General features: G+C 58.5%; 2 protein-coding genes across 3 annotated transcripts; one reads left to right on the forward strand and one right to left on the reverse strand.

Moving 5' to 3' along the window:
- Positions 1–4806: 4806 nt before the first annotated feature.
- Positions 4807–22526, forward strand: ALPL (alkaline phosphatase, biomineralization associated; the record flags this gene model as incomplete). Of its 2 annotated transcripts, XM_080690448.1 has the most annotated exons (11): positions 4807–4922; positions 10297–10416; positions 10621–10736; positions 12186–12360; positions 12938–13113; positions 16187–16330; positions 18099–18168; positions 19140–19274; positions 21028–21219; positions 21378–21497; positions 22261–22526. In XM_080690448.1, 11 exons carry the CDS (start codon positions 4862–4864, stop codon positions 22524–22526), a joined length of 1575 nt encoding a protein of 524 aa, XP_080546574.1. The 2 variants fall into 2 exon arrangements, with proteins under 2 accessions (XP_080546574.1, XP_080546575.1); XM_080690449.1 differs by lacking the exons at positions 4807–4922; positions 10621–10736 and having other exon boundaries at positions 10351–10416.
- Positions 22527–39833: 17307 nt separating this feature from the next.
- On the reverse strand, positions 39834–84957 carry RAP1GAP (RAP1 GTPase activating protein; the record flags this gene model as incomplete). The annotated part of the gene is made up of 24 exons (XM_080692234.1): positions 39834–39949; positions 40202–40304; positions 41661–41784; positions 43290–43403; positions 44110–44219; positions 45035–45112; positions 47559–47690; positions 50037–50174; positions 50556–50642; positions 51255–51326; positions 51728–51883; positions 53044–53173; positions 53313–53413; positions 53571–53654; positions 54397–54450; positions 54783–54861; positions 55134–55237; positions 57809–57994; positions 58382–58420; positions 59295–59342; positions 60171–60206; positions 65755–65848; positions 83080–83115; positions 84914–84957. The coding sequence occupies 24 exons, from the start codon at positions 84955–84957 to the stop codon at positions 39834–39836; spliced, it is 2265 nt and encodes a 754-aa protein (XP_080548360.1).
- Positions 84958–110941: the final 25984 nt, after the last annotated feature.

Here is a 110941-nt window from a genome sequence, read left to right on the forward strand (position 1 = left end):
ATCCTCCTGTCTCGGCCTCCCAAGTACCTGGATTGCAGGCGTGCACTATTACGTCCAGCTTCAACCCTGCATTTCTAAGCCCTGTCCTCGCTACAGTTTTGGCATCCACTTAGATACTGCCTTCACTACTTTTTACTAACATACTTCTCTAGTTATAGGCAGCGCGCCCCAACTCATCACACTCAGAAACAGAATTCGCCCAAAGCTTCTCCAGTACGCGTGATGTTTTGTGTAGCTTTTCAGCATAAATTCTTTATCAGGTTAAAGATATTCTTACCAGGGCTGGGGGTGTAGCATAGTGGTCAAGTGTTTGCCTAGCACGCACTAGGCCCTAAATTCAACCCCTAGCACGCGAAAGAAAAATAAATAAAAGAGGGAAGGAAGAAGGAAGGGAAGGGAAGAAAGAATAGAAAAAGAAAAAAAAAAAAAAGAATAGCCAGGCAGGTGATGCACACCTGTAACCCCAGTACCTTGGGAGGCTGAGACAGGAGGATCCACAGGTTTGAGGCCAGTCTCAGCAATATAGCAATATAGCAACTTATCGAGACCCTGTTTTAAAATGAAAAGTTAAAAATAAAGGTCCGGGGACGTGACTCCGAGGTAAGATGTCCCTGGGTTTGATTCCCTCGTACCACCAAAAAAAGGGAAAAAAAGACATTGTTTTCAGCGCTGCTCTGGGGGCTGCCGCCCTTGTGCTTGCCCCCCCATCCCTTCTCCTCAGATGATCGCAGTGCCCTCATCCCGCTGTAACTGCCAGAGAGGCCCACGACGCCAAGCCCCTGCCTCTAGATTCATGATCAGAGAATAAATGAATGGAGAGAAATTGTGCTTGTGACTGGAAGGCCCCACACCGCAGAGATGTGAACTCCCCCCACATTGGTTTAAGAATTTAATATAACACCGGTCAAACAGAGGTGGAAAACAGGCGGGGTGGCCAGGCCTCGGCACGGGGGTCTGCTGAGGACTCGGAGTCAGCGTGAGAGGCCTCGGGGCTGCCGAGCAGGGCTGGCTTCCGGCTAGATGAATCTGTTCACCTGTCAAACTTCCATACTTTGGTTTTTCAGTCGAGCAATTGGAAGCCCACCCCTGGGGCAGGGTCACCGGCGGTCGGCTGGTCGCTGGCTCTGGGCCTGGAGCTGTGGTGGGGTCTGCTCTGCTACCTGCTTGGCCCGTCGCTAGGCCTTGCAGAAACTTGGGCTTCTTGTCTACCTCTGAGCTATACCCCAGCCCTTTTTATTTTTTTGTTTTGAGACAGGATCTCGCTAGGTTGTTGAGTCTTACTACGTTTCCGAGGCCGTCCTTGAACCTGCAATTCTCCTATTTTAGCCTCCTGAGTACTGAGATTATAGGCATGCGCCACCACACCTGGCTTATCTGGGTTCTTTTTTATTTTGGTACTGGAGATTGAACCCAGAGGCAGTCTACCTCTGAGCTACACTCCAACCCTATTTTATTTTATTTTTTTAATTTTGAGACAGGATCTCACTAAGTTGAGGGCCTCGTTACGTTGCTGAGGCTGGTCTCGAACCTATGATCACATCCTGTCTCGATCTCCCAAGTTATGGGATTACAGCTGTGTGCCACCAGGGCTGGATCATAGGGGTTCTTTATAGATTGTTCAGTTTTATCTTATTGAAGTATAATATATATATACAAAAAAATTAACAGCTTGGAGATTTTCAAACTGAACCCACCAAGGTAACCAGCATCCTGCTCAGTAAACAGAACGGCTCCTGCACTTTGAAATTCCTTTGTGAGTTAGGCACGGTGGTGGTGGTGCACACCTGTAATCCCAGTGCCTGGGAGGCTGAGACAGGAGGACTGTAGGTTTGAGGCCAGCGTCTGTTTCAAAATGAAAAATAAAATAGGACTGGGGATATAGCATGGAGGTGGAAAGCCCCCGGGTTCAACCCCTAACCCCTCGTAAGCTCCCAAATATACAAAGCTCCTTTCGGCCCTTTCACACCCCCAGCGGGTGTGTCCTGGCTGCTCACGCCTGGAGCCCCCGCAGGTGCCCTCGCCTTACCTTTGTGGGGTTCAGCCAGGTGGTTGCACAGAGCTGTCCGTCATCACGTGACGGTGCCCCGGCCCGCTGGCCACAGATGCGTTATTATTATTGTTGTTTGGTGCTGGGGACTGAACCCAGAGGCTTTCTACCTCTAAGCTCCACCACTGGCCCGATTTTCTTTCTTTCTGATTTCCCCTAGTGAAACAGGGTCTCAGTAGGTTGCTGAGGGCCTCACTAAATCGCCAAATCGGCTGGCTTTGAACCTGCGAGCTCCCTGTGTCTGCCTCCCAAGCACTGGCTTCTAAGTGGTGCCGCCACGCCTGGCTACAGACACAGCCTCCGTGAAGAGGGCGGGCGGTGGTGCGCAGGCTCTGCACCCCGGCCGGCCTCCTGCACGCGGCTTCACGGCACGCAGACAGGGACTGGGGGCGTCCTTCCCTCCCCGTCCCTCCTCAGAGCACCGTCTTTAGTTGATGTTAATATTAACTCTACCAAGTACCAGGAACACACAGATAAACAAAGCAAAGTCCCCGCCCTTAGATGCTCCCCGCGTGGAGACTGAGATGGACCAGGGAAGAAATGTTTTTGAAAACGGGGACGTGCATGTGACGACAGGATTGGCATCGGGACGAGTGGCCGCCCTTGGGGCTCCCGAGAGCGGTGACTGTGGCTTTTAAACTATGAATGATATCAATGTATTATTATTGTATATCAATTTAATAATTAATAACGAGGCAGGGGGCTAGGGATGGAACCCAGGGGGCATTCTACTTCTGAGCTAAACCCCAGCCCTTTAGAGCTCGTTTGTTTTGAAACAAGGCCTCAGCAGGCACAGTGGCACACACCTGCAATCCCTCTAGTTGGGAGGCTGAGACGCGAGCATCACAGGGTTGAGACCAGACTCAGGAACTGAGACTCAGCAACCTAGTGAGACCCTGCTTCAAACCAGACTAAAAATAAATAAATAAAAGGCTGGAGGTGTAGCTCAGAGGTAGAATGCCCCTGGGTTCAATCCCCAGTATCACGCCACACACACACACACACACACACACACACACACACACACACACACATGCTTATGCTCATGCACATAAACACACACACACACACACACAAATAATACCAGTCCTACCACCCAGAGAAAACTACACTTAATGTTTGGGATGTGTTCCATTCAGTGTGTGTGTGTGTGTGTGTGTGTGTGTGTGTGTGTGTGTGTGAGAGACAGAGAGAGACAGAGAGACAGAGAATGGGGATTAAATCTGGTGGTGTCTACCTCTGAGGTATATCCGCAGCCCTATTTTAGTTTTTATTTTATTTTATTTTATTTATTTATTTTTGCGGGTCTGGGGATGGAACCCAGGGGCATTTGACCTCCGAGCTACATCCGCTGCCCTATTTCTTATTTTTTATTTTGAAACCGGGTCTCGCTGAGTTGCGGAGGGCCTCACTAAGTAGCTGAGGCTGTCCGCGAACCGCGATCCTCCTGTCTCAGCCTCCTGAATGCTGGGACGACAAGCGCGCGCCGCCACGCCCGGCTTTTAGTTTTTATTTTAAAACAGGGTCTCATTAAATTGTTGAGGGCCTCTAAACTGCTGAGGCTGGCCTCTAACCTGCGAGCCTTTGTTTCAGCCTCCCAGCTACTAGGATTACAGGCGTGTACCACTGCAGTTTAGTGTTTATTTTAATTAATAACATTTTTCAAAAGATTATAAAGGTGAGCGGAGGATGTATCTCAGTGATTGTGCCTGCCTAGCACGCATGAGGCCCTAGGTTCAATCCCCAGCACCACAAAAATAAATAAAATAAACAAATAAATAAAACAAGGCCGGCCGTGGTGGCGCACGCTTATAATCCCAGCATTCGGGAGGCTGAGACCAGAGGATCATGGTTTGAGGACAGCTTCAGCTACTTAGTGAGGCCGTCTGCAACTCAGTGAGACTCTGTTTCAAAAAAGAATAAAAAATAGGGCTGGGGGTGTAGCTCGGAGGTAGGAGGACCCTGGGTTCCATCCCCAGTACCACCAATAAATAAATAAATAAATAAATAAATAAATAAATAAATAAAACAAATGCAAAGGTAAAATTGCAACACAAAAGAAAATTTGGGAAATGTGTGCAAAAGACGATGAAAAATAACCAGAGTTATCTATAATATCTCCACCCAGAAAGAGCCACCCTGCCCAGCCAACCTTTTCTTATAGGTTATTCCTTTTATATCTTTTATCAAAAAATGACAAGTTCTAGAAGAGAATATAGCCCCAAACAGGTGTCTCATAGGAGCAAATGCCCTATATAAGAAAGGGGCGTCTCTTCACTTTATCCCTGCTGTGTGTACCACTTGGAGTCCAAAGTCCCTCGAGGTGTGGTCCAGGAGCCAGCCTATCGGCATCGCCGGGGAACTTACTTATTACAACTTGAGTCAGACCCTCTGGGCCACGGCCCCGGGAGCTGTGACTCCTCCAGGAGTGGCTGGGGCCAGCCTTGGACGAAGAGGCTGCCACTGGGTAGGGGAAGTGGGTTGGAACTACTTTACGGCAGAGAACTCATTGCAGCCAAACGACTGTCCACGTGACTTCCAGAGAGGGCCCACCTGGCTGGGCACCCCAGTGTCTAGCCCGTGCCAGGCCTGTGCCAGGCGCTCAGCAAACGCAGGTTGAATGAAGCAAGGGCTTACTGCCCACATCGTGAAGAGGTGCCCGCCGAGCTGCGCCCCATGCGTCTTCTTTCTATCTTGTCTTTTTCTAGGATCGGGACATCAGCTAACGGCTGATCACTGCTGGCCCACCTGCACACACGCCCAAATCCGTCACATCTCTGGGCTCCAGAGAGGAAGCAGGGCTTGGGGTGGACCATGATCTCACCATTCCTAGTACTGGCCATTGGCACCTGCCTTACCAACTCTCTAGTGCCAGGTAGGACTGGGGGGCACAGGTGGAGGGATGGAGGACCCGCTGCGGGGTAGGGGGCGGGCAAGATGAGGGGCACAGTCTGTGTTCGAGGTCATGAAGCTGACCAGCGTATTTGAGAGCCGAAAGCCAGACTCTGCTCTGCTCCCGCCCGTGCCGAGGCTGGGCGGCTGCATCCTTTCTCCCTGGTGCTAGCCTGTTCTTTGACCGGGGTTTCTATTCTCCCCTTCACCAACCTGAAATAGGATGGATCCTGTAGACTCTTCCAGGTCTTGGTGTGACCTCGGTATGACCCTCCTGTTACTTTGTCTGCTCTCTCTCCTGTCTGTCTGATACATTTCCTTATTTTGCAGCTCTTGACTGCTAGGTAATAGCTAGTGTGTGTGTGTGTGTGTGTGTGTGTGTGTGTGTGTGTGTGTGTGTTGCTGGGGATTGAACCCAGGAGCCTTCTACCTCCAAGCCACACCACCTCTTTTTTCCTTATTATTTTTTTTTTAACTGAGACTCACGAAGTTGCTAAGGGCCTTACTAACTTGCTAAGGCTGGCTTTGAATCTGAGATCCTCCTATCTCAGCCTCCCAAATACTGGGATTACAGGCATGTGCCACCATGCCCAGCTATGTCAGTACTGGGGATTGAACCCAGGGACATTCTACCTCTGAGCTACACCCACCATCCTATTTTTTCTTTTTTCTTTTGAAACAGGGTCTCACTAAGTTGCTAAGTGCCTCACTAGTTGCTGAGGCTGGCCAAGAACCTGTGATCCTCCTGTCTAAGCCTCCCAAGCGCTGGGATTACAAGCGTGGCCACCACGCTGCTAATATGTCTATACTTCCACTGATACCTTGTAATCACACATCATAAGGAAACCAGTTCAGAGTGACGGGGGACACACACACACACACACACACACACACACACACACGCAGCACAATCTTCGTCAAGAGTTTTTGGGTTTGCTTTGGTTTTCCTGTTGAAATTCAAGCAGAAGTGTTTCCCACAGTGTGGTATGGACTTTGATTAGTTCTGGGCCTGAGGGGGGTCCCTTTAATTCTGGACAAGTTCTTATGTTCTTATGTTATGTTAATTTCTCAGTTTGTAGTTTTTACACTATGAATGTCAACTCCAGCTGGGCATGATGGCACACGCCTGTAATCCAGGACTTGGCAGGCTCAGTAGAAGGATCGCAGATGTGAGGCCAGCCTCAGCAATTTTATTTATTTATTTATTTATTTATTTTGGTGGTACTGGGGCGGAACCCAGAGGCTTTCTACCTCCGGGCTATATTCCCAGACCCATTTTATATTTTATTTGGAAACAGGGTCTCACTTAAGTTGCTGAGAGCCTCACTAAGTAGCTGAGACTGGCTTCGAACCTGCGCAATCCTCCCGTCTCAGCCTCCCGAGCGCGGGGATTACAAGCGTGCGCCACCACGCCCGGCTAAGCCTCAGCAATTTAAAGACCCTCAACAACTTAGTGAGACTCTATTTCAAAATAAAAAATAAAAAGGGCGGAGGTTGTAGCTCAGAGGTTTAATCCCCAACACACACACACACACACACACACACACACACACACACACACACACACAGCCCTACTCAGGCCTGGCCGGGTGAAGCGGAGCTGCGCTCACACGTGTCTCTCATCTGTCTCGAGTGGCCCTTTCCCGTTTCTTCCTCAGGTCCAAGATGCGTCAGCTCATCTGCGCGGTGTCCCAGTGGTTTCTCAGCAGCCACCCCTCTGGTTTTGAATTTCCTTTTAGATTTTGCCTCCCGGGGATTTCCCGTCCCTCTTCCTTTTTGAAGCTCAGTGCTGGTTCGGGTTGTTTATCTTTTTCCACGTTTCTGCAACCGGGGTCATTTCACTGTGGCTGGAAATCCCCGCTGGCTCTCCCTGGGCCTCGGTTTCCCCATCTGTGCAGCAGAGACAGTGTTCTAGCAGCTTCGAGCAGGGAGCGGGCCTCTTCTCCTTAGGAAGGAGGAGGTGGGGGTGTCGGGAGGGGACCGACAGCCTTGTCGCAGGCTGAGGCCAGAGTCCATTGCAGGATTCTCAGGGGTCCCCTGCTGCCCTCTGCTGTGCGCCCTGGGGGAGCCCGGGCCGCCGTGGGGTGAGGTCCTTGCTTTTCCACCGGGCTGGAAGGTATATTCGTGGATGAAGAGGGGAAAGATGGAAAGTCAGTGAAAGAGAAGAGCCTCCACGCTTGGCAGTGCAGTGGCCGGCTTCCGTCTGCTGGCCAGTTTGCTGGGCACGGGTGGCATTGTGCCAGTCGGGCAGAGCGTAGGTCCAGGCACAAACCCTGACCCAGCACCACGGTGGAGTGTTACATGCACTCACCCACAGGGCCACCGCCCGGGTGGAGAGCGCTCCAGGGGCCAGTGCTCCTGTGTCCTTCCCCATTGTCCCGTCCCAAAGCCAGGGCTCGGGCCAGGCTTCCCGCCGCCACCCTCGACTGCTTTCGTCCACTTTGAACTCCTGTGGTCGGAATCACACAGAACGTGCCAAGTGTTCTTGTAATGCAGCAAACCCTCGGCCCTCGCAGGTGTCATTTAATGGAGCGCAGTGGCCCATGACCGTCATCCCAGGACTTGGGAGGCTGAGACAGGAGGATCGCAGGTTCAAGGACAGCCTCAGCAAGTAGTGAGACTCTCATCAACCTCATGAGACTGTTTCAAAATAAAAATAAAATAGAGCTGGGGGTGTAGCTCAGAGGTAGAATGCCCCTGAGTTCAATCCATAGTACCACAAAAAATAAAAACAAATAAATAAATAAAAGCAAATAAAAGTGGTTGGGGGTAGAGCTCAGAGGTAGAATGTGCCTGGGATTGGTCCCCAGTACTACAAAAAAAAAAAAAAAGAAAAGAAAAGAAAACTCCAGAAACAATGGCCTCCTTCGGCATGCAGGATGCCCAAACTCTTGTTATTTAAACCAGACTTCTGATGAAGTCACTTTGATGCTGACTGAGCCCTTCTGGAGGACAGGCCAAGGTGAAGGGCGGCTATCACGGCCCCTCAAACCTGTAGGGAGTGAGCGCAGTGCAGGCCAGGCCGCCCGCAGCCCGGCGTGCCGGCCACCAGGGCAGCAGGCGGGGGTCAGGACGGCAGAAGGTCCTCACCTCCCAAATGGAACCCGAGTAGCCCAGGAGGCCCCAAGACAAAGGGCAAGGCAAAGGCCAGCCGCGTGTGGAGGGAGGCAGGAGGTGGGCGGGGGCCCTCGGAGCCTCTCTGTCTCCTGAATCCTGAATCCTGAAGCCAGCTGTGGGTAGCTCCCATTCCCCCACTTCCTGGCGCAGACACTCCAGTGGGAAGAACTTGCCTGAAGGCACACAGCTGGACAGAAGGCCAAGGCCTCAGGTCCCCAGCTGGGGACTCCGCCTGTGAGGACTGGGCCTGGGAATCCTGGCCGACTCTTCCAGGAGAGAGGAGGGTGGCGCCCGGGGAAGATGGCGTGGGGAGTACCCATCCTTCCCCGTGGCTCTCAGCCCCATTCTCCTCTCCTGATGAGGTCTTCCCCCCAGGGCGCGCTGCCCTGGAGCTGCGCATGTGTAAGGACAGAGAGCGCACATCACCTGCGGCTGTCCCGAGAGGCTGGCTTGGGCCTGCGCTGGGCAAGGTGGCCTCGGACAAGAACCCCGGGCTCTCCTGCCTCAGCCTCCCTGTCTGCAGGTAGAGGCAACTGAGAGGGAACCCCGAGGGGCCTCCCGCTTTTAGGTCCCCAGGGCAGCTCAGATGCGGTCCAAGTATGGCAGGAAGGTCCCAGGGACGGTGGGAAGTGCTCTACCTCCCAGGAATGGGACCTGGGCCTCTGCCTGCAAGGGAAGAGATCCCATCGCAGGTTCATGGCCAGCCTCAGCAACTTAGCGAGACTCTGTTTCAAAATATAAAAATAAAAAATAAACCGGGCTTGGTGGCCCTCAACTGTAATCCCAGTACCTTGGGAGGCTGAGACAGGAGGATTGCAGGTTGGAGGCCATCCTTAGCAATTTAGTGAGCCCCTCAGCAACTTAGCAAGACTGTTTCAACATTTTTAAAACGGCCGGAGAAGGCTGGGCGTGGTGGCGCACGCTTGTAATCCCAGCATTCGGGAGGCTGAGACTGGAGGATCGCGGTTCACGGACAGCCTCAGCTACTTAGTGAGGCCCTCTGCAACTCAGTGAGACCCGGTTTCAAAATAAAGAATAAAAAATAGGGCAGGGGTGTAGCTCGGAGGTCAAATGCCCCTGGGTTCCATCCCCAGACCTGCAAAAATAAATAAATAAATTAATTAATTAATTAAAATAAAATAAAAGGGCCGGAGGTAGTAGAATGCCACTGGATTCAGTCCCTAGTGCCAGTAAATAAATGCAAAGTTAAGTAATTAATTAAAATAAAAAGGTCTGGGGTGTAGCTTAGAATGCCCCTGGTTCAATCGAAGGAAGGACGGACGGACGGAGGGACAGAGAAGAGAAGGGAGAAGAGGGCTCTCCCAGCGCAGGACAGGGTGCGGTGCGCGGCCGCCTTGGCCCTCTGAGGATCAGCTGTGTCAGGTGTGACGCAGGGGTCGGTGTGCTTTGCCCGAGGTCCTCACAGAGGCCCTCGGGGATCGTGCAGACCTCCCCGGTGGACGGGGAGGACGCCGAGGCTCAGGGAGGTGACTTGGCGGTCACACGGCGGGTGCTTGGTTTAGCCCGAGGTCTGTCGGGTGCTCCAGCTGTGGATTGATTGTCGGGCAGGAGACGGGAGGAGATGAAGCAGGAAGGGGGAAGGAGAGGAGGAGGAGGGGAGGGAAGAGAAGGAACAGGCATTCCTAGTTCTCGCTTTCCCTCAAAACCCTGAATGGCTGTCCCCGGCCTCCTTGCTAAGCGTGACTGTGGGTCCTTTAGGTGGCGTCCTGCTCTCCGCACCGCATGCAGCGCTGGGCCAAGCGTGATGGCTCGGCCGAGCGGCGTTTCTGAGGGCTGGACAGGCTGGGGACTCCTGCAGTGGAAGCAGCCGGGGCTGTGGGATAGGTTAAACATCAGTCTCCTAACTGTGCCAGCAGCTCTGCCTTGGAACACCTCTCTGCTGGGCGCAAGGAAAGCGTGGGCTCTGGAGCGAAGCCCAGCTCCGCCGGTATCTGCCAGTGCTGTGTGGCCTCGGGCAAGGCCCTGGTGTCTCTGAGCCTGGCTTTCTTCTTTCTGAGATGCGGGGAGAAGATGCCAGGGCCCACAGGCTTCTTGGGAAGTTGTGATTGGAATGTTTAAAAGCCACATGTCGCCTGCGATGAGTGACTCTCGCTCCCTCCTGTTCCCTCCGGAATGTCTATTCTCTCCGGAATGTCTTCCACCCCATCCCCGAGGCTGAGTCTGGGGATAGGAAGCTGTTCCCCAGCTCCCACTAAATAACTCTGTTCCTCTCTGTGCAGAGAAAGAAAAAGACCCCAATTACTGGAGAAACCAAGCCCAGCAGACCCTGAAAAATGCCCTGGAGCTTCAAAAGCTCAATACCAACGTGGCCAAGAACGTCATCATGTTCCTGGGGGATGGTGAGGCCGAGAGTGCCAGGGCAGGGAAGGGGCTGGGCTCTGGAGGAGGGAACCAGGCTGTGGGCCCAAGAAGTCTGCTCCCGAGGGTCTGGGGAGGGAGCGGAGGGGCTGCCCGGTGACGTTGACAGAGCCGTGCGCTGGTGCCCATGCCCAAGAAGGCTGATCAGAGAGCCCGGAGCCTGAGTCTGATCTCTCCCTGCGCAGGTATGGGCGTCTCCACGGTGACGGCCGCCCGCATCCTCAAGGGCCAGCTCCACCACAAGCCTGGGGAGGAGACCAGGCTGGAGATGGACAAGTTCCCCTTCGTGGCCCTTTCCAAGGTGAGCCCCGCCCCCAGCTGGCCAGAGCCTCCCAGCCTGGTGGGGGGGACCGGCACCCTCTGGCTGCAAGGCCATCTGACCTCCTGCCTCCTGGTGTTCCCACCCTGAAACAGGGAGAGGCAGCCCCTTGCCGAGACTGATTGTGAGGCTTGTAACTCCTCGCTGATTTAAAGAATCTTTTTATCAGCCTAGCACAGAGGCACATCCCTATATTCTCAGTACTTGGGAGGCTGAGACAGGAGGACCGCAGGTTTACAGCCATCCTCAGCAACTTAGGGAGAACCTGTTCCAAAATAATAAAACAGGGCTGGATATAGTTCAGAGAAAAAAACAAAAAAACAAAAAACAAAAACTCTGGATGGCTCAAATCTCCAGTACCACATAAAACAAATTAAAAACAACAAATAACAACTCGCAACTTTTTATCAAAGTGTAACGCATAAGCCGGACATAGTGGCAAATGCTTGCAATTCCAGTGCTTGGGAGGCTGACATGGGAGGATCACAGGTTCGAAGCCAGTCTCAGCAACTTAGCCAGGACCTCCGAAACTTAGTGAGACCTTGTTTCCAAATAAAAATAAAATAGGACTGAGGGTGTAGCTCAGAGGTAGAATTCCCCTGGGTTCAATCCCCAGTAACACACACACACACACACACACACACACACACACACACACACACAGAGCACATAGAATAAAGTGTACCTATTACTGCTTGAATTTCCACAAAGGACACCTGAGTAATCAGTGTCCAAGTGGAGCCACTGAACGTGGCCGCCAGAGGCTCCCTCCCCATCGTGTAGCCACCCTCTTGACCTCCAACACCATCAATTAACTGCCCGCTTTTATGTTTTGTGTACAGGGAATCAGCCTAGCTCACTCATTGTCTCCCAAGGCCGTCATGGGCTAGTTAGATTACTGATGTAAATTGTTTAGCTCTGGGAACAGCTGTTGTTATGGGGGTTACGTAATAAGCGCCCTCAGACACTGTGGGGTCAGCCCCAGGCTCCTTCTGGGCTGCACCCTGGCTCTCCCATGCTGGTGGAGAAGAGCCAGGCAGGAGCTTCTCCACTGCAGGTCTGGGTGGGGCTGGCAAGTCAGCCAGGACCTCTCGGTCCTCCTCTCCCCGGCCCCATTTCCCTCCCCTCCCCACCCCGTCCTGCCTCCTCCCATCAGAGACCCCCCTTCTTCTCCCTCCTCCAGGCCTCTGCTCCCCAGTCCCTTGCTGGCCCCTGCATCCCCAGAGACCCAGAGCCAGCCCCCCGCGGTCCCGCCCGGCTCCCCTCTTCTGCCAGCCATTTCTCCATAGGTTCGAGAATTCGTTTCCCGGCCTTCCTGTGGCCTGTCGCTGCAGGATGCAGGCACTCAGCTAGGCGACCTGTGGCTCTGGGGGCCTCTGTGGGTGGCGCGGCTCAGCGGCCCCATCCACCGATCCTGCCTCCTTCCTGCAGACATACAACACCAACGCGCAGGTGCCCGACAGCGCAGGCACTGCCACCGCCTACCTGTGCGGGGTGAAGGCCAACGAGGGCACCGTGGGGGTGAACGCGGCCACCGTGCGCACCTACTGCAACACTTCCCAGGGGAATGAGGTCACCTCCATCCTGCGCTGGGCCAGGGATGCTGGTGAGTGGGGTCGGGGTGCGCAGGGCACCGCCTGGCTCTGCCGTTGACTGGGCCTCAGTCTTCAGCCGTGTAGGGTGGGGAGAGCGCAGGCGCAGCTCCCCAGGACTCCCGGCTCTGGCGGGCTGGGTGTCTGTGACACAGACACGAACTGCTTCTGGGAGGGGGAGGCCAGCCGTCCTGGCTACTCAGATGTGGGCCCAGTTCTATTAAGTTTGACTGTGAACAGCTGTGAAGATATCACCCCTCCATAGGTTTGGTACGGGGAGGGCTCACGCGCCAAGGCCAGCCCTATACGTGAAGGCTCCTTCCCCTTCCTCCTGAGAATCAAGGGACAAAACCCAGAGACCACCTCACCAAGTCCCCTGGCAGGGCCTGGGGCTTCCTGAGGGAGGGAGTTCCTGGGTCCTGGCTGGAGGGGAGGACTCCAGCCCAGGGTCTCACAGCACTGTGCTCTGCCTGGTATGGAAACTGAGGCCCAGGCAGTCAGAGGGCCTGAAGTGAGGTCAGCCTTCAGTGGGCAGGGGAGCGAGGTCACCCCTTCTGCAGGTGGAACCATCCTCTCTTCTCCTACTGCCAGGGAAATCTGTGGGCATCGTGACCACCACGCGGGTAAACCATGCCACCCCCAGCGCCGCCTACGCCCACTCGGCCGACCGGGACTGGTACTCAGACAATGAGATGCCACCAGAGGCACTGAGCCAGGGCTGCAAGGACATCGCCTACCAGCTCATGCACAACATCAGGAACATTAATGTGAGCAGAGCACCGGGGAGGCGGGCAGAGGCCTCAGGCCGAAGCCGGCCTGGCCCGCTCCCCACTCACCTGGGAGGGCTCCCGGCCTATTAGGGGATTTGCGGTTGGGGCAGGCAGGCACAGCAGGATTTCTCTGTGGTGGGGCTGCAGGGTGAACCCTCCTGTGGCTGCCACCACACCCCGAGAAACAGGCGCCCAGGGATTATTCCATAAATTAGAACCTGGCGCTGCACTGCCCACCCCCCACCAACCCGGCCGGGGAGGTGGGTAGCACAGCGGCCATCGGCAGGGGCACCTGCCCTGCACAATCACGGGGCACAGACAGGCATGTGTGTGCACGCGCAGCTCAGGAGCCAGGGAGGGCCCTGCCTGCAGTGGTTGGTGAGGGCTCCCGGGTTCATCTTCCCTGGGGGCCCTGTTTTTTGCTGTATGACCTGGGGCCCGTTACTTGACTTCTCATCCCTTTCGCAACCTCTCTATGAACTGGCCCTGCCCCGTGAGCCATTACAAGAGCTAAATAACACAGTCCCTGTCACGGTGAGCACAAGGCCCGGCTCCTGTGAGCAAGGCGGTAGCACGTAGGAGTGGGCCTCTAGACACACGCTCGGACCTCCCGGACCCTGACGGGCTCCCGGGCGCAGACGCTGGCTCCCTGTTCTCCAGTGGGTCCCTGCTCTGTCCTTAAGTGAGAATTTCTGGCATGTTCCCTTTTGGCCATCTCTTATCTGCTATGGGGGTGGGGCTGGTGGGTGGATCAGGGATCCCTAGGAACCCTGATGGGGAAAGGGGATTCAGTGAGGCTGAGAGAAAGCCCTCCGCACCTGCCGACCACCCGTTCTCCTCACCAGCAGACGAGCCCGCCGGCCCTCCAGGCAACATCTCCCCCTTTCCGGGTACCACCTGACCCTCTACCACCCACACCTCCCCTTTTCCAAGTGGCGAACAAAGTTCCACCTTTCAGAATGTAGTCCCGTTTGCCCCTCTCGTCCCAGGCATCTGCCTGACAGGTGGCCCTTCCCTACCCGGAGTCTCAGTCCCTGACCTGTGCGATCGCAGTAGTGAGCCCCACCTGTTGGCTCCTGGGGTGTCGGAAGCCATGTGAAGCCACAGACGTGGGACACGGGGGGGGGCGGTAATTACCCACCACCCTTTACAGAGGCTTGGTGGGAGCATTCTGAGATGGGGGACAGGAGCTGAAGGGAAATTGGAACAGGGGGACGATGCTGGGGGTGAGGAGGGGCCTGTGCACAGCCCCCCCTTCCAGCCCCATCCACCCCTCCATCACTGCCAGTCCAAGAGCCCCCCGCCCCCAGCTGAACTTGAAACAAAAATCCTGGTGTCCGCCCTGAAAATAAATATCTTTTGCTTAAAAAAGAAGAAGAAGAAGAAAGAAAGAAAGACAAACCCAAACCCCAAAGCCGGACAGCAAGTCTGTTATTTAGGAGTTTAATGAGCCCGTGTGAAGTCGCTGCTGGGGCTGGAAACCATGAGGCTCCAGGCAAGAAGATTGGGGGCTTCGTTTTCCACTCAGAAAGTGCCAAGGGGTCAGGTTCTGTGGGAACAGCCAGGGTGGGGCATGACCTGGGGTCGCCTTCTCCTGTGTTCCCGGGCACATGGCTGCTGCTGAGAGGGAGGACCATGCCTCCTTTCTGAAAACCTCTGAGCATTAGTAAAGATTTTTTTTTTTTTTTTTTTTTTTTTTTTTTTTTTTTGCAGTACTGGGGATGGGACCCAGGGGCATTCTACCTCTGAGCTACACCCTCAGCCCTATTTTTTATTCTTTATTTTTGAAACAGGGTCTCACTAAGTTGCTAGGGTCTCACTAAGTCGCTGAGGCTGGCCACGAGCCGTGATCCTCTGGTCTCAGCCTCCTGAATGCTGGGATTCCAAGCGTGCGCCCCCACGCCCGGCTGGTAAAAACACTCTGTGGAGGCTGCCCTGCAGCTGCGGGGCGCAGCGCCGGATGACTACGTTTCTGCCCGCGAGAGTCCTGCGGGTGGGTTTTGTTACCCTTCTATAGCTAAGGAAACTGAGGCTCAGACGGTTAGAGCGACAGGCCCTTGATCAAGCAATGGAGACAGGCTTCAAACCCAAGCCTGACTTCCAAGCCTGGGCAAGTCCCACAATGCCGCCGTCCCAGGGCACCTTCCGCGGTCCTCTTCCCGCCAGGACGCCCCGTGGAACCTGGGTTCTGACGCAGGAGACAGAGTGGAAGGTAGACTAGGGCCTGTGAAGTGCCCGGCCTGAGGATGGTGGATCCGACGTGCCAGCCCAGGCCACTGGCCTGGGCTGGCACCGCGGTGACAAGAGGATACCGGCGTGGTGGTCACCGCGGGCGGTGGCTGTTATGCTCTTGGCCCCTGTTTTAAAAATAGTCAGGACTTCAAACATGGACTCCCAAGGAAAACAAACAGTCCCGCGTCCGTCTGCCCGTGCACGCCAGCCACGGTGGGTAAAATTAGCCTGGCGGAGGCTGCACGGCCGCGAGGCCCCACTGTTTGCCCAGGCAGCAGCGGGCGGGCTCCCAGCCGGGCTGCCCCAAGACCTCCCTGGCTGGGCCTCTCCCAGTGCGAACTCCGCTTCTCACCGTGGGAGAGGAGGCTTCTGCAGGGTCGTCCTTGGCTCCAGGGACCTAGCTGGGCATGGATGCTGAAGTTGAAGAGGTCTTGGGTTCAAATCCAGCCTCTGCCCCTTGGTGGCTGTGTGGGGCTTGGGGACAGAAATCACTGTGCCTGTTTCTTTTTGGGGAAAATGACTGGTTCAGATCCCCTTTGCAGACTGAGGTGGGGGTCTCTGTAAGTGGTCTCCTTTCACAGGGGGCGTTAGGTGTCAGGCTTCTGGAAGGCCAGCTGAAAGTTATCAGGAGCCCCATTACTTTACACAGACGCCCTAAGCCACAGTTCCAATAGGCTCACGATTTCATCTCCCCAAGCTGGGAAAGCAGATGCCGAGGACTTTGGAAAGTCTCCGCATCCCCCAAGGACGCCAGCTGTCCAGCTGTCCAGGGTTGGGGCCCCGGGCCTTCTGGGCCTCTCGGAGACCTGGGATGCTTATGGCTCCTGCCCCCTTTTAGGTGATCATGGGGGGCGGCCGGAAGTACATGTACCCAAAGAACAAGACGGACGTGGAGTACGGGGCGGATGAGAAGGCCCGCGGCACGAGGCTGGACGGCCTGGACCTGGTCAGCATCTGGAAGAGCTTCAAACCGACAGACAAGGTAGCCGAGCAGAGCCCTGGGGCTGCAGCGGCGGCCCGCCGTGAGTGGGTGGGCTGCGGGACCCCTCTGCACCTCTGCGGGAGTCCTCCTCTGTGGGCTCTAACAGACCGACAGCGAGTGACCGCCTGGGGCCTTCCTGCCCCGATGCCAGGGGTGGGTAGGGGTAGGGCTGGGCCCGCAGTGACCTGCACAGAAATTCAGGCAGCCCCAGCGACTACAGCATGTGGACCTGGGCACAGAGGGTTAATCAGATGGTCAGAGACACAGGAAATGGTGTTTGTTCTGCTGGTGGGAAGCCTGGGACCTGCAGGCACCCAGAGGGACGGGCCACAAGAGAGGGGCCTGGGAGCCCTGAGGGAGTGGGGGCTGGCACTGGACGATGTCAGGAGGGAGCTGTGGATCCAGCCAAGGAGCAAATGGGCTGGGGAAGGGGGCCGGGCTCGGGGAGGTGCCCGGCTCTGGCTCCTTGGAGAGGCTCTGGCCCTTTAAGTAAGTTCCGCGGGCCTGCCTGGGGCCGCTGGGGTCTGGAAATGACTGTGGTCAGCGCTGAAGACAGTGGGGAGCAGCCTGGCAGCCGCTTTGATGTCACTGTGGTGTTGGGTTTCTCAGGGTTCCAGGACTGGTCCCCGGGGAGCCTCCGTGGGATGAGGCAGGGCCAGGGGTGGCCCCCAGGGGTGGAGGAGGCGAGGCGGCGTGGGACCCAGCGGCTTCGCGCCTGCCTGTCTTTCCTCCTGAGTCAGCTCGGGCCGGGCCACAGCTCCCTCGTGGTCCAAGCCCCAGAGACACCTCACCTCCCAGCCTCAGTTTCCCTATGGGGAACATGGAGGCCAAGCTTCCCCTTCCTGCCCTGGCACTCCATCTAGAGCCTCAAGACGGGGAGGGGCCCAGCCAGGGAGAGGAGCACATTCTAGAAAATCGTGCCTCAGGAGTGGGTTCGAGCCGCGCGTGGTGGCGCACAACTGCAGTCTCTTTGCTTGGGAGGCTGAGACAAGAGGATCACAGGCTCGAGGCCAGCCTCAGCAACTTAGCGGGGCCTTGTTCCAAAGTGAAAAATTAAAAGGTCTGGGGATGTAGCTCAGGGCCGGTGTGCTCTCCTGGGTTTCACCCCCCCCCCAAAAAAAGGGGGCACCTTGACTACGTAGTAGCCATGTGTGAGTGCCCTAGTGTCCCCTTCGAGAGGGCACCAGAGCCCCTACTTGAAGCAGGGACCTGGGGGCCTCTCCGTCTTCCCCCACAGCAGCCCCTGCGGTATGAAAACCACTGACCCCAGAGCCACGGCCCAGAGAAGCCAAAGGGCCGCCTGGGGAGCCACAGCTGGGTCTGGGCGCCCAGGTCCACGCCCTAAATGCCTTCACGCTCTGGGGTCTAGAGACCCCAGACACACAGTACCCTTCGGTGGGCGTTCCCAGTCCTGTGACCAGGGCCTGCCTCTTCTCTGCCCCCTGAATCCCGGGCACGAAGCCTCCTCTCGACTCCAGGCTGGTCAAATCCCCCTTGGTCTCCAGGGCGGCTAGGATGTCACCTCCCCCGGGAAGCCCTCCCTGATCCAGCCTCTGGGCTCACAGCCCTCCGGGCTTCTCAGAATTCTCAGCCGCCTGCACTGGACATTATAATTGCCTATTTATTTGTCCTTTCTGAGGTCAGGCATGGTAGGCCCCAGGGAGGGGTGTTGAGCGGTGGGAGGGAACAATGAGCTGGCCCGGACTCCCGGGCCAGCTGGGGACACCCTGCCCTGCCCCGCACGCGCTGACCCGGGGCTTCCTCCTAGAGCTCCCACTTTGTCTGGAACCGCACAGAACTCCTGGCCCTGGACCCCAACACGGTGGACTACCTCTTGGGTGAGTGGGGGAGGCGGGGAGGCCAGCCCAGGGCGAGGCCTTTGCCTCGGTGTCCAGGACCTGGGAGGCCCGAGGGAGGGGTCTGGCACGTGGAATCGGGCCTGAGATCTGCTGGCCAGGCCGAGCAATTCGCCCCATCGGGCACGAGTTAAAACTGAAGCCCAGAGAGGGGCGCGGCCCTCCACATGCTCCGCCGCAGACCTAGCGGGGCTGGCCCCTCGAGGGGGTGGGGACTCCAGCGGCTCCTGGTGGGGACACTGAGTGGGGGACAGGGACCTGGAGCTGGCTCCATTGCAGGGCCAGGGCAGGACCAGCCAGGTGGGCACTGCCAGTCCTGACGGTCGGCAGGTGAGGGGTAGCCCCGGGTGGGAGGGGATTGCAGGGTGCCATCTTGGACGCTGGCTCTGACCGCTTCCAGAGCTCTCGGGCGCCGTGGCGTGGTCTGGCTGTGCTGGAGGGGCATCCAGAATGGGAAGCGCGTACGGGCAGAATGTCTCTCTCCTCCTGTCCAAAGGGAGAAACCTGAGCCCAGTGAGCAGGTGGGACGCTGACCCAGACTTGGTGCCGCTGGACCGCCTGGCCGCTGCGCCTTCAAACCCCACATTTCCTGTGGGGCGTGCGTGTGTGTGCTCGCTCAGGCTGTCCCCGCCGCTCCAGGCCCCCCTCGGGGCCGCAGTGCTGGGTGCTGGGCTCTCAGCACCCAGGTAGAGGATGGATCTGACTCTCTGGTCTGCCACCCCAGCTGGAAACAGCAAGTTGCTGGACACGGCTGAGCCTCGGTCCCTTCCTCTGTCGATGGCGCGCAGCCCCCACCCTGGCCGGGCTTGTGGAGATGTTAGGGGCTGTGGGCTTGGTCTGGACCCACAGGAGCGCCCGCTAAGGTGTGGGGGAGCTGTGTCCTCTGAGACACCGGCCTCCTGGGGCCTCCTGGCGGGGCGGGGCTCTCCGCAGCCATGTCCTCGTGCCCGCAGGTCTCTTTGAGCCCGGGGACATGCAGTACGAGCTGAACAGGAACAACGAGACTGACCCGTCCCTCACCGAGATGGTGGACATAGCCATCAAGATCCTGAAAAGGAACCCCAAGGGCTTCTTCCTGCTGGTGGAGGGTAGGTGCCCCAGGCCTTTGGAGGGGCAGCCTCCAGAAACATGGCCAGGGGGGCCAGGGGATGGGGTGACCCGGCTCTCAAAGAGAACTGCCCGTGTGGGGGTGAAGGGAGGAAGTCCCTTTGGGGTCATGGGCTGTGAACTTTGGGGAGAGGACACCGCAGAGACCCCAGCCCTGCTGGGTGGAGACGGCAGGCCGGCCTATCTGGGGAGGCTTCCTGACAGAGGCGGCAGGCATCTATCTTTTGGAAGTCTCTGAGATCCGGCTCTGCGGGGTACACAGACGCTCAGCTTCCCGCCTGGCTTTCCGGGCTGTGGCCCTGAGAGGCCTGGTGCCGTCCCCGCTGGCTGTGAGGCCCCGCCAGGGTGCCCAGCCTGCGCGGCGCAGGAGAACGTAAACTCCTGGGAACAGGACGCAGCAAAGAATAAGCGCTGGGGGGTTCTATTATTATCACTGTTAGCGTTATACAATAGCCAAGGCAGCCCCGGGAAGTGGCAGGAAGTGATACAGGTTCCGGAATCTTCCAGACTTCTGAGAGCCGCTGCCCTCTGTGGTCCGCGCGTTGTCCCGGGAGAGCCCCGCGTCCGCACAGACGTGCGGCCATAGCGGCGCATACCTACCGGCTCGGCCCCGCCACCTCCCAGAGGCCAGCGGCTGCCGGCCCAGCTCGGCAGCTTTCTTGCCAAAGCCTGGGGTTCCCACAGCGCAGCAGTCAGGCCCTGCCCTGGACGGGCCACCGCTGCCCAGGAACCAGCGGCGGCGAGCGCGGGCTCCCCCGGGAGCAGCCCTCTTTGTGAGTGGGGCCGGGCCGGCCCGCCAGGCCAGCTGCTCCCACAGCCACAACAAAGAGAGGGCCCGCCCTGCTGCCCGCCGGCCAGCCCAGAGGCCAAGGCGGGAGGCGGGAGGCAGCCTGGCGCCCGGGCTGGGACTCTTGCACACCCGGGCAGCGTCCCCTACGGCCGCGAGGCCGGGCTGGCGGCCAGGCCCTGTGTGCACCTGAGGAAGGTGGCGTGGATTCAGGCCCCGCAGGCCGCGTGGCCCTCCAGGCCAAGGAAGAACAGGGGCTTCAGGGGCCGGAGCAGGAGTCACTGCGCTCGGCCCTAGTGGGTCCCACAGGGGCACCCACCTCCCTCTCCTTCCAGCCTTCAACCACCTCACACGCCTGTAATCTCAGTACTTGGGAGGCTGAGACAGGAGGAATACACAGGTTTGAGGCCGGCTTCGTCAACTTAATGAGACCCAGCTTCAAACTAAAAACTAAATAAAGGGTCGGGGGTGTGATTCAGGGGTAGAGGTCCAAGGCCAGCCCCAGCCACTGAGCAAGACCCTGTGTCAAAGTGAAAAATAAAAAGGGCGATGCAGCTTGGAGGCAGACTGCCTCGATTCAGTCCCCAGACTCAAACACAAAACAACAACGACCAAAACTGAGACATGGGTTCATCATGGCTGCGTGGAGTAGGGGGACTCGCGTCCCTCCGGCCTCCCCGAAGTCCTCACGATTCCTCCTCCGAGCAGCAGAGGCGGGCGCGGCAGCTCCGCCTTCGCACCTCGGCCTGCATCCGCACCCGTGTCCCTGGGCCTCACCGAGGGCGGGCGGTGGCCACCCTCGGCGTCTAAGATGTCCCTGGCCCTTGTGGCTCCTGGCACCGGTCACCGTCCCCCAATCGCGCGGCGCTCCTCTGGTGGCGTGTCTGAGCTGGGGCGCGGGGCTTCGGCCCTGCCCCTCACCCCGGCCTCCACCTCGCTGTCCCAAGGAGGCAGGATCGACCACGGGCACCACGAGGGTAAGGCCAAGCAGGCGCTGCACGAGGCAGTGGAGATGGACCGGGCCATCGGCCAGGCGGGCGCCATGACCTCTCTGGAAGACACGCTGACCGTGGTCACCGCCGATCACTCCCACGTCTTCACGTTCGGCGGATACACGCCCCGCGGCAACTCCATCTTTGGTAGGGGGCCTCCCCTGGGGCGGGGGGACGGGCAAGGCCAGGCGTGGGGGCAGCCGAGCAGGGAGGGCGGTCACTACGGGTCAACAAGAAGACCCCAGGAGCTGCCGACTCGGAGGAGCCCCTCTGTTCTCTAACGTGGCCCCTGTGGCCCTGCACAGGTCTGGCCCCCATGGTGAGCGACACGGACAAGAAGCCCTTCACCGCTATCCTGTACGGCAACGGGCCCGGCTACAAGGTGGTGGGCGGCGAGCGGGAGAACGTCTCCATGGTGGACTACGGTGAGGGCCAGGCCGGGAGGCGCGGGCGCCGGGACAGGCAGGGCCAGGGGTCCTGGAGGAGCCCAGTCTTGAGCCAGAACAATCCTCTCCTGTAATTTAGCAGCTCGATGACCTTGGGCACAAAAGGTCACCTTTCTCCATAAAATGGTTCTACTTGCCAAGGACTTTAACCCAAAGGACTAAGTGGGTCTGAGGAGCTTAGCACAGTACCTGGCATGTGTAGGGACTGTCATTTTCACTGGCAATATAATATTCCAATCTAGCTATACCTGTACAGTGGTGGCACAGAGGATTACAGGTTCAAGGCCAGCCTCAGCAACTTAGCAAGGTTCTCAGCAATTTAGCAAGACCCTGTTTCCAAGTGAAAAAAAAACTTAAAAATAGGGCTGGGAGTGTACTCAAAAGTAGAATGCTCCTGGATCCAATCCCCAGTAACACACACGCGCACGCACGCACACGCACGCACGCGCGCACACACACACACACACACACGTGCGCATACACAAGCACTGCCTCCAGGGGACTCTGCCCTGCTAATCCAAATAGCCAGGATGAAGATAATTTTCTCTCTTGGGTCCAAACTTCTATGTCAGCGCAGACTCAGGTTCAAATCTGGTGGCCTTCCCTCGTGTTTTGGTTGATTTTTTGGGGGTGCTGGGCACTGGATGCAGAGCTCTTCCCATGCTAGGCAAGCGCTCTGCCCCCAAGCGGCGCCCGGCCCCGCGCCCTCCCCGGCCTCAGCCAGCCTTCCTCCTGCCCGCAGCGCACAACAACTACCAGGCGCAGTCCGCGGTGCCCCTGCGCCACGAGACGCACGGCGGGGAGGACGTGGCCGTCTTCGCCAAGGGCCCCATGGCGCACCTGCTGCACGGCGTCCACGAGCAGAACTACATCCCCCACGTGATGGCGTACGCGGCCTGCATCGGCGCCAACCTGGACCACTGCGGCCCGGCCAGCTCGGCGGTCGGCCCCGCCGCGGGGCTCCCGCTGCTGGCGCTGGCGCTGCTGCCCCTGCGCGGCCTGTTCTGAGGGCCCGGGCGCCGGAGCCCACGACAGATGGCCGGCCTCCCTCTCCCGGAGCTGCCGGCTGCCGGGCAGCTCACCCCGCGAGGGCCGGAGGCCGCGGCCAGAGAAGGAGCCCGGACCACAGGCAGCTGCCACCTCGCCCCGCTCTGGACTCGCCGTCCACGGCCAGGCCCACGCCCGGCCGCCGCCCTTTGGCCAGCTTTGGCCAGCGGGGAGGTTTCTCTTGGGCTGGCAGAGCACGGACTGCAGAAATTCTCAAAGCATCTTATTTTTCTAACAAATATACTTCTCCAGACTCACGAGCCTGCAGCCTCCAGGGAACATTCCACACCCGACCCTCCCACCTTGCCCTCCCTCTGGAGCTCACAGGCCCCGGCTCGGGCCCTCCCTCCGGGGCCAGGCCTCTCCGCAGTGGGGCACTCACCCCAGGCCCGCCGGGCTCCCAGGAAGCCGCGCCCCGGGCTGGCCTCGTCCCTCGCCTGGCGGGCCGCACTCCCGTCTACACTCACAGCCAGCTCCTCTCTGAAGCGACTCTCCTGTTTGAAACAGCAAAAAAACAAAAAACAACCAAAAAAAATACTTTTCTCCTTTCGGTGTTGGTTAAAAGGGAACACAAAACATTTAAATAAAACTTTCCAAATATTTCTGAGGACTGAGCTGAGTCTTTGCGGTCAGTGAGGAGACTAAGAGAGGCTCGTTTCTCTGGGAAGAGGAGCCCGACTCGGGGTGCAGCGGGCGGGCGGGCGGGGCGCCCTGCCTCCCGCCAGCCTGGGCCTAGCCGCGCCTGGATGAATGGACAAGCCGCTTTGCGCCTGTGTCTGGTTTTTGTTGGTTTATTTGCGGTACCGAGGTACAAACCCAGTAGCGCTCTGCATCCTCAGCGCTTTTCATTTTTCATTTTAAGATAGGGTTTCCCGACGTTGCTGAGGCTGGCCTCTAGCTTGCCATCCTCCTGCCTCAGCCTCCAGAGTAGCTAGGATTACAGGTTCGCGCTGCTACGCCCAGCTGTGTTTGCTTCTCTCTGTGTAACAGGAGACAGGCCGCGCTAGGCTGCCATGAGAGCTTAAGAAGAGCGCCCGCACCCCAAGACCCACAGCGGAGGGGACTCGTGACTCGAAGGGCCCCGCGGCGCCCTGCGGCGTGAGACCTGCACACTTAACGCACACCCTGGCCCGCTGTCATTTGCTTCATTCAACAAATGCCGGGGCCTTGCCGGGCTCTCAATGAGGACTTAGGAATTTAATGATGAATGACACCGACCCCTCTTAGTGGTCACGGGCTTCCCTGCTGTAACCCTTTAGAATACATTTCCAAGCTCCCGCCCACCAGGGCCCAGCCACTACACACCACAGTCACAGTACACACCCGTGGGGCAGGAACTAAGAGAATGGGAAACCATCCATCCGCAGTGGGCATCAGGACTGAAAGTGCAGACTCAGCAGATCCCACTCTGAGCTTCCTAGTGGTCCTGGTAAAAAGGGGAGCACGGCCAAGGTGGGAGAGAAAATGAAACCAGTGGCAGCTCGTCTTGCCAGACAAAGCCGCTTCTTCCAGGACCGCACCATGCAGCCCTTTTGGGTCTCATTCTTACACCTTCACAAGGCTTGCCGTATCTCTCTACTGGTCTTTCCTAAATGCATGCCTGTAATCCTAGTGTGTGGGAAGCTGAGGCGGGAGGATCACAGGTTCGAGACCAGCCTCTGCAACTTAGAAGGGCCCTCAGCAAGCCGGGCGTGGTGGCACACGCTTGTCATCCCCGCGCTTGGGGGGCTGAGACAAGAGGATCGCACAGGTTTGAAGCCAGCCTCAGCTACTTAGTGAGGCTCTCGGGAACTTAGTGAGACCCTGTTTCCAAATAAAATATATAAAAAAGGTCTGGGAGTATAGCCTGGAGGTAGAAAGCCTCTGGGTTCCACCCCCAGTACCACCAAAAAAAAAAAAAAAAAAAAAAGAAAGGTCCTCAGCAATTAGTGAGACCCTGTTTCAAAACTGAAAAGGGCTAGCCGGGCGTGGCGGCGCACGCTTGTGATCCCCGCACTTGGGAGGCGGAGACGGGAGGATCGTACTGGTTCATAGCCAGCCTCGCTGGCTTAAGAGACCCTGTTTCCAAATAAAAAAATAGGTCTGAGAGTGTAGCCCAGAGGTAGAAGGGCTTCCAGGAACCCCAGTACCACCAAAAAAAAAAACAAAAAAAACCTGAAAAGGGCTGGGTGGGGTGTGGCTCAGAGGTAGAATATCCCTGGGTTTAATTACCAGTAAAACACACACACACACACACACACACACACACACACACACAGATATACACACACACACATGCAAGCACTTGGTTTATGTGTGTATGGTACTAGGGATTTCTTACTCTTTATTTTGAAACAGGGTCTCACTAAGTTGCGGAGGCCTCACTAAGTATCTGAGGCTGGCCATGAACCTGTGATCCTCCTTTCTCAGCCTTCCCAGTACTGGGGTTACAAAGGTGCACCACCACGCCCAGCTACAGTCGATTTTTAATAGTTCCCCAGTACTGCCTGCCGTCCACTTACATGTCTCAGGGTGTACAAACCATGTTCTGCTCCTTAGGTTGGGTTTCCCCAAAGCAGATCCTGGGTAAGCAGCTGGGTACGTGTTATTTGTGAGAGGATCCCAGAGCTGGGCGTGGTGGTGCACACTTGTAATCCCACTTGGGAGGCTGAGACAGGAGGATAGCAGGTTCAAAGCCAGCCTCTGCAACTTAGCAAGGCTTTCGGCAACTTAGACCCTGTTTCTAAGTAAAAAATAAAATAGGGCTGGGGGTGTAGCTCAGAGGGAAAATGTCCCTGGCATCCATCTCTAGTACAAAGCAAAACAAGAGGACTCCAGAAGGCAAACCAGACAGGGGAGGAAGCTCAGACAGGCTGTGTTAGCCCATCATGGTCAGCAGGGTTCCATCGACTGTGGCTGTCGGGGAGACAGAGTAGCGGGTACACGCCAGGGGCTTGTCTCACACCCCCAGAGCCGCCCATCACCTGTATGTTCACATTGTGGCCCTGAGTCCGAATCTGAGCTGGGGACTGGGCAGAGGCCCCGGCTCCAGGCCCCAGCGTCGGTGGCCATGGACCCGGACTTTGCGGAGCACAGTCCACGCCTGCCACAAGAGCAGAGAGCAGCCGGCAAACCCTCTTCTGTTCGCTGAGCAACCTTGTTTGCTGTGAAAGATAAATCCAGAAACCTTGGTACTTAGACACGGTAAAAACTTACTGCTAGCCGGGTATGGTGGTGCATACTTGTAATCCCAGCATTTGGGAGGCTGAGACAGGAGGATTGTGCAGGTCCAAAGCCAGCCTCAGCTACTTATGCCCTCTGCAACTCAGGGAGACCCTGTTTCAAAATAAAGAATAAAAAATAGGGCTGGGGGTGTTGCTTGGAGGTAGAACGCCCCTGGGTTCCAGCCCCAGTACCACCAAACAAACAAACAAAAACAAAAACAAAAAAACTTACTGCTACCTTAAATATCAGGCCTGTCCCTAGCCAGGAGGCTGGGACCCAGACCCCTTCCACCTTGTGGCTCTACCATCTCAGTGCTGATGGCCTTTCTGTCTGAACAGCACCTCCACATGTGTGTGTGTGTGTGTGTGTGTGTGTGTGTGTGTGTGTGGTATTGGGAATTGAACCCAGGGGCATTCAACTTGCAAGCTATACTCCCAGCCCTTTTTAAATTTTTGTTTGTTTGTCTTGAAACAGAAACTCACTATGTTACTGAGGCTGTCCTCGAACCTGCAATCATCCTATGTCAGCCTCCCAAATACTAAGATTACAGGTGTGCGCCACCATGCCCGGCTGTGCGCCTGCTCATGTCCTTTCTGTCTGAGCAGTATCTCTGTGGGGGGAGGTAGCACTTGTTTTTGATTTTTGGTTTTGCGCACATGTGAATGTTTGTGTGTGGGGGGGAGCACTGGGGATTGAACCTAAGAACATTGTACCTCCAAGCTACCCCCGTAGCTCTTTTTATTTTTTATTTGGAAACAGGGTCTCACTAGGTTGCCGCGAGTCTCACTAAGTTGCTGAGGCTGGCTTCAACCTGTGCGATCCTCCTGTCTCAGCCCTCCAAGTACTGGCATTATAGCTGTGAGCCACCACACCTGATGGTACACCTACTTTTTTTATTATTATTTCTTCCTAGACACACACACACACACACACACACACACACACACACACACACACACACACCCCTTCCACTCAATCTACCTATAAGAACTGGTCAGGAGCCCTCCTGGGTGCAAAGGAGGCTGGGAAATGTAGTTTTTGATGGGGTTTCTGCCCTCTTGCCTGTGCCGGCAGAGCCTTGCCCTTGGCCTGCTGATGCTTGGCGTCAGGGAGCCCTGCTCCAGGGCCTGCCCCTTCGTCAGAGCGCACTTGACACCATCCTGCGCTCCCCTAACTAGATTTGTGGGAGACAAATTGCCCCCCCAGTACCAGTTGAGAACCTCTGTTGAGACCACCTCCACCTCCAGCTCACACACTCCCCAGACATACCTGGACACCCTGCTGTACTTTAAAACACTGAGATATTTCACGGATCTGGAATTCTGGCTTAAAAAAAAAAAAAAAAAAAAGGAAACGGAAGGTCCAGGGGCCGTGGACCCCTCACTCTTTCTGGGTAGCTGGAGCTGGGAAACGGCCCACGGGGGCACAGCACCCCTGTTTGCCCCGGTCCCCGGCTCTCCCTCTATTCTGATACGGAGCCTCTAGAGCCTGGAGACCTGGTGGTCTTGCAAGCCCTGCCTCACTGAGTGGCCCGCTCTGCACCAGACCCGGAGACAGAGCAGAGAACAAGGCCCTGGCCTGTTCTCAGGCCAGACGCCACTCTAGTGTGTGGGAAGCAAGGAGCCCCGGGGAAGGAGGAGATCCCAGCCAGCTGGAGGCCAAGAGGGGTGGTCGGGGGGGGCAGAGAGAACAACTTGCCAGCAGAGGCTTAACAGGGCAGGGGGACCTGGGGCCTTGTGTGCAAAGAGAATTCAGAAGAAAACTGGAGAGCGATGAGCTTGGAGAGATGAGCCAGGTGCTGGTATTGGGAAATGGCTTCACATGTGTTGGAAAATAACCTTGAAGAAAATAATCAGAGCTTGGGTGTTGCGCAGACACTCAGGCAGGGAAGGAGCCCTGCAGAATTCCTGGCACCAAGGTGAGTAGCAAAAACACAAAAGAGTTGTAGCCCAGGGCCTTCGTATTTTAAAGACAAGTTTCCATAATAAATAACTTTTAGCAGACAGGCTATATCCCCAAGGATGTGCGGGAGGATGGTCTTCCTCAAAGAAGGCAGATACCATGTGACCCCCTGACTTTGATAATCAAGTAACACATTTTTGGTGGTCTTAGAGATTTGAGCTTGCATCAGAGACGAGGGCCAGCCCACAACGGCAGCAAGAAGGCTTTGGTTAAGCAGGATGTAAGATAGTGAATGAATCCTCATAATCACATCAAGAGGCTTGCCCCGGAAAATGGGCAGATCGAGGGTCAGGAAGACTATTGGTTAAGCAAAGATATGAGATAATATTCTTTATAAAAACTGTTTGGTATCCAAAGACTTCCGTTTCTGTTTGTTTGTTTGTTTGTTTGTTTGTTTATTTATTTTTGGTGGTACTGGGGTTCCTGGAAACCCTTTTTTCCTCCGGACTACACTCTCAGACCTATTTTTTATATTTTTTTAAATTTGGAAACACGGTCTCTTAAGCCAGCGCGCGGGGCCGGCTTCGACCTGTCCCCGCCCCCCAAGCGCGGGGATGACAAGCGCGTGCCGCCCGGCCGGTGTCTTACTTTCAAGTCACTGCGCTGTGTCAGTCTCTGACGTAGTGCTCTGAGGGTCTGCCCCGTCATTCTCCCTTTGTAATAATAAACACGGCCTAAGCTCACAGCAGTAGAGTTCTGACTCTTGTTTTCTAAGGTAGCTAAGAACAAGAACCTGTAGCTCCATCTCACACCGTTACAGCTTTGGCGCCCAGCTGGGGCTCCCTTACAGGAGGAGGGCCTCCGATGGCATTCCAGGATGGGGGGCGGTTTGACTATGAAGGCCCTGGAGAGCCATGGAAGGTTCTGGAGCTGGGGCACGCGCATGCTTTGGGGAAGATCACCCTGGCAGCCGGTTTTGAGGCCATTTTAAACAGAGGAAGTGGAGGCTGGGAGGCCAGACAGAGGCTGCTATAATCAACTGGGAAGGAAAAGCCGGGGCTGTGGAAAGGGGAGGCCCCAAATATGGCCCTGACAGTCCCCGCTCCTGTCAGTCAAGGAGGACGCGGGCCAGCAAGTGGATGGGCAGCCATCAGCAAAAGAGATGCTGAGACTGAGCAGGAGGCATTTGAGCGCCCACTATGTGCCTCCTGCCCTACTAAGCACCCCAGACACTGCCATAAATTGTTGCCTTGACAGTGTGCTTTGCACACTCCCCGCCATCAGTATGCATGTGTGTGTGTGTGTATGTGATACTGGGGATGGAACCCAGGGGCATTCTACCTCCAAGCTGCAGCCCCGGCCCTATTTTATTTTTTATTTTGAAAACAGGGCCTCAGGAAGTCACTGAGGGCCTTGCTAAGTTGCTGAGGTTGGTCTCGAACCTGCGACCCTCCTGTCTCAGCCTCCCAAGTACTGGGATTGCAGGTGTGCTCCGCCATGCCCGACTTCAGTCCCCACTTTATGGACTTTGGGGAAACTGAGGGTCAGCAGGGCCTGGCACCCTGCTCCAGGCCCCACGGCCTGCATGGAAATCCCAGCGGGGTCTGCCTGGCTTCCAGTCCACGTCCTCCCCTTGCCTCCATGGAAAGCAGCCCCAGCCCATCGGCCAGGCCACAGCCCAGCGTGTGGGGGAGGGGCGCCCTGTGCTGGGGGTGGTGGGAACCAGAGACGCAGCTTATAATCAGTCTAAACTGAAGACCTCACACCAAGATCCAGCCCCGAGACCTGGGAGAGGGATTAGGTTCTCAGAGGGGATTTGGGCTGCTGGGCGCCCGTGTGGCTTCCTCTGAGCCTCTTCTCTCCTGGCACCAGGCCCCCTCCTGGCTCCCTGGCAGTCTGTGTGGCCCTGGGGATAGGGTAGGCACACCAGCTGCCAGCCAGCAGGGCCCGGCCAGGCTGTGGACATGGCTGGGAATGGCTGGCCAGTGCCACTGTGCACCTCCTGCCCCTGGGAACCCAGGGCCACGGGGAGCCCATGTGTCTGTGTGACCTGCACTTGTGCACCCCCCAGCGCACACTGTGTCCTCCCAACCACCTGGGGAGACAGGGACCGTCCTCCCACCCCTTATAGAAGAGCAAAGGAAAGCATAAGTTCCATGACCTACGGGTAGCTCCGCCACAGACAGGGCCCGGCGGGATGGAAGCCAGGAAGCGGGGCTCAGCGAGGCGTTGGGCTCCGGCTGGGCACCTTTGGCAGTGGGCGGCTGGCTGGGCTTCAGTTCCTGCTCCTGCCGGAGCCCAAGTCCTGTACCTGCGGGGGAAAGAAGGGTGGTGTCTGGGGGAGGGGTCGCTGTGCCTGTCCTTTGGTCCTGGGGTCAGAGGCCACTGGCTGGGGCCCAGGACCTCTCTTGGACTCCGTGACCTTGGGGGATGGGCAGGGAGGGGCCTAGGAGGAGCAGAGAGGAGGAGTCAGGAACAGAGCTACGCAAAGTCTTTGTGGGCTGGGGCCTCTGTCCACCTGGCCTGGAATTGATGAGGGTACTCCTGGCTGAGCCCTTGTCCTGGCGAGAGCGCCCAGCAGCCTCTACTTACCCATTTCAGGGCGGTGGCTCCAAGGCCAGCCTGGGGTTGAGCACCCTGGCCAACCTGTCGCTATCCTTCTGCCACTGAGCAGAAGGGCAGCAGCGGCCGGGCTGGGGAGAAGAGGCCCCGGGGCCAGTCGGACATGGTCGTTGACCTCGGCCTCCCACAGCCCTGGGCAGGGGCCTGGTGAGGTCTGGTGCCCGGTGGCCCCTCTGATGCCTGGAGCCCCCCTCTTAAGGGCGTCTCCTGTGACACGGGGCTCTTTTCACAGACCCCCCAGACAAAGCTCAAGACCAGAATGGGTCTCTAGAGTCCAGGAAAGAAAGGCGGCCACGTCGAAGTCATAGAGTGAAATGTGCAGAGGGTCCACATGGCCTCCTGCCAGCTGGACCTGGGTGCTGGTGAGAGGGGAGCCACCTCTGAACAGCCCTGGAGGAAGAGCACCGGCCTGGCTCCACTGTCCAGATAAAAACCCCAGGTCCAGGGAGTGACTTGGGCTGGTCAGGGAAGGCCTGCCTGAGAGGTGACCCTTGAGCTGAGACCCTGGTAGCAAGAGCATTGCAAGCACGGGACGAGGTGCTCCAGGCAGGGCAGAGAGGCGGGAATGAACTCCACGTGCCTGGGAGCAGAAGGGAAGAGCGCTGGAGCCAGAGGAAGGGGCCGTGGGCGGGGAGGGTGGCCGGAGCCGCGGCGGGCCAGCCCCGCTGAGGGCTGGGACTGCACGCTCCGCAAAGCCCGCTCTGGCCACCGCACAGAGCTGGGGAGCCAGGAGCAGGCCGAGGCCCTTCCGTTGTCCTGGTCGGAGCCGGCGGAGGCTTGGACCTGCCATGGTGGTGGTGGCAAAAAGCTGCCGGATCCGGGAAGTGTTTGGGAGCTGAAGCCAGCGGGCATGCTGGTGGATGGCGGGTGAGGAGTGGAGGGGATGAGGGAGTCGGGCGTCTCCTGAGTGCCCGGCCTGAGCGCCCAGGGGTGGAGACGCGGTGTGTGGATATGAGGGACCAGGTTTGGTGAGAAGATAGAGCTGGGTTGCATCACGTTAAGTTGGAGGTGCCCACTGGACTTCGGGGGGCACAGGCTAGTTAGGAAGGAAGGAAGGAAGGGTCTGAGGTTCAGGGAGAATTAGGCTGCAGACAGATGGGGTCCTGGTGGTGTTTAGAGCTGTGGGGAAAGAGGGAAGAGCCATGGCCAGGGTTTAAGCTGGGGTGCTCAGACTCCGCAACACCTCAACTCCAGGGCTCTCCACCTGTGGGATTTGGGAACAAAGGTGGGACATTTTTTGTGACATTTTTATTTTTGTGGATTGAACCAAGGGCATGTTATTTCTGAGCTACACCTTCAGCCCTATTTTATTTTTTTATTTGGAAACAGGGTCTCATTAAGTTGCCGAAGCTGGCCTTGAATCTGCAATCCTTCTGTCTCAGCTGAGAATAAATCTGGGAATAATTTCGGGTCCTTCCAGCCTGGACTGCCCGAGCAGAGGGGCCATTGCAGAGCATGAGTTCTGCCCTCTGCCCATTGTACAGACAACGAAACTGAGGTCCAGGAAGGCAGGGCTGGGCTCTAGGTCTTCCACAGGCTCACCCGGAGTTTTCTACCAGCTTCTAAGGCTGGTGCCGTCTGAGCCAGCTCAGGGGCTGGGTGAGGCCCTCAGGTGGACCTGGTGCCCCAAGTCTCCCCTCCTGGGCACCCCAAGGCGCCGTTTGCCTGATGCCTACTCCTTCCTATGTCTGGCCGGTCCCTGGCCCCCGGGACCTCGCTACAGCCCTGAGTCTGGCTCTGGTCACGGCTCCTGCCCTGTGGCCAGGACCGAGGCCTCCCTGGCTGCGGCCCAGACCACCCAGCGCCAGGGCCTGGCGGAGCACGGCGGGGCTGGCGGGCAGTGCTTCCAGGCTGGCCAGCCGTGGTCTGGCTCCGCCTGAGGGGCTGTGGCCTGGGAACCACGGGCTGTCTCCTTGGGGAAGCAGCCGGGCTGTCCAGAACAAACAGGGAACCACAGGCTCCTGGCCCGTCAAGAAGGGGGGTTGCCTGGCCTGTGCCCACACCCCACTCTCCAGGCCTGGCTGGCTCTAGGGGGATGGGCAAGGGGGTCTGGCTGAGGCAAAAGGGCTGCCGAGCGGAAAAGGCAGAGGGGAGACAGGTCTTTGTGGCCAGTGGGGAAGGAGAGACGGTGTGACCACGTGTGGACGGAGAGGGTGCAGCAGGGACTCAAGTGACCCAGGGCCCCACGGGAGAACAAAACCCTGGAATCAGACAGAGCTGAGTTCAGATTCGGACTCTGCCACAGCCAAGTTGAGAGACCTCGGGCAAGTGACTCTGCCTTTCTGGGCCTCAGTTTCTCCTCTTCAAAAAGGGCCCCATAGTCAGAGGCCCAAGTACTGGGATTATAGGCCTGTGCGGAGACAGGAGGATCGCGCAGGTTTCGAAGTCAGCCGTGCTGGCTTAAGAGACCCTGTTTCCAAATAAAAATATAAAATAGGTCTGGGAGTGTAGCCCGGAGGTAGAAGGGTTTCCAGGAACCCCAGTACCACCAAAAAAAAAAAAAAAAGATAGATAGATAGATGATAGATCATCAAACAAACAAACCAGGCACAGTCGCAGATACTAGTAATCCCAGTACTTGGGAGGCTGAGACAGGAGGATCGCAGATTCAAGGGCAGCCTCAGAAACTTAACCAGAGTCTCGACAACTGCTAGCAAAACCCTACTTCAAAACAAAATAAAAAGAATGGGTCATGGAGGTGCGTGTCTGTGATCCCAGTACTTAGGAGGCCGAGACTAGAGGATTGCAGGTTCAAGGACAGCCTCAGCAAGTAGCGAGACTCATCAATCTAGGGAGACCCTGTTTCAAAATAAAAATAAAAAGTAGGTTTGGGCATGTAACTCAGAGGTAGAACGCCTTCCGGTTCAATTCCTAGTACCACACACGCGCAAAATTAATAAATAAAAAAGGCTAGGGGTGTAGCCCTGAGGTAGAATGTCCCTGAGTTCAACCCCTGGTACCACAAAAGGGGGGCCCCATCGTCCCTGCTTCCCAGAGCTGTGGTGAGATCATACAGTCCCCCAGATGGGAAGCGCCAGCCCAGGCCATGGCAGGCAACAGGACCTCAGAGGCGGCACGGCCCCATCACTGGCTCTGTGGGAGCCAAGACAGGCCTGGGGGGTTCCTGGGCCTGGCGGGGCAGGCCGGGACACCCTTGCTGATTCACACCAGCTGGGGGGATGAGGGTGCATCTGATTCCACTAAAAGCCACAATTAGAGCCCAATTTTAAGAAACACTGGGTTAGTTCTTCCCCGGACAGATGTGATTATAGGCTCAGAGTTAAAGCATTACTAACAGGATGACACAGAGGGCTGTCCCGGGGATGGCGGGCACACTGGGGAGACTGAGGCCCTGGACGGGAGGGGCCTAGCTCCAGCTCACACTGCAGGAGAGAAGGGCCCTGAGCTGCACTGGTCCTGCGGCTGCATGGACCAGGAAGAAGCCGACATCCCTGAAAAGGAGGCTGGGGGCAGAGAGGGCCCAGCCCCAGCAGGAAGCGTGGCCTTGCAGAGCGGCCAGTGCATCCTGGCCACAGACCGGCCTCGGAGCCGTGCGCTAAGGGTAATATCAGCGACAAGGCCCCTTACAGGGCGGCCCTGGCAGCCAGCGTTAGCCCAGCTGAAGGGTGGGAGAAGCCGCCAGCGGCGTGGCTGGCCTGGGCATAGGTGCTCCTGGGGATTGGACGAGCAGCCAAGGCCCAGGAAGAGGGTGCGGGGATCACTTCAGTGAATGGTGAGGGCAAGTCAGTAAGGGAACAAATGAATGAATGAATGAATGAATGAATGGGCTGTTTCAAGGATGCTGCCCTTGGGAAGGTGTGAGGGGGCCACAGGCCCCTCCCTAAGAGCCCCTCTAGGGAGACCCTTGAAATTAACGGGCCACAGGATAAAAGTCTAAATCTCACCTCCTCTGGCATAGGATTTGGACTTTTTGGGTCCCAGAAACCCGGGGCTTGTCCAATTGCCCCCAAAGATGACTGAACCCCCCTTTGGCCTGTCCCCCCACCTTAGTCTCAGCCACCCCCTCAGAAGCCAAAGGTCACCCTGCCCTAGCTCCCCCCAGCCTGCACCCTTGTCCTCAGGGACCGGGGGGGGGGGGCGGGGGGAGGTGGCCTCCTGTCTCCTCTCTCCTTCCCCTCTTTGGCTCACTTTGGGGGGCTTTGGGGGTGGGGGCAGTGCACCCTGAAGTTGCCTGCCAGAAGCTTGGGAGGTGGGGTGTTGGAGCTCCGGGCTGACCATGTGCCCCACCCTACCCCATGGGGATGAGTTGGGAGGATCCATATTCATTGAACAGACCCTTATGAAGCCAGGTTGGATAGCACACACCTGTAATCCCGGTACTTGGGAGGCTGAGACAAGAGGATCGCAGGTTCAGCCTCGGCAACTTAGTGAGATCGTGTTCAAATTAAAGAAAAAAAAAAACAAAAACGGGGGGCTGGGAGTGTACCTAGGAGGTAGAATGCCCCTGGGTTCAAACCCCCAGTACCAAAACAACAACAGGCAAAATTCCCCCAAACACTCATGAAGCCCCTACTGTGTGCCAACATAGGGCTCAGAAGCCCCTACTGTGTGCCCGTACAGGGTTCAGCAGAGCACACAGGGGCTCTCCCTCCTGCTAAGGCTCCATGAGAAGGTGACCCTGCTTGGGCATCACACAGCCTCAAGGACCTTCCCCACCCCCGGGGGCAGGAGCTGCACCTGCCCCACCAGGCTGGGATTTCCCTGGGGCCTGGTCCTGCCTCCCCTCTGCCTGGTCTGCAGAACTCACTGTCCCAAGAAACCTCCCCTCCCTCCAGAGCCTCCCTGGGCAGGGGTGCCAGTTAAAACACAGGACGCCCAGTTTAATTTGAATGTCAGACAAACATTTTTTACTATAAGTATGTCTCAAATATTGCATGAGGTATACTTAAACTAAAAACGATTCCTTGTTTATGTGACATTCAAACTGAACTGGGCACCGCGTGTTTCTGTTTGTGAAGACGGGCAACCTGACCACTGGAGCGCCTTCCTCCTGCGGCCGGCACCTGGCCTGGCCAGATGGCCTTGGTCGTGCCTGGACTTGGCCCCTGCCCGCCCAGTTATAGCTTCTGTGGGCCCAGGACGGCTATGCTCCCCAGGGGGCCCCGCCTGCGGCCCTGGCTCCTAGGTGGACGCCGCCCCCCACCACCTGGCCTGGCCTGTGGGAGTGCTGGGTCCCGCCTCCTGGGGAATGGATCCACAGCTGCAGAGGAGAAGCCGCAAGCATCAGACACTCAGGATAAAGGGATACGGGATACGGGGACTGAGCAGATGGAGCCGGCCCCTGCCCAGAGCTGCTTGGGGAGACCAATGCAGGGGAGCAGGGGGTCCTAAGAGCCCCCCAGAGATGGCCTGGGCAGACTGGGGCAGAGGGCAGCCTGGACCCCTGAACCTCAAAATTAGGCCCCAGGCCTACAGGCCCCGGGTGGCAGTTCAGTCTGCGGGGCTGGTGGGAAGCCGGAGTCCATGCGGAACCCCTCCCCGGGACACACACAGGCACATTCACGGCTTCCCAGAAGGGCCCATGGGGCAGCCAGTGTGGCTTTTAAAATTAGCCTTGCTTAACCAGATCTGGTTATTTCAGGCGGCTCCGTCCTGGGCTGTCCCCTCGGTCGGGCAGGCACGAGGACAGAGGGAGGCACCTCCACATTCCAGGGTCCCTGGCCGAGCACCCCTGTGGCCCGACCGGTGGAAAACAGCCATGTCCCAGTGCGCCGGCACCAGGCCAGCCCCGGCCTGCGGCCATCTCTTTGGCAAAGTTGCCCTGGAGTTGGACGCGGATGTCCAGGGATACCCTGGCTGCAATGGAGGTGGGGGACCCTCATTTTTGGGCAGGGTTCTGTGCCAGGCCAGCACCATGAAGGGGATCTTAGAGGTGTGACGTCTGTTCATGGGGCTTGTGCTGTTTCACAGGAGAAGAAGACTCATGGGGATCCCAGCTGTAAGGTGGGGGCCCTGTACCCCACTGCTGTATCTACCATGTTTTTTTGTTTTGTTTTGTTTTGTTTTATGGAGGTATTGGATATTGAACCCAGGGGTGTTCTACTTCTAAGCTATAACCTCCAGCCCTTTTTAAATTTTTGTTTGGAAACAGGGTCTCCTTGGGTTGCTGAGAGTCTTACTAGGTTGCTAAGGCTGTCCTTGAACCTGCGATCCTCCTGTCTCAGCCTCCTCAGTACTGGGATTACAAGTGTGTGCCACCACACCCTGCAACCAGGGCTATTTCTAAGCGAGGCCTAGGGCTTCCTGGAGTCCGGTGCCCCTCATCCAAGTCCTAATTCCAACCTCGGGCCAGTGGCCCGGCTCGCCCTCCCCACCTCAGAACCCAGGGCAGCGCAGAACTGGCCGCAATAGAAACACTGCTGGCCACTCTGATCCCAGAGGCCATATCTGTCCTCAGCCTCCCGGGGCCCCGCCTTGGAGCCCGGGCGTGGGGACCTGGCCTGGCCCCCTCCCAGGACACGGGACATTGCGGCTCAGGGAAGCACTGACAGCCGCCCCTCCATAAGCCTTGGGTCAGACCTCCAACCGGGGCCTGGCTATGGCGTGTGTGCTATGGGCCCAGCGCGTCCTCTGAAGGTAACTAAGGGTTCTCCTGCAGGGCAGCTCCCACCTCCGCCCAACACAGCACTGAGCTCACCAAGGGCCCAACAAGGCCAGAACTGTTGGAACACAGGGTCGGGCCTGCAGCTTGGTGCAGAGCCTAGCCTGCACGAGGCCCTGAGTTTGCCCCAGCACCATGGAAAGGAATCCTAGCACCCATCCTGTCCAGATGAAGAAGCAGAGGCCCCGAGAGCCAAGATTAGGTGAAGGTCCTGGAGCCACTGGCCCGGAGCTCTGTGCTGTGACCGACTGCCGACCCTTGGTGGGGAAGGCGCAGGCCAGGCCCCAGGGCGCTGGGAACAGCTGGAGGCTGAGGCCGAGCAGCGACTGGGGCGGGTTCGGAGGGACCTCGGAGCCCAGAGCAGCCCAGGCCAAACCCAGCTGGGCAGGGTCAAGCTTTGGGTGTGAGTCACAGCCCCTGGGTGGTCTGAGGCTGCCAAGGACATGGAAGGGCCCATCAGGGAAGGCATGACACTCCCCAGTGTCCCAGGGGCCCTGGCGTCACCCAGGGGAGGGGGTCAGAGTCGGGCAGGGCCTGCCGCACTGTCAGGGAAGCTCAGTTCAGTGTCCATCCCAAGGCCAGTGTCCCCCAAGCCACCCTGGCAACCTGCCCCTCCGCCAGAGGACCCCCCACTCACTAACACAGGCTGGACCGCGGTCCACCAGGCCCTTCGTCCAGTCGCCCAGGCCTCCCTTCGCACGCTTTGCAGCCTGCCCACTGCTCCTGACCACCCCGTCCCCAGTAATAGGCCCTTGATCCTCTCCTCCCTCACCAACCCTGCCCAGCCAGGCTCAGCAGTGACCACACACCTTCTATGGCTCCCCAGTGCCCTCAGCATAAGGCCCTGACCCCTTGGCCTGTGGCCCCTGGTCTTATCCTTGCCAGTGTCCTGGTTCCCCCTCCCACCACCTTCCCCATTCCAGGTGTGCTCTGCCCTCTATTTCAATGCAGTTCCCGCCCCAGGGCCCCGCCCCTCGCCTGGCCCCCTCCCCAGCACTTCTCTCACTCCTTACTCCACACTCCAGTACTGTGGGCGCTCTGGACAGGGACTTTGACCCCCTCGCGCTCCCTACCCCCATGGCTCCCTGTTAGCTGTCCCGTGGTGCCCCCTGGTGGCCACACAGGGAAATTCTAGAGATTCATTTGAGAGGAACAGCAGTTCCTCATTAACTGAGCACCTACTATGCGCCAGACACCTGTGCTTTGCACACACCAGCTCACTGAATCCTCATGTCAAGGCCTTTCAGGGGTCCCACTGTGCCTATCTTACAGGAGTGAAAGCCGGTTTCCTTTCTCAATAGCACCCAGCTAAGATGCAACGGTGCCAGGGCTCAGGTCTCAAACCTAGGTCTGCCGGGCTTCAAAGCCATATTCTCCCCACTGTGGGGCGGGGGCCAGGCGGCAGGAGGCCATGGAGGAAGCTGTGGCCGGCAGACCTCATGCTCAGCCCTGGAGGAGTCCCCGACAGGGACAGGCTGGCCCTCCACCTCGGCGCCCCTGGGCCCGTGCTCGCGGCCGGTCTGGGCAGCATCACAAAGCCAGGCCCGACTCTGGGTACAATAGCGATAAATAGAATTTATTTTATACAACTGTTACCAACATACACACGGCCATGGGGGCTTCCAAAGTAGGTGGTGGGGCTGGAAGGCTGGCCTTTGGCGTGGCACCTAAAAAGTGTGGACACACACACAGGACATGGGCTCGCAGCAGCTGGGCCTGGCTGGCCCTCCGCCGGCCGCTCAGGAGCGCGGGATGGCAGAACGAAGCTGGGTGCTGGCTGAGGAGCCAGGCGGCCCTCCCCGCCGAGGGGTCACTTGTCTGCCGCGTGTGGGCAGTGGACAGGGCATCAGCAGGTCTGTGGGAGGGCGTGAGGGCCCAGGAGGGCAATGGCACAGCCGCTCCCTGCCCTTGGCCCACAGGGGCCTTGGGGACCTCAAGAAGCAGGTTCGTGCGATGGGTGGAAGTTCCCTAGGAGGACGTCGCCCTGCCTGGGGCAGGTGCGTGGAATCACAGTCTTCAGTGACCTCTGGAATAATCTTGTCCATCTGCGGCAGATGCCCAGAGAAGGAGAGTGACTTGTCCAGTCATGTGGCAGAATCCAAGTCAGAAGCCAGGACTCCCAGCCCAGTGCTCACTCCACCCCGCCCCACCCCGATGCCTCCGTGGAAGGCTGTGTGTGCACTGAGCTCTCTCCAGAGGGGCACCCAGGGGCGACAGAACCCGGGTGTGGGCGAGCCAGGCCCGTAGCTCTGCCTCAGCTGACCAATCGCTGCCCAAGCCCAGGCCTGGCCTGGGGGTGGGGACGATGCCAGCAGCCTCCCCACTCCCAGGTCTGATGGCTCCGCCCTGCGGAGACAGCCCCACGGTGGGCCAGGGGAGGGTGGGCAGGCAGTGGCCGGGGCTGGGGCTGGCCTCAGGGGCAGAGGTGCCGGCCGCCCGCACTTGACATGGCGCCTTTGCCTTCGCCTTGTGCTTCTGTGGCCACATCTGCGGGGAAAGGGGACGCGGGAGACACCATGATGCCGGGACAGCAGCCTGGGAGGGGCCGCCCTGGTGTTCCAGGCGTTAGCTCTCCCCATGCCCTGGGGTGCCCCAGACCTCTCCCCAGCCCCCACCCTGTGATGGCAGAGGATTCCAACCCAGATACACGACCCTTGCCCAGAGTGCCCCCCGATCAGGAGCAGGGGCTGAGCTGACCTGCTTGGCTTCACCTTCCCAGGGGTCTGGCTAACAGCCCTGTGTGGACAGACAGCAGCCAAGGCAGGTGAGACCGCGGGGCGCAGGGTGGGAAAATCAGGGTGCAGACGTCATTGGCTGTGCCAGGCTGGACAGCCTCCAGGTCCCCTTGTCCCCTCCCCCGTGGGACATCCCTAGGGTGGCCCCCAGACGCTGCACATACCAGCTGGGGCACCTGCTGCTCAGACGCTTCCAGCTGGATCTTGATCTCGGGACATGCAGGGTCCCCCGACTTGCCGGCGTCTGGGTGGGGTGACTGCGAGGGGCCTGGGGAGGGGGGCAGGAGGGAGCCACCTCACTGGCCGCGGGGAGGCGCCGGGGAGACGGGGGCATGGATGGGCGGTCGGCACCGGTGCTCCCCAACACCAAGACCCTCAGCCTTAACCCACCCCACTTTGTCCTCTGAGACTATTCTAGAAGCTACTCCCCCTCCAGCCTGCCCTGGACAGTGACCCATCCCTTGCCTCCCATGTGGTGTGAGAACTGGCCTCCACTTCTGTGCCCCATCCCCCCAGCCCTGCATGGCAGACAGGGGGCTGCCCAGCCGTACCTGGGGAGCTGCCCCCACTCGTGGTGCTGATGCTGTCCTCCAGCCAGGTGCTGTAGAGGAAGGAGTCCCGCTTGTGGGGTGTCCCCGAGGACGAGATGCTCTCCTGGGGGCATGGGGAGGGAGGTTAGCTCCCCCCGAAATGTTGGCCCTGCGAGACCACAGGATGGCCAACCACCTACTCCATCTATCACTCTATCCATCCATCCATTCATCTATCACTCCATCCATCCATCACTCCATCTATCCATCCATCACTTCATCCATCCATCCATCCATCCATCACTCAATCCATCCATCCATCACTCATCCATCCATCCCTCCATCCCTCCATCCATTCATCCATCACTCCATCCATCCATCCATCACTCCATCCTTCCATCCATCACTCCATCCATCCATCACTCTATCACTCCACCCATCCATCACACCATCCACCCATCCATCACTCCATCCTTCCATCCATCACTCTATCCTTCCATCCATCACTCCATCTATCCATCACTCCATCACTCTATCCATCTATCACTCCATCCATCCATCAATCACTCCATCCATCACTCCATCCATCCATCCATCACGCCATCCATCCATCCATCACTCCATCCATCCATCACACCATCCACCCATCCATCACTCCATCCTTCCATCCATCACTCCATCCATCCATCACTCCATCACTCTATCCATTTTTCACTCCATCCATCCATCACTCCATCACTCCATCACTTTATCCATCTATCATTCCATCCATCCATCCATCCATCCATCACTCCATCCATCACTCCATTCCATCCATCACTCCATTCCATCCATCACTCCATTCTTCCAACACACACTCACAGAAGTGCTCTGGGGCCTGGCCGCTGGCACAATCAGGCCCAGCCCCGCCCTGCCTGGAGTCTGAGAGGAAAGCCAGGTTGCAAAGAGCCGGGGGAGGGGAGGTTCCAGATGAGGGGCCCAGCAGGGGGCCTCTGTCTACACTGTCCCCACAGCACCTGGAGCAGGGCAGGCAAGGAGCAGGTGCCCCTCGCGAGTGTTGGAGGAAGAGCGGCAAAAGGTGCTAAGGGCATAGTCCTGGGGGGGGGGGGCTGTGAGAGCCTAAAGCAGGGCTGCTGACCCCCCAAGACTGTCAAGGAAAGAAAGGCTCCCAGGAGAGGGTGTGGGGGGCCCAGGTAAGAAGGAAGCGCAGAAGGCAGCCGGGCAGAGCAGGAGGCGGCAGAAGAGATCCAGACGGAAGCAGTGGCACGTGCAAAGGCCCACAGGCGCAGGCAGCCTGGCGTGCTCGGGAGCGGGCTCTGTGGGCAGCGTGGGGAGCAGCCTCGGAGCGGGAGGCTGGCATCGTTTCTTAGCCTGGATCCCTGATCACATCTCAGCCACTGCCAGGCTTACGCTCTGCCCGGGGCGTCTTCAGAGACCAAAGCCCCCACGCCCAGCCACCGCAGAGCAGCTGGCGGCTCACCAGGCCTGTGTCCTCTCCGTCCACGCCCTCTGTCTCCTCCACCACACTGGCAAAGCTGCTGGCGCTGGACGAGGAGCGGGAGAAGTCCTTCAGCGCTTCTGCCCTCTGGGGTGCTGTCTCCGCTCTGCACAGACAGCACCCCGTCAGCCAGCACCCACCGGGAGCACCCCTGGGCAAAGCCTCCCGGCCTCACCCTCCCCTCCCCACCCAGGGAGGCCCAGCCCATGGCCAGCCAAGCACCGTGGCCTCCGTTATAGCTCCTCGGCCTTGAACCTCCCTGGACTCCCAGCACAGACCCGTCGCCCCGCTGACCTTCCTAGTGAATGAATCAGAGTGGATCCCTCCCCTGCTCAACACCTGCTCATGGCTCCCAAGGCCCCCAACACAAAGCGCGATTTCCTTGACTTGGTGTTCCTTAACAGTAAGGATCATTGGGGCCTAGGCACTTGGTGCCAGGCACTGGGCTAAGCATTTTTCCTTGGGTTATCTTGTTGCTGTCCTGAAAAGACCCACCTCACAAAGGAGGAGCCGCTGAGGTGCCCAAGGCCACTCAGCCTCGGGTAGAACGGAGATCTGGACCCAGGCAAGCCCGCAGCCTGAGGACACCCGCACCCCTGACTCTGGCTCGGGGCCTCGGTGCCCCTGGCCTGGAGCCTCCCTCCTCCCTCAGACCCCGCCGCTTGCTGTCCTGCAGGTCTCGCCTCTGCCCGCCGGCCTGACTCCAGCCCCTGCCACATCCTCTCGACCCCATGCAGCCAGAAGGGACCAGCCTCCTCTGGCCTTCCTGCCTCCGGTCTTGCCTCCCCCAGCCCATCCCCTCTCCATATAGCACCACACTCAGGATTGGTCTCTCAATTAAAATCTTCTAAATGCTCCTCATTTCAGGATAAAATTCACAGCTTTTCAGCTGGGCGTGGTGGCGCACGCTTGTAATCCCAGTACTTGGGAGGCTGAGGCAGGAGGACTGCAGATTTGTGGCCAGCCTCAACTACTTAGTGCGGCCCTCCGCAACTTAGTGAGACCCTGTTTCAAAATAAAGAATAAAAAATAGAACTGGGGGTGTAGCTCAGAGGTAGAATGTCCGTAGCTTCCGGATCCAGTACAAAAAAAAAAAAAAATTCAAAGCTTTCATAACAGCCTCCAAACATGAGCCAGCCCATGTTCACCTGACCTTCTACCTGCCGAGCAGCCCTGCCTCCCATAGGGCCTTTGTACTAGCTGGTCTCTTTACTTGAACCCCTCTTCCCTCTGCCAGGCCGGTCCTAGCAGGTTAACTCCTTGCTTGGCTCGCAATTCATATGCCACCCTTGGAGATGCCTCCTGGAAACACCCACCAACCCCCCCAAGTCACTCTTCATGGCGCCTCTGCTTCATTTCTTCCTAGCTACACTAATTGGAAATGGCTTATTGGCTATGTCACACTAGTGCTGCCAGGGTGGGGTCTGCGTGTGCACAATTCCCGGCAGGGTCCTGGCACATGGGAGGTGCTGGGTGGGTGCTGTCGGGGAAGCTGAGGGTGGCCAGGTCCCCCGGCCGTCCTATGTCGGGGCTCCTGGGCAGCCCCAGGCCTTGGGATGCAAAGGATGAGCCCACCGCCCCCAGCCCCGGCTTGGCGTGCCTGGGCCTGACCTGTTCTTGGTGGTGGGCATCTCTGGAGAGCTCTGGGTGGAAGAGTTCTCAGACTTGGGCTCCTGGGAGACGTGCCCACTGTCTGGGGTCTTCTGGCCAGCCGGAGGGCTTTCCCTGCAGAGCACACGGGGGCAGCGGGGGAGTCAGCACCGGCCTGGCAGCAGCGTGGAATAAGACCGGGCGGTGAGGGCATCAAGGGCACCTCTACCCCATGCCCGGCCCCTGCATCCCTGGGGATGGGGCTGGCAGAGTCCGCTACCCGGGAGGCGGGCAGGGTAGAGGTCCTGTGATAGACAGGGAAGCTGGGCTGTGAGCTGGGAAGGCATCCGTGGCTAGGCACTGCGGTGCCAAGACCCGAGCTCAGACCCGTGGCTCTCTGAGCTCTGGGGGCTGTGCGGTGAGGGCGGCTCCGGTCTCAGAGCACTGCTAGTACCCTGGAGCCCACTTCACCCGAGTGGCACCAAACCCTCACAGCAACGCACTGCTGGCTGATTTCTTATCCCAGCTGTTTAGATCGAGCTAATGCAGCTCAAAGAAGCCCGGCGACTGCCCAAGACCATACAGCCCCATCTCACACAACCGGGTCGGGATTTCCATGCTGGGGTGGCCCCACTGCTAACGGGCTTGCTGCTCCATGCAGCCTCATCCCTGGCAACTGGCCTGAGGGACGGCTCACATCCCAGCCCTGGGCCTGGCTGGCTGCGGACCCCTCAGGCCCCAGCTGAGGATGGGCAGGGTGTGGGGCCGGAGCCAGCAGCAGCGCTGAGTGGACCGAGGCGCCTCCTGCCCGTGGCGGTGCAGGGCGCTGCCGCTCGCCCACCTCCTCTCCTGCACCTCCTGGATGTTCTCGATGCCGATGGCGCTACTGCGGCGGGAGCCGAACGGGCCCGACTTCTTCCTTGTGGGGCTCTTCCCGGGGACAATCAGGGACTGTGGGGAGAGGCCCGGCTCAGTGCCCCTGCCCTGGGAGCCCAGTGCCCCCCGCTGCCCCCGGGCCCTGCTGCCCCGCCCCGAAGCAGAGCCAAGGCGCAAGAGAGAACAAGCACCCGGTGGCCGCCCGGGCTTCCAGGCAGGACGCAGGTCCACAGGGGGAGGTGGCGCAGTGGGGACCTCAGCCCAGAAGGGGGGAGGGGACCAGTCACATAGCGGCCTCCTCCTGCCCCAGGGCCTCCTGGGACCTGCGGCCTCTGGCCGCCTGTGTAAGGGAGGCAGCCCCCGGTACCCCCACCCAGGCCAGCTCTGCCGGCCTAAGACCCTCAAGCCTGCTGGCCCAGCAGCGGGAAGACCCCATTTGCACACCCCCACGCAGGCCAGCACCAGAAGCCTGCTGCCAGCTTCCAGGGAAGGCGAGGGGGTGGGCTCCAGGGCACACGGCCGGGCAGGGCCCCAGGCCAGTGGGGAAGGGGTCGAGGCAGGGGTTGGGGTGGCGCTCCATGCAGAACCAGCGATATTGGGGGACGTGCAGCTGGGCAGAGGGTCTTTGGGTACCAGATCCTGGCAGGGACTGGACCAGGGGCCCAGGGGCCTGGACAGGGCCAAAAGCCCCTGGCAAGGGCCACCGGCTCTGGCCCAGGTGCCAGGCCCCAAAGTAGGTGCTGGGTGCCATCAGAGCTGCCGGGCACTCCGTCCTCCACGCCCTGGGGCCTGTCCCGGGGAGGGGCCACGTCCCCAATATGGCCTTCGTCCTGAGAGTGAGCAGAGCAGCGCGTGCAGGAGCCTCCAGAGCCGGCCCCGCGGACGACAACCTCCTCCACCGTTCCTATGCCTATGGCACTGCCCCGGCGTCCGAATCTACTCGCGCCTTTCCCGGGAATAAGCAATGACTGGCAAGCGGCAGGGGCAGGGCAGAGACGGAGTGAGATGGGATGAGGGAAGACAGACAGACAGACAGAGGCAAAGAGGACAGCAGGGCGGGAGGCGGGGGGGGGGCAGAGAGGTGGGAGGCAGCACGGGAGGTGGGCGCAGAGGGCGATGGGACAGCAGGACCGAGGTAGCCCGGGAGCCAGGGTTAGAGACAGGAAGGGAGAGCAGGGGCCAGAAGAGTGGAGGGCGTCCACAGACAGAGGAGGGAAGAGGGGAAGACGGAGCACCAGAGGGCGGAGAGGCCCGGGGAGGAGGCGGAGGCAGGGGGAGAGGGGGGGGTGAGAAAAGGAGGCACAGGAGAGAGGGAGAGTTGTGCAAAAACAAAAACAGAAATGGGTCTGGTTACTGCCATGGTGGGTGCTGCAGGCCTGTCCCTGTCCCCGGGGCCCCTCTGTGGCTACCCGCAGGAGGCGGGGCTGTTCCGATGGGGAGGGAGGGAGTGCCTGAAGAACCTGGGTGGGGGGAGGTTGGGCCACTTTCTCAGAGGGCAGTGGGGGTGGTAACTGCTGGACAGCAAGGCCACGCCCTGCTCCCCTGGCCAGGCCAGACCACAGGCAGGGCTGGGGTGCCTCCTACCACATGACACAGCCTCACAGCACTGAGCACAGGCTTGGCATGCAGTAGACAGTCAACAAGTAGAGGGTGGGTGGGGAGATGGGTGGGTGAAGACTCTGGATGGGTAAGTGAGTGGATGGAAAAATAGGGGTGTGAATGGGTGGGTGGACAGACGCATGAGTGGGGAGGTGGGTGGATGCTGGATGGATGGATGAATGGATGGGCTGATAGGTGGGTGGATAGAGGAGTAGGTGGATGGATGGATGGGTGGGTCCATAGATACATAGGTGGGTGGATGGATGAGTGGGTGGATGGATGGATGAGTGGGTGGATGGATGGATGGGTGGATGGATGGATGGGTGGATGGATGGATGGATGGATGGGCGGATGGATGGATGGGCTGATAGGTGGGTGGATGGAGGAGTAGGTGGATGGATGGATGGGTGGGTCCATAGATACACAGGTGGGTGGATGGATGAGTGGGTGGATGGATGGATGGGTGGATGGATGGATGGATGGGTGGGTCCATAGATACATAGGTGGGTGGATGGATGAGTGTGTGGATGGGTACATGTATGGGTGGGTGGATGGATGGATGGATGGATGGGCTGATAGGTGGTTAGATGGAGGAGTAGGTGGATGGATGGATGGGTGGGTCGATAGATACATAGGTGGGTGGATGGATGAGTGGGTGGATGGGTACATGTATGGGTGGGTGGGTAGGTGGATGGATGGATGGATGGATGGATGGATGGATGGATGGATAGGCTGATAGGCGGTTGGATGGATGAGTAGGCGGGTGGGCAGTTGACTGGATAGGTGGCTGGCTGGCTGGCTGGCTGGCTGCATGTGTGGGTGGATGGATGTGTTGACAGATGAGTGGACGGGTAGATGGAAGAGTGGGTGGGTGGGTGGCTGGATAGATAGGCAGGTCGATAGATGCATGGCTGGGTGGATGGATGGATGGACTGACCGATGGGTAAATGGGTAGGTGGATACAAGAGTGTGTAGCTAGGCGATTGGGTGGGTTGGGAGCAGAGCGGTGGGTGCAGTGTCCGCAGTGGTCACTAGGTGGCGCAAAGCAGCTAGGTCCACGACTCGGGCCTGTTTCTCCTGCCGCCCAGTACTCCTGAGTGTGAGGGGCAGATGCCAAGGGCCGGGCAGACAGTCAGTAATCACACAGGAGGGCTCACTCAGGAGATGCTCACACAGAAGCCCGGTTCCTGACACGATAGGTAGCCACAGAGGCCCAGGCTGCTGCAGACACACAGTAGGAGGGCCACAGAGAAAATGCCCACACAGCAGCCCGCTTCCTGACACACAGTAGGTATTCACCGACACCCAGGGCTTAGTACACATCATGTGCTCACATAGCAGCATTGGTCCTGACACACAGTAGGTGCTCCCACAGCAGCCCAGGGCCAGGCACACAGTAGGTGCTCACAGGAACTCGGGGCCAGGCCCAGGGAAGGTGCTCACAGAGTGCATGGCCCACACAGCAGCCCAGGTCCTGACACACAGTGAGTGCCCACAGCCTGACACAGTAGGTGCTCCCAGAACCCCAAGGCTTGACAGCAGGTGCCCACATAGCAGCCCCGTTCCCAGCACACAACAGACAGTAGATACTCGAAAAGAAGGGGACACAGAGGCTGCCCCGGAGCTGACCTGCGGAAAGTCACACCCCAGGAATGAATAAAGGGCCGAGGAGCCGGGCGGGGGCTGCAGGGCCCCAGGAGCGAGCCCTGCGCTCACGGTGGGCATGTGGGCGGCAGGGTGGTGGTGAGGGGGCTGGACCTGAGGAGGCGGGAGTGCCGAGGGCCCCGGGGAGGGCGGGAGGGTGGGGACACTCACTATGCCTGCCGCCTTGGCCAGGTCGGGGTTGTTGGGCGCAAAGCTCCCGCTGTGGCTGGTGGACACCGTGTTGGGCTTCTTGTTACTCAATCCCATGGCATCCATTGACTGGCTGCGGCTCCGGATAACCCTCTGCGAAGGTGGGGGCGGAGAGGAGGCAACACTGGGAGGCCGTCCCTCCCCCACGCCACCCTGGGTGACCCTAGGAAGTCCTGCCCCCTCGTGAGGCCTCGGTTTCCCTTTGTGCCACATGAGAGGCAGCTACACAGAGGCCCTAGGGGTAGTGGGGTCTTGGCTCTGCCAGCAACCTGCTGGGTGGCCTTGGGCAAGTCACTTCCCTTCTCTGAGCCACACAGGTTGCTGTGTGTTGAGTCTTGTCCACAGGTGGCTGCTCTGAGGGTGGCAGAAGCTTCTGAGTCATGACGTGGACAGCCCTCCAAGCACTGCAGCCTCAGCTGACAGGGTCTGGGAGCGCCTTCCTCTCCCCAGCCTCTTCCTTCCCTCCTTTTCTTCCTTCTCTCCCTGCCTCTCCTTTTTGCTCCTTTCACGCCCATAAACACTGCATTTTACTACAGGGCCAGGTACTTTTTTTTTTTTTCTTTTTTTGCGGGTCTGGAGATGGAACCCAGGGGCATTTGACCTCTGAGCTACACCCTCTATCTTTTTTTTTTTTTTTTTTTTTTTTGGTGGTACTGGGGTTCCTGGAAGCCCTTCTACCTCTGGGCTACACTCCCAGACCTATTTTTACATTTCTTTTTATTTGGAAACAGGGTCTCCTAAACCAGCGCGCGCGGCTGGCTTCGAACCTTGCACGATCCTCCTGTTTCTGCCTCCCAAGCGCGGGGATTACAAGCCTGCACCACCACGCCCAGCTCTATTCTTTATTTTTGAAACAGTAAGTTGCAGAGGGCCTCACTGAGTAGCTGAGGCTGTCCGCGAACCGCGATTCTCCGGTCTCAGCCTCCCGAAAGCTGGGATGACCAGTGTGCGCCGCCGCGCCCGGCAAGGGCCAGATACTTTTAACACTCACTCTGCCGTTTGATCCACCATGCGAGGTGGAGACGATCATCACGACTATTTTATACACAGTGGCACCGAAGCAGAGCAAGCCTGACACCCAGGCCAAGTCCTGTGCCCTGGACTGTGGACTCTGCTGCCTCTGAGAAATCTTTTGACAGAACCTAGGTCTGGCCCCTACCATCGTGAGGCCACGAGTGCCCTCAAAGGTAGAGCTCTAGACTGTCTCCACCCCACCACAAACCTGTCCTTTGCCCGTCCCTGGCAGGCAGAGGCAGGGCTCTAAGCCTCCTCTCCGTGTCCTTCTGGGCAGCTGGGCTAATCCCGTATGCAAACCCACAGCTCCAGCTTTGCAGCCTGGCTGGGCACCTGGAGGACAGGTGGTCCTCCTGTGCCCTGGGGCCCGCAGCCTGATGAATCCAGGCCCCTGACGGGGAAGAGAGGCTCCCACCTCTTCTGCCTTTCACTTTGGACAAACACTGCCAAGGCAGAGGGGCAGGGGCTTGTGTTTTGCTTTTTAACTTATATTTTGCTTACCCGGTTGCTTTGCAAATAAATCAACAACAGCTACCTGAGGCAAGATTCATTATTACTGCATTGCTCCACAGGTAAAGAGAATAAAGGGGTCAGAGAGTACCTCTGCTCATAAGCAGCAGAGCTGGGATTTGAACCCAGGGAGTCTTTAATACCAAGCTAAGCAGGGTTAGCTAGGGGAGGTCACATAGGCTGAGTGTCTTCTCAATGGACACTATTCACATATCCCTTCAAGGCTGATTCTGCACTGGGGATTGAACCCTGGGGGATTATACTTCTTTTTATTTATTTTTGTTTTCATCTGGATCATATTGAAAATGGTATACATTCACACTGTGGGATTCTACGTCTGAGCCAGACCCCTGCCCTTATTTTACTTTGAAAGTCTCACTAAGTTGCTGGACTGGCCTTGAACCTGCAGTCCTCCTGTCTTGGTCCCCCAAGTCCTGCTGATTACAGACACTAAGCCCAGCCCCTATTCTTTCCCTCAATCTTTACAGAAGTTTTCTTTCTTCTCTGCCTGCTAACTTGAAAGTCATGGCTCACAGCACCAGCAGCACCTTGCTGCGATCACGGGGACTCCAACCTTCACCTGAATTCCTAGACAGACCCTGCTCCCAGTCATGACTCCTCCCCAAGCCAGAGCCCTACCTTAACTCTCCCCCAGGCCTCCAGCCACAGCCCCGCCCCCACACCCACAGCCCCGCCCCGATCCAGGCCCACCCCAGCCACGCCCACAGCCGGCCATAGGCCCCGCCCAAGCCCGCTAGGGCCCTGCCTCTAGTCACGCCCCATAATTGTCCACAGGCCCCGCCCCGTCCCGCCTGGGCACCGCCTCCAGCCGCGCCTCACACTGCGTCCTCCAGAGACACCGACCCAGTCTCACCCCTGCGCTCTTCCCTGCCCAGGTGGTCCTGGGCCCTTCACCTTGAAAGACTCAAAGAAGCCGCCGCCGCCACTGCCATTCTCCATCTTGTCCTCGTCCCCGCCCAGGCCCATCATGGACTGGCTGTGGATATGGAGTTCCTCGTAGAGCGTCTCCAGCAGGGCGGCGCGTGTCCGCTCCTGCGGGCAGCCCAGGCGTCAGGAGAGACCCCAGTGACCACCCCACCCCCCCACAGTGGGAATCCTGGCCCCTTTCCAAGGCGCGGCCACCTTCTCTGAGTGAGGGGGAGCGGGAGGGCCTGGGCCCAGGACTGGCTGTAGGTCTGGCGGCCTAAGGGCCCCTCCCGGCCCCACCCCAGCCTTCTCCATCGTCCTCTGTCAGCCCCCCACCCAGGCCGCTCCAGGACTGCCCCGCTCATCCGTAAATTCGTCCTCCCAAGGTAACCCCTCAGAGCCAAATTCTGAACATGCGTGTTCGCTCCCAGTGGGGATGAGGGTGGTGGGGGCAGGGCTGAGCTTCTAGGCTGGGGGCTGGGCTCTGCCCAGACAGCTTGTCCTCACCTCCAGTTTGGCAAACTTCTCTGCTTTGTAGCACGCATATTCAGCATTGATCAGCTTTGTCAGCAAAAATTCCTGGAACTCAGGCCCCTGGGAGCCCCCAGTGTGGAGCAGATGAGAAGGGGGGGGGGTGTCAGAAAAGCAATGAGCAGGTCAGGGACCGGAGAGCCTGAGCTGGGCCCTGTGGGTGGGGCTCACCGCTTCACTCCCAGGGAATGTCTCCTGGGTCCCAGCTCAGGCAACTGTGGGGCGCCCTGTGCCCTTCGTGGCCACCCACCTACTGGACAGCCAGCCCTGGGTGTTAGGGTCCTCATCTGCTACTGCCTGGGTCTGGACTAGTGGAATGTGCTGTGGACGGGGCTGAAGCCAAGGGGGCTGAAGCCAAGGCCTGCAGCGTGGCTTCTCAGAGGTGACTGACATGTGCCCCCCCCCCCCGATATTTTAAAGGAAAGAAGGCTCACACTATCAAAAACAACAGAAACTAGGAAAGGCCTTGGTCCTCTATAAAAAGAAGTTAAACAGTCATGCAGTTTACTCCACAGCCTTGAAAACATTAAGACCCAGTTTTTATCAAGATGAAGAGAGGAGCCAGGTCCCAGCTGCCCTGACCACGTGGGCTTCGGACCACATGAGGCAGAATGTATCCCCCAGGCCTCTCTTAGTCCTCTGTGACCTTGGCTGGGGACGGGGCACAGCTCTCACCTTCCTGAACACGGCAGGATCCGGGAGGGGGGGCCCAAAGAAGGGCACGTCATCTCTTGCGGTGACTGAGACCTGGAAGGAAAGAGGGTGGTTGTCCCTGTGGGGCCTGGGGCCTGTTCCTGCCCCACATCAGCCAGAAACCTCTAATTCAGTCCTGCTGCTGGGCAGACATATCCTTTGTACCAGGATTGCAGCTCCTCCATCCTTTGCCCTGAGTCTGAGAGGTGGCACTGGGTGGGGGACCTCAGGATCACGGAGGATGGCGAAGGCACAGGCTAATGGGGCAGATGAAGGTGAGAGACCCAGGCAGGGAGCTGGAGGAGGGAGCTGGCCGCTGGAGGGGTGAGCTTTGGAAAGCAAGGGAGCAGGATGGGAGTCCTCCAGGTCCCCTGCCCACGGCGGGACGGCTGAGATCGGAGCTGCGCAGGGAGGCAGAGCCCTTGCCTGGGCCTGGAGGCTCCGCCGCCACCCACCTTGTAGAGGGGGCCGTCAGGGCTGCCCCCCTCGGCCTGCACCACCACGTAGGCGTGCAGGAAGTTGGACGCAATCATGTCCGGCACGAAGGGCGTGTTCTCGTCCTGGAAGACGACAGCCACGATGTCGTTTCCGATGTGTCTCTTGCGCTGCAACTGAGCACAGGGCGCGGGCCCTCAGCCTGGCCGTGGCAGGGTGGGGGCGCATCTGAGGACTTGCTTCACCCCCCAAAAAGAAGGTGGTGAAATTTGGTCTTAATATTAATACGGTTTTCTTGGAAACCTGTGACCTCTGAGGAAATCGAGGCCCAGACAGTGATTTGCAAGGCCCCCACTCCAGTGCCCCTGGCGTGCCGGCCCTGCCTCTCGGCTCTTCTCCTAGCTAAATGCCCCCAAACGTGACTTCTCATTGAATAAACAAGTTCTACTCGGTATATATTCCAGTTGCTAAGAAGAACAGAGGATCTCATGAGGAAAGAAGGAAATATCAGAATAAAGAGTAGAGCCGGGCGTGGTGGCGCACGCTTGTAATCCCTGCGCTTGAGAGGCGGAGACAGGAGGATCCCGCAGGTTCGAAGCCAGCCGCAGCTACTGAGTGAGGCTCTAGGCAACTTAGTGAGACCCTGTTTCCAAATAAAATAGAAAATAGGTCTGGGAGTATAGCCCGGAGGTAGAAAGCCCCTGGGTTCCACCCCCAGTACCACCAAAAAAAAAATAAATAAATAAAGAGTAAAGGTCTTCCTATTTGGCACATTCCCCGTTGAGCACCCTGGGCTGGGGGAGGGGGATAGGGCCCTACTGGAAGCTCAGGACGGGGTGACAGTGTTCAGTCCCTGGAACCTGCCCTGGGCCTTTTCGACCCCGTGACCTTGTGGAAGCTGGTCTCTCCACTGAAACGCTCTGCCTCCTTCTTCAGGCAACTCTGCAGCCTAAAATCACTCATGTTGAAAGCTCTTCCCTCCCCCTGCCTACCAAAACTTAGTGCCCCCATGACCCCTAAGGCCCCTCGGTCCCCACAAAGACACACGCTCACTTTCTTCAGGCGCCTGCTGCGTCCCAGACCCTATTCTGCCCACGCTATGCACCCCTCCTTCACACTCACCCAGGAGGTGGACGCCAGTACTGTCCCCATTTCACAGACATGGAAGTCGAGGCTTTCTCCCTGCCCCAACTACAGCCCGCACGGGACAGGGGAGGGCTATTTCCACTTTGGGATCCCAGGGCCCAGCACAAGGCCTGGTGTGACGGGCACCTAGTAGACAGGTGAACGGGGCATGGCAGACAGCAAGAGGCGGGCGGGCGGGCGCCCAGGCTACCTGCTGGGCGTCCCCTTCTGTGTAGGGCAGCTTGGTGGACACGTGAAACATGATCTCCTTGTTGCGGAAGGTGCAGTACACAGACTCGGTCCCCGTCTGCCCGTGGGTCACGTCCAGGCCTCCTCGGAACCTGCCCCCAGGCCCCCCAGGCTCAGTCTCCAGCCCCAGCCAGGCCTCCGGGCGGGGGGTGGGGGGCCCAGGACAGGGGCTCCCGCCCTGCCTGGGGCATGGGGCGATTCGGCTCGGCTCCTGCCACCCCCCGCACTCACCCCTTGAAGTCCTGCAGTTTGACCTTCTGGCCCAGAAAGTCCAGGAACTCCACGAAGGCGGGGCTTTCCTCGTTGGTGCTGAAGAGTTCTTCTTCAGAGGTCTGGGGACCGCAGGGGCCGGTCACTGACCTGGGGCTCCTGAGCAGCCGCCCTCAGCCCTGCTCACTCCCAGTGCCCTGGCAGGTGCTCTGCCCTGCGGAGGCCGGAGGCGCCAGGTCGAGGGCAGGGGCGCGGGGAGTGGGCCGGGGAGGTGCACACCTGCCCGAGCTTCTGATAAATGACTCCAAACTTGAAGTTATTGCTGATGACGTGCTCGTCGAAGGTGACGATGAGCCGGGAGGCCTGTGGGGGATGGCGGTGGCTGACGGCCCATGCCTGCAAGCTGCCTCTGGCCCAGCTCTCTCCGTACACTGGCACCATGGCAGGCACCGTGTAGCCCCCACAGCAGGCCCACAGGGACACGTCAGGCTGTCCCCTCTGCGCCTGGGGTTCAGAGAGCTCCAGGTGTGTGCAGGGGTGGGCCTTGACTCGGTTCCGAGACAGCCAAGGCTGCCCCCGCCTCACTCCCTAGCACCCCTCACTCCTCGGCTCCTCTACAAACCTGCCTCATCCTTCTGGAACAGGCAAGGCCCACCGACTTGCTGTGGGGCCTTGAGCAGGCACTCTTCCTCCCCGCGGGCCTCAGTTTCCCCCTCTGTAGCCAAGAGGTAGAACCTGACTTCTTCAGGTGGGGCCACTTTCCCCAGGATGCTTTTCCTAGGCCTCAACAACCCTTGGGAACCTCACCCATCCCAGGATTCAGCCAGAGCCGCAGGAGTTTACGTGTCTTCAAGGCCTGCCTCTTCCAGGAAGCCCCCTGGGTGGTGGAAGACAGAAGCCCATGCCCTATTCCCACAGTGATGGAGTGCCCGGCACTCGCAGGCAGCACCAGGGCTGGACGCACATCTGCTCAGTGGAGGCAGCAGGCATGGGGCATCTGCTATTCTCGCTCCAGGTCCCCTCTAGAGTCCAAGGCAAGGCCAGTGGGCAACATCCTCCAGTGACCCACCCACCCTCGGTGAGTAGGTCCCAGATGCAGCCATACCTTGGGGTAGAGCACGGGGTAGAATCTATCCACGTTGACGTCTTCACACACCAGCTGCAAGAAGCGGCGGGGAAGGGGGTGAGGTGTGGGGCCAGGCAGGAGGGAAGCCTGACTGGCCACGTCTGGGAGGACAGCGGCAGAAAGGAGGAGGGAGAGGCCATGCTGGGAGCAACCGAGGCTGAAGTAGGTTTGGGTGCTCACGGCTGCTCAGAACGAGGCTCAGAGAACTGGGGTCCCCTGGTTCTGAGTGCCGGGTGGGGGACACAGGGAAGCCTGTGAGCGCGGTGGGAACAGGTGAGAGGTGGGACCGCAGGGGCGGGCTGCAGCGCACGGGCGAGGTGTGCAGCTGAGGACACAGGCGCGCGGAGGCCGGGCCACAGCCTCACCTTTGCCATCTGGACCACGTTGGGGAACTCGGTGAGGCAGGAGATGGGGATGACATCATGGTACGTCCGGCACTTGGTTCTGCAGGAGAAAGCCACGCAGAGAGGGGCTGGGCAGCAGGAAAGGGCGGTGGGCGCTCTGCCCCTCTCCAGAGACCAGAGCGGGCAGCCCCCGGGAGGGTCGAAGGTGACAGTGGGCACCAGGCCTGGCAGCGGCACTGACTTGCTGGGCAACCTCAGGCAAGTCCCTGCTCTCTCTGGGCCTCAAGTAGGAGCGGGGGGTGAAAGGAGGTGGGCTCCGGAAGGCAGACCTGAGCCCTCACCGTTGTCTGGCTCCCCACACAGTGCTCGCACCTGAGCAGCAGCCGCAGGTGCTCCTGATCCCCGATGACATCGTACTTGAGCGAGAAGACCAGGTGGCCGAGGGCAGTGTCCAGTGAGTAGTAATTGAAGTGCTCCTGTGGGCAGAGGGGAGCCGGGGAGTGGGTTATGCCAGCCCACTCCCAGGTGGGGTCCTCTGCCAAGCAGCAGCATCATGGCGGTTAGTGCAGATCTGCCCTGGGCTGGCTGCACAGCCTGAGAAGGCCACACCACCTCTCTGTGCCTCACTATTTATTTATTTATTTATTTATTTATTTATTTATTTATTTGTGCTGGGGATGGAAGCCAGTGGCATTCTACCCCTGAGCTACACCCCCAGCCCGTTTTTTGTATTGAAACAGGGTCTTGCTGTGTTGCTGAGGCTGGTCTAGAGCCTGTAATCCTCCAGTCTCAGCCTCCCAAGTACTGGGATTACAGGTGAGCACCAACTTGCCCCACACGTGCCTCTCTTCTCATCTATAAAATGGGAGCAAAGCCACCTGCCTGGACAGTGGCGGGAACTGGAAGAGGTAAAGGGCCTGGCAGAGCCTCGGTGTTCCTGATGCCCACAGTACCCTTGGCTCCAGGCTCTCGGCGAAGTCGGGGCCACCGTGTACCTGTCTCCCAGCCTTTGCCTCTCTCAGAGATGGGCACACAGTAGGTCTCGGTAAGAAAAAGCCACTTAGCATGTGTAATTGCTGAATTCTAGCCCCAGCACTATACAAAGAAAAAGCCAACTAGCTCACTGCCCAAGCTGTGGCCCTGTGGCCCGGCGTGAGAAAGAGGAATTGAAACATGGCACACGGGGTGGCTGAGCAGGCAGGTTCCCACCCTCCTACCTCCTGGAGAAAAGGGCTCTGGGCTGCGAAGGCACACCTAGAAGGCACGAGGGGTGCCTGTGGCAGGGATGGCACCCCCCAAACGGAATCAGGGCTGGCACCCCCAAGTGGAGAGGTCCCAAAGCCAAGTGCCGGGAATACGGAAGACACCACCCCGGCTGCCCTGGCTCTCCCCGCCAGCCCCAGCCCTGGGCGTGGAGCTGGCTCCCCAGCCACGCCCACCCCAGGAATCATCCTGGAAGTAAATCCTGTCTAAACATGAACCCCAGTGCTCAGAGGCTGGGTGCGGGGTGTATGTGTGGCGGGGGGGGTGTTCCACAAGTCCACAGTTTAGGGGCATGCTGAATAGAGCTGGGGCAGGGAGTCCCCCAACCCTGCCTGGACACAGAGTGGCAGAACCCCCAAATGCTTAGCACTGCCTGCAGGAGGGACAGGCCCCTGGTAGAAGTCCAGCGGCTGAGGACGTACCCTGGACGCCCCTCGAGCCCAGAGCTCAGGGTCCTAGGGAATCAACGCCCAAAGTCGCCCTCACCTCCTTCTGCCAGAACAGGGCCGTGCCGAGCACCTGGCTGCTTCCCTGGCCACGGCACCTGGAGCCTGGCAACGGCTCTGCCTCTGCCAGGGCCTGGGGACTCCTGCCTCTATCCTGCCAACCAGGTCCTAGCCTGTACTCCTCAAACCCTGCTGAGCGACCGCTGGCACCTTCATCTGCCACTCTTCCCCAAGTGCCACTATATGCTGGCACACGGCCCCTGGGAGGCCACCACAGCTGCTCGGGACGCGGGGCTCCCTCCACACAGGCTCACGGGAGCTGCGATCCCGTGCCAGGCTGTGTCTGTCCCCAGGCAGTGGCCCCCCAGGGTCAGGCCAGTGCCCAGACTGAGGTCACACAGCCAGACCCAAGGGTCACCCCTCCTCCCAGAACACACACACTGCTTCACCTGGGCTTCAATTTCCTCTTCTATAGAAAACGGGATAATCTTGAGCTCACGGAGAGATTAGGAAGATGTAATAACAGCCATCGTTAACTGCGTATTTACTATGTGCCAGCGTGGTTCTGTGCACTTCAAGTGTACTTTTATTATCCTCGCTTTCGCAGATGAGGAAGCCGTCGGAGAAGGTTAAATCCCTTCCCCAAGATAACGCTACCGCCAGGAGGAACAGCCGAGACCGACTGTTCCACCGTCCACTCCAGAGCCCACCGTCCACGCCCCCCTTGGGCTCTCAGCTGACCTAGAGACAGCACCTTGCACAAGCAAGGGGCATGGGCCCCCTGCAGGGACACGCTGTTACAGACAGGGCCCTGCTCTGGGCTGCAGCTGCCGCGGCCAGTCAAGCCATCAGAGCGCCCATCACAGCCCAGTGGCCCTCGGGCCAGGCCTGGGTCTATTATGTTTGCTGCTATCTACCTGGTACCCAGAACAGGGCCAGGCACACAGCTGGAGCTCACTCTTTGCTCACCCTGAGTATTTACTCTGTTCCAGAGGCCATTCAAACACCTTACAAGCATCTCTCCTTAAAACCTCACGGCCACATCACGAAGCGGGCGTCTCACCGCCATTTCTGCAGCCGAGAACAGCTCCCTGCCCGCTCACGGAAGTTAAGCGACTTGCCTGACATCACCCCCGTGCGGTAGGTGGCTGAGCCAGGGTTCGAACCCAGGTGGTCTCTGCTGTTAACCACGGCATCCTACTGACTTTGGCAGGAAGTGTTTGTGGAATGAATGGAAGAATCCACTTGCACGCTCCCTGAGTCTCCGGGCTCTGGGACTGTCCCCCAGCCCAAGGGCTCAGCTTCCTCCTGGGCTCAGCCTCCCAGCAGGCCACCCACCTTGCCGAGAAAGTGCTTCCGGTAGATGCGAGCCGTGGGGTTGCACTCCAGTTTCACCTTGGCTGTGGGCGACTGCAGGGGCTGGGTCTCGGGGATGCTGGTGATTTCATGGTTGGTGCCTTCGATCCAGTAGCCCCCAAACTGGGGCAGCAGGATGAGGGGGAAGGGCCCTTCTCGCCCCAGGACCTGAAGACCAACTTAGCTGAGAGCCACCCACACAGCACCTCAATAGGAGCCCAGGATGCCCACCCCACGCAGACCTGGGCCGCTTCTGCCCCAACGTAACGGGTATTATGGGTTAGCTCCGTGGGCCCACCCCCTCTGGGGGGACTGGCTCCAGCCCTCTCCCCACTAGACTCAGACAGTAAGTACCAGTCTAGAAGGACAGGGGTGGCAATGGGCTGGGCAGGGCCTGGCCCAGGATGCTGAAACACTGGACTCGGGCCTAAGTCTCCAGCACCCAAGGAAGAGCCTGCAGTCAGCCTCCTGAGAGGGAGAGGACTTGGGTGTCTAGGCACCCTGTACAAGGGCCTCCCCATGCTCAAATGTGGGTTCAAGGGTTCAGCTGGGTACCTCATGGACGCTCGGGTAGGGAATGTAGTCCTCCTCCGTCTGCAAAACACAAGCAGGGCAGAGGCCCAGCTGGGGCGGTGACCTCACCCTCCACACCTCCCAGGCTTCCTAGAATTCGGGGCCTGTCCAGCCAGCCCCCTGTTTGGGAGTGTGGTGGGCCCTGGGTCTCATCCCCACCATCTTACAGGGGGCCAGCCTGGGGTGGCTCCACAAGACCCGGACAGAGGCAGGCCAAGCCCACTGAGTAGGGATCTCCTGGGTTCTTTCTGCCTGGGAAAAGGGGGCTCCCTGCCTCCCCAGAGGGAACTGCCTGGAGGGCCCCTTAGACACAGGCTACTGTGCCCAGAGTCTCTGCTGCAGCCAGCCAGGGTGGGGCTCCAGAAGTGACATTCCTAATAGCTCCCAGATGGCATGGATGCTGCTAACCCGAGGACCACACGGAGAACAGCTCCCTAGCTCCACCCTCCCTAGCTCCCTCCCAGATCCAGCCTGTCTTCTAGGGTCGATGGGGTCCCAAATTATGCAGAGCCGTGTGCCCAGCTGGGAAGCCGCACATCTTCCCCAGCCCCAGACAGGAGCTTCCTGGAGCGAGAGTGTGTAAGCCCCCGAGTCTTGAATATGAGTCTTCCCACAACTTCTGGTAGTGCCAGCTTCAGGGAAAACATTTTACAGCCGTTTCCTTTTGGGATGGGGCAGCTGGGAGGTTGAGTGAGTGCAGAGGCGGGGAGGAGCGAGGCCTGAAGATCCAGCCCATGGCCAGGGCTGTCCAGGGAAAACCTTGGGGGCCGGGGCCTGGATGCCCTGCTCATCCGGGCTCGGCACCCGGCCCACAGTAAGACTTCTCCGTGGCCGGCAGGGACGCCATCCTGCCTGGCAGGGGTTCTGTTGTAGCATCTAAGCCCTGCCCACCTACTTTGAGGGGTGGTGGGAAGGAGCATCGTTGTTCGTCCATCCTGCTTCCCTGAAAGAGAAGGCGACACCCCGTTAACAGCCTGCCACGTCTGGGAGGCCCTAGGGCAGCCCAGAGCCGGGTGCTGGCCTCTCTGATGAAGGCCGGCAGCAGCAGTAGGGGAGGGGACTCTGTTCCGGAATGCTGTGCTGCTGGGATGGGGGCGGGGGCGATGTGCGCAGGCCCACGTGAGTGTGGGGAGGGGGCTACTGCATCAACGCAGATATGTGGCGAGGGGGAGGAGGGGGAAAGACTGAGAGGCAGAGAACTGGAGGGCAGGGGCCCAGAGAGCAGGGCTTCCGAGGGTGGGCCACACTGGGGGGAGCTCCTGAGGTTTCTCTGAGCCACCCCCTTCCCCAACCCAGCTCCTGACACATGCCCATACTAAAGGGGTAGAAAAAGAAAACACCAAGGGCCTGTAGGTCCAGGGCAGGGGTGAGGCGTGGGGGCAGGCATACCCCAGGCTGCCTGGCTGTGAACACCTCCCGCACCTGCAGCAAGCCCTGGGCTGACAGGCGCCCAGGCATCTGTCCCTTCCCCCTTTCTGCCTGAGAGTCCTGCGGAGCCTGGGGCGCCTCCTGTGGGGTAGGGTGGAGTGGGGATGAGTTTAGGAGCTGATGTCAGTGCTGCTGGGGACCTACAGAGGGATGCGAGCTGGGCTCCCGGGTGGGTGCCCGAGTCAGAGAGGAGGGAGGCACCACCGGTCCCCTCTACTGGACCCCGGGACAGAGGACTCCATCTTGGCTGGCCCAGTCTAGTGGAGGCTCCTGGCCTGTCCTTGGAGGTGTGCGGGGCAGGATACAGAAAGGGCCCCGCCTCTGCGGCGCCCAGCATCCTCACCTGCATCTTTTCAATCATCTCAAACAGATCTGTGTTCTGCAACAGAAACGGGGGAGCGAGGTCAGTGCGAGGGTGGCCTAGTGGATCCCACCAACCCCTGAGGAGTCCCCACCCCAGCCCTCCTGGTCCCCCCAACTTGACTGGCCATCAGGCCTGGGGCAGCAAGAGGGAATGGAGTGGCCATCATGGGAGGGGGCTCCCAGGTCCTGGGGCCCGGGCGGCCCACCCATCCAGTCCTCTTCCCTGAGGGAGGAGGCTGCTGCCCTGGGAGAGAGGATCTCCTTTATGCCACCGCAAGGTTGCCATAGCCAGGACCAAGCACCTGGACCCTAAGAAAAGCCTCAGCTCCGGCCCCAGCCAGGATTGGAGGGAGGGTCTGTCTCCCACCCCTCTACCCTGGAATAAGGCCAGTTAGCCCAGGCCACAGGCCACTGCTCAGCAACCCACGGCCCCCAAGCAGTATGGGCTGGGGCTGTCTCGGGAGAGGATGGCCCTACACCTGTAGGTGAGCCCACTAAAACCCCCATGTCTGGGCCAGCCCGCCCCAAGCCAGTGAGGGCACATACAGGGTTAATCCAGCGTTTGCCAGCTGCCTGGTAGCAGGAGCCAACTCCCTAGAAGCCTTCCTGGAAGGCAGGGATGCAGAATGTGGCTGGCAAGGCTGGGGGCTGGGCCCAGGAAGCCCCCCGGGGTCTCCAGCATGGCGCCCCTCCCCCAGCACTTCCAAGGCTCAACTCTGGCTGCTCCTGCTGCTCAGTGGGGGCACTGCCTGAGCTTACACACATGCTACAGGAATGCGTATCAGGAAACACACGTACACACATGCGATGTGCACATGCACACACACTCCTGCTCACACATAAAGGCCTGTGCACCAATATTTATATGGTCTCACTGCACTATTTTGTGTATCAAGAAATACACACACACACACACATCCATGGAATCTATATGCTAACACACAAATACACATATTGGCATCCTGAGTTACACAACAGCCACTCACACACACACACACACACACACACTCACACACATGCACATATCCATGTACCACAAGAAACACACAGATGAACACAAACCCACACCTATGTGGGTCCACACACCAGAAAGTTCACATGACGCTACGAAGACACCACAAAAATCTCTCTCCTGTCTGAGATCAGAAGGCATCCTGGCCAACTCACAGGGACGACAGGGGCAGGCGGGGGCAGGGAAACCGAGGCAGAGCCCACGCCCTGCTGCAAGTCCCCTGCCCCGTTAGGAACACGACGATACCACCATTACACAGGAGAATTCTGAGAAAGGAGGAGGCATCTGGCAACCCCAAGAGTCATGAATCCCGACAGGGAGGGACACAGGCCTGCACCCCACACCTGAGCAACCCATCACACACATATGTGCTTCTCTGGCAAAGGTCACAAGACACCAACACCCCATGTGCACACTCTGAGTCCTGTCCATGGAACAGGACCCACCCTGTAAAGTCTACCTGGGAGCCCCAGGAGACCCTGACTGAGGGTCACCTATGGCCACACCTCTGAGTATGGAAGAGACAACTGTGCAGGCAGCTATGGCAGATACCACAGACACACACCTGCAGGGCAAGGGGACCAACACCTGTCAGTGCCACACGCTGCCACAGCCACACTGGCACCCAGGCAGGGCCAGCCAGCTCCCAGCCACAGGGCCCCAGCAAGATCCAGCAACGCCGGCCACTGTGGAGACCTGGGCGCCCCACGCAAGGCGACCCAACAGCCAGAAACAAGGAAGCCCCTGGCTGCTGGGAGAATCACGGGCACATAAACACTGACACATGGTACTGTCACCCAGAGAGCACACACAGCAACAGGTGACACCCACAGTCCTGCCTCATGGCAGACGCCCTGACACCCAGCCAAGGCAGGCTGGAGGATGTGGCCCCATGGGGACATCTCCACCTCACCGGGGCCACTCCAAAGTTACACCGTGACATGGGCGCCCCACACAGCCCCAAGGTCAGCGCCCACTCACAGCGCCCCACAGCCGGGGCCACTGCCCCCAGGGCTGCTCGTTGGGCAGCACAGGTCGAGCCCGGGACAGGGGCGGGGGTGTGCCGGTGGCCGCCCGGAGGTGTCAGCCAGGAGCTAACACACCCACCGGGCGGGAGCCTCGCACACCGCCGAGGCTCGGGCACAGCTGCCGCGCTCCGCGGAGTCGGGCTGACCGGGCCCCCTCGGCCACACTGCCCCCAGCGGGTCCTCACCTGCCAGCCGGCCACCGCGGGCAGCGAGCCCCTCCGCGGACGGCCGGGGCGCGCTGGGGGCCGCGGCTGCGCCATCCCGAGCCCCGCCGGGCGGCACTCCAGCTGGCCCCGCAGGCTCCGGCCCGCGCGCCCCGGCCCGGGCCCCGCAGCGCCGAGCTCCGCACTCCCGGCTCCCGGCTGGGCTGCGGGGCGGCCGGGCCCGAGGGGCGGGGCGCCAGGTACGGGCGCGCGGGGGGCGGGGAATCGGAGGCCCCGCCCCCAGGCGGCCCGGCCCGGCCCGGGACACTGCGCCTGCGCGCTCGGCCTGCGCGCTTAGCTCGCTGTGCGCTGGGCTAGTCCCGGTACCCCATCCCTTCTGTCTGCCCAGACTCTGAGTACCCTGCTCTGGGCCCCATGATGAGGCTTCTGGGACTGGCTGCGTCGCCGGGCAGCGTGTTACCTTGGAGACAAGAGATTTTCATCAGCACTTACTTAATGCTGGGCCTTCGCACGGCCCATCTCTCCAAATCCAAGGAGGTACAATGTCAGACCCATTATGCAGATGAGAGAACTATTCCACTAGGGCACACCGCTAGGGGAACCGGGACTCCAGCGCAAGGCCTGGAGCTGAGGCCTCTTCCCTCTCTCCTCACCTGTCCCCACCCTGGTGCCCGATAGTGCCCGGCTGACCTGCCCTCCCCAGGCCCTAGCTGTCCTGACCTTGGAAGGCTGCCACAGCACACGGGGAGGGTATGGAGGAAAGGGCTCACGCCAGCTTGGGCACAGGTGGGTTCTAGCTCCGGCCTTGGTACAACTTGCTGGGTATGAGAGGGTCCTACCACCTTACTGGACCTCAGTTTCTCCATTTCTTCTGCAGGCCCCTCCAGCAGCCGCAGTGCCTTGTCCTGCCTGTTGGGTGGGGGCAGGGCCCCGGCCTGGCTACCCCCTCCTCCAGATGTTCAGCAAGCCGCACATGTGTCCTGAGCTGTGGCTAAGTCCACACCAGCTGCTTTGGAGGCTGCAGGGCAGGCCTGTCTCCAGCTTCCAGGAGAGCTGCCTGCCAGCAGCTGCCCTCCACCTGCCACCCCAGGCCATGGGCCCCTGGAAGGAAGGGGCTGTGCTTTCCCCAGACCAGGGCAGGTCTGGGCCTGGAGAGCCAGCAGGAGCTCTGGAGACGCGTGTTCCAGGCACGGAGCAGCTTTGGTTTTAATAATTAACAGCAGCAAATATTGATTTACACAGCCACTTCCAGGCCTGCGTGCTTCCGGGCACACATCGAAATGCAGCCAGAGGAATAGCCATTCCCACACTGGCCCTGGGGAAGGCCAGACCTGCCGGTATCAACAAGAGGTGTCTGAGCGCCTGATGGAGGGGAGAGTGTGCACACGCGGCAGGGCAGCTGTGTGTGTACGTGTGTGTGCGTGTGCGCGTGTGCGTCCAAGGCTGGACGTGGCTGTGTGTACATGGATGTATTATATTTCTGAATGCATAGTAATGCCTGTGCGTGTGCACATCTGCAAGTCCCTGAAAACATTTACAATGGGATTCTGGCTGTGTGCTTTGTGTCTGTGACTGCGCCCCTGTCACAGGTGAGGGTAGCCTGTCCATTATTTTGCAGATTTCTGAATTCTCAAGTAGAGAAACCCCTGTAGAGGGTGGGAGGGTCCTGGGTAGTTCCTTGTGTTCAAATGTGGCTTCCCCAAAAGAAGGTGAGGTCCCTTCTCAGCCTTCTGCCCAGCCTGGGAAGGGAAGGTGGTAACAGCTCAGGCCCAGGTGCCACTGGCGGGGGAGGGGGAGCTAGAGGAGGAGCTGTCAGCTCTGTCTACAGGTGAGCAAACAGGCCAGGCATCTGCCCACTGGGCCAGGGAGGTCACTTGTCCTTCACCCTGGTCCCACCCATACTATAAATGTGTACAGAGTTAGGGACACTGGGGAGGGTGCTGGAGACCCCAGGAAAATCACTCAGCCCTTCTGAGACTCCCCCATCATAGAAGATGATCCACAGATGGGGGTCTTGATTCTGGGGAAAGGGTGGGCTGCGGGATTGGGCTCTGCTGTCTGGGCTGTGCTGGCAGAAACAGAGGCTGCTAGCCAGATTGGGTGGAGGCCAGGAAGCTGGGGCAGGGGGTGGCTCAGTACTAATCTGAAAAAGCCAAGCCCAGGCGGGCAGCACCCAGGCACCAGGCTGCTCCAACCCTTCCTCCCAAGTGGGGAGACAAGGACCAGGGATGGGGGGCTGTGGTCCAAGGACACAGCCCTTGATGCAAACCCAGCCTCCTCCCAGGATGCGTAGGAGGCAGACTGGAGCCTCATTTGTGAACCCCGCTGCTCCAGGGAGCATCTGCCATCAAGTCTTCCTGCCATGGCCAGGACGCCCATGGGCCAGGCAGAGGGAGCCAGAGGTGGTCTCGGGACTCCCACCTGGGACCCCCACACGCCATTCCTCGGCCATCTGCCTCCCAGCCTAGAAAAGTCCCTGGCCCTTGCCCTGGGCCAGAGCTCTCAGGGAGGAGCCCGGCAAACCCTGCTTCTGCTATTCATGGCTGTGTGACCTTGAGAAGATCCCTTGGCCTCTCTGGGCGCTCAGTTCTGCATCTGGAGGAGGCCTGTTGCCCCAGGGTGGATGAAAGACCAAGAAGCTCGGAGTGAAGAGCTGCCGAGGGAGGCCGCGCTGCCCCTGCACTCCGGGGGCAAGAGACCCGGCCCTGGCCCCACAAATTCCGCTGTGGCCAAGTAACTTAGCCTCTCGGAGCCTCGATGTTCTCATCTGCAAAATGGGACTAATAGTAGAAGCTGTTGCATCCTACCGGTGGTTGAAGGATGACCTGAGACACTCCGTGAAAGCCGGCAAACCCCAAGAAACCCTAGCAGCTATTACCGGCATTTGATATTCTGCATAAACTGCTGGGTTACTTATCGCTTTACCGGACTCGGGCTCCCTGAGGCAGGGCCGGTGAATTTCTGCCCCTGGGGGCCCAGCCAGGCTGAGGTCTGGTGCTGAGCAGGTGCTGGGAAGACTTTGGATTTTGCTAATGGTCGCCTAGGCTGCTGGTCGGCACTCTGCTGCTTGAGCCAACAGAGGCCCGCGCAGCTCGGGCTCCATCTCACCTGGCTCCCAGGTGAGGTCCCTGGTGGCGATGTTAACACGGAAGGGTCAGCCAGAGCTGGCTGGCCAGCTCACCCCCAGCTGTTTGGCTTAGAATAGGCCCAAACCTCTCCCCAAGCCCTTCTCCAGACCCTGTGGTCCCACCTCTAAGAATGTCCAGCTGCCCGGGGGTATGGAGTGGTGTCCCTTTGCGTTGAACCCCCCAGAAGCATTACCCCAGTCCTGGCAGGGGTGGAGGCTTGGGGGGCTCTTACCTTAGGGTTCAGTGAAGTAGTGTGGGAGTGAACCAAGTCCGCTCGTGACAGATCTAGTTTCTGAGGGAAGTGCTGGTTCTGCCCATCACTCCTCCTGGAGGAGAGAAAGAGCCTGCAGTCACAGAGAGCCCCAAGCTGGGAGACCTGGAAACTCTGGGAGGAGAGTCATTCTCAGCAGGGCGTGGTGGCGCAGGCTTGTAATCCCAGCATTCGCGAGGCTGAGACCAGAGGATCGCGGTTCGCGGACAGCCTCAGCTACTTAGTGAGGCCCTCTGCAACTCACTGAGACCGTGTTTCAAAATAAAGAATAAAAAAATAAGTCAGGGGGTGTAGCTCAGAGGTAGAATGCCCCTGTGGTCCATTCCCAGACCCGTTAAAAAAAAAAGTTATTCTCAGAAGTGAGGGCAGCGAGGGGAATAGACATCATGGTGGAAGTGTCCTGGGCCACCTAGGAGGACAGAGGGAAGGGGCTTCCTGAGCAGGGCTGCCAAGCAGGCTCCTTTGCAGAGAAATGAGGTGTGGAAAGGGTCTCTCCACAAATTCTCCCTTAGGCCTCCAGCCCATTCTGCAGATGGGGAGACCGAGGCAGGGGTGGTGAGGTTGCTGCAGACAAACGGGCCCAGCCTTTACGGGGCATTCCTGAGCGGTCGGAGAGGCAGCAGCCTTGTGGCTTCGAGGCCGGAGGGCCCCTGCTGTTACTAATGGCCACAACCGCCGTTGTTGGGTCCCCATGCCAGGCCCCGTGCCGAGCTCTCCTTGTTCTAAGGACATTCTGCTATCTCCACTTTAATAACACAGATCCAGATGTGCACAGAGCTGGCATCTGCATGAGAGCGGTCTGATTCTGCCCACACCCACCTCCCCGAGGAAAGAAAGCAGGACTTGGGAGGTGAAGTCAGCACCTGTCACCCTCGAAAACAGCCGAGTCCACCTCTGGGGTCAGGAGAGGAAGTGCCCAGGGGTTGCCGGGACCCAGGGAGCCGAGCCGGCCTGGCTTCTGCCACTGCCTCGGGCCACCCTGACGTGGCTGCACCCCCCGCCCAGGTCCCAGGGATGAGGCTGGTCCCAGGGGGTGAGTCACCCTCCAGCTGATCCTCTGCAGCCTGCGGCGGGCCTGAGTCAGGCAGAGCTGGAACTGCCCCGCCCCGGGAGGGGGCCAGCTGCAGAGGAGCCGGAGCCTGAGCCCCTGTTGACTCCTAGGGGCCAGGGGGAGGGCCAAGAAGGCCCAGCCTTGTGGGGCACCAGGGCTCCCCTTCCCAGGGCTGCTGCCATCCGGAAGGAGAGGCCTGCGGAGCTGGCGTGGCAGCCCACACCTGTAATCCCAGTACTTTGAAGGCTGAGTCAGGAGTCGCAGGTTTGAGGACAGCCATAGGAACTTATCGAGACCCTCAGTAACTTAGCAGGGCCCTATTTCAAAACAAAACAGAACAAAATGGCTAGGGGTGTAGCTTGGAGACAGAATGTCCCTGGGTTTGATCCTTAGCATCATGAGGAAGAGGAGGGAGAGGAGGAGGAGGGGGAGGAGGGGGAAGAGGAGGGGGAGGAGGAGGGGGAAGAGGAAGAGGAGGAGGGGGAAGAGGAGGGGGAGGAGGAAGAGAAGGAGGGGGAAGAGGAAGAGGAGGAGGAGGAAGGGGGAGGAGGGGGAGGAAGAGGAGGAGGGGGAGGAGGAGGGGGAAGAGAAAGGAGGAGGGGGGAAGAGGAGGAGGGGGAGGAGGAGGGGAGGAGGAAGAGAAGAAGGGGGAAGAGGAAGAGGAGGGGGAGGAGGAGGGGGAAGAGAAAGGAGGAGGGGGGAAGAGGAGGAGGAGGAATGTCCAGGCAAATTCCCTTGAGGCTCCTGTGGGGACCTGCTGAGACCTACCATGTATCTGAAGCTGTGTCAAGCATATAATGCCCTCACTACAGCACTGGAAGGTTTGTATTTTTTAGTCCCCATTTGTGTGTGGGTGGGGGCAGGGTACTGGGGATTGAATCCAGGATGTTCTACCTCTGAGCTACACCCCCAGCCCTTTTTATTTTTACTTTGAAACAAGGTCTCGCTAAGTCGCTAAGAGCCTCTCTGAATAGCGAGACGGCCTGGAGCCCGCCGTCCTCCAGCCTCAGCCTCCTAAGTAATGGGACTGCACCACGCCCAGCTCCTTATGGCCATTTTTATAGATGCAGAAATGGAGGCTCGGGGTGGTGGAGCCAGGTCCCTTAGCAAATAGGTGCCAGAGCTGGAGTTTAAAGAACATGTCCTCCGGCAAATGCGGACGGTGTCCACGGTGTGAAGGGCAGAGGCCGCCCGGGCCCCGGAAGTCCTGCAGCTGAAACCGAGGAAAAGCTGGGTGCCCCTGGGTGGGGATCGCTGTCCTGGGGTGGGGTCTACTGCCCACGATCAGACCAGTTAAGTGGCGTCCTCCCTGCCCTTCTCATGGCCCCAGGCTCAGACACTGGCCACTGCAGGTCAGCCTGGCAGAGCTCCTCACAGGCTCCCCTTCCAGAACCTTCCGGGCCTGCTTCTCACAGCCACTGTCCACTTAAATTGTGCTGCCCGCATTGGCACAGGACCAAGGACACCTCTCAGGACTCCAGGGTCCAGCGTCCACCTGGGGCCCTGTCCCCAGTCTCTGTTCCTGTTGGCCAGAGTCCTAACGCTCCTGGGTGTCACCCAGCACCCCTGCCAGGCAGCTCTCCCTAAAAAGCCAGCGCAGAGCCCTAAAGGTCAGGAAGGAAAGGGCAGCAGAGGGGCAGGGAGGAAGTCCAGCCCCAGCCCGGGAGGACAGTAATGACCACGCTGCCCCCCCCCCCTGTGCCTGCTCCAGCTAACTGAACCCTCGCGGCTCTCCAAGAAAGGACAGGCCAGAACCACTGGCTCCACACAGGAGGCTCCTGAGGCTCAGAGGCACCGACCCTCCCGAGGTCACACGGTAACAGAGCACAGCAGGCCTCGGCCCAGGTCTGCTCACTCCCGGGCTCAGAGTCGACCTTTCTAGCGCAGGGGCCAGCAACAACTGCAAAGGCAGCCAGGGCTCCCGAGGCACCGGCGGCTTCCGGTGAACTCGCTGAATCCTCATTCTTGCAGAGGAAGAAACTAAACAGAGAGGATAAGTCACTTGCCTGAGGTCACACACAGTAAGTGAAAGTCCAAGGACTGAAGTCCCTGACAGGAGGAGATGCTGTGCCCCTGACACTACCTGCCTCTTGGTACACAGCAGTTGCTCAATAAAAACTTTTGGGCAGGCTTGGTGGCACACAATCCTAGGACTTGGGAGGCTGAGATAGGAGGATTGCAGGTACAAGGCCAGCCTCAAAATAAAAAATAAAATAGGGCTGGGGACATAGCTCAGAGGTAGAAGGTCCTGGGGTTCAGTCCCCTATACCAATAATAAATAAATTTTTTAAAATTTGAAGCAATGAACGAACCCAGCCCCGTTCTCTCAGCCTCCCTGGCTCGCTCACCTCCATCTGGGTCCCCTTCTGCCTCTACAGACCTCCCCCAGTCCCATGAGCCTCCTGCACCCCCACCCTGTCTTCCCCTGGCCTCTACCGTTCCATTCACATGGGAGTTCCCCAAGTCTCTTTCCTCTCCACACTTCTCCAAAACCCCTCCTGACCCATGGCCCGGCTCAGCTTAAAATGTCTGTATCTGTCCTGCCCCTGCGGCAGCTGAGAGGAGCATGGCGTCTTGACACCAGGGCGGCCCCTTCCCCACCCCTCCCCGTCCTGTCCGCAGCACCCCACACCTCATCCAGGCCCATCCCCTCCATCACCACGGTGGGGTTGGGGGTTTGACTTTATCCACCTTATCTGGATGGGGAAACCGAGGCCTGGAGAGGTGATGTAACAAGCCCAAGGCCACATGTGGGGGGGGGGTGGCTCCTTCAGCGGTCATCATCCCAGCCGCCCTTGACACAGGCCTCGGTCCTGTGACCGCCCTGTCACGGCCCCGGATTCTCGCAACCACGGCCAAGTGTCTTCCCCAGCCCTGCCCCGTCTGGCCTGGACACCTGCCGGCTGCCTTCTCTGACACAAGAAAAGGCCGCAGCCAGAGAAGAGAGACTGGCCCCGGGTCACACGGGAAGGAAGCTGAGCAACCTGGCGCCCAGGCCAGGCCCGTCTTGGGGTCACCTTCAGCCCCTGCAGCCAGCCGCAGGGCCACCGCCAGCCGTCCCCTGCTCCCCTCCCCCTGGAGCACCATCCTCCCCGGGGGAGGGGCAGGCAGCTGTGGGGGAGGGCTTCCTGGGGGAGGGGCGCGGAAGCCGCTGCTGACAGCTCCGGGGTTTCTTGGCAACTGTCACTGCCCCTCCTCCGTTGCTCTCTTATCTCTGCATCAAGGTAACAATAATAATGGCACCTTCGTGAGTAGTGAGTACCGTTCTTTGTACTTTTCAAAAGCCCTCTTTATCTGCGGCTCCTGGGACTCTCAGCGGAACTGGAGGTGGAGATCAGGTGGTGGCCAGGATCCCCAACTTCCAGAAGGGCAAACTGAGGCTGGGAGCAGTGGAGCCCAGGCCAGGCGGCCCAGCGACTCTGGGAGAAACCGGGAGAACCTGGGACTTCGGTCGGTGGTCTGGGGCTCTGATCCCACCCAGGGCTGGGAGGACCTCAGAAGGCTCCACGCTCTCAAAACAGCGGGCCCCCACCCCGGGTGGTAGGAGAAGCTAGGGGCCAAGGCAGGTGAGCAGATGCCCTGGGGTGCGCCCACCAGCCATCACCTGCTCAGGTGGGCCTGGCTGACTCTCCCACCCTGTCCCCTCTAGGCCGCTGCTCCTCTGCCCTGGCCTGCTCTCCTCTTCTGCCTAACAGTCATGCTTTTCAAGTTCAACACGCACAGGTGGCCTCTGGTGGCAGAGCAGGTGGCCTGTGGCCTTCAAGGCAGGAAGGCCTGGGCTGGGGGCAAGGGTCTGCATGCATCCCACCCCCTGGAACCCTGCTCAGCACCCCAGGGAAACAGTGATAGGAGGGCAGGGCAGGGGCCCCAAGACCTGCTGGGCAGAGTTGTGGGGGGGCCAGCCCGGCACTGGTCAGCAGAGGTCCAAAGCGGGAGGCCCAGGGCCAGGTCCCTTGGGTCTCCCTGGTCTCCAAATGGTCCTACCCTGCTGGAGGCTCATGTTGGGGGGAGGGGAAGGGCCACAGACCCCAGTATGAGAAGGGGGGGACCCCCTGCCCTCACCTCCCTGGCCAGGGGCTGGGGGTGATGCTGGAGCCAGGTCTCCCAGCATCAGGACCTGAGGAGCCTTGGACCTAATGGGGACTCTAATCTGAAATGAGAGCCAAGTGCGGCCCCGGAACTGCCCCCTCCTGCCCCCACAGAGGCCCATTGTTTTCTGAACTCAACCATCCGGCCAGGGAAGGTGGCTAGGGCAGCCAGGTAAACAAGTTCCCAAAGCCAGTCTCCCCTCCTCCCGGGGCCCACCAACTGGGCGGCCAGGCGCAGCAGGGGCTGCTTCCCGGGCAGCTGTGACCTCTGCCAGGCCTGGAGAAGGGGCCTGAGAATGGGCCGAGGGACAGGAGCCTGTTTGTTGATATCTCTTAATCCTCAAGTCAACAATCCCGAGGGGAGGGCTGCGGCTGGCCTCGCCCACTTCAGAGGTGAAGGAGCAGAGGCGCATGGAGCTTCAAGATGCAGCCAGCGTCCCCTGCGGGCAGGGGGAGAGGGGCCTTGGGCTCAGGCTGGGCAGAGAGGGTGGCACACTGGCTGAGGGCCCCGGCACCCGGATCCCGGAGCTGGGCCAGGCTGCAGCATCCTGAGTAAACAAGAGGCTGGCAGCCCGGGAGGCGGTCACGGGACAGCCTGGCGCAGCACCTGGGGCCACGCCTGCCCTCCACCTGCGGCCTCCCAGCCTCCCTCCTGCCGGGAGCCAAGCCTGACCTCTGGCCTGCCAGGACAGACTCCTCCCCTCCTGGGGCGGGTAGGAGGGACCCTGAGACCTCCCCCACCCCGCCACTGTGTGCTGAGTAACAGCACACAAAGTACCAGCGCTTTACGAATACAAACTGCCTTGGCAGGGAAGCCTCTCACCACCTGCCGGGGAGTGGAAGGTGGGCAGTGTTTTCTCCATTCTACCAGGAAGGAAACTGGAGCCCGACAGAGAGGGTCCCCCCAAAGCTCAAACCTGTTCTACTGACGTGGGACACACGGGCAACACCAACTCCCGCCCGGAGCAGGGTGGCCAGGGCACCCTGCCAGCACCCAGCAGCCCACGTGTGGCACTAGGGCTGCCCGCACATTCTGTGTGTATGGCAGCTCTGGGCACTGCCCCCCACCCCGTGCCCTTCATTCCTCTGCCCAGTCATTCCTTCAAAACACCACTCCTGACACGGCACTGGCCAGACGTGGGTGCGCATGTTGGCATCAGAGTGGGTGCGCCAGACCTGTTCCCCAGGGAACAGTCCCAGCGGTGCCCGCACCAACCTTCTCCAGCTCTTCCCGGGGCTTCTCTGGCCTCCCTGCCTAGGCATGAGCCTGTCTGCAGTGAGACCCTCCGCACCGCACCAGCCCTGGAGGGAGCCTGCACTTCAAGGCTCAGGCCAGACTGGTGAGCAGAGGCCCAGCTCTCACAACTGCCAGGGTGGGCCACCAGGCCAGGGCAAAATGCCACGGGGAGGGACAAGGTCACCATCTTCTGGCCAAAGCCAACAGGGAGAAGCCCTGGCTCTGGATTCACCAGGATGTGCTCAGGAAGTCATACGCCACAAGCCGGGTGTGGTGGTGCACACCTGTAATCCCAGTATTTAGGAGGCTAAGACAGGAGGATCACAGGTTCAAGGCCAGCTTCAGCTACTTAGTGGGACCGTTTTTTTGTTTGTTTTTTATTTTTTATTTTTTACTGGGGATTGAACCCAGAGCTGTTCTACCTCTGAGCTACACACTCACCCCTGAAATTTTTGTTTGGGAAACAGGATCTTATTAGGTTGCTAAGAGCCTCACTCTTTGCCGAGGCTGGCTTTGAACCTGTGATCCTCCTGTCTCAGCCTTCCAACTAGTGGGATTACAGGCATGTGTCACCATACCCGACTTAAAGATCTTGGTTTTTTGTTTGTTTGTTTGTTTGTTTGTTTGTTTGTTTGTTTTGGTGGTACTGGGATTCCTGGAAACCCTTCTACCTCCAGGCTACACTCCCAGACCTATTTTATATTTTTATTTGGAAACAGGGTCTCTTAAACCAGCGCGGCTGGCTTCGAACCTGCGTGATCCTCCTGTCTCTGCCTCCCAAGCGCGGGGATTACAAGTGTGTACCACCATGCTCAGCAAGATCCTGTTTTATTTATTTTTTATTTTTTTTATTTTTTTGGTGGTACTGGGGGTGGAACCCAGAGGCTTTCTACCTCTGGGCTATACTCCCAGACCCATTTTCTATTTTATTTGGAAACAGGGTCTCACTAAGTTGCCGAGAGCCTCACTAAGCAGCTGAGGCTGGCTTCGAACCTGCGCGATCCTCCTGTCTCAGCCTCCTGAGCGCGGGGATTACAAGCGTGCGCCACCACGCCCGGCTCGAGATCCTGTTTTAAAATAAAAAAATAAAATAGGAGCTGGGCATGGTGGTGCACGCTTGTAATCCTAATATTTGGGAGGCTGAGACAGGAGGACCATGGCGCGGGCACATTTATGTAGCTTATCTCAGAAGCAGAACCACTACCAACCTTTGCCTTTGATGGCACAAGGTTTTCTTTATTATTATTATTATTATTATTTTTTTTTTGGTGGTACTGGGGCGGAACCCAGAGGCTTTCTACCTCCGGGCCATACTCCCAGACCTATTTTATACTTTATTTGGAAACAGGGTCTCACTAAGTTGCTGAGGCTGGCTTCGAACCCGTGTGATCCTCCTCTCTCAGCCTCCCAAGCATGGGGATTACAAACGTGCGCCACCACGCCCGGCTTTTGGCACAAGGTTTTCTACATTGTGTTTTTATAATGAGAACATATTTCCTTAACCAAAAGAAAAGAAAAGAAAAGAAAAGAAAAGAAAAGAAAAGAAAAGATCCCCGCGCTTGGGAGGCGGAGACAGGAGGATTGCGCAGGTTCAAAGCCAGCCTCGCTGGCTTAAGAGACCCTGTTTCCAAATGAAATATAAAATAGGTCTGGGAGTGTAGCCTGGAGGTAGAAGGGTTCCATCCCCAGTACCACCAAAAAAGAAAGAGAGAAAGAAAGAAAGAAAGAATGAATGAATGAAAGAAAAAGAGAAAAAGAAAAAAGAAAAAAAGAAAAGAAAAAAATTCTAAAAGTCAGGCCCAGCGGCACATGCCTGTAGTCCCAGCTGCAGGAGGCCAAGGAGCCCAGGAGCTGACCCCTTTATCCTTTTTGGTCCTCTTGAGCAGGACGTATTATTCACCCCTGCCGAGGGGGCGAAGCAGACGCCAGGGGGGGTCAAACACCACGACTGAAGTCCCCGGGCCAAAAACCCAGGCTGTCACCCCAGCTCTGGATCACTGCAAAGCCCACACGTTCCCCAGCAGGCAGCAGGAGCCTGCTCTGAGGGTCAGGGGAGGGCGCAGGTGGCCGCCCTGTCCTGGGAGCCAGGTCAGCCATCTACTCATTTTTAAGTGCGAACGCAGGCTCTGTTCTCAGTCAGTCCCAGCTGCCCTGAGCTGGCAGATGCCCAGCCCCACCCCGGTGCTACCCCGAGGCCTTGGGGCCAGCAGGCAGGTGGGAGGAGCTGCCAGCCCCTTCCCTGGAGCCCTAAATAACTCGAATTTGATGGCTGCTTCTGGAAGAATCTGGGAAGGGGACGTGGCACTAGTCCTGGGGGCCAGTGACTGATCAGACATGATGTCGGGGTCCCGACTGCATGGACCCCTTCACCTCTGCCAGCCTCCGCTTCCTCAGCTGTAGAGTGGCCTTGGTGAGTAAAGTGGCTGGGGAGGTATCAACCAGACCTTGCACGTGAAGTGCTGCTGAGCCCGGGGCCTGGGAGAGGAGGCCCCCAGGCTGCACGTGCCCCCTGTGGAGCGAGCAAGGGGGGCTGCTCCTGATCCCCACCTGTCAGAGGCGGCGCCAGCACCGTTCCCTGCAGCCACTCCGTGGGTGAGAGCGTGACTGAGACCCGGAGAACGAACGAGCGGAAGAGCGAGTCGCGTGCCTGGGGCGTGCGTGGGCGCGCGTGCAAGCGTGTTCGGTGGGATCGTGCCGCCCACGTGCCTAATGGCTCCCACTGGTGCAGGCAGAGGCGGCACGCGGTGGCCCCGAGACCCACGTGTCTGCCCCTCGGCACCCCCACCGTGCCCTGCCGCCTCCCCCTTCCCGGCCTGTGCACGCCGTCCTCCGGTCCACCCCACTGCAGTCCCTGGAGCCCCTGCCTGGCGGGAGCGCCCCACCACACCAGATCCTGCGCCCACAGCAGCCGCTTAGGTTTGCACGCTCCAGGGCGTGGCTGAGCCCAGATCAGTCCCCGTGGCTGAGCCCAGATCAGTCCCCCCGCTGGAAATGGGGCTTCCCCAGGTTGAGAGGGGCCTGTTGGTAACCACTGGCACATGACATCTGCTACCTGAATGTGCGTGTGCACACACGTGTGTAAGAGGTCACCCCAAAGGACCTCTGGCCTGGGGATAGGTGGACCCAGAAAGGCCCGGCACTCTGCGTCAATGCGCAGGCGCAGCAGCGGGAGGAGGCGCGGCCTAAGGTCCCCAGTCCCTGCACCTCCCCAGGGTCTCCGTGCCCCACCCAGCACTCTGGTGGGCTCCAGACTGGCCGAGCTCGGGCTCCGCCCCCGGTGTCCGCCTGGCCCTCAGCTTGAGCGACATCGAGTGTCCAGCCCAACTTCTCAGCTGCCTCCCAGCTGCCAGGAGATGGACTGCCGCTCCCCTAGGGCTGCGGAAGGGACCCTGTTCCTGCCTCTGGCCCTCCGCTGCTCTGTCCCCTGCCTGAACCCCTGCCCACCAGAGCAGCCCCTGACACCCCACCAGGAGGCCTCATGGCCTGGCAGTCACCACCCGCTGCCCACTGACCCCGCTGGATTTGTCTGTGAGTTCAAGTCTGTGTCCAACAGGAAGGTAGTCTGAGGGGCACCAGGGACCATAGCCGCCTGGTTCCTTGCTCTCTGCTGGGCGCAGATCTCCTTTAACCCCTGCTGTCTGCCAGGCAGCTCACGCACTGCCTTCGTTTTACACGTGAGGACACCGAGGCCGCATTACCCAGCCTGCCCGAGTCCACAGCCAGCAGGTGGCCCAGGCAGCGGGTCCGCAGCCAGGTCCAGGCTGCAGAGCTCACACCGCCCGCGCCAGCAGCGGCTCCCAAAGCTCAGGGACCGGAGTGGGTCACGGGCAGGCCCCGGAGCAGGGCAGGCCTTGCCCACGCGGCCGGGGGATCAGAGCCCTCTGCAGCACCCGGTGGGAGGTGTGGACACGGTGCCACGGTGCCTGGCACAACGGGCCACATCCAGCTTCTCTCCTTCCATGTTGCTGCCCTGCCACCTCCTCTTTTAGGACATTTCCTGATACTGACCCTCCCTCCCGACCAGGCCCTTCCATGGTGGGTCACCTCCTCCAGGAAGCCGCCCCTGATCCCAGGGTATGGAGGCGCTCCTGGCGCCTCACGTCCCCCCAGCTGGCTGGTCACCACCATTAGAACAGCCGTTCTTTCTTTCCCTGTCCAGACCATGAGCCCCGTGGGAGGAATGGCTGCCTGTCTGCCCGGCCTGGCCCGTGCCTGCACAGGGCGTGGCCTCCCAGGGCGCCCACACTGAGGCCTGTGGAATCGATGGACCGAGTGAGTGAACAACGTCTCAGGGAGACCCCGCGCTCGGGAAAGCCTTTGCAGAATGTGGGATATTAGAAAATCCTCTCCCTAACCCAGACCTTCGCCCTCCAGGATCTTTGAATTAATTCGTCCTATCTCTCGAAATGCAAACACTGCCCAAGTGGGCAGGAAGCCCCAGGACCCACGCTGGACGCGGTCATTCTCAGCAGCACTGCTTCTGGTTATGGACAAGCTGGGGTTCAGAGAGCAAAGCCGAGCGGGCCAGGCCACACACAGCGGTAAAGGCCGACAGTGGACACTTGGACCCAGGTTTTCCACACTGCGGAGCCCAGATCTTCCCAAGCACCTCCCAGACAAAGGGGCCAGCCCGAGCATCACTGGGACCTCAGACTGCAAGAGCGCTCTCTTCACGGCGCCCACGATGGGCGTGGGGTGCACCAGCTCACGGGGCAAAAGAGTGGCGGTTCCAGGACCAAAACCCATCTGGACGGGGCTTTTCTTTTCTCTTTAGAAGCAACAAGGGAGCTTCCTGGCAGAGGGGGGTCTTTCTGTCTGGGGCTCCATTCAGGAGCCTGTGCCCACCCAAGGGGGTGACATTCCCCAGAGAAGACAGGGAGAGATGATGGAAGGGGCATGGCTTCAAGGCCAGCAAGAGCCGGGGCAGCGAGCCCAGCCTAGCCCAGGAGAGACTTGGGGAGACACGTGTCCGTTCTCACCTCGCTGAGGGGCGCTGCAGGATGGGGAGACCCCAGAGGCTGCGCTAGGCTCGGGCCGCAGGCTCTGAGCATGGAAGAGCCGTTGAGCTGCCCAGCAACAAAAGGGGCCACTTCAAGGGCAGAGAGCCTCCTGTCACGGGGAGTGGACAGGCATGCCAAGCAGCCATGGCAAGCTCAACCCAGGGATGACGGCATCGCGAGGTCCAGGAAGTCACCAAAAATCAAGGTGTGTTCCTCTCAGGAGGCCACTAGAGGCTTTCTTTAATACTCTAAGGGATTGGAGCCAAAGGGGGTTCCTTGCTAAGTAGAAGGCCATAAAAGGGTGCCTCAAAGGCCTCCTCCACCTTCAAAGATTCTAGTAGACCCCAATTCTCTAAGCTTGTACAAAGCCCAGAGCCTGAGACTCAGCAGTTCTCTGTCAGTCACTGGCACAGCCAAGCTCCTCTTCTCCCCACAAGACCCTGCTCAATTTGATCCCCTTCCTACTTTCTAGCCCCACCTTGACCTCACTTGCTGTCCTCCCCACAACCCCCAGGACATCCTGAGCTCGCTCCTGCCTTGGGGCCTTTGCACCTGCTGTCTGGCCTCCATCCCTCCCCTGCCAGCTCTTCAGTGGCTGGCTCCTCTCATTCTTCAAGTTTGGGTTTAAATACCATCTCTTCTAGCCGGGCATGATGACACACAATTGTAATCCCAATATGTGGGAGGCTCTGACAGAAGGATCGCAGGTTTGTGGCTAGTTTCAGCAACTTGGGGAGACCCTGTCTCAAACTAAAAACTAAAACAGGGTCGGGGGTGGAGCTCAGAGGCAGAAGGCCCCCGGATTCCATCCCCAGTACAATAAATAAATACACGCCACCTCTCCTGAAGGGCTTCAGAGTGGGCCGAGGAGTGAGGGGTCTCTGTGATTAAGATTGGGAACGTGCGCAGAGCCCCTTAGAGCGCAGCCCATCCCCACGTTTCCCGACTCTGCAGCACCTAGAGCCCCGCCAGCTGGTCTCCATCAGGTGCTCACTGCTGAGCTGAAAGGACACACGACCACAGCTCCGAGATGCTGTGTGGCTGGGAAGTTCTGCATCTCACACCTTCACCCACCTCTGTCCGACCTACCGGGTGCCCAGCTCCGCTGAAGCCCCAGCCCCCTGGAAGGGGCTGCCTGAGCGGGGGCCGGCGTCTGTGCCCTGTCCCCGGCGGGCCCGCTGGCTCCGGCTGGGCGGGCACTGCGGTGCTGCCCCGTGTTCCCCGGGCAGAGCCCTCACAGAGGTGGCAGCAGGTGTGGGCTCAGGAGGCAGCCCCACTGGATACATAATAGATGAGGGGCCCAGCGGGCCGTGCGCCTGGCATTTCAGAGCCACTAATGAGGCCGCACACAGCCCCCAGGGCCTCTGGCTCCACCTGAAGACGGGCCACCACCCGAGCCCACCCCTCGGCCAAGCGGTGTCCAGGAGAGCGGCACAGGGCGCGGGGTAACAGTCCGGCTTACCGCTCGCTGTGCGGGCCCCGGACCGCCGCTTCCCCTCTCGGAACCTCGGCTTCCCCATCGGCGCACCGAGGGGCGAGTCATCGTCGCCTCTGTAAGGCCTGGTCAGTCAGGAGGGATGCGCTCACTCCAGTGACACGGCGGGGACACGGGAGGAGCCGGCACAGAACAACTCTCCCCATCCTCGCCCAAGAGGAAAGGTCCCGGCCACCGGGTGGCTCCCAGCCGGGCAGCGGGGCGCAGCCCTGACTCCTGTTCTGGGGGGACTGGAGGGTCACCTCCCTCACCCCATAACCACAACTTCCCCTGTCCTACGGCTTCCCAGTCTCTAACCAAGGGCCCTTCTTCTGCAAGAGAGCTGGGTTCAAGTCTCAACTTTGCCAGCTCTGTGACTTTGAGCCAGAGCCTTAATCATTTTTAGTTTTTATATTTATTTATTTATTTATTTATTTATTTATTTATTTATTTTGCAGTACTGAAGATGGAACCCAGGGCATTCTACCTCTGAGCTACACCTCAGCTCTATTTTTTAGTCTTTATTTTGAAACAAGGTCTCACTGAGTCGAGAAGGTCCTCACTAAGTAGTAGCTGAGGCTGTCCTCGAACTGCGATCCTCCTGTCTCAGCCTCCTAAATGCTGGGATTACAAGTGTGTGCCACCACGCCCAGTTCAAGGGCATTCTATTTCTAAGATACATCCCCAGCCCCATTTTATTTTTTATTTGGAAACAGGGATTCAATAAGTTGCCGAAGGTCTCGCTAAGTTGCCGAGGCTGGTTTCAAACCCGTGATCCTCTTGTCTCTCCTCCCACGCACTGGGATTATAGGCTTGTGCCATAACTTCAGAAAGGGGCCATTGAAGCCAGCCCACAGCACTGATGAAACCAAATGGCTGGCGCCCTGTCAGCACTTCATTCTCTGGGATTCTGCCTCCTCCCCCAGGCTCCCAGGTTTGTTTTTTGTTTTGATTTTTTTATACTGGAGATTGAACCAAGGGGAATTCTACCTTTGAGTTATACCTCCAGCCTCAATTAAAAAACAAAAACAGGGCCTTGCTTGGTTGCTGAGGGTCTTGCTAAATTGCTGAGGCTGGCCTCAAACCTATAATCCTCCTGTCTCAGCCTCCCAAGTGCTGGGATCACAGGTGTGCACCACCATGCCTGACCCAGCCTTCCAATCTTAAGGTCAACTCTCCTGTCCTAAGAGGCATTCCCAGAATGCCCCTGCCTATACAAGTCCACCTGTCCACCCCAGACCTCTTTACCTCCCACCCGTTCTGAATCTGCCTGAGATGCCAAGCCCCCATTCCTGGACGTCTGGGTCCTTCGGTCTGCAGAAACGGAGACACTCACTGGCTCCCATCTTCCAGCGGGCCTCCGTCCTCTCACCTTCGCTCACCCTGTGCGGCTCCTCACCTGTGGGCAACCTGCCGATGGGGGGTGGTCAGCCATGATCACATCTAGATGCTACCAGAGATGGGGAAAAGAAAAGAAAAAAAAAATCCCACCTCCTCCAGGAAGCCCTCCCAGCCTTTTCCAGTCTCTGGACGCAAACATTCAGTTCATTTCCACATCATGAATCATTTACTGTTCCTGCGTGGCTCTGCGTGACATGCAACGGATAGAGATTTAAGAACACAGGCCGCTGTCACAGGACTCACGCTAGAGAGCGGGGTCAGATCAAGCACCAAAGTAGCTCCAGCAAGCCCGGCCTCTGGCCTCAGGGTGACGCAGACACCCGTGACTCCGAACTCGGCGAACACCAGCTGAGCGTCAGGCGGGGGGCAGGCGGGGTGACGACGGCCCGGGTCCCACAACTAGAACGCAGAGGAAACTGGACTGGCCCACATCTGTCTGACTGCAAAATGCGCATTCTCCGCATTACTCCAGCAGTGATGAGTGCGCCATAGCCAGCAGGGAGACGCTCAGGGGAGAAAGATGGGATGTGACATCAGGAAAGAAAACCCTCAGCCGGGCGTGGCGGCGCATGCCTAGAATCCCAGTACACAGGAAGTCGAGACAGGAAGATCGCAGGTTCAAGACCAGCTCTGGCAACTTAGCAAGATCTTGTTTCAAGAAAAAAATAAAATAAAAATAGGACTGGGAGTATAGCCTGGGGGTAGAATGCTAATCCCCAGTACAGAAAGAAAGAAAGAAAGAAAGAAAGAAAGAAAGAAGAAAGAAAGACCCAGCAGGTGGTGGGGAGAGTGGCTGGAGGGCGGGGCTTAAGTGGCAAAAGCAGAGGGTATCGCGATACTTTGGATCTGACATGTCCCCAAACGCTCATGAGCTGAAGGCTTGGTGCCCAGGGCAGCAGAGTGCAGCGCTGGGGCTTTGGGCCGCGCTGGACCCTGAGGGCTCCGACCTCGTCAGTGGACTGACCCCTGGATGGGTTCCTACATGAACGGACTTTGGGGCGCGGGGGGACAGTTGGAAGAAGCAGGTCACGGGGTGCGGGTCCTGGAAGGGTACTCTCTGCTTCCCAGGCACCAGGAGGTCCTGCCCACCACAGGCCTCTAGACATGGGCCGAGGGACTGCGGACTGAAACCAGGAGGTGGAATGAACCTTTGCTTCTCTAAGCCGCTTTCCCCAGGTATTTTGTCACAGCAACAGAAAGCTGCCTGACACACATGTCCAGAGGAGGGGACAATGATCAAAAGCACGGTGGTGTTGCTGACCAGGGCCATCTTCCCATTGACCAGGACATGGGAGGCGCAAGCCCCTTAATGGGGAAGGAGGAGGAGACAGGCCCTGAATGCCAGGACACCATCATTAGTAGCTGAAATGACCGCCACTTGCTGCGGTCACCGGATGCGGGCGCAGGCAATGGGTTTCCAGGGTGGGGAGGGAGGGCCACGGGCTAGCCCCCTGGACAGCAGCTTGGCAAAGAGGGCGTGGGGCAAGGCACTGTGGGTGCGGATTCCAGAACCTACTTCAGAGATGTCAGCTGAGGGCCAGAGAGGGGAAGGGGCTTGCCCAAGCTTAGTCAGTGACCGGTCCTGGGCCCCGTCTCTAACTCAGTGGACCTTCTGGGTCTCCCGCCCTCTTCAAGTTATCCCTTGAGTGCATCCCCTGCTCAGGAACCTCCCCGTGCCCCCGCTGCTGTGACCTGAAAACCCCGTGACGACTGGGTGGGGTCCTGGGCTCTGCACAGAGTCCGGAAGATCAAGGTTCGAGTCCCAGCCCCGCGGCTGTTTGACCTCGGACAGCGCCCCTGTGGGCCTCGCTGTCCCCTTTATTAGAGGCAATAGTTCCAAAGGCACCGGAGTGGTGAAGACGGTGTGAGGGCTGGGGTGGGCTGCTGGCGGCACTTTTTAGTGTGCGCAAAGCCCTGGGTCTGACCCCAGCACCGTAGGGAAAAACCAAAGTGACGTGAGATGATGCGGGTCACGCACCTCACAGGGCGCGGTAGGAGCTGGACGAGTGGCAGCGGTTGGCGACGTTCCTGAATCCTGAAGGGAAGGGCAGCGCCTTCCTCCCCTGGCTGAGCCTTCCTCCTCCGCCCCTGCTCTGGGCACAGCAGAGTCTCAGATCAGCTGGGCACGACCGCAGGAGATAAGCCCAGAAGGAGAGGCGCTGACCAGGCTGCGCAGCAAGCCTCAAAGGGAAGTAAAGGCAGCCCGGCTGCTGCCCTGTGCCTCCCGCCTGGCGCGGCTCCCGGGGGCTCTGGTGGGCACTGGTGCCAGGCAGGAGTCCACCAGCAGCTGGGGGCCCTGTGGGCCCCAGGAACCTTCAGCAGGGGCAGGAAGCTGGGCCAGGAGCCGGCGGGGTCTCTCCTGCTGGAGGGGAAGTAGTAGCGGGCGCGCCCCGGGGGCTCCTGTGATGCTGGTGCTAGGGGAGCCAGGAGGCCGACGGCGCGCCGGGGCCAGGGGACGTCACCCCACCCTGCCGTGCTGTGTTGGGGAAGCCGCGAATGAGCGGCAGCCCCCTCGTCCTCCAAAGAGAGGGCATCGTCAGAGGCAGGAAACGGGCTGCTGGGGCGGGGGTCTGAGGACCAGGCATGGTGGGCTGGAGGGCTGGGGGTTAGCAAAGGGTAAGGCCCCAGCCCAGCCAGGAGCCCCCTGGAGGTGGAAACGATGAGGGAAGACGGAGGGAAACCTTCCAGTGAGGGCCTGCACTGTGCTCGATTGGACAGCCCTCCACGGTCTTAAATGCACATCTTCATCCCCATTTTACATGTTAGGTAAACTGAGGTTCAGAGAGGTTAGTGCATCCCCGAAGGTCACCCAGGCGGTGTGCAGAGCTCAGATGTGAACCTGAATACGAGGCTGAGGTCCAGGAAGCCCGTGGAGAACATGTGGGTGCTGGGAGAGCGTCGCCCACCCTTCTGCTCAGAGAGGATGGCTGGAGGGTTGGTGGCTCCAGCCTGGCATCACAGGGGAGGGAATGGATCGAGGGTGTCCCCGGGGGCCAGGTGAGGCAGCCCAGACCCTGAGAGTCCCCGGTACTCACCACACGCTCCGGCAAGGGGAGAAGGATTTGTCCACCCTGCAACAAGGCAAGCAGGGCAGCCCGTGAGGGGACGTCCTGCCCTCTGCCGGCCCCGCGCACCAGGCCACCTGCCCCACAGCGCCCGGTGGGCTGAGGAGGCAGCGCCTCTAAGGACGCCCCAGACGGCAGCTTCCCTTAGGCTACAGGGATCCCAGTGTCAGGCCGGGGATACGGGCAAGTGTGGGGGTTGAGAGAAGGGAGAGGCAGGTTTGGGGCCAGGGATGCAGGGGCACAGGGGTGGGGCAGCAAGAACAGCCCCGGGGGAGGTGGGGAAAGATTTTGGGGTCAGAACAGGCGTGTGGGGTGCAGCTGGATAGCTTAGAGCATGTCCAGGCAGGCTGGAGGGGTGCTGGGTGTCTGTGGCTTACTGCCCAGCAGGAAGAATTACCCCGCTCCAAGCCAACGGCGACCTCAGTCCCAGCACTGAATTTTATGACCTTACATTCTGCTAAGTAGATCTTCAATGATTCACTAACCTCTCGGAACCCGTTTCTGCCTCATGTTCACCCAGGGAACAAACACCGGGAACCTGGGAGGAGGCTCATGGGAGCCCTGCCCCTCACCCTGACACACGTCCCCGCCTCCCCAGCAGGGCGCTGGGCAGGGCCCCCTCCCAGGTGCTCATCGCCACTGCCCTCTGAGGGCACTTTGGGGCTGGGGAGGGCTGGGGCCAGCCCCCAGTGGACCTAATCAGCAGGGGCCGAGGGCTGGGCAGCTGTTGAGACAATAAACAACTCCTGCCTGCTGCCCCGGGGCAAGGAGGCAATGGAGAGGGAGCCAGGGACAGCCGCCACCAGCCGGGTGTCTTGGCGGAGGCAGAGCTGCGCCCAGGGTTCAGCAAAGAAGGAGAGGAGACTCCACGGGTGGGGAGGCCTGGACACCCCCAAGGTCACACTGCCCCTCTGTGTCAGCTGGCCAGGAGAAGGGGTCCTTCCTCCTACTGACAGCTCCCAGGGCTCCCAGGGAGGGAGGGAGCCCAGTGCTCCTCTGCTGGGGTCCTCTGAAGGTTGAGCAGCTGGAGGGCAGCGGCATCTTGGACAGGACTCCACGGCTGGGGCACTGAGCGTGCCCAGCAGCACTGACGTGGGAGCTCCGGGGGCTCCACACCCTGGGGGGCACTGGGGTGTCTCTGGGGGCCAAGAGGCCGGGCCTGGGAAGATCACCCAGGCGCCCAGGCTTGTAGCCCATTTTCTTCCCAATCTGCAAAATCTCAGCCTTGGGTAAGAACCCTCCATCCTACCTCTGCCCCCAGGGTGAGCTGATGTCAGGGAGGCCGGTCAGCGAGCCCAAGATTGACCAGCTGCCACTCTGACTGCTCCCCCCAACCCCCAGGCCCCCAGGCCCGGGCAGCAGGCAAGGCTGGCTGCAGGGCTCCTAGAGCAAGTGGCCTGGGGGGGGGGGGGAGGGCTCAGGTGCACAGAAGTGTGGGGTGGGGGCTGCCAATGGCTTCTAGGTGCCCAGCAGCTGCAGAAGCAAAGCAGGGCCACAGCAGGACCCCTGCCTGCCGCCGGCCCACCCCAGCTACCTATCCATGCACCCATATGAGCCTGCAGGTGCACACGCAGCCCCTCTGTCCCCACAGCCGTCACACGCTCAGAGGGGACCGCAGCAATGCCCGCACGTGCGCACAGCCACGCAGCACAGCGCGCAGCCAACACGCCCAGCCTAGGCGCAGCACGCGGCGCGCACACTTGGGCCCAGTGTCCCCCCCAACACAAGCACACAATCGCAGCTATGGAACCGCCGTGACCCGGGGTGGGGGAGACACAGGGGCCATGCGCGTGCCCGCACCTACCCCCCATAGGCTCCGAAGGTGAAGCTGCGCTTGCGGCCGCTCATCCTGCCGCCGCCACGCCCGTGCTGCCCGCGGCCCCTCCAGCCCCTCCGCCGTCACCGTGGCAACAGCCCCCGCCCGGCCCAGGCCCGGGTGTCCCCCGCCGCAGCGGTCCAGCTGCCGGGCCGGCCGCGGCACAGAAAGGGCCACTTGTTCGCGCGCCCTCGCGGCCGGCGGGGGCTCTGCGGGGCTTTCCGAGGGAGTGGCGGCCCCATCCATCCTACCCAGCCAGCCCAGCCCAGCCCAGCCCAGCCCAGCCCAGCGAGGAGCCCAGCCGGGATTGTGCTGGTGCTGGTTGGCTGCGGGCCACCTCTGGGACACACCTCCCACATCCCAAGGGCCACCACGCTGCCAGCGGCTCCGTCCTCCTGAGGGGCAGTCACAGCGGGCGGTGGACTTGGTGCCCAGGCTGAGCGTGGTCTGCACCGGGCCAGGCACCTCCTTCGTGAAATGGGCAGAGGGCCACCAACAGTCCTTGCAATGAGGTACTGAGCAACAGTGCCCAGCGCCGGCCCTGGCACACATCAGAAGGCCCCAGAGTGCTAGCTCTCAGTCCCCGAGGCCCAGTGAACCAGTGGGGCATCTCATGTAGCCCCTCTACCCACTCTCAACCCCCCAGGGCCCGCTCCTGCTGCCCTGGTGGGGAAGGGGAGGTGGGACCCAGTTTCCTCTTGCAAGGTCTTCCGGCCCAGGTTGTCTCACACAGCCTTTGCAGGTGGAACTTGGCTGAGTCCTGAGGCCCAACATTCACTCACTCAACAAACACTTACAATCCAGTGCTCTGACCCAAGTGGAGGTATATCACTGCCCTCAGGTCTCGCCGCCCCCTACCAGCAAAACTCTTCTGGGGGGGGGGGATTATTTCTCCATCCCTGAACCCAGGGCCTTACAGGTTTCTATGGGCGGGCCTTCTCTCCTGCTGTCCTTCCCTGCTTCCTTCCTTCCTGGGTGGTAGCAGCAGGGGCTTCCAGAGAGGAGCGCAAGGAACCAGGAGCCAGGCCCGGGCTCTGGGGTGGGGGTGCACAGTGCGAGGCCTGGGCCTGAGCCTCCAGCCCCATCTGAGGTGCCGTGCCCCCTGCCTGGAACCTCAGGGACCAGCCTGACTTCAGGGCGGTGATTCCTGAGTGGGCTCTGCAGGGCCAGCAGGCAAGTTTCCAAGCTAGGCCTGGCCCCTGGGAGGCCTCGCTGGTGCTGGGACAGTGGGCCCTTGAGACGGGCCGTGGGGGCCGCAGGGTTCCCACCAAAGACAAAGAGCTCAGTGTGGGCTGCAGCCTCTGGTCTCCGGCCAGCTGCAGCTGCCTCCTTAGCAAGGCGTGGGGGTGGGGCGGCCAGAGACGCAGCAGGAGATTCCCTGGCCAACGCCTGGCCCCTCCGAAGGCAGCAACATTTAAGCCCACCTCCACAACCCGCCAGACCACCTCCAGGAACTCACCATCTAAACTTCACAGCACGTGAGCCTGAAGACGGCCAAGGACGGAGGACATCGAGTAAGAGATAGTGTATCCTCCCACGGCGAATCCAGCCTCCCTCCCCAGCTGTGTGACCTGGGCCCAGTTCCTTAACCCCTGTGCCTCCAAGTCTTCACCTGCAGAGTGGGGCTGGCGATGAAGATAACAGCGTCTACATCAGAGGACCCAGGACGTTTTGCCAGGGACCCAATGAATCACTGCTTATAACGCACCGAAAATAGTATCTGGCACTTGGCACGCGTTTGTTAAGTGAAACACTTGCGGCGGCGGCGGCATTTCATTAGGCTTCGCTGTATGACATCGCCATTTCCGCGAGGCCGGCAAAGATTTACTAGCGGGGATTCCCGAACAAACTAAGTGGCCATCCAGAGGGAAGGGGACGGATAAATCATGTTCCACTGACACCACGCAGGACCCTGCGGCTGTCGGTAAGAATGCGCAGGTCCACGTGTGAGCGTATGGAACAACTTCCAAGGCAGAGCAGCAGACAGACAGACGGACAGACACAGGCAGCATAATCAAAGCTCCCGGCTTGGAGGCCATTAGTTAGCACTCCGCAGACAGGGACCTCCACTGGCCACCGTGCGGGGAGCTCACGACCGCGCACAGCGGGAGCCTGCTCCTTGGCCCTGGGAGGTCATGGACACCTCTGGGGCCGGGTAGAGCCTCCTTCGTTCTTTGCTCCAGCCTCTCGCCTAGAAAACAAAGCGGGCTGCCCTCCCATGTCCAGGGCCTCTTCTAGAAGGAAGCCTCCCTTTCCCAGCTTCCAGGATTTGCACCGGAGTTATTCAAACATGTGCCAAACCGTGTGACGGGGGAGGGAGGCGGCAGAGCTCCCTTTCCAAGTTCACCCCGCGCTGAACTCTGGGAGTTCCACCCACCTGCCACCAGCCCCCCTTCCCACCCTTCAGCAGGGAAACCCAGGGCAGAGAGGGGCCAGCCCTGGGGAGGATCTCAGGCCCGGGCCCCAGACGGGGCTGCCGGGGCCAACTCTTGCCAGGGTCCCCAGTCACCACCTCCCCTCCCTGGGCCGATCCCACACAAGCAGGATATCTGCCTGGATCTCTTGGGCAGGCGACAGGGCTGTCCTGGGCTTCCTGTCCTGGTCCAAGGAGCACTTGTGTGGCTTTGCATGAATCAGTTTTCCTCTCTGGGCCTCAGTTTACCCAGCTGTTAAACACCCACTCTCACTTTGCCGGTTTAAAGACATAACAACGGGAAAGTGCATTTGCCTTGAAAGAATTCCACCATCTCTCCAAGTGGCATTCATCTTACTGAGCCCCATCCCTTCCAGCCAAGCCGCACCCATCCAATCCCAGGAGCTGGAGACCCAGAGATACCCCCTCCCCAAGCAGCAAGAGCAGTGAGGTTCCTGACCTCACCCCAGCAATAAGACTACTACCCCACTCAAGGGTCTCTGAGAGTCTTGTCTGTTCAAAGCATCTCCATCAGGAACTAGGACAACCTGACCAGGATGACCAGTAAATGTCCCCACTCAGGCCCCCGCCCATGAGGCTATATCTCTGGTCTCCACACAGACCAAGTACCTCAAGGGGCCTGAGAACAAAGCTCTCCTGGAGACACGATACATGCCTGCCTGCCTGCCTTCTGTGTTAGGATGGAAAGCATGCAGGCACGCTCACATGGATGTCAGCCCCACACTGTAAGTGCACACCCACACACACGTGCAAAGGGCAAATGAGGCTTACACCCACAGGTCCCAACCAGTGCATGGGTACCTACTGACGACAGCTGGGCTTAAACATGCATGTGAGCACACAACAAAGACCACAGATCCATGCCCAGAAGTTACAGGTCCTTACTGAGATCTAATTATGGTCCTGCAATTTGCCTACAGATGCGTGAGCACATGTGCACGCAGATCACATGCACGGAGCGCCAGCTAACTACAGGGAAGAAATAAAGTAGGAGAGAGGCGGCCCTGAGGGGACCAGAGAGGCAGGCGTGTGTCGCGTCCCCAAAGAGAGCAGAGGGCAGCCAGGGTTACCCTCACGCATCGCAGCCTGGGGCCCACCAGCCTCCCTCTGCTACTCACCTGCTAGCAGCATGCCCCCACCCCTTTCCAGGGGTAGCTCAATGCAGCTGGGAGTGGTACCCAGAGCTCCACCAGGCAGACTGAGACCTGTGCCAGGGGTCAGGAGTCTGGGGTAGATCTATGGGTTCTTGGTGTTTCCTAGCAGAGCCTCCCCACTTCTGATCTGTGCTGGTCCATCGGTAGGATGGAGGAGGACTCCCCAACAGTCCCTCCCACTCTGCCAGCCAGCCTGGGACTGTGTGAGCCCCTCCTCACCCCGCAAAGCCCCCACCCTGGCAGTGGTTCTCAGCTAGGGAGCCCTGTTTCCTAGAGGGCATTAGGGGAATGTGAAGGTGTGTTTGGTGCTCAACAATTACTTGGGGTCACCAGCCTTCAGAGGGTGCGAGCCAGGCAAGCTCTGCCAGGGAGAGGCCCACACAGGGAGGCCTGATGTCCACCCCTCTTGTGGCTGAGCATCTGGGTAATCATGCCAGCCCGCTGGGTGTGGTTAGCACTTGAGTATTTTTTGGTGTGGCTCTAATCCGTAATGAATTTTTCAAGGGTACAACTACTGCACACCATTTGAACTAGAAGTCAGACAGAGCTGGGTGAGTTTCTGCTCTTAAATCCACAGGCATTCAAGCAGCGTTACACTCACTCTGTGAATGTGGCCATGCTAGGGCGCTCGTTAGACAAGCAAAGGACTTCTGCTTTTCTCATGGCAGTATATCGTTGGTTTTTGAAATTAGGTGTGTGGGTGAGCTTATTATCTAGGAATGTCATTACCGGGTGGCGGGGAGAATGCTTTTCAAAACGTGCTCAAAACACGAGCCTGGGAGTCCGCCGCGGTCTCTGGCGCCCTCAACTGGCCGCCACAGAAACCGCAGACGAGAGCCGGATGGATTCCAGGACCTGGGACAGCGCCCCGGGATTGAGTCTCCCGGGAAGGGCAGGGACCCCAGCCGCCCGGGGTAGCGCCCTGCGTCCCCGGCCGCGCGCCCCCACTCCCTCAGTCCTCTCCATGCGGAGGCGGCCGCAGAGCCTGTCCTCTCCCTTCTCCCCGGCACCAGCCGCCGCGCCTCTCGGTGCCTCAATGGCACACCTGCGCGCCACAATAGCGCACCTGTGCCGCCGCCCACCGCGTGCTCTCCGCCCTCTCCCACGGGCGCTCGCTCCTCCGTGCGCCCATCGCACAACCTCATCTATGCGCCCTGGGGGCCTCTGTGATCCCAAAAGCACGGTGAGGCAGATTACGCAAGAGCCATGATGTCTGCCATGACTGATGGGAAACCGAGGCTGGCGACCTCAACACACGCGTCCAGCTCGGGGGCAACAGCTGCCACGAGCTCCCCGGGCCCTGTGCCCAGCACCTTTACTCAGACCTCGTGTCCACCCTGAACCTTAGGTCCAAGGTCTTGCCCATTTCACAGAGCAGGAAACCGAGGTCCCCAGGGCCCAAGCGGCTTGCCCAAGGGTAAGTGGGAGTGGGGAGGTGGAGGGATGGTCCCCTGAGGCTCCCGCTGCTCTGAGTCATCTCAAGAAGAAAGAGCTGAGGCTTGCTTGTAATCCCAGCAGCCGGGAGGCTGAGACAGGAGGATCACGGTTTGCAGCCAGCCTCAGCTACTTAGGCCCTTTGCAGCTCAGTGAGACCCTGTTTCAAAAAATAAATAAAAAGAGGGCTGGGGGTGTAGCTCAGAGGTAGAATGCTCCTGGGTTCCATCCCCAGTACCCCCCACCCAAAAAAGAGCTGCAAATGCACACTGCTGTGTCCGGCTGCTCTGCCCTGCCGATCTCCTGCGTGACCTCAGGAGGGGGGTGGGCAGGAATGCAGGGCCCTGCATCCCTCGCAGGGGAACCCCACCTCCCATCCTCACAGGCACCCCCCTAGGTGCTCACCAGATCCTTGCTGGCTGAAGCCTGGCTTTCCAGGGCTAAGTGCATAACCACACAGCGTGGGCACAGAGCAGGGGTCCAGCCCCCACAGCTGGAAGAGGGGAGCAGCAGCCCTGGGCTGGCAGGCTGGTCGTTCCTGCTAGCCGAGGTGGTGCTCAGGGAAAGCGTAGCACGGCATCTGTGGTTATTAATACTGTCGCCAGGAGGGTCTTCTTTGAGGTGAACACAGCCAAGAGCCCCTGCTGAGTCGTGCCCCCATTTTGCCAAAGGTAAATCAGGTGCACCATGGCCACGCAGGAGGAGCAGAGAAAGAGGTCACAAATGCCCATCTGTGGCAGGATTGAGGACAAGAGGAGGGGGAGGCCCCCGTCCTTCATGGGGCAGAGTTTAGGGTGTCTGGAGGTTCCCTGCCTCACTGTCCCACCTCTAGCCCTCGACCCCACCAGCTTCATGGTCCCCCCTTTGATAAACCTCCATTAGTGTTTAATGAGCAATGCTGCGGGTGGGCTCTGAACCAAAGACAGAATCAACCGGATCCTACCACAATACACACAGAGCTGGCGTTGGTGTGGGTTTGGGATCAGGGACCTGTGTTCGAATCCCTGCCTAGCTGGTGATTTGGGGGCATTTTATGCCCTCACAAAGCCTTGGTTTATTCACCCATAAAAGGGGATGGCAATGATAATAGCTGTACTTACCTTACAGGGCTGTTTCTAGCACCAGTGTCAGGTGCTCTGCCCTCACAGTGGACACGAATAAGTGGGAACAGATTTTGTTGTTGTTTGGACTGGGGTGAATCCAGAGGCACTGTACCTCCAAACTACAACCCAAGATCCTTCTTTCTTTCTTTCTTTCTTTCTTTCTTTCTTTCTTTCTTTCTTTCTTTCTTTCTTTTCTTTCTTTTTTGGCAGTACTGAGGGTTGAACCCAGGGGCATTCTAACTCTGAGCTACATCCCTACCCTTATTTTTTAGTCTCACTAGATTGCAGAAGGCCTCACTAAGTAGCTGAGGCTGGTTGCAAACCTGAGCTCCTTCTGTCTCAGCTTCCTAAGTACTGGGATTACAAGTGTGTGTCACCCTGCCCAGCTCCCAAATGCTTTTTTTTTTTTTTTTTTTGGTGTTACTGGGGTTCCTGGAAGCCCTTCTACCTCCGGGCTACACTCCCAGACCTGTTTTACTTTTTATTTTTGGAAACAGGGTCTCTTAAGCCAGTGCGGCTGGCTGTGAACCTGTGCGATCCTCCTGTCTCCGCCTCCCAAGCGCGGGGATCACAAGCGTGCGCCGCCACGCCCGGCTAATTTTTTGTTTTGAAACAGGGTCTCATTAGGTTGCCGAGAGTCTCGCTATGTTGCCGAGGCTGCCCTTGAACCTTCAATCCTCCTAGCTCAGCCTCCCAAGGACTAGGATTACAGGCCTGTGCCACTACACCCAGCAAGGGACTGCAGTGCTGGGCACATGCTGGTACAGCCATAAACTGGGTCAGGAGACGCGGGTCCTCAGCCCAGCCCAGCACTCCCCAGTCCACGGTGTGACTGCGGGGGTCCATTTTCTTCAGTCCCCATTTCCCCCTCTGTGCAGTGAGGGCGCTCCCAGGGCCCACAGGAGCGGCAGGCAGGAAGCCCGGGACGGAGCAGGGAAAGCCCGAGCTCTGGCACCGTCTTCACATCACACACCTGGCCCTGAAGCTCCGGCTCCCCTTCCCTGGAGCCTGTTCCTGGGCGCAGCACCCCAGACTGAGGTGGAGCAGGAGGGCAAAGAGGGGGGACTGGCAGAGGCTCCCACTGACCCTGACTTCTCTCAGCTCCCTCCGTCCGCAAGAACTCCCAGCTCGGAAACCCAAGAAATCCTCGGCCGGTGCTGGCAAGGAGCCCACAGAGATCAGCTGGTCCCACCCCCTCATTTTACAGAGAGTAATTATTATGATTATGCCCAATGGCACCAATTCAATGCTTTCGCATCTGGGTGGCCTCCGTGTGCACCAGGACCCTTGGGGCCAGCAGGACTCATGTGGAGGTAGTTCGCCTTCCCCCAGTCTGTGGCGGGGGAAACTGAGGTCCAGAGCGGTGGAAAGATGGGCGTTGGGGCACCCAGCTGACCTGGGTCCCAAACCTGGGCTTTTCCCTTGGCCCACTACACCATCCCAAGCTCCCATGGGGTGTGGCTCTGGGGCAGCATCTGCAGCAGAGAGGTCTGTGTGGGGACAGTGCAAGTGCTAGGTGAGGTTCCTGGGTGCCCAGGGACGCCTGCCTTCCTCCTGTCATGGGAACACCCCCTTCCACGTGGGCAGGGTCAGACAGATGGCAGAGCTGATGGGGTAGCCCCTCCCCTCCGTGGCCATGGCAGCCCCTGCCCCTGACTGCTCCCATCCCCTAGGGCAGGGCTGTCATTCGGGGCCCCCACCCCTCTCGTTCTGCATGTAGTATCCCAATGTGGTTAAAAGCTGAGTCCAACAGCCTTAACTCACATCTCAGCCCCAGCCCCTCACCAGCTGGATGAGCCCGGGCAGGTGGCGTAACCTCTTTGAGCCCCTCTGGCTGCTAATAACAGCTGCTCTGAGGAGTAAACGAGCCGGGTCCAGCAACAGCGCTTAGCAAGGCCCAGGCACTATAGTGCTCGGTGAAGGCCCTGTCTGCGTTACGTGCTCGGCCGTCCTTCTGCTTCTCTTCCCCGGAATCCTCCCAGAATCCCGGGCCAGCCGTGCAGCTCCCACCCTGGCGGACACAGGAGAGGCCTGGCAATGTTGGGGCAAGGGCGAGGGGCAGGTCCCAGGCTTCTCCGCCCTTTGGAGGCCTACAGATGCCTCCCCCTTCTGGTCAACAAGGGCCATAGGCCTGGTCACTGGCACAGGTGCGGTCTAGGTGCTAGGTCCTCTGCTGGACCCCGAGGCCCTGGGGCGGGGCTGCAAGAGCAGCTTCCTGCACCTGGGAAAGCCGCCCAGGTGGAGAGCCATGGGCATGGGGTGAGGTTGACGCCCACCTCTGCAGAGCTTCAGCTCTGGGCACCCTCCGCCTGTCCCTGGGCTGGACAAGGGCCTGCAGCAGCCTCTCGGGGCAGAGAGCCCCTCTTGACCTCCAAGGTCGAAGAAGAGGCGGCAGGGGAAGAAGCCTGCCTACCACCGGCCCAGGCCTCAGCAACACAGTGAGACCCTGTTTTAAAACAAAAAATTACAAAAGAGTTTGGGAGCCGGGCATGAGGGTCCAAGATGCTGCCTGTTTTGAAGTGGAAAAATCAAGGCTGCCCCAGAAATTCTGGGCCCAAGCTCACAGCCCAGGAGATGTTCCCAAGGTCACCTCCGTGGGCCACCTCCACCCTTCCTTCCAGCCCTGGCTTCAGGGGTGGGAGCTGAGAGAGGACCGTCCGCCAGCTGCGGCCTGAAATCTTTCTCTCGAAGAGTTCAGGAGCACCGGTCCCTCTGGCCCCAGCGCCTGTCCTGGAATCGGTGGCTCCTGTGGCCTCGAGGAAGTCACCGCCTCTGTCTCAAGTGGCTCAGGTGTTTGGTCCTCACCCACTGTCTCTCCTGCACCTTCCCAGCAGCCCCCAATTCTCAGCAGAGCCTGAGGAACCATTAGGTGCCAGCCACAGCTCAATGCCCCTTAGGGACACACACACGCCAGAGACTCGGCAACAGCCACCAGCTCCCGAGCTGGCTCAGGGCCCCCGGGAAGGCAGCAGGTGCGGCCCGCTGTGGGCGGGAGGCGACAGAGGCCAGGCCATTGCCCTCGGCTGCGGGCCAGGCCAGAGGGAAGACAAGGACCTGGCGTCACGCAGGTGACAGCCTGGCTCCATTCAGCTCCGGATGGGTTGGTGCCTCGTCCTCACCTGCCCCAGGGACGGAAGCTGCCGGGGCCTCTTCTTTGCACCCAGGGAGACACGCTCTGGGGCCAGGCTCACCCACAGAGGCAGGCCGTAATGACCCAGCCCAACAGGTACTCAGGGTCCCTCCCACGGCTCCCCCCAACCCCCCCAGACTTTTGGGGAAATGCAAACTCCTCAGCCTGGGATTCAAGGCCACTTGAATGATTTAATTTATAGCTGATTTAATTAATTAATTAATTATTTATTTTTTGCGGGTCTGGGATGGAACCCAGGGGCATTTGACCTCCGAGCTACACCCCCTTCCCTGTTTTTTATTCTTTATTTTGAAACCGGGTCTCACTGAGTTGCAGAGGGCCTCACTAAGTAGCTGAGGCTGTCTGCGAAACGTGATCCTCCAGGTCTCAGCCTCCCGAATGCTGGGATTACAAGCGTGCACCACCACGCCCGGCTTCATAGCTGATTTAATTCACCCCTGCACCCTCCTCTCACTAAAACCACACAGGTGTCCTGAGTGCCCGCCCAGCCCCTGCAGGTTCCAGAGCCCCTCACGGCACCGGGAGCCCCGCCTTGCGATGCAACTCGGTTCTAATGACTGTGCTTCCATCTCCTCAGCACCTACTATGTGCCAGGCAATGACTCCTGGGAGAAAACTGCCCAACGCCACTGCCTTGGAAACGTGAAATTATGGGTGGAATTCCCCTTGCTCCAAAACACTGGTGAGAATGCTTATTTTTTTCTTACTATAAAAAACTATTTTTATTTTATTTTATTATTATTATTATTATTTGGGTGGTACTGGGGTTCCTGGAAGCCCTTCTACCTCTGGGCTACACTCCCAGACCTATTTTTACATTTTTATTTGGAAACAGGGTCTCCTAAGCCAGCACGCACGGCTGGCTTCGAACCTGCACGATCCTCCTGTCTCTGCCTCCCAAGCGCGGGGATTACAAGCGTGCGCCACCACGCCCAGCAAAAAACTATTTTTTTAAGCTGAATGTGGTGGCGTGCACTTGTAATCCTAGTACTTGGGAGGCTGAGACAGGAAGATTGTGGTTCACAGCCTCAGCTACTTAGTGAGGCCCACTCCAACTTTGTAAGACACTATTTCAAAATAAAGAATAAAAATAGGGCTGGGTGTGTAGATCAGAGGTAGAATGCCCCTGGGTTCCATTCCCAGTACCGCAAAAAAAAAATTTTTTCCCCTCCAGCCATTAGGTATAATCCTCACAGCACAGATCACACCTGATCCTCAGGTAGCCAGGCAAATAAGAGCTCTCACACCTGCGCTGTGGAAAAGGTTCTGAAGCACAGAGAGGAAAAGTGACTTGTCCAAAGGCACACGGGAGAGACTGGGTTTGGCTTTCTTTCTTTCCTTCTTTACTGGGAATTGAATCCAGGGGCATTCTAGTTCTGAGCTATAGCCCCAGTCTTCTTTATTTTTTTATTTTTAAGCCCTCACTAAGCTGCTGAAGGTCTCATTGAATTGCTGAAGCTGGCCTTCAACCTGTAATCCTCCTGTTTCAGCCTCCCCAGGTGTTTTTTGGGGTGTGTGTGTGTGTGTGTGTGTGTGTGTGTGTGAGACTGGGGATTGAACCCAGAGGCCTTCTACCTCCAAACTACACCCCCAGCCCATTTTAATTTTATCTGGAAACAGGGTCTCACTAGGTTGATGAGAGCCTGACTACTTGCTGAGGCTGTCCTTGAACCTGCCATCCTCCTGTCTCAGCCTCCCAAGTACTAGGATTACAAGTGTGCACCACCACACACAGCTCTCCCAAATGTGGAAATTACAGGTCTGTGCCACCATGCCTGGCTTTGTCTTTTTTGAGGCTGAGTTTCTCTGGCCTCCAATGTGTGGGCTCCAGTGATTCTATCCTTCCAAGTAGATGGGACTCAGATGTGCGCGGGATTCCTAGAGTGCCAGCTCAGGTCCTTCCAGACACAGATAAATACGCCCCCATGAGCTGAGTACTTCCCTGGGTACCTGCCTGCTTGGTCATTTTCTTATTATTATTATTTGATTCTTTTTTTTTTTTTTGTGGTAGTACTGGGGATAGAACCCAGGGGCTTTCTACCTCCGGGCTATATTCCCAGCCCTATTTTATATTTTATTTGGAAACGGTCTCACTAAATTGCTGAGAGCCTCACTAAGTAGCTGAGGCTGTCTGAACCTGATCCTCCTGTCTCAGCCTCCCAAGCGCAGGGATTACAAGCGTGCACCACCACGCCCGGCTGGTTATTTTGAAACGTGGTCTCACTAAGTTGGGAGGGCCCTGCTCAGTTGCTGATGCTGCAAACCTGTGATCCTCCTGTCTCAGCCTCCGGAGTGATGGGATGACAGCTGCGCACCGTCACCGCGCCTGGCTTACTGTCTTTAGTCCTCTCAACAAGGTGCTCTGGTCCCTGCTTTACAGGTAGAGAAACAGGCTCAGAGAGAGAAGTGACTTTGCCCAGCTGAGTAGCCGGTCAGCGGCAAAGTCATAAACAGATCTGCTTCCTTCAAAAGGGGCCGGGGAGGTGGCCTCGTGTCGGCAGAGCTACTTACTAGCAGAGTGTGCAAGCCGCTTTGCCTCGTTAACTCTCACCTCCTGACCCGGGCACCGCCCCGCTAACAGTGCCACACTGGCTGTGGCAGGGGACAAAGGGTGCCAACCCCCGCTCACTCTGTATCCCCAGCGCCGGTCGCAGTCACTGGGACACCCCACATGCCTGATGAACGCTCGGTGAGCGTGGGCCAGGTGGCTAGCATTGTGCCAGCAGGCAGCGGGCAGACGGCATCACGTGCTGGTTCCTTCCCTGGTATCCCAGAGGGACCCCTGCTTTGGGGTGCCTTCCCACTGGCCGCTTCTCCTCTCTGAGTCACTGCTTGCCCTAAAAATAGGGCACATTTTGAGGGACAAAAATACCCACAGATGTAAACTACAACTGTAGCCCCTGCCCCTAGGTCTCATTAGAAGTTCCGGACTGGCAACCCTGCCAGAGCCAGTGTGGACCTGGGGCTCCCAGACCGCAGGAGTCCTCAGCCAGGCCCCGGTGCCCAGTGTCGCTCAGCCGAGCCAAACTTCCTCCCCTTATTGGCACAGGGCTGCCACCTCACACCTCCGACAGGCCCCGCTCCCATCCGGGCTGAGCTGCCTCCCAGAGCTGGAGCTGAGCCCAGAGAGGGAAAAAGACCAAGAGACCGGCCACCGAAGCCCTGGGAAGTGCCTGAGCAGCAACTGCCCCGCGGCGCCAGGGCTCCAGCGTGCGCGCAGAGATCTGAGGACCCCCTCCATCGACACCTGCTGGCCCCCCGCACGGGAAGGGAGCAGCGGAGCAGCCCTGAAGGGAGAGGCCTCTGCTCACCCTGCATGCACTTCAGGCGGGGCAGGAGAGAAGGGCCTCTGAGGGACACTCCAGGACGTTCCCTGTTCTTCCATCAACCAAGCTGCGTTCACGTGAATCGGAAGAGGGAAGGAGGTGAGGCTGGGGGTGTACAGAGGGGCCTTTGCTGCCTCCGGGGGCAATGAGGTGCTCACCTCCCACACGCAGGAAGCTGATGTAACACAGGCATGTAATGCACAGGTGTGGGCAGGGGCGTGAGCATGTCTGCCAGGTTCATCTGTGTGAGTGTATGTGGGGGGAGCTGGGGATTGAACCCAGGGGCATTCTACCTCTGAGGTGCAACCCCAGCCCTATCCTCCTCCTCCTCCTCCTCCTCCTCCTCCTCCTCCTCCTCCTCCTCCTTTTTTTGTGGTACTGGGGATGGAATCAGGGCCATTCTCTGAGCTATATCCCCCCTGCCCTATTTTTTATCCTTTATTTTGAAACAGGGTCTCACTGAGTTGCATCGGGCCTAAGTAGCCGAGTCTGTCCACAAACCGCGATCCTCCTGTCCCAGCCTCCCGAATGCTGGGATTACAAGCGTGCGCCACCACGCCTGGCCCTATTTTATTATTATTTTTTGAAACAGGCTCTCCCTAAATTGCTGAGAGCCTCACTAAGCTGCCGAGGCTGGCTTTGAACCTGTGATCCTCCTGTCTCAGCCTACAAAGTATTGGGATTGCAAGCTGGGTCTATTTTTGTTGTTGTTTTGAAGCAGGGTCTCGCTAGGTTCAAGACTGAAGCTGGTCTTGAACTTGTGATCCTCTTGTCTTAGCTTCCCAAGCACTGGCATTACCGGTATGAGCCACCATGCACAGCTCACCCTCAGCTCTTTTTATTTTGAAACAGGGTCTCACTGAGTTGCTGAGGCGCTTGCTAAATTGCTGAGGCTGGCCTTGAATTTGAGAGCCTCCTGTCTCAGACTCCCAAGTACTGGGATTACAAGCACGCACACCTGGCTGCTAGGTTTTTTTGTTTGTTTGTTTGTTTTGTTTTGGTGGTACTGGGGTTCCTGGAAGCCCTTCTACCTCTGGGCTACAGTCCCAGACCTATTTTATATTTTGAAACAGGGTCTCTTAAGCCAGCGCGGCTGGCTTCGAACGTGCGCGATCCTCTTGTCTTCGCCTCCCAAGCGCGGGGATTACAAGCGTGCGCCACCACGCCCGGCTGCCAGGTTAATTTTATCTTATATATCTTATCTATTTATTTATTTTCAACACTGGGGATGAAACCCAGGGGCATTCTACCTCTGAGCTATACTCCCAGCCCTATTTTTTATTCTTTATTTTTGAAACAAGGTCTCATTAAGTTGCAGAAGGCCTCATTAAGTAGCTAAGGCTGTTCACCAACCCCAAGCCTTCTGTCTCAGTCTCCCAAGTACTGGGATTACAAGCATGTCCCACCACGCCTGATTTATCTTATTTATTTATTTGCCTATTTATTTATTTTGTGGTACTGGGGATGGGATCCAGAGGCGTTCTACACCCCCGGCCCTATTTTATTTTTTCTTTTGTGGTACTGGGGATTGAACCCAGGGGCATTCTACCTATGAGTTACATCCCTAGCCCTGTTTTTTATTCTTTTTTTAAAAATGGGGTCTCACTAAATTGCACAGGCTGAGTAGTTAAGTAGCTGAGACTGACTGCACCCCTGTGATCCTCTTGTCTCAGCCTCCCAAATACTGGGATTACAAATGTACACCACCACCCCCGGCTTTTATTTTTTTATGAAACAGAGACTCACTAAATTTCTGAGGTTCTAAGTAACTGAGGCTGACCTTGAACCCACAATCCTCCTGTCTCAGCTTCCCAAGTACTGGGGTTGCAGGCATGCACCACCATGCCCGGCTTGCCAGGTTCATTTTTTAGGGTGTGGGGCTTCTGCATGCTCCGTGAATGTGCATATATCACATGTGCTGAAGGAAACCGTGGAAGCAGCCAGCCATGGGTGAGGGTTTCGGGGGGACCACTCCTTTCACCGACAGCCCCCCCATCTGTGTGCACACAGGGACCAGCGTCTGGATATCACGATCTCATGTGGGGGCTTGGCCTGGGCGTGTCTGTGTGTCCCTGTGTCTGGGTCCTGGGTATTTGTGAGTCAAACTGTGTTTGTGTCTGGGTCTGACTGTGCACGGGTCTCGGTATTTGCACAGCTTGGGTGGCTGCCCTGACAGCCAGGACAAAGGCTCCGCAGACAGACAGGTGGCATGGAAGACAGACCTGCCCCGGGAGTCCTCGAAGGGCGTTTCAGCTCTGGACCTTGACAGCTGGTCAGGGGCAGGAGGTGGTGTGCAGGGTCTCAGGGTTCCCAGCCTGCTGATCCCCGAGCCAGAAGGAGACCTGCTGCTCTCCCAGAGGCAGGAGGAAGACTCCTGCTATGCTGGGGGCAGGAGGGTGGTTAGAACCAGGAAAGGGGTCTCTTGAGATGCCTGCCAGCTTGGCCAGGAGGGAAGGAGAGGGCTCCCCCAATAGAGGCGGGGATTAATTATTGACCTGGAATCTTTTCCAAAGCTCCGGGCATGCCCACGCTTTGCCCAGACCCTTCTGCTGCCCAGGGTCCTCTGAGCTGGGCGGAGACCCTGCAGGGGGCCTGGGAACCCAGGGACCAGCAGGCCCTGACCGCTGTCTTGCCCTGGGCCCTGTGCCAGCCTAGACACCAGCTCAGGCGCACGCTGGGTCCAAGGTCTCTCATTAACTAGGAAACTCCAAGTCACCTCTGCCCCGGCTTCTTCCCCCAGGCACCTTGAGGAGGAAGGGTCGGGCACAGAGGCTGAGGCGGCCTCCAGCCAGGCAGGGGCAGCCTGTGGGAGGAATCTGTCCTGTACCACCTCCTCTCCTCTTCCCCCAGGCCCAGGGTCTCTCGGCGCCCCTCCTGCGACCACCATGGCTCTGACGTCTGTCTGACTTTGGCAGGGAGGGGGATGTAGTGCTAAGAAGGGTCCATCGTGCCTGGAAGGAGTGGCGTCCTCACCGAATCCACCACCCCATGGCTATGACCCCAGCAAGGACTCGGGTTGAGCACTGGTCGGTCCGGCTGGGTGGGGGCGAGGGTCGCTCACCTACTGGGCTCGTGTGTTTTCGGGTGTGTGTGGACACAAGGTTCTTCCTCAAGCCCCGAACCCCCCCGCGGCTGGCACCAAAGCCTCTGCGGGCACCGGGACCGCCCTGTGAATTCCCACCGAGTCCTCAGATCCTGCCGAGCCCAGGGAGGCGACGAGGGGGCGCCCGACTGAGTGACGCGTGTGCCCGGCTGGGCGGCGGGTCAGGTGGGGGGTGGGGGGCACGGACATCACCATCCTCCCGGCTCAGGGTCCTTGGACCCGAGAACCCCCACTTCCCTCCACTGGGGACCCGAGCGCCTCCCCTGGGGGGGATGCTAGAGCCGGGCCCCTCCCCAGGGATGGAGGGAACGCACCCACTTGGCCCAGACCCTCCTGGAAACCCCAGGCGCCCAGGCTCAGGGCGAGGCGGAGCCCGCGCCCCCAGCTGCGGCCTGGCCCGGCCCTGGCCGGGGCGGGGGCTCAGCGGCTCGCCGGCCTCCCCCGCTCCGGCCGCTGCCCGCCGCTGCAGCCCCCCGGCGGGCGCCCTCCGACGCCCCGGCGCCCCCGCGCCCCCGGGGCCGCCGCACTCACCGCGGGCCTGGCCGGTCCTGGCTCGGCGCTCCGGTGCCCGCGGCGGCCGCTGCAGCTCTGCCGGACGCGCTCGCCGCCGCCGCCGCCGCCGCAGTTCGGGGAGGGGGACGTCACGTGACGCGGCGGCTCCGGCGCCGCCCCCCCTCACTGCGGAGCCAGCGCGCCCCCACCCGCCGCGCCCCTCGCCCGCGCGGCTCTGCGCCCCCATCCTACAGGTGGCGAAACTGAGGACACGCGGGGTGGGGACCCGCTCAGGGCCACAGCTAGACCCGCAGGGCAGGCCCCCAAGGGGACGGGACAGCTTCTGCCCCCCCACCCCCCGGGAGCCATCGCAGGGGGCACTGGTGCGCAGAGGTCGCCGGGTCCGACCGGGGCCAGAGCAGGAAGAAGAAGGTGGGGTCAGGACCAGAGCGACCGAGCAGGACGGGCCCACAGGGCTCACCTCGGACTCACTCGCACGAAGCAGGCAGAGGGACCAGGCCAAGGTCACAGTGTGGGACTGCGCCTGCCCTCTTTGGTGGCCAGAGAGGCTCCTGTGCCCCCTCCGCAGCCACCAGGCTCCCCTCCGAGGGACAGCCCCGGAGGGAGGATGGGCGCAGGCTGTGTGCCAGCAAGGTGACAGCGGGTGTGTGGTCGGTGGCCCCAGTCATGGGACATTAATTTTGGAGGAAATCTTTGGACTCGTGGAACCTCCCCTTTTGTTCTAATATCTGGGAAACCGAGGCTACAGAAGGAGCAGGAACCAACCTCCATCTGTCAGTCATTTGTAATCAGTGGTCCAGTGGACAGGGCCCTCCAAGGTCACAGGGAGGGCTCAGGGATGAAGGACCCGTGTCATTTATTCAGTATAAATATTGGCACTGGAGATTGAACCCAGGGGTGCTCTACCTCTGAACTATATCCCTAACCCTTTTATTTTTTAAATTTTGAAATAGGGTATCAACTGCGGAAGCTGGCCTCGAACCCGCAGAGCCTGTAATCCTCTGTCTCAGCCTCTCAAGTGCTGGGATTACAGGCGTGTGCACGCTGCTTACACAGGACATTTATTAAGCACCTGCAGCAAGCTAAACTCTGTGTCAGTTCCACCCACCCCCCACTCGATTCTCCCAGCCACGGGAACTGCATTTCATTAAGGAAAGATCTGACGTCTTCACAACCCTTACAGCAGCTTCTGCAGGATCTGAGACATGAAGGCCTGCAAGTTCATTCCCACAGGGGCTGGGGACCAGGGCCACGGCTCCTGGCCAAGACACTCACCCAAGGGAGAAGGGCTCAGAGGAAGGGGGATAGCAGAAAATGCCTCCCCCGCCCCACACACAGAAAAGGCGGAGGGGAGGCGTGCACCAAGGACTTCTTTCAGTCCGTCTACCTGGGGCGAGCTTTCCTGCTTTGGTGGGGAAGAGGCCCTAGCCCGGGTGTAACCAGCTTCGAAGAGTGCAGGACTATCCCATGGATAAGGACGCCACTCACGGGGCTGAGGCCTGAGCTCCTGTATCTGCAATAAGGCTCCACAGTGCCGCTGGTGCTGCCAGGGTCTGGGTGATGTGTGTGTGTGGGGGGGGGGGGGACTGAAGCCAGGGGCATTCTACCTTTGAGCTATACCTCCAACTTTTTCTTTTTGGTACTGGGGATGGAATCCAGGGACATTCTACTTCTGAGCTACAACCCCAGCCCTATTTTTTACTCTTTATTTTGAAACAGGGTCTCACTGAGCTGTGCAGGGCCTCACCAAGTAGCTGAAGCTGTCCACGAACTGCGATCTTCCTGTCTCAGCCTCCCAAATACTAGGACTACAAGCGTGCGTCACCATGCCTGGCTTTTTGTTTGTTTTGAAACAGGGTTTTGCTAGGTTGGTGAGAGTCTCACCGAATTGCTCAGGCTGGTCTCAAACCTGTGATCTTCCTGGTTCATTCTCCCAAGTACTGGGATTCCAGGCATGTACCACCATGACAGGCCTGGGTGACCTGAGTGGAGCTGGTAGAATAGGTTATGTTGTTAGGGTGGAAGGAAGATGCCGAGATTCTGGGGACAGACTCCTGGGGATCGCTTGCCCACTGGCCCTCTGACTTGTAGAAAAATGTACCAGGCCTAGACGGTTGGTTCCAAGCTGTAAAAAGTAGGATGAAGCTGGCCATGGTGGTGCATGCTTGTAATCCCTGTGCTTGGGAGGCTAAGACAGGTTCGAAGCCAGCCTCAGTTACTTAGTGAGGCTCTCAGCAACTTAGTGAGACCCTGTTTCCAAATAAAGTATAAAATAGGTCTGGGAGTGTAGCCCTGGGATCCCACCACTAGTACCACCCCCCCCCCCAACACACACACACACAGTAGGATGAAATTGAATGAGATGGCCCAGGGCCTTCTGAGTATAATGGGGAAGAAACCATGTGGTATAGCAGTTGCCCAAACAGCTCTGTTCTGGAGAGCACTGGCCCTGGGAAATGCTGCAATAAATCCTGTTTGGGAGCTGACAACGGAACACCTACAGAGCTTGGGTACAGCACACACTGGACTGGCCTCGGCCCTCTTTGCAGTCCCAGTTCCAGGCTTTCCCAAGCACGTCTCCACCCTCTACCAATTCTTTGCTTTGTGTGTGTGTGGTACTGAGGTTGAGCATTCTACCTCAGAGCCATATCCCCAACCCTGCTCTCTCAGCCTCCCAGGGACTGGGATCAGAGCCACCACCACACCTGGCTCTGACTGACTTGATCTTTCTGTATTCAGTGGCATCTACCTCCAGCTATACTCCCAGCCCTCTTATTACTTTTGAAATAGGGGATTGGTAAATTGCTGAAGCTGGCCTGGAAACTGAGATCTTCTTCTCAGCCACCCCGCAAGACTGGGATTATAGGTGTCACACCCCTGCACCCAGATTGGATGACTAATTTTTTGGGGGGGTTATTAGGGGTTTGAACCTAGTAGTGTTCTGCCTCCTAGCCACATCCCCAGTCCTATTTTATTTTTTATTTTGAAACAGGGTCTCACGAAATTGCCCAGGGTCTCACTAAATTGTTGAAACTGGCCTTCAACCTATAATCCTCCTGTGTCAGCCTTCTAAGTACCGGGGCTAAACATCATGTGTGCTGCCACACCCAGCTTGCAATGATCTTTGAATTCAGTTCTGAGCACACCACCAGTACCTAATTCCTTTCCCCAAAGAGGCCTCTTTTCTGTGTTATGAGATAAATCTCCCCAAGCCTGAAAGGGGAGATCCTGCTGATGGCCCACACTCCAGACCGGCTGGAAGGTGCTCACCTGAGCCAGAGGGAGGGGCCGCAAGGCCGCGGTGCAGGGGATGCAAGTGCCCGCTGCTGGCTGGGTAGACCCAAGGACAAAGGCTCTTCCCTACGCGGCCCGTTTCCTCTTCGTGCTCAAGGAGCTTCTAAATCAGGGCATTTTTCTCTTTATAGAAAACCTCAACGAGAGGCTTATCATCTCTTGTGTGTCCTGGGGGGCACCATTCAGAAACTGTCAAGGCCCCGGGGAGGAGGCAGCACATGCCACGGGGGGGGGGGGGGCTGGGTTCGTAGCCTGGCCACTGAAGGGAAGACTGGACAGGGGCCCCGCAGCTTTGCTTCCACTGTCCTATTTCAATCCAAACCGCTCAGGACTGAGCGCTCACGCATGGCTGCCTCTGGGCACAGCTTCTCCTCAATCACATAATTCCTTGCGACGGGCCACCAGCCCTGCCCTCCTAGCCTCGGAGAATGAATGCCGGCTTCAAACACTCTGACATCTAAGCAGGGTGGAGAATGAGAATGTGACACGGTGCGCTCCGCGGGATGCAGGAGGCTGTGTGTGTGTGTGTGTGTGTGTGTGTGTGTGTGTGTGTATAGGTGTTGTCCAGAAACGGGAACAATGCCCCTTGGAAACAACTCTGCCAGCCCTCCCCAGCCAGCGGGGGTGCAAACATGCGGCGGGAGAAGACACTCAACAGCGCTGCCGTGGGAGAACAGGCCCTCCAGGGATGCTGTCCAGAGCATGGAGAAAGGTCTAGGAGGGCTAGAGAAGAAGGGGGGCTGCGGCATGGACCAGGAGAAAGAGTGGCCCCAGGCTCATCTGTCAGGAAAGGACCCCAGCCTGTCTGGGTGAATGGGGGGGGGGTGTGTCAAGTCGATGCTGTTGACATGGCAGGCAAGATGTGACCCTAGAGGGCCCATTATTGGGGTTCAGAGGATATTTGGTCACCATGAACATAGCAAGGAAGCCCCCATTTTGAAGACAAAGAAAAAACATAAAAGGTGGGAACAACTCCAGGCAAACCCTAAGAAGTTGGGCGTGGTGGCACACCCCTGTAGTCCAGGACTTGGGAGGCTGAGACAGGAGGACCTTAAGTTCCAGGACAGCCTCAGAAACCTATCTCAAAACAGAAGTAATAAAACAAAATCCTACAAGCTTTCTCCCAGGGGTCTTGCTGCCACTGAACGCTGGAGCCACCGAGAACACAGTACTCAGCACACGGTTATTTGGCCTACGTGGCCACAGCCCTGCTCGTAGGGAGCCTAACCAGTCTAGCACAAACTAGGTTCTTCATGTTCAGGGCTGGGCAGTTTTAGATGGACATATACCCCAGCCCTAACTCTGGCTTCCAGTTCCAAAAACAAACACTACACTGTACACCCATTATTCTAGGCAGCCTAGCATGACTCGGCGCCTCCTTTATCCAGAGAAATCAGCGGCATGCTGTGGACGGCTAAGATGCTACACAGAATCCAGCCGCAATCTGACCAGAGGTGACTGCAGGGCTCATCGGCCCTCAGAGGCGTCCCTGCTTGGAGACCTTCCAACGCGCTTCCTGGGGCTTCTGCAAGGGAGTGGGGAGGGCTGCTCTTCCTTCCGTCCTGTTTGACAACTTCTGCATATCCAGCTCCCTATGGAGAACACACCAGGCTTGCCCCGTATCATAAAGGGAGCTGGCTGCTAGCTCCAGTTTGGCATTCCTTTTGGTCACAAAACAGAAGGGGGAGACAACTGTGCAGAGGCCATGAGGCAGCCAGCCAGGCTGCAACCCAGCCAGGGCCTGCCTTGGCCACTGGCTTCCCTCCAGGGCCGCCCGCTTCCTGTGGCCCAAGGCCTGCCGTGCCTGGCAGCACTGGTGCAGATGTGGGATCCTTGCAGCCATTCCAGCTGTTGTAGGGATGGCTCCCTAAGCCAAGCCCTTAATGGCAGAATTTTCTAAAAGCATGATGGTGGCCAAGGGGGATAATGTCCATTGAAAATCCATACAGTCAACTGGTTCTGAGACTTGTGGGGGGAGTGACACACAAGAAATACCTGTTGTCCTCTACTATGAACCGAGCCTTGACAATGAAAACACCTGCCTCTGAGCAGGAAGCAGCCCCACGTCCTGGCCTCGGCGCTCTGCTCTGCCTCTGAGGCCAGAGGCCTAGCCCTGATGTTCTTGGCAATGACAATCAAGACACCTGAAGCCAACCCTCTGGGGCAGGGACTGTCCATCACAGACATCAATCTTCAGCAAGTCCAAAGCCTTTCAACATGATCCTGCAAAAAACAAGGGCCAAAGCGCACTTGCTGATTGGCCAATGGCGTCGTTATCCTGATGGGCTGTGAGGATTTATGCAATGCGACTGAACATCCAGCCATCACTGTAGCTAAAGTGTCCATCAAGGAAAAGGGCCTGAGGACTCTGGTGTTCTCAGAACAGGGGCTGCAGGAGCCTGGCTGTGTGGCTACTCCACCTTCTTTTAGAGACTTGCAGGGGGAAAAAGGTTCCATATTTCCCCAGAAAGAGTAATTACAACCAATGCAAAGCATTTTGCCACAATATTTTTGCTTAATTCTCAAGCATCAAACTAAACAAGGCGGCAGAAATTCCCCAGGTTGAAGGTAAAATCATATGGAGTAACTCCTTAGCTATGAAGTAACTGGCAAAATGATCTGGAGCAGGGGACAACCAACTTCTAAGGCCCTTGTCCGGAGGCTGAGTCCACAGCTAGCCCGGAGAAGATGCCCCGACACGGGTTACCTGGAATGGACAGGTGGCCTCACCTTCTGGCCTGGACTGCCCCTGGCACACAGCACCAGGCACAGAACTGTTGCTCAGGGAACTAGCAGCTCAAACTGGTGCCCACTATTTTTGCAGATGTTAATAATTAGGAATTTAATGAATAAGTGACTCCAGTAATTTGATCATCAGACTCCCGGCCAATATTTTTCTGTGTGCCAATTATATCGGGGGTGGAGGACAGTGATTGTAGCCTGCGCTTTACAGGGTGAGTGGGGGTGCGTTGACAGAGGGCAAGAACTTCTCACAGCCACTTCTCGACTGCCGGCACCCTGACCCCAGTGCCCTGTACACCAAAAGCAATGGGCATGCACGTGACTCTTCCTTGAGTCACTGACAGGAAAGACAGGCTTTCCTGCTCAGTTCACGCCAGTGGTTTAGACAGATAAATCATCCCTTGGGTATTTAAAACAGGTTATTCAACCTGAGCATTAGCTTTCTTTTGGTACTGAATGTTGAACCCAGAGGCAGCCTACCTCTGAGATATAGCTGGGCCTTGCTGAGTTGTAAGAGGCTGTCCTTGAACCTGTGATTTTTCTGTCACAGCCTCCCAGTGACTGGGATTGCAGGCATACTGAGCATTAGCTTTTTTTTTTTTTTTTTTTTTGTGGTACTGGGGTTCCTGGAAGCCCTTCTACCTCCGGGCTACATCCCCAAACCTATTTTATATTTTTGAAACAGGGTCTCTTAAGCCAGCGCGGCTGGCTTTGAACCTGCGCGATCCTCCCGTCTCCGCCTCCCAAGCGCGGAGATTACAAGCGTGCGCCACCACGCCCGGCTTGAGAATTAGCTTCTAATATTAACCAGGACCTGATGAGCAAGCCTATGACAAGACCCCAGCAACTAGACATCGGAAATGAACACTCGTTCTGTATTAAGATTCTACAGAGGCAGGTAGTTGGGAGGATGAGGCAGGAGGAACACAGGTTCCAGGACAAGCTCAGCAAGTAGAGACTCTCTTCAACCTATTGAGACCCTGTTTCAAAATAAAAATTAAAAATAGGACTGGGGTGTAGCTTGGAGGTAGAATGCCCTGGATTTCAATCCCCAGGAAACACACACACACACACACACACACACACACACACACACACACTCTACAGAAATAAAGATGCCCTGGTCTTTGTCACTTGGCAGAATGTAATAGTTGTTCTAAACAACAGAGTTAATGAATACAGATGTGCGCCCCCACCCCCAGGAAATGAGGACATCCAAACGACACCCTGCACCTTAGGTTATGGCAACCAACTGTTCCAGCTCAGGATGTGGCACTCATTTAAATTCAGAAATATAAAGGAAGCCCTGGAGCTTCAGAATTCGTGCATGGGTAGGTGAGCTGACACACCGTGCACGCTCAGCACACACACAAAGCATCAGAAGTGCTCGGCGTGCATGGTGCCATGCCACTGCCCAGACACCGCGGGACTCCCGTGTGTCAGAACAAGAACGGGGCTCTGGTATCCCCGGCCTGCCCCTGCTGAGTGCCGGGGGAGGCAGCGTGAAGCCATTAAGTACATTCGTTTCTCTGTAATTTACCTACTAGGCGTGGGAAAGAGGTTCCGGGTCTCTCAAACTCAAAAGAGCACAAGGCGTGGCTGGTGGGTGCAGATTCTGGCTGTGTCTGGGTCACAAGCTCACGCATTTCTATCAATTCTTTGGTGAAGTGCTGCTGGATTCTATGATACTTTGAACAATCAGCTGTTGGGGCAGGAGGAGTGGTGCTGAGGCCCTGGGGACAGACGCCTGGGGCACCAGCCATTTCTCTGGGTCTACCTCATCTGCATCCACAGGGCAGAGTTAATACAAGGACCGAGACCAAGTCTAGGTGTCAGCCTTGTAGCAAACTTAAAAACTGCTATTAGCTGGGCATGGTAGCATGCACCTATAATTCCAGTACTTGGGAAGTGGAGATAGGATCACAAGTTTGTGACCAACTTCAGCAACTTAGCAAGACCCTGTTTCAAAATAAAAAATAAAGCAAAAGCTGGGCACTGCTTTGTGCAGTGGTGCATGCTTGTAATCCTAGAACTTGGGAGGCTGAGACAGGAGGATTGCAGGTTTGTGGCCAGCCTCAGCTACTTAGTGAGGCCCTCTGCAACTTAGACTGTTTCAAAATAAAGAGTAAAAAATAGTGCTGGGGTGTAACTCAAAGGTAGAATGCTTCTGGGTTCAGTTATGCACACATACATAATAAAATTATCAACCTGGAAAAAAGAACCTCCTCAGCCAACAAACTTTTTTGTAGCATTATTTTGGAGGGTGCAGTCCTAGGGATGGAACCCAGGACCTAGCACATGCTAGGAAGTGTCCCAACACTGCGCCATACTCCAGGACCCTGTTTTTGAAATTAACTTTTATACAAGTCTTTCTCTTGGATAAGAGACGTTGCCTTATGATATGCTTTAGGCTCCAGCTCCATTTCTTTCTACAGGAGACCGATGTAAACATCAGGACCCGCTCTGCTACCCATGAGCCAGCTCAAGGTCCTTCCTTGCACAGCCTCAAGGACAGAACGCTGACGTGCCCCCGCCTGATGCTTGCCCATGGCTTGGGGGAGCGGTGTGCAGCTTTCCCCGCCCCACAAGGCGCACCCCCCTTCTCAGGGGCACAGCCAGAACATCGTGCAAGCACAGTGGGGGAAACAAACACCAGGTCAGACTCTAACCAGGCAGCTCTAATTGCTCTGATAAAATGCCATCCAAATGGGGTGCTGCTAAGGTTACTGGAACTCAAACTGCAATCTGCCTCCCTTATCCATTATTAAAGCTAAAAATAAAAAGTTGGGGGCTGTCAAAGTTGGGGCCCAAAAATGTAGATGCCTGGTTTAGCATGCTGGTGGCCACAAACACACACATAGCTGACAAGCTTTGTGCAGGCTGAATCAGGTAAATTTTACCTAACCTACACCTCTAGACCCATTTTTAAATTTTGAGAGGGGGTCTTATTAAGTTGCTGAGGTCAGCCTTGAACCTGTGACCCTCCAGTATCAGCCTCACAAGAACTGGGATTACAGGTGTCTGGCTGAGAAGCAATTAAAAAAAGAGACCTTAGTCTGATGGTTCACTTAAAAATCCTTCAATATTCTTTAAATATTGCTTGGATTATCTTTGTTAATATCTTGAGCTACATAAAACAGCACATACCATCCATATATCCATTTTTCAAACAAAAGCCATCTAAAATATCATTTCAGGGCATTTTAGAGGAATGCTTTAAAAAAAAAAGAGCCAAGAAATAGCAGATTTGGAGAATAGGAATGGAACAGCAGATTTTTCTAGGAGCCTTGGGTGATACAGAATTCCAGTCCAACTCAGTCTTCAAACGGGGTGGTCAGATTTTTCACAGGTGCAAGGAATATCCGATTTCCCACTACTGAACAGCAGCAGCGCTGGAAGAAGCTGCTGTCTCATGGAATTAGCATTCTGTTTTCTGAACTGTACCAAGGCAAGAAGCCTTCGGAGCACAAAATGAGACAGTCCCTTGCTCACTGCAGGCGGCACAAGGGCGGGCCTGCTGGCAAGGCCGAGTGCTGCAGCAAGAGGGCGCTCTACGGCTGAAGACACTTCTCCACACCACGGCAAGTTCTCCACTTCCATGCTTTATTGAGAGTAGAATATGAGTCAAAGACAGGTACTGGTAAGCAGGTTATGTCTCTAAGGAATCACGCTTAGTTCAGAGCAGAATGCTGCGTCTACTGTGTACAGATCCTTTATGGCCCAGTGCATCCACATGATCTTGAGCGAGGAGAGATGACACTTT

Source organism: Muscardinus avellanarius, assembly GCF_963383645.1.
Source record: "Muscardinus avellanarius genome assembly, chromosome: 3".
NCBI lineage: Eukaryota > Metazoa > Chordata > Mammalia > Rodentia > Gliridae > Muscardinus > Muscardinus avellanarius.